The sequence below is a fragment of the Salvelinus alpinus genome, chromosome 28 (assembly GCF_045679555.1).
Source record: "Salvelinus alpinus chromosome 28, SLU_Salpinus.1, whole genome shotgun sequence".
Classification (NCBI taxonomy): Eukaryota; Metazoa; Chordata; class Actinopteri; order Salmoniformes; family Salmonidae; genus Salvelinus; species Salvelinus alpinus.
Window position 1 is genome coordinate 30,398,533 of NC_092113.1, and position 144,179 is coordinate 30,542,711.

The window sequence follows — 144,179 nt, forward strand, 5'->3', positions numbered from 1 at the left end:
AGCCTGAACCCATGGAGGCAGGGGTCACACAACTTCCCGCGGCGGAACGATGCAGACGGATGCAGCTGGGTCTCTGTCTGTACTGTGGCCAGGCAGGTCACAAGCGCCAGCGGTGTCCGTTACTTCAGAATCCAGGATCCACTAGAGCAGAGGGACGGTCACGTGATGGTACATCCCCTGGACCAGGAGTGAGTATTCCATCTACTGCTGTTCCTGTTAGACTATTTTTAGTACCCATCACTCTGGCTGAGTGTCCCTTATGCCCTGTGTCTACAGCTTTAGTGGATTCAGTCGCCATGGGGAACTTTATGGATCAGACCCTTGCCTCCTCTCTCAACATTACTACCTATCCGCTCTCCTCTCCTTTTCCGGTTCAAGGTCTAGACTGTCGGCCTCTAGGATCCGGAACCATCACACACATCACCCAACCACTCACCGTGGAGCCCATCACCAGCGCACCAGTTCACAAGATCATCCTCGGCCTACCTTGGCTTCAGCGCCATAACCCTACCATTTCTTGGTCGAGGATGATCTTGTGAACTGATCCTGTGGTTGCCCTCCAGCTCAACATCCCGGAGGAATATCAGGATCTAAGTGAGGTATTCTCCAAGACCCGCGCTACCTGTCTCCCTCCTCATCGCACTTGGGACTGTGTCATTAACCTGTTTTCCAGTGCTACACCTCCGCACAGACGCATCTACCCTCTGTCAGTGGCTGAGACCCAAGCTAATTAGGACTACATTCAAGGGGCGCTCCAAAAGGGTTTCATCCGCAGGTCCACTTCCCATGCGTCGGCTGGTTTCTTCTTTGTGGCCAAGAAGGAGGGAGGATTATGCCCTTGTATTGATTATCGTGGACTCAATGACATCACCACGAAGTATCGGCACCCTCTCCCGCTGGTGCCGTCAGCCATCGAGCAGCACTGTGAGCCCGGTTCTTCACCAAACTGGACCTGCATAGTGCCTACAATCTCATTCCCATCCTGGAGGGGGATGAGTCGAAGATGGCGTTAAGCACGATGTCTGGTCACTACAAGTACATGAATGCCCTTTGGCTTAGCTAATGCTCCGTCAGTGTTCCAGGCATTCGTCAACAAGGTGTTCAGGGACATGCTCGGACGTCAGATGATTGTGTAGATGATTGTGATCTTCTCGACCAACCTAGAGGATCACATCACTCATGTTTGAGCAGTCCTGGAACGCCTCTTGGCTAACCACCTGTTCATCAAGGCAGAGAAGTGCCAATTCCACCAGAGGGCTGTCTCCTTCTTGGGCTACCAAATCAGCCCGCAGGGAATGGATGGATGGAGGGGACATACAGCTGCTTCTGCTCCTCCCGTCCGGCGTACTATGTCGCCAGAGTACTAACCATCATTACGCACACCTGGCACTCCTCATTACGCACACCTGTGAATCATTATGACCTGGACTCCATTAAATTCATAATTTCCTCCCATTTATGTCAATTTCCCAGGTTTACTCACCAGTTGGTATTGTTCTTGTGTATCGGTGTTCTGCCTTATGCTAGTGCCGTTTTCTTGGTTTTGTTTTATTAAAACGTTTAACCTGCTTCCGACTCACCGCCCATCATTACACTGTGGCAGTCCTCATGAGAGCCAGTTTCCTCATAGCGCTTGATGGTTTTTGTGACTGCACTTGAAGAAACTTTCAAAGTTCTTGAAATGTTCCGGATTGACAGACCTTCATGTCTTAAAGTAATAATGGACTCGTTTCTCTTTGCTTATTTGAGTTGTTTTTGACATATTATGGACTTGGTATTTTACTAAATAGGGCTATCTTCTGCTCAAACGTATTAATTAAGAAGGAAAGAAATTCTACAAATGAACTTTTAACAAGGCACACCTGTTAATTGAAATGCATTCCAGGTGACTACCTTATGAAGCTGGATGAGAGAATGCCAAGAGTGTGCAAAGCTGTCATCAAGGCAAAGGGTGGCTACTTTGAAGAATCTCAAATATAAAATATATTTTGATATGTTTTAACACTTGTTTGGTTACTACATGATTCTGTGATGATGTGTTATTTCATAGGGTTGATGTCTTCACTTTTTTTTTTTTTGTAGAAAATAGTAAAAATAAAGAAACCCTTGAATGAGTAGGTGTGCCCAAACTTTTGAGTGGTACTGTATATGTAAATGAACAGCTCAGTGCTGTACATGTCAATGTTATTGACCCATCACTCATACACTCCCTGTCTAACCGGACATTAGTATCAACTAGCACTGGTAGTGCACACAGAAAAACACATGACTTATAGTTATTTTTCTGGGCCATTTTGTTTCCTCTGTTCCATGTTCCTTTCCTTATCTTCACTCTGCTACCAACTTTGCTACAGTTCACCTTCTCTTTCTGTGAACTTTAGCCACAGTTTGTGGTAAGTACAAATGCTGCTACACACACACACACACACACACACACACACACACACACACACACACACACACACACACACATTGCAAATTCCTATGTACCTCAATGACTTTGTAAGTTGCGTCTCTGTGTGTATGACTTCTGAATTGCCTCTATTTTATTGAATTTAATATTCTATCCATGAAATGCAATAATTTGACATTTACTGAATGAGAAAGTACGATGATTAGGCAAAATGTCTAATTGTAATAAATCACCATCTAAACTATTAAAAGTTTGTATCAAATTATTAAATAAGGCCTATTGATTTAACTAAGGAACCATTTCATTTCTCCCTCATTAATGGAAACTGTGAACACACGTTTAATTAAGTGATAAGTGAAAGTAATTTAAGTATGAGTCTCTCTACATTTACATTTGAGTGATTTGGCAGAGGCTCTTATCCAGAGCAATTTACAGGACAAATTCGGGTTAAATGCCTTGCTGAAGGACACATCGACAGATTTTTCACATAGGGATTCGAAGCAGTGACCTTTTGGTTATGGGCCAATGCAAGGCTACCTATAGACTATCATTCACTTTAGATACCAACAAATCTGAATTAGGATACATAGGCTACAATAGTGAATGTTTGAATGGACAGTAACTCAGACATTTTTGCAGTCAGGTAACAACTCATTTACATTTTACACGAAGGGTTTGAAGGCCCGTAATTGTTGTAATCACAGTCCCCTGTACTACATGTGTTTTCTTATACTGTGCTTTTATATCTGAAATTTCAGGAGAGAGTGTAACAAATAATATCTTGTCTCTTGACGTTTGATCTCTTATGGCTTCAGTGACAGTGTCCACTGCAATAACCCAATGGCTGTTTGACGAGATTACATTTACTCTGCTGGAGGAGGGCCCTTACACCTGTTTAAATCAATAGATAGCACCGCCTCATGAATCACAGAGCGATGGAAGGTCAAAGAACTTTGGAACTTTCTCAAACCATTTTAGAGTGCTCTGATGAATTCTGAATTCCAGATCAGTGAACCTTCTGAACCTTCAGCTTGTAATCACATTTAAGGGCTGAATCTGTTCTTTCAGTTTATCTAAATATGATGGTATGGTGTGGTAATGGCACACTGGAGTGAACACTGGTAAATTCCACTTGTCCATTTAATCATTGCAGTACCTGTATTTCATGTTTGACCTAAAGGTTTCTTGAACAGTCAGAGCACATCATACAAACCTACTGTACAGATCATTCATGCACAACGTACAGATATGTGATATTTTTCATTGAGAATTACAATGAATCACAATTTTTTCTTTGTCATTATATATTTTCCCAAATCCATTTGCGTTTTGGGCGTTTTTTTTAAGTGCATGGATAATCAATGCTTTGAAACTTTCCTTGAACTTGGAAACATACAAATATTAAAGTTTAATACCACTTTTCCAAGGCGACCTTGTCATTGAGCAAAACTGCAAGTGACCATAAATAATTCAGCAGACTGCCTTTAATAACTGCATTATACATTCCCTTCTACGCCAGTCATGCATCACTTCCCATTGGGCAAAAGCATCATCAGAAATACATTCCTTTCTTCAATTTTGTCCTTACAAGATGATGTGGTTCAAGTCAAATTACCTTAAATTTAGATATTGAACACTTTATATATCAACGGACTCCATATATGACGTCAATATTTTTCAGCCATGCTGATTGTTGTCACGAGGAAGAGGACCGAGAATATATTCATGATATTCAGCATTTTGCAAAGCTAATTGTGTATACCAGTATATACTGGACAGTAACTGTGGAGTTTCTGCAGTGCTTAGCAATCAACAGCAGTGCCACTGGTGCATACCTGGACATTCAATTTAATAGCACACTGGGGCTTAAAGAAAACCTGCATGTCAATTATTTCAGTTCATTTTCACTGTATGAACAGACTCACCGTTTTCTCACCACACACACACACACACACACACACACACACCACATACGCTACTGCTACTGTCTATAATCTATCCTGTTGCGTAGTCACTTTACCCCTACTGATATGCACATATCTACCTGAATTACATCGTACCCCTGCACATCGACTGGTGTACTGGTACTCCCTGTAAATTGTATTCCTTGTGCCACTATTTCAATTCATTTGTTTTTTCATCTTTAACTCTGCTTTGTTGGAAACACATAAAGTAAGTAAGCATTTCACTGTTAGTCTACACCTGTTGTTTACGGAAGCATGTGGCAAATTAAATGTTATTTGATATATCCTTCACCATGGGGAATATAAATCTGGGGATTAAATGACAGCTTGTGTTGTTCTGCCCGGATAATCTTGGTCTATGGGAGTTTCAGTATGTGGAAATGTGTGTGGATTCAGAGAAAATTGGTTCAGATATAGGATCGTCATTTGATCACCCTGTTGTTGGAGAACTGTCCTGCAATGCTGGAAATGTAAAACTTGTAGTAATTAGTCATTACCAAAATAGGAACATTTAGTTAGTAATGATATCTACTACGGGACAGACAAGATGCCAAAACACATCAGACATTTTCTAAAACATATGATTATTGAATATTGATCCGATTCAGAAGCCCAATGGCTGACTGTGTATAAAACTGACACTGGTTTACTGGTTCCCTGTCAACATTTGAACATCATGAAATCATGTTCCCCCATGATGACCACTGACACAATTAGTGAGGGAGACCAAGTTGCCAAACCAAGCAGCTAATTACAGTTTTTTTCAACTGCTTACACACAAAATCTTTTCATGTCACACGATTTTTGAAACCTCTCACTCAAAGTACAAAACTACACACCAAATATCCAAAACCATAAGCTATTTCTCAGCCTTTGACTCAGTTGTCAATTGCATAAAACACCTTTTTCAAAACAATACACACAATTCTCTACCTAAAACACAAAAATCTAACAGGAAGTGACTTGCTTTCCTTTTCCAAACACAACCAATCAAAATGCTACACTTACTCACCAGGTCACACACACACTCCTCACATGTGCAAACACTAATAGCTTAACTGATCACTAACCAATCACTGCTTCACTGTGTTCTTTACTGTATTCTAAATACAGTTTTTTTTGATTGCTTAAGCACGATTTTCAAAACAGGGCCCGTGTTTTCAAAACACTACACACAATTACCACAACCACACACCCAATTAGCAAAACACTACAGATCCTTTGCAAAATTAAACACTCTTGTAAAAACTATACACTTCTTTTTAAAAACCACACTTTGTTACCATATGAAACACACACGTTTCACATTACTATACTCTGTTTGCACGAGTTACACTCTGCTGTGATAAACCTAAAACACTTTTAGCACTTCTACTTCCCTATGATTAGAGTAGGCTACTATCAACAAAGTACAAATATAATGTCAATTCACCAAACACTACACAAGACCAATGTTGCAGACTGAAGAAACTCATTTATTTCTCAACACGCCCAAAATGTTGACATGGAGATTCATAATACTGTAACCAAACGTCACTTTACCTATTGTAAGTTCAAAAAAAAAATAAACAAAATAACTAGACATTGTCTCTTCGCCTAGCTGGATCTGGCCAGAGAATTTCATCAACATCGCAGGCAATGTTGTCATTAGCAAGATACCTTGGAAAGAAACGTCTTGAATGACGAATCCATCCTTGCATTGCTGCTACCTCCATCTGGTCACAGGCCTCCTCCATGGCTTGGATGAGGGGTACCTCAGCCTGGAGACGGAGATCATATACCTTCCACCGCCATGCCGAGAAAAACTCTTCTATAGGGTTGAGGAATGGAGAGTATGGTGGAAGATATAGGACGGTGAAATGTGGATGTTGCTGAAACCAGTTCTGAACCAGAGCAGAGCGGTGGAAAGACACATTGTCCCAGACAACAATGTATTGCATATGATCGATTTGATTTGCTGCTGTTATGTTGTGCAATTGGTCCAAGAATGTAAGTATGAGTGCTGTGTTGTAAGGGCCCATATGGGCATGGCGGTGGAGGACCCCATTCTGTGTAATGGCTGCACAGAGTGTTATATTACCCCCACGTTGCCTTGGGACATTGACTATAGCCCTGTGGCCAATGATGTTTCTTCCCCTCCTTCGTGTTCTCGTCAGGTTGAACCCAGCCTCGTCTACGTAAATGAACTCATGCTGGATCTCCTCTCCATCCATTCGTAAAACTCTCTGAAAAACAGTGTCAGGCAAAATTGTGTAGTTCAGTGTAGATCTAGTATACATATTACAGTACAGTAAAAGATTATGAGACAGTATGCAAGATCACACTGCTAAAGTGAATACATACCTCTGCATAATCATGCCGCAGTCGTTTCACCCTTTCGGAATTGCGCTCGAAAGGCACTCGATAAATTTGCTTCATTTGAATATGTTTTTTTTTTTTTAGAATGCGTGCCAGTGTTGATGTTGAGACCTGATGGATATCGTTGAAAATGGCGTGGTTATTGACAATGTTAGCTTGGAGCTGCTTGAGTGTTATAGCATTGTTGGCCAAAACCATGTTTACTATCTCCCTCTCTTGCTGTTCTGTGAACATAGGAGGCCTTCCCCCTTGTCGTCCCTGACCCTCAATCCTATGTAGAAAAAAAACTGTATACAATAGTACAGTAATTTCACAGGAAAAGGTAACAGAAGTGCTGATAGTGCATAGAATACAGTACTGTAAGCAGTTACTGAAACCGTGCAGATGTTTTTGATATGATGATATTTTTACAATACCTATTTTCCAGTCGAAATGTTCTCATCACACTTGCCACTGTATATCGGCTTAGATTTGTCTGTACTCGCAGTCCAGCCTCCCTCAGCGTCAGGCCGTGGTTGACAATGTGGTCAACCAGTGTTGCGCGGATCTCATTTGTCAGATTCGGTCCTCTTTGAGCACCTTCTTGTCTTCCTCCTCCTCGTCCTCGTTCTCCTCGTCCTCCTCGTTCTCCTCGTCCTCCTCCTCGTCCTCGTCCTCGTCGTCCTCGTCCTCGTCCTCCTCCTCCTCGTCTTACTCTTTCTCTGACTCTTTCCATTGTGCTTGAAGACCGATGAACTCACCTGCTGCTTTTTATAGTGCTTATACACCTGATTGGTGTGTCTACAATTAAGCAAACGAGTGTTTGCACACCTGATGACTGTGTTGAACCAATTGGTTGGACGGTGTGGTAATTTGACAGTCAGTGCTTTGGTATTGCAAGGACGTGACTTCATGATAGATTTTTGTGTGTAATGTATGTTAAGTGTGTTTAGTGTTTTGCAAATCACTGTGTGTAGAGTTTTGCAACAAGTGTGAGGTTGACAATGTGCTTATAGTTGTGCAAATATGGGCTGATGTTTTGCTTCTTGAGTGTAAGGTTTTGCTAATAGTGTACTACTTTTAATTTTAGTGTGTAAGCAATCCAAAAAAACTGTAATATACTTTTGGTTTACATATGTTTATGGTTTTGTTGTATGATACTGTATACAACAGTAATGTTTGGCCTAATAAATATTTTCTGTTTCTACATTGGATTGGTGTTTACAGTGTACTTGTTACCCCTCTCAGCAGATGACTTTCACTGTAGAACATTGTATTGAAATGTAGATATAAGCCTATGAAAGACCAAAGAGCTTTAGATTTAGAACAACAGTGTTTACATGGTATATCCAAAAATGTACTATTATGAAAGCTGTGTTTGCCATTTGATGCAAATGCTTCATTCTGACATGTGTTTATGGCATTTTGAATGCAGTGTTACATTTTGAAGGAGATGTGAGGCAATTTGTATTTTGTGTGTGCAGTTTTGGGAATTGTGTGTAGAGTTTTGAAAAAAGGAGACAGTTTTGAAAACGTGTGTAAGCAGTTGGAAAAAACTGTAATCGGGCCCTGATCTTCATGCAGAAGATGACATCATAAATTGTACCCTCTCAAGCATCGTCACGCAAATTGTCAGTAATCCCCTCCAGTATTCAGCTCAGAAAACCCAAACAGTTACAGTGAGCTTCAAAAGTATTGGGACAGTGACACATTCTAAAATGTGCTGTTATTTCTAAACGGTTCACCCGATATGTATGAAAATATCCTCAAATTAAATTTGACAGTCTTATCTTTAACCTCATAGTTATTGCGCTAATTTCCAAACCCAAAGTGCTGGAGTACAGTACAGAGCCAAAACAACAAAAAATGTGTCACTGTCCCAATACTTTTGGAGCTCACTATATGCTGAAGTGTAGACCGATCTGTTTCTACTGATCTGTCTGTACTGTGTACATAAAGTTGCATTGTAATGTAGTTTGATAATACAGTTATCTGTACGTACATGGAGTCTAAATTCACACAAATCCTTTTAAATAAAATTAGGTTGAACATGAAAAGGTTCAATGAAAGCCTGCTGCTGAGGAGGCCGGGAGTTTGTAGCACAACATAAATTAGCAATGTTTGTTCATATTGGGTTGAAAATAAAGCAACTAAAGGTTTTTGAGTTAAAATATATTGCAGCTCATGCAGGCTCATCCCTGAGCTCCCTGGGGGACAGCCAGAACAGAACATGAGGCGGCAGCAGCAGCCTGAAACTAAGACTCTATCTATCACACTTAAAAAGATACCGCCCACCTCCACCTAACCACAACCTAGCCGCCAATACGCTTGGAGTTCCTATATTAACAAGTGATGTTTCTCAGACAAAAGGAGTTCTCCATAGGATTTCAGCTCCTCTGACATACAGCAATACAAAAGCTCTCTGGAAGCTCAGAGAACAGCACATTATAATGCCTGTGTGGATATAGAATGCCTGAGGTGTATTATAATACCTACGATGAAAGTAAATGAACACATTGAAATACACATCACATTACTGCCCACTCAGAATGTGTTTAACCTAAATTCAATGGGGTGAATAGCAAACAATTAAGCTTCTCAGGCACGTGTCCAACAGAGTATAAACAGGTAGATTGGGTTAATTTATAAACTCATTCTAGCATTATCCCAAAGCTGTGCTATCCCAAATCACCAGTTCTTCTATGATCTTATCCCTGATCAGATTAAATTGTATATGTGATGAAAGAAGCATGTTTAATGCAGTGTGCATTCTTGCTTAGATTAGGTATACACAGTATGATTATGAATTCCCTGGATATACAGTATATTCAAGGATAATTTGTAAACCCTTGAGATTAATAGAACACTCAACAAGCCAATATAAAACACACAACAATTTAATCTGATCATTATTTTCCCTCTAAAGCTGAAAACAGGTGTTATGAATAGAGTGTGACTGAAATGCATAAAACAACAAACCCTAATGTGATGCTAAAATAAATGACGAGGCAAAGCAAACTGCGTAACTGAAATAGTGCAATTTTTATCTTGGGAATTATTTCTGGGGAAAGTCTGACTCCCACTGTAATAAACAAATACATGTTCCATTAAATGAAGAGTGGAAGCCCTCCCTTTGAGTGTTCAGTGTACTAGAGGGTATAGGCTACATTCCACACGAGGCAGAAGTATTACTACTTGCACATTTTAGTGAAAATAAAAGCAAAAGGAACACCTGGATATGCAAATGCAACCTTGACCCTGTCTTCAACCCTACTCTGAACACTAACCAAACCTAAAACTGTAGCTGAGTAGTTCTAACTCTTTTTCTCCTTCCATTTTCCCTCCATCGCTGATTCTAATGCAACCAAAACCGAGGGAACCATCCACCTCTCACTGCAAATCAGTCTAAAGAAGCAGTCTAATGCAGCTAGATTGCTAGAGAAGACTGGCTCTGTTATTGTAAGGTATTATTTTCCATTAATGCCAGTGTGCCTTTTTAAAATGAAGCTTGGATGGAGATTGAGAGTGGGTTTAAAAGGATCTGCTAAATTGTGTCCCAAAATTGGTTTCGGAAAGGGAAGATTTCAGTATTAAATGTTTCCTTACATTAAATGATTCCATCCGACAAGACATTTATTAAGATTGCAGACCCATAATGTAATATTTTGCAAGAATGTGGCAACATTTTATTCTTGGTAGCCTATATAGGTTGTTCGACAGTGCAAAATAAAGTTTAGTTTACTGCCGAACAACCTACAGTTGTATAGTGTAGCCTATGGTACTGTATAGTGGTAGTATTCTCCCTTGATTGTGGATCAACTTTCTTTTGTTTTTACTTCAGACCACAAGTTCTTTCTGACTATGTTCCCGAGGATGATTAGCAAGACATCAAATATGTGATTTTCAATGTAAAATAAAGTTTCCAGGTATGAGTCAGTAGAAGCGTGACTCAATTTAAGCCAATTAGGTCAGTGTCCCTCTGTTTATAGTACACTGAAATTATAATTAGAAAAGCAACTGTGGCAGCAGCTGTTGCATTATTTTGTCAGATGTTCTGGAATATTGAGGTATTTTAGTTTTGTCACATTGAGATATTGAAATATAGGAACATGCATATGTTAGCTTAAAGGTATAAGGGAAAAGCATATGAAATTGAAATAGGACCCCATTATTACCCCCTGATAAATGGCATGTACTACTGTAAGCCAAACATATTATTATTTTAATTTGATCATCTGAGGGATGTTTATCTTTCATATTCCTCAGTAAGAGACATGGCCAATTCCATATGTATGCTATGCTACTAAATATAACTTGCAGGACAAATATTGATTCCCCCAATGACTCATACTACCACTATCAAACATATCGTCTGCTCAAGTTGTTAGTGCTTTCACTCAGTCTCTGAATACGCCACTTGGTCAAGAAATGTATTTATCTCTTTGAGCATTTTTGCTATTTCCTACTTCCAGAGGAGTGTTTTTATGGCTTTCAGAATAATGGAATATATGGTGAGGTGTCCTTCACTGCTAGACACTGGCAGGTACTCTTCACTGGAAGACACATTCCACCTATGTTTATTCTTCTAGGAGTTGGAGTATGATTCATCTGAGAACATAATTTCTAACCCCCCGGTGCTTCAATCTACAGTAAGTAAAATTCCCCTCAAAATCTGTCAGAGATAGCTTTTTAATGGGCTGCGTCTCAATCCACTGCATCCGCCTATGGTGGCCTTCTGCATCTGCGGTGGAAGGTGGTCGAGCTACAGCGTTGTTTGTCAGACCATGACACATCCCGATTTGGCCTACTAATATGACCACTCTATGGAAAGGTGAGACTCTCACGAACACAACAGTGTTCTATGATTTGTTCTATGTCCCCCCCAAGCCACACGGGACTAATCTGAGTTTAACCAGTACTGGTTTCGAAAATGAATAGAAGTTTGGAGGTAGTTTTGTGTCCACCCAAAAAAGTGGCTAAATATGTGTAAAATACATATACTGTATATATATTTCCAGAGATTTCTTATATCTCCTAGATATAGGACAGACACTTCAAACCTTATTCTTTATGATTTCTTTTTTGACTGTCTTTTTTGCCATTTATTAATTACACAATGCGTTTCTATGGCTATAGTAGTAAAGGCCAAATTCTATACTTTATCCCCCAAAAAATCATATTTTTATTTTATACCTAAAGGGGTCCTAATATTCATTAGAAAAAAATGGCTAAATGATCCATGGTATGACCATCTTAAAAAATCCCATATGTCAGCTTAGAACCCCCCCCCCCCCAGAAGTAAATTGAGGGATTCAAACTATTGTACGTACAGAAGCCAATAGAAATACCTGCTACATTATAAGTGCAAATGTTAGGTCATGCCACTTCATATTTTTCTATTCTAGACTAGCAGAGTGAAATCTGTTTTTTTAGAATATTTTTTATACATTTTCCCAGGACACCTATGTAAACATCAAGATTTGCTTTGTGGATTGCTACATTCTTCATACTTGTCCACTATTTCCACTACAGATGGTATACCCAATGATACAATGTATATGCCAGAGATCTAGGCACACTAGATGAATTAATGTGGTTGAGAACTGGTAATATAAGCAAGCCAAACGCATCCATCCCTCCATCAACAAGGACTGAATCATCATTATAACATAACAATATGGCTGCTTTAGTAACCTATACATGCTTTGCTGTTGTAACCCTATCTTTTAATATGTTCTGCTATAGTTCTGAGGAACATCTGCAATTGAATCAAAAACAACACAACATAATGAATTAAATTCTCAAAGCCAAAACTTACAGCATGATTACTGTAATGTTTGAATAAACTGTTATCATCATTACGTTTCGGTCAAGTTACTCCTTCTCATAATAAGCTCAGAGGGTACTTTATAGTATGATAGTCACAATGAGGTGACCTAGTGGACTGATTAATAGAACAACATTTGACAGAAAACGTACTGGCAGAGTGACAATCTTGGTACACATCTACACTACATAACCAAAAATAGGTGGACACCTGCTCGTCGAACATCTCATTCCAAAATCATGGGCATTAATATGGAGTTGGTCCTCCTTTACTGCCATAACAGCCTCCACTCTTCTGGGAAGGCTTTCCTCCAGATGTTGGAACATTGCTGCGGGGACGTGCTTCCATTCAGCCACAAGAGTGTTAGAAACGTCGGGCACTGATGTTGGGAGATTAGGCCTGGCTCACAGTGTTCCAATTCATCCCAAAGGTGTTCGATGGGGTTGAAGTCAGGGCTCTGTGCAGGCCAGTCAAGTTCTTCCACACCGATCTCGGCAAACAATTTCTGTATGGACCTCGCTTTGTGCACAGGGCATTGTCATGCTGAAACAAGGAAGGGGCTTCCCCAAACTGTTGTCACAAAGATGGAACACAGAATCGTCTAGAATATCAATATATGCTGTAGCGTTGAGATTTCCATTCACTGGAAATATGGGGCCTAGCCCAAACCATGAAAAACAGCCCCAGACCATTATTCCTTCTCCACCAAACTTTACAGTTGACACTATGCATTGGGGCCAAACCCAGATTCATCCTCGAACTGCCAGATGGTGAAGCGTGATTCATCACTCCAGAGAGCGCGTTTCCACTGCTCCAGAGTCCAATGCCGGCGAGTTTAACACCACTCCAGCCAACGTTTGGCATTGCGCATGATGATCTTAGAATTCTATGCGGTTGCTCGGCCATGGTATTAATTTTATATTTATTAAAGACCAGTTTCTTTTTAATTAGCCATTCTGACACTGACAATAACTCCTTGCTAAGAGTCTTACTGAGCTCACAGGCTGTAGGTGCTGATGTGTAATGTGCAATCATCAGCATACATAGTAATTTAAGCATCTTGTAAGACAAGTGGCAAATCATTTGTAAAAATAGAGAAGAGTAACGGCCGAAGGCAAATGCCCTGAGGGATACTGGAGTTGTTGCTCACTCCAGCCTGAGTTTTATATTGCACCTGGCATTGCATAGATTATATTATAGACTGTTATTTATAAATTCCCTTCTCAACACTTCTGGATGTGTTGCCTGACACTCAACTGGTTTTAACACTCGAATGGAGTCGGGATTGGAAATATGATACACACATTATATACAAAAGTATGTGGATACCAAACTTTTGTCTTTAAGTCTTTACTGAAGACTTATCTCTTCAGTAGGTCATATGATTGAGTGTAGTCTGGCCCAGGAGTGTGAAGGTGAACGGAAAGGCTCTGGAGCAACGAACCGCCCTTGCTGTCTCTGCCAGGCCGGTTCCCCTCTCTCCACTGGGATTCTCTGCCTCTAACCCTGTTACAGGGGCTGAGTCACTGGCTTGCTGGTGCTCTTTCATGCCGTCCCTAGGAGGGGTGCGTCACTTGAGTGGGTTGAGTTACTGACGTGATCTTCCTGTCTGGGTTGGCGCCCCCCCTTGGTTTGTGCTGTGGTGGAGACCTTTGTGGGTTATACTCGGCCTTGTCTCAGGATTGTAATGTTGGTGGTTGAGGATTTCCCTCTAGTGGTGCGGGGGCTGTGCTTTGGCAAAGTGGGTGGGGTTATATCCTTCCTGTTTGGCCCTGTCCGGGGGTTTCTTCGGATGGGGCCACAGTGTCTCCTGACCGCTCCTGTCTCAGCCTCCAGTATTTATGCTGCAGTAGTTTATGTGTCGGGGGGCTAGGGTCAGTTGGTTACCTGGAGTACTTCTCCTGTCTTATCCAGTGTCCTGTGTGAATTTAAGTATGCTCTCTCTAATTCTCTCGTTCTCTCTTTCTCTCTGAGAACCTGAGCCCTAGGACCATATGTCAGGACTACCGGGCATGATGACACCTTGCTGTCCCCAGTCCGCCTGGCCTTGCTGCTATTCCAGTTTCAACTGTTCTGTCTGCGGTTACGGAACCCCTACCTGTCCCAGACCTGCTGTTTTCAACTCTTAATGATCGGCTATGAAAAGCCAACTGAGATTTATTCCTGATTATTATTTGACCATGCTTGTCATTTATGAACATTTTGAAAATCTTGGCGCTCTCTAATTTTCTCCTTCTCTCTTTCTTTCTCTCGGAGGACCTGAGCCCTAGGACCATACGTCGGAACTACCGGCCGTGGTGACTCCTTGCTGTCCCCAGTCCGCCTGGCCTTGCTGCTATTCCAGTTTCAACTGTTCTGCCTGCGGTTATGGAACCCCTACCTGTCCCAGACCTGCTGTTTTCAACTCTTAATGATCGGCTATGAAAAGCCAACTGAGATTTATTCCTGATTATTATTTGACCATGCTTGTCATTTATGAACATTTTGAAAATCTTGGCTCTCTCTAATTTTCTCCTTCTCTCTTTCTTTCTCTCGGAGGACCTGGGCCCTAGGACCATGCGTCGGGACTGCCGCCCGTGGTGACTCCTTGCTGTCCCCAGTCCGCCTGGCCTTGCTGCTATTCCAGTTTCAGCTGTTCTGCCTGCGGTTATGGAACCGCCACCTGTCCCAGACCTGTTGTTTTTCAACTCTTGATGATCGGCTATGAAAAGCCAACTGAAAATTATTCATGATTATTATTTGACCATGCTTGTCACTTATGAACATTTTTGAACATCTTGGCATAGTTCTGTTATAATCTCCACCCGGCACAGCCAGAAGAGGACTGGCCACCCCTCATAGCCTGGTTCCTCTCTAGGTTTCTTCCTAGGTTTTGGCCTTTCTAGGGAGTTTTTCCTAGCCACCGTGCTTCTACACCTGCATTACTAGCTGTTTGGGGTTTTAGGCTGGGTGTCTGTACAGCACTTCGAGATATTAGCTGATGTACGAAGGGCTATATAAAATAAAATTGATTGAAAATTGATTGACTTTTGACTGGTACTGTATACTATATAGGCTATGTAGGCTACTATATAGGCTGTATACTATATAGGCTATATGGTTCTGGGCAGCACTATTCCTTGAAGTAGTTTCAAATATTTTCATCACTAATGGAAGTCGCAGACCGACCACCTTCTCTGAGACCTCTATTTGGGTCCCATTATTGAGAAGATTTTCCATCACTTCTATAAAAAGCATTTAATGTTCTATCCAATTGTGTTCCAAAACATTGGATGTGTCAGTATAAACCAAGGTCTTTGCAGTGTAATTGTCATCTAGTGTTAGGTTATAATGTTATTCATGAGAACAATTGGACACATTGTTGTCTTTTATTATGGTAGGATATTTTGTGCATTGTGCCAGGGATATGGAATGGCATTTGTGATGGTGTGAAGCAATAGTCTGTGCATATTAAGGACTACTGGTCAATGGTGACAACTTTTTATGTTTGAATACCCATGATATTCCCATATTTCAAAATAGTAAGATCCTATTCTACATTGAACCTATTCTACATTAACCTCGTCCCCAGGGCTATTTGAGATAGAGCCAGCTGGTGGGTGAGACTAATTCTACATTGAACAAAAACAGAAACGCAACATGTAAAGTGTTGATCCCATGTTTCATTAGTTGAAATAAAAGATCCCAGAAATATTCCATATGCACAATAAGCTCATTTCTCTCAAAGTTTGTGCACAAATGCGTTTACATCCCTGTCTGTGAGCATTTCTCCATTTCCAAGATAAATCATCCACCTGACAGCTGTGGCATTTTCTTGTATTCTAGTTTGAAATATACGTATTCATGTTACCATACTATAACTTATTGATTACTTATTAACATGTATAAGGAATACATATTTTGGGTCAATGAAGGGTGGATAGGAACTTGTTGTAAGGGGAAGTGCAAAAAGTGAATATTTTGTTCAAACAGGTTATTGTTGAATATCAATGTTCCTAAAGAGGGAGGCAAAGCGCAACAGTCTAGTTTCAGTTTCTGCTAAGGCAGGCCAGCTGCGGAACTAGGGAGGAGTAGGAATTTGGCTCGAGGTCAAGTCAACAGATGAAGTGAGAAGAAACCTCTGGGAGTGGGGACAGAGGGGCCTACCCCAACGACCCTCCTACTATTTGCCATCTCACACACATACACTTCCACACCCAAGAAGGTTCTAGCATTAGGCAGGACCATGACTACACCAGTGAGAGGAACAAATTAACTTCTTACGGCTGCAGGGGCACTATTGAGTAGCTTGGATGAAAGGTGCACAGAGGTGCCCAGAGTAAACGGCCTGCTCCTCAGTCATAGTTGCTAATATATGCATATTATTATTCACATTGGATAGAAAACACTCTGAAGTTTCTAAAACTGTTTGAATTATGTATGTGAGTACAACAGAACTCATATGGCAGGCAAAACCCTGAGAAGAAATCCATACAGGAAGTGGAAATTCTGAGGCTGGTCGATTTTCAACCAAGATCCTATTGAAATCACAGCGAGATATGGATGAGTTTGAACTTCCTACGGCTTCCACTAGATGTCAACAGTCTGTAGAACCTTGTCGTATGCCTCTACTGTGACGGGGGGCCGAATGAGAGGGGAATTAGTCAGGTCTGCCATGACCTGACCATGCTTTGACCATTCGCGTTCACATGAGAGGGAGCTCTGTTCCATCGCTCATCTGAAGTCAATGTAATTCTCCGGTTGGAACGTTATTCAAGATTTATGTTAAAAACATTCTAAAGATTGATTCAATACATCGTTTGACATGTTTCTACTGACTGTTACGGAACTTTTGGACATTTCGTCAGCTTTTAGTGAACGCGCTTCCTGACGTTGGATTTGTTTACCAAACACGCTACCAAAAATAGCTATTTGGACATAAATGATGGACATTACTAAACAAAACGAACATTTCTTGTGGAAGTGGGAGTCCTGGGAGTGCATTCCGACGAAGATCAGCAAAGGTAAGTGAAGATTTATAATGCTTTTTATGAGTTTTGTTGACTGCACAATTTGGCGGGTAACTGTATAGCTTACTTTTGTGGCTGAACGCTGTTTTCAGATTATTGAATATTGTGTTTTGCCGTAAAGCTTTTTGAAATCTGACACAGCGGTTGCATTAAGAACAAGTGTATCTTTAATTCTATGTAAAACATGTATCTTTCATCAAAGTTTATGATGAGTATTTCTGTTATTTGACGTTCGCTCTGCAATTTCTCCGGATATTTTGGAGGCATTTCTGAACATGGCGCCAATGTAAACTGAGGATTTTGGATATAAATATGAACTTAATCGAACAAGACATATATGTATTGTGTAACATGAAGTCCTATGAGTGTCATCTGATGAAGATCATCAAAGGTTAATGATTAATTTTATCTCTATGTGTGCTTTTTGTGACTCCTCTCTTTGGCTGGAAAAATGTCTGAATATTTCTGTGAGTTGGTGGTAATCATTTGTGGTGCTTTCGCTGAAAAGCCTATTTGAAATCGGACACTTTGGTGGGATTAACAACAAGATTACCTTTAAAATGGTATAAGATACATGTATGTTTGAGGAATTTTAATTATGAGATTTCTGTTGTTTGAATTTGGCGCCATGCACTTTCACTGGCTGTTGTCATATCATCCCGTTAACGGGATTGCAGCCATAAGAAGTTTAAGTGCCTTCCTAGCAACAGAGATATATTGGCTGTCTAGATGTGTAAGGAGTTGACCCTGACTAGTAGGAGGTTATAAATATATGTGCTTGCGTAATCATAGGTTGTCTTTGCAGCTGTATGGCCCAGTGGGTGAATAAACTTGGTTTGAGCTTTTTCTAGTCGTCCGTTTGAGTTTTTACTCTGTTTGTTCAGAACCTAACGATATCAAGAAGCTGATTAAACAGCATGATCATTACACAGGTTCACCCTGTGCTAGGGACAATAAAAGGTCACTCTAAATGTGCAGTTGTGTCACACAACACAATGCCACAGATGTCCCAAGTTTTGTGGGAGCGTGCAATTGGCATGCTGACTGCAGGAACGTTCACCAGAGCTATTGCCAGAGAAATGAATGTTCATTTTTCTACCATAAGCCACATCCAACATTGTTTAGAGAATTTAGCAGTACCTCCTCACAACTACAGACCACGTGTATGGCGTCGTGTGGGTGAGCGGTTTGCTGATGTCAACGTTGTCATCAGAGTGCCCCATCATGGCGATGGGATAATGGTATGGGCAGGCATAAACTACGGACAAAAAACACAATTGACATTTTTGTCACGGTCTTGGAAATGAGCGGACCAAGGCGCACTGTGAGTATAGTTCCACATCTTTAATTACAAAGTGAAACTAGAAACAAAATAACAAAACTTACAAAGACCGTGACAACGTAATGCCCAAACACACTAACACAAACAATATCCCACAAATGCAGGTGGGGAAAAAGCCTACCTAAATATGATCCCCAATTAGAGGCGACGATTACCAGCTGCCTCTAATTGGGAACCACACAAACCACCAACCTAGAAATCTATGAACTAGATAACCCCCCCAGTCACGCTCTGACCTAAACACCATAGAGAACCGAGGGCTCTCTATGGTCAGGGCGTGACAGTACCCCCTCCGCCCAAAGGTGCGGACTCTGGCCGCAAAACCTGCAACCAAATGGGGAGGGTAGGGGAGTGACTAGTGTCGGTGGCGGCTCCGGGTCTTTGCCCCCGCCCAGACCACGGGTCCGGCCATGGAGCCGGGTAGAACGTCGTGCCCGGACTGGGCATCGGCGCAGAGGAGGACCCCGGCCATGGAGCTGGGTTGGCCGCTGTGCCTGGACTGGGCATCGGTGCAGAGGAAGGCTCCGGCCTTGGAGCTGGACTGGACGCCATGCCCGGACTGGGCCCCGACGCAGAGGAAGGCTCCGGCCTTGGAGCGGGACTGGACGCCGTGCCTGGACTGGGCACCGGCACAGAGGAAGGCTCCTGCCATGGAGTGGGACTGGACGCCGTGCCTTGACTGGGCACCGGCGCAGAGGAAGGCTCCGGCTTTGGAGCGGGACTGGACGCCGTGCCTGAACTGGGCACCGGCGCAGAGGAAGGCTCCGGCCTTGGAGCGGGACTGGACACCGTAACTGGACTGGGCACCGGCGCAGAGGAAGGCTCCTGCCATGGAGCGGGACTGGACGCCGTGCCCGGACTGGGCACCGGCGCAGAGGAAGGCTCCGGCCTTGGAGCGGGACTGGATGCCGTGCCTAGACTGGACATCGGCGCAGAGGAAGACTCCCGCCCTGGAACACGACTGGACACCTTGCCTGGAAGCTCCGGACCGTTGACCGTCGCTGGAGTTTCCGGACCGTGGACCGCCGCAGGAGGTTCCGGACCGTGGACCGTCGCTGGAGGTTCCGGACCGTGGACCGTCGCTGGAGTTTCCGGACCGTGGACCGTCGCAGGAGGTTCCGGACCGTGGACCGTCACAGGAGGTTCCGCACTGAGGACCGTCGCAGGAGGTTCCGGACTGGGGACCGTCGCTGGAAGCTCTGGACTGGGGACCGTCGCCGGAAGCTCTGGACTGGGGACCGTCGCCGGAAGCTCTGGACTGGATACTGTCGCCGGAAGCTCTGGGCTGTGAACCGTCTCCGGAAGCTCTGGACTGAGAACCGTCGCCGGAAGCTCTGGACTGGGGACCGTCGCCGGAACCTCTGGACTGGGGACCGTCGCCGGAAGCTCTGGACTGTGAATGCGCACTGGAGGCCGAGTGCGTGGAGCCGGTACAGGTGGCACTGGACTGGTGACACGCACTTCAGGGCGAGTGCGGGGAGCAGCCACAGAATGCACCGGACTGGGGAGGCGCACTGGAGGCTTGATGCGTGGGGCTGGTACAGGTTGCACCGGACTGGTGACACACACTTCAGGGAGAGTGCAGGGAGCGGGCACAGGACGTACCGGACTGGGGAGTCGCTGGAGGTTCCAAGGCTCCGGCCTTACAAGGCTCCGGCCTTGGACCGTCTGGACGCCGTGCCTTGACTGGGCACCGGCGCAGAGGAAGGCTCCGGCCTTGGAGCGGGAATGGACGCCGTGCCTGAACTGGGCACCGGCGCAGAGGAAGCCTCCGGCCTTGGAGCGGAACTGGACACCGTAACTGGACTGGGCACCGGCGCAGAGGAAGGCTCCTGCCATGGAGCAGGACTGGACGCCGTGCCTGGACTGGACATCGGCGCAGAGGAAGACTCCCGCCCTGGAACAGGACTGGACGCCTTGCCTGGAAGCTCCGGACCATTGACCGTCGCTGGAGATTCCGGACCGTGGACCGTCGCTGGAGGTTCCGGACGTTGACCGTCGCAGGAGGTTCCGGACCGTGGACCGTCGCTGGAGGTTCCGGACCGTGGACCGTCGCTGGAGGTTCCGGACCGTGGACCGTCGCACGAGGTTCCGGACCGTGGACCGTCGCACGAGGTTCCGGACCGTGGACCGTCACAGGAGGTTCCGCACTGAGGACCGTCGCAGGAGGTTCCGCACTGAGGACCGTCGCAGGAGGTTCCGGACTGGGGACCGTCGCTGGAAGCTCTGGACTGGGGACCTTCGCCAGAAGCTCTGGACTGGGGACCGTCGCCGGAAGTTCTGGACTGGATACCGTCGCCGGAAGCTCTGGGCTGTGAACCGACTCCGGAAGCTCTGGACTGGGGACCGTCGCCGGAAGCTCTGGACTGGGGACCGTCGCCGGAAGCTCTGGACTGTGAATGCGCACTGGAGGCCGAGTGCGTGGAGCCGGTACAGGTGGCACCGGACTGGTGACACGCACTTCAGGGCGAGTGCGGGGAGCAGGCACAGAATGCACCGGACTGGGGAGGCGCACTGGAGGCCTGATGCGTGGGGCTGGTACAGGTTGCACCAGACTGGTGACACACACTTCAGGGAGAGTGCAGGGAGCGGGCACAGGACGTACCGGACTGGGGAGTCGCTGGAGGTTCCAAGGCTCCGGCTTTACAAGGCTCCGGCCTTGGACCGTCACTGGAGGTTCCGGACCGTGGACCGTCGCTGGAGGTTCCGGACCGTGGACCATCGCTGGATGTTCCGTACTGTGGACCGTCGCAGGAGGTTCCGGACTGTGGACCGTCGCAGGAGGTTCCGAACTGTAACTCAGTAAAATCAATGAAATTGTTTTATGTTGCGTTTATATTTTTGTTCAGTATACATTGACCCTTATGTACAGTACATACAGTACATGCATGTATCCAGTCTTTCAACCAATTCTGCTAATACACTGTAAATCACCTGTCACGATCTAGGAAATGAGCGGACCAAGGCGGAGCGTGAGTATAGTTCCACATATTTATTTAAGTGAAACTAACAAAACCAAAATAACAAACTTACAAAGACCGTGAGGACATAGTGCCCAAACACACTTCAAACAATCAATATCCCACAAAACACAGGTGGGGAAATAAACCTAAATATGATCCCCAATCAGAGGCAACGATAAACAGCTGCCTCTAATTGGGAACCACATTAGCACCAACATAGAAATAGATATACTAGACCACCCCCTAGTCACGCTCTGACCTACTACACCATAGAGAACCAAAGGCTCTCTATGGTCAGGTCGTGACACCACCACAGTGATATGCTACTCTTATTGTCATTGGCTAATGAAATAAATGGCATAGAGAGTATATCGGTGGCAAGTCCATCAAGCTAATATCATCTTACAAAGAAAGCGGATGATAGTGAATATCACTTCACAAAGAAAGCTGGTGGCAAAGGAACAACCTTGAGTCCCCAACCGCAGGAAGTGATGGATATATAATTATCTGAAAAATTGAATTTATATCAAAGCTCTCAGGTAATAACATATTTTTAAACTAGTAGTCCATACGGACCTTGAGCGACATAACCAATATTTCGTTCACCTGAAATCAGTTCATATTGGTTATATCCCAAATGTCAACCTATTTCTTACAAAAATGGGATCTTAATTTGAACAGTTTTGTTGCAGGAATAAAAAAATCTTAAGCAGGAGGATTTGATTATTCAAAAAACAAAAGTGATCATTTCTAAGAGGAAAGGAATTTTGATAGGCTATAGTAGGGTACAGTTAAGGTGTGGGATCTAGTGCAGTGCAGGAAAATTATCTGTGTCAACAGAATGATCAAATTAAGATACTACACCTGTATGTAGTGCACTAGTTTTGACCAAAGCCCTATGGGGTTACATAGGCCAAGAATAGGGTGCCGTTTGGGACGCATTTATAGTATTCACACTGATATCCAACATCTATCCCCATGCTCACTGACTCTGCTGAACCTCTCTATGAATTTCATATTTCTCTGTTTTCTTTAGGTTTAGGCTTATACTACTTCCTTAATCCTCTTGCTGTCACTTACTTGCCATGCCCCATAATCTGTTATACTTGAGCCGTCAAAGCCAAGGATCCGTATAGTATATACTACTGTATACACTTTCATGTCAACTACTGCAGTGCAATACAGCATGTATTTTACTACATAAAAGCCATGAACTTTCAAATGAATGATTTTGTCATTTGTGACTAGTTTCAGGAAACTAGGCATATGTCGTGGGTCAATACTTCACAGGAGAGCCATTTGAACGTAAACATTTTATTTTGATCAAAATGCGTTTTTTTTGCAGAATGGCCTTCTGGTGGCTGGGGACTTGCCTTCTGGTAGCCTAGTGGCTGTGGACTTTAATGCAGGCAAATTTAAATCAGTTTTACAAAATGTTTATGTCACATGTGCAACCAGAGGGAGAAAAAAATCCTAGACCCCCTTTACTCCACACACAGAGATGCATACAAATATCTCCCCTGGCCCTCCATCTGACCATAATTATATCCTCCTGAATCCTGCTTACAAGCAAAAACTTAAGCAGGAAGTACCAGTGACTCACTGAAAACGAACATGGTCAGATGACGCGGATGCTACGCTACAGGGATTACAGGCAACATCCGCATCAACCTAAAGGCTAGAGCTGCCGCTTTCAAGGAGTGGGGACCGTCGCAGGAGGTTCTGGACCGTGGACCGTCGCAGGAGGTTCCGGACCGTGGACCGTCGCAGGAGGTTCCGGACCGTGGACCGTCGCAGGAGGTTCCGGACCGTGGACCGTCGCACAAGGTTCCGGACCGTGGACCGTCGCACGAGGTTCCGGACCGTGGACCGTCACAGGAGGTTCCGCACTGAGGACCGTCGCAGGAGGTTCCGCACTGAGGACCGTCGCAGGAGGTTCCGGACTGGGGACCGTCGCTGGAAGCTCTGGACTGGGGACCATCGCCGGAAGCTCTGGACTGGGGACCGTCGCCGGAAGTTCTGGACTGGATACCGTCGCCGGAAGCTCTGGGCTGTGAACCGTCTCCGGAAGCTCTGGACTGGGGACCGTCGCCGGAAGCTCTGGACTGGGGACCGTCGCCGGAAGCTCTGGACTGTGAATGCGCACTGGAGGCCGAATGCGTGGAGCCGGTACAGGTGGCACCGGACTGGTGACACGCACTTCAGGGCGAGTGCGGGGAGCAGGCACAGAATGCACCGGACTGGGGAGGCGCACTGGAGGCCTGATGCGTGGGGCTGGTACAGGTTGCACCAGACTGGTGACACACACTTCAGGGAGAGTGCAGGGAGCGGGCACAGGACGTACCGGACTGGGGAGTCGCTGGAGGTTCCAAGGCTCCGGCTTTACAAGGCTCCGGCCTTGGACCGTCACTGGAGGTTCCGGACCGTGGACCGTCGCTGGAGGTTCCGGACCGTGGACCATCGCTGGATGTTCCGTACTGTGGACCGTCGCAGGAGGTTCCGAACTGTAACTCAGTAAAATCAATGAAATTGTTTTATGTTGCGTTTATATTTTTGTTCAGTATACATTGACCCTTATGTACAGTACATACAGTACATGCATGTATCCAGTCTTTCAACCAATTCTGCTAATACACTGTAAATCACCTGTCAAGATCTAGGAAATGAGCGGACCAAGGCGGAGCGTGAGTATAGTTCCACATATTTATTTAAGTGAAACTAACAAAACCAAAATAACAAACTTACAAAGACCGTGAGGACATAGTGCCCAAACACACTTCAAACAATCAATATCCCACAAAACACAGGTGGGGAAATAAACCTAAATATGATCCCCAATCAGAGGCAACGATAAACAGCTGCCTCTAATTGGGAACCACATTAGCACCAACATAGAAATAGATATACTAGACCACCCCCTAGTCACGCTCTGACCTACTACACCATAGAGAACCAAAGGCTCTCTATGGTCAGGTCGTGACACCACCACAGTGATATGCTACTCTTATTGTCATTGGCTAATGAAATAAATGGCATAGAGAGTATATCGGTGGCAAGTCCATCAAGCTAATATCATCTTACAAAGAAAGCGGATGATAGTGAATATCACTTCACAAAGAAAGCTGGTGGCAAAGGAACAACCTTGAGTCCCCAACCGCAGGAAGTGATGGATATATAATTATCTGAAAAATTGAATTTATATCAAAGCTCTCAGGTAATAACATATTTTTAAACTAGTAGTCCATACGGACCTTGAGCGACATAACCAATATTTCGTTCACCTGAAATCAGTTCATATTGGTTATATCCCAAATGTCAACCTATTTCTTACAAAAATGGGATCTTAATTTGAACAGTTTTGTTGCAGGAATAAAAAAATCTTAAGCAGGAGGATTTGATTATTCAAAAAACAAAAGTGATCATTTCTAAGAGGAAAGGAATTTTGATAGGCTATAGTAGGGTACAGTTAAGGTGTGGGATCTAGTGCAGTGCAGGAAAATTATCTGTGTCAACAGAATGATCAAATTAAGATACTACACCTGTATGTAGTGCACTAGTTTTGACCAAAGCCCTATGGGGTTACATAGGCCAAGAATAGGGTGCCGTTTGGGACGCATTTATAGTATTCACACTGATATCCAACATCTATCCCCATGCTCACTGACTCTGCTGAACCTCTCTATGAATTTCATATTTCTCTGTTTTCTTTAGGTTTAGGCTTATACTACTTCCTTAATCCTCTTGCTGTCACTTACTTGCCATGCCCCATAATCTGTTATACTTGAGCCGTCAAAGCCAAGGATCCGTATAGTATATACTACTGTATACACTTTCATGTCAACTACTGCAGTGCAATACAGCATGTATTTTACTACATAAAAGCCATGAACTTTCAAATGAATGATTTTGTCATTTGTGACTAGTTTCAGGAAACTAGGCATATGTCGTGGGTCAATACTTCACAGGAGAGCCATTTGAACGTAAACATTTTATTTTGATCAAAATGCGTTTTTTTTGCAGAATGGCCTTCTGGTGGCTGGGGACTTGCCTTCTGGTAGCCTAGTGGCTGTGGACTTTAATGCAGGCAAATTTAAATCAGTTTTACAAAATGTTTATGTCACATGTGCAACCAGAGGGAGAAAAAAATCCTAGACCCCCTTTACTCCACACACAGAGATGCATACAAATATCTCCCCTGACCCTCCATCTGACCATAATTATATCCTCCTGAATCCTGCTTACAAGCAAAAACTTAAGCAGGAAGTACCAGTGACTCACTGAAAACGAACATGGTCAGATGACGCGGATGCTACGCTACAGGGATTACAGGCAACATCCGCATCAACCTAAAGGCTAGAGCTGCCGCTTTCATGGAGTGGGGACCGTCGCAGGAGGTTCTGGACCGTGGACCGTCGCAGGAGGTTCCGGACCGTGGACCGTCGCAGGAGGTTCCGGACCGTGGACCGTCGCAGGAGGTTCCGGACCGTGGACCGTCGCACGAGGTTCCGGACCGTGGACCGTCACAGGAGGTTCCGCACTGAGGACCGTCGCAGGAGGTTCCGCACTGAGGACCGTCGCAGGAGGTTCCGGACTGGGGACCGTCGCTGGAAGCTCTGGACTGGGGACCATCGCCGGAAGCTCTGGACTGGGGACCGTCGCCGGAAGTTCTGGACTGGATACCGTCGCCGGAAGCTCTGGGCTGTGAACCGTCTCCGGAAGCTCTGGACTGGGGACCGTCGCCGGAAGCTCTGGACTGGGGACCGTCGCCGGAAGCTCTGGACTGTGAATGCGCACTGGAGGCCGAATGCGTGGAGCCGGTACAGGTGGCACCGGACTGGTGACACGCACTTCAGGGCGAGTGCGGGGAGCAGGCACAGAATGCACCGGACTGGGGAGGCGCACTGGAGGCCTGATGCGTGGGGCTGGTACAGGTTGCACCAGACTGGTGACACACACTTCAGGGAGAGTGCAGGGAGCGGGCACAGGACGTACCGGACTGGGGAGTCGCTGGAGGTTCCAAGGCTCCGGCTTTACAAGGCTCCGGCCTTGGACCGTCACTGGAGGTTCCGGACCGTGGACCGTCGCTGGAGGTTCCGGACCGTGGACCATCGCTGGATGTTCCGTACTGTGGACCGTCGCAGGAGGTTCCGGACTGTGGACCGTCGCAGGAGGTTCCGAACTGTAACTCAGTAAAATCAATGAAATTGTTTTATGTTGCGTTTATATTTTTGTTCAGTATACATTGACCCTTATGTACAGTACATACAGTACATGCATGTATCCAGTCTTTCAACCAATTCTGCTAATACACTGTAAATCACCTGTCACGATCTAGGAAATGAGCGGACCAAGGCGGAGCGTGAGTATAGTTCCACATATTTATTTAAGTGAAACTAACAAAACCAAAATAACAAACTTACAAAGACCGTGAGGACATAGTGCCCAAACACACTTCAAACAATCAATATCCCACAAAACACAGGTGGGGAAATAAACCTAAATATGATCCCCAATCAGAGGCAACGATAAACAGCTGCCTCTAATTGGGAACCACATTAGCACCAACATAGAAATAGATATACTAGACCACCCCCTAGTCACGCTCTGACCTACTACACCATAGAGAACCAAAGGCTCTCTATGGTCAGGTCGTGACACCACCACAGTGATATGCTACTCTTATTGTCATTGGCTAATGAAATAAATGGCATAGAGAGTATATCGGTGGCAAGTCCATCAAGCTAATATCATCTTACAAAGAAAGCGGATGATAGTGAATATCACTTCACAAAGAAAGCTGGTGGCAAAGGAACAACCTTGAGTCCCCAACCGCAGGAAGTGATGGATATATAATTATCTGAAAAATTGAATTTATATCAAAGCTCTCAGGTAATAACATATTTTTAAACTAGTAGTCCATACGGACCTTGAGCGACATAACCAATATTTCGTTCACCTGAAATCAGTTCATATTGGTTATATCCCAAATGTCAACCTATTTCTTACAAAAATGGGATCTTAATTTGAACAGTTTTGTTGCAGGAATAAAAAAATCTTAAGCAGGAGGATTTGATTATTCAAAAAACAAAAGTGATCATTTCTAAGAGGAAAGGAATTTTGATAGGCTATAGTAGGGTACAGTTAAGGTGTGGGATCTAGTGCAGTGCAGGAAAATTATCTGTGTCAACAGAATGATCAAATTAAGATACTACACCTGTATGTAGTGCACTAGTTTTGACCAAAGCCCTATGGGGTTACATAGGCCAAGAATAGGGTGCCGTTTGGGACGCATTTATAGTATTCACACTGATATCCAACATCTATCCCCATGCTCACTGACTCTGCTGAACCTCTCTATGAATTTCATATTTCTCTGTTTTCTTTAGGTTTAGGCTTATACTACTTCCTTAATCCTCTTGCTGTCACTTACTTGCCATGCCCCATAATCTGTTATACTTGAGCCGTCAAAGCCAAGGATCCGTATAGTATATACTACTGTATACACTTTCATGTCAACTACTGCAGTGCAATACAGCATGTATTTTACTACATAAAAGCCATGAACTTTCAAATGAATGATTTTGTCATTTGTGACTAGTTTCAGGAAACTAGGCATATGTCGTGGGTCAATACTTCACAGGAGAGCCATTTGAACGTAAACATTTTATTTTGATCAAAATGCGTTTTTTTTGCAGAATGGCCTTCTGGTGGCTGGGGACTTGCCTTCTGGTAGCCTAGTGGCTGTGGACTTTAATGCAGGCAAATTTAAATCAGTTTTACAAAATGTTTATGTCACATGTGCAACCAGAGGGAGAAAAAAATCCTAGACCCCCTTTACTCCACACACAGAGATGCATACAAATATCTCCCCTGACCCTCCATCTGACCATAATTATATCCTCCTGAATCCTGCTTACAAGCAAAAACTTAAGCAGGAAGTACCAGTGACTCACTGAAAACGAACATGGTCAGATGACGCGGATGCTACGCTACAGGGATTACAGGCAACATCCGCATCAACCTAAAGGCTAGAGCTGCCGCTTTCAAGGAGTGGGGACCGTCGCAGGAGGTTCTGGACCGTGGACCGTCGCAGGAGGTTCCGGACCGTGGACCGTCGCAGGAGGTTCCGGACCGTGGACCGTCGCAGGAGGTTCCGGACCGTGGACCGTCGCACGAGGTTCCGGACCGTGGACCGTCGCACGAGGTTCCGGACCGTGGACCGTCACAGGAGGTTCCGCACTGAGGACCGTCGCAGGAGGTTCCGCACTGAGGACCGTCGCAGGAGGTTCCGGACTGGGGACCGTCGCTGGAAGCTCTGGACTGGGGACCATCGCCGGAAGCTCTGGACTGGGGACCGTCGCCGGAAGTTCTGGACTGGGGACCGTCGCCGGAAGCTCTGGGCTGTGAACCGTCTCCGGAAGCTCTGGACTGGGGACCGTCGCCGGAAGCTCTGGACTGGGGACCGTCGCCGGAAGCTCTGGACTGTGAATGCGCACTGGAGGCCGAATGCGTGGAGCCGGTACAGGTGGCACCGGACTGGTGACACGCACTTCAGGGCGAGTGCGGGGAGCAGGCACAGAATGCACCGGACTGGGGAGGCGCACTGGAGGCCTGATGCGTGGGGCTGGTACAGGTTGCACCAGACTGGTGACACACACTTCAGGGAGAGTGCAGGGAGCGGGCACAGGACGTACCGGACTGGGGAGTCGCTGGAGGTTCCAAGGCTCCGGCTTTACAAGGCTCCGGCCTTGGACCGTCACTGGAGGTTCCGGACCGTGGACCGTCGCTGGAGGTTCCGGACCGTGGACCATCGCTGGATGTTCCGTACTGTGGACCGTCGCAGGAGGTTCCGGACTGTGGACCGTCGCAGGAGGTTCCGAACTGTAACTCAGTAAAATCAATGAAATTGTTTTATGTTGCGTTTATATTTTTGTTCAGTATACATTGACCCTTATGTACAGTACATACAGTACATGCATGTATCCAGTCTTTCAACCAATTCTGCTAATACACTGTAAATCACCTGTCACGATCTAGGAAATGAGCGGACCAAGGCGGAGCGTGAGTATAGTTCCACATATTTATTTAAGTGAAACTAACAAAACCAAAATAACAAACTTACAAAGACCGTGAGGACATAGTGCCCAAACACACTTCAAACAATCAATATCCCACAAAACACAGGTGGGGAAATAAACCTAAATATGATCCCCAATCAGAGGCAACGATAAACAGCTGCCTCTAATTGGGAACCACATTAGCACCAACATAGAAATAGATATACTAGACCACCCCCTAGTCACGCTCTGACCTACTACACCATAGAGAACCAAAGGCTCTCTATGGTCAGGTCGTGACACCACCACAGTGATATGCTACTCTTATTGTCATTGGCTAATGAAATAAATGGCATAGAGAGTATATCGGTGGCAAGTCCATCAAGCTAATATCATCTTACAAAGAAAGCGGATGATAGTGAATATCACTTCACAAAGAAAGCTGGTGGCAAAGGAACAACCTTGAGTCCCCAACCGCAGGAAGTGATGGATATATAATTATCTGAAAAATTGAATTTATATCAAAGCTCTCAGGTAATAACATATTTTTAAACTAGTAGTCCATACGGACCTTGAGCGACATAACCAATATTTCGTTCACCTGAAATCAGTTCATATTGGTTATATCCCAAATGTCAACCTATTTCTTACAAAAATGGGATCTTAATTTGAACAGTTTTGTTGCAGGAATAAAAAAATCTTAAGCAGGAGGATTTGATTATTCAAAAAACAAAAGTGATCATTTCTAAGAGGAAAGGAATTTTGATAGGCTATAGTAGGGTACAGTTAAGGTGTGGGATCTAGTGCAGTGCAGGAAAATTATCTGTGTCAACAGAATGATCAAATTAAGATACTACACCTGTATGTAGTGCACTAGTTTTGACCAAAGCCCTATGGGGTTACATAGGCCAAGAATAGGGTGCCGTTTGGGACGCATTTATAGTATTCACACTGATATCCAACATCTATCCCCATGCTCACTGACTCTGCTGAACCTCTCTATGAATTTCATATTTCTCTGTTTTCTTTAGGTTTAGGCTTATACTACTTCCTTAATCCTCTTGCTGTCACTTACTTGCCATGCCCCATAATCTGTTATACTTGAGCCGTCAAAGCCAAGGATCCGTATAGTATATACTACTGTATACACTTTCATGTCAACTACTGCAGTGCAATACAGCATGTATTTTACTACATAAAAGCCATGAACTTTCAAATGAATGATTTTGTCATTTGTGACTAGTTTCAGGAAACTAGGCATATGTCGTGGGTCAATACTTCACAGGAGAGCCATTTGAACGTAAACATTTTATTTTGATCAAAATGCGTTTTTTTTGCAGAATGGCCTTCTGGTGGCTGGGGACTTGCCTTCTGGTAGCCTAGTGGCTGTGGACTTTAATGCAGGCAAATTTAAATCAGTTTTACAAAATGTTTATGTCACATGTGCAACCAGAGGGAGAAAAAAATCCTAGACCCCCTTTACTCCACACACAGAGATGCATACAAATATCTCCCCTGACCCTCCATCTGACCATAATTATATCCTCCTGAATCCTGCTTACAAGCAAAAACTTAAGCAGGAAGTACCAGTGACTCACTGAAAACGAACATGGTCAGATGACGCGGATGCTACGCTACAGGGATTACAGGCAACATCCGCATCAACCTAAAGGCTAGAGCTGCCGCTTTCAAGGAGTGGGGACCGTCGCAGGAGGTTCTGGACCGTGGACCGTCGCAGGAGGTTCCGGACCGTGGACCGTCGCAGGAGGTTCCGGACCGTGGACCGTCGCAGGAGGTTCCGGACCGTGGACCGTCGCACGAGGTTCCGGACCGTGGACCGTCGCACGAGGTTCCGGACCGTGGACCGTCACAGGAGGTTCCGCACTGAGGACCGTCGCAGGAGGTTCCGCACTGAGGACCGTCGCAGGAGGTTCCGGACTGGGGACCGTCGCTGGAAGCTCTGGACTGGGGACCATCGCCGGAAGCTCTGGACTGGGGACCGTCGCCGGAAGTTCTGGACTGGATACCGTCGCCGGAAGCTCTGGGCTGTGAACCGTCTCCGGAAGCTCTGGACTGGGGACCGTCGCCGGAAGCTCTGGACTGGGGACCGTCGCCGGAAGCTCTGGACTGTGAATGCGCACTGGAGGCCGAATGCGTGGAGCCGGTACAGGTGGCACCGGACTGGTGACACGCACTTCAGGGCGAGTGCGGGGAGCAGGCACAGAATGCACCGGACTGGGGAGGCGCACTGGAGGCCTGATGCGTGGGGCTGGTACAGGTTGCACCAGACTGGTGACACACACTTCAGGGAGAGTGCAGGGAGCGGGCACAGGACGTACCGGACTGGGGAGTCGCTGGAGGTTCCAAGGCTCCGGCTTTACAAGGCTCCGGCCTTGGACCGTCACTGGAGGTTCCGGACCGTGGACCGTCGCTGGAGGTTCCGGACCGTGGACCATCGCTGGATGTTCCGTACTGTGGACCGTCGCAGGAGGTTCCGAACTGTAACTCAGTAAAATCAATGAAATTGTTTTATGTTGCGTTTATATTTTTGTTCAGTATACATTGACCCTTATGTACAGTACATACAGTACATGCATGTATCCAGTCTTTCAACCAATTCTGCTAATACACTGTAAATCACCTGTCACGATCTAGGAAATGAGCGGACCAAGGCGGAGCGTGAGTATAGTTCCACATATTTATTTAAGTGAAACTAACAAAACCAAAATAACAAACTTACAAAGACCGTGAGGACATAGTGCCCAAACACACTTCAAACAATCAATATCCCACAAAACACAGGTGGGGAAATAAACCTAAATATGATCCCCAATCAGAGGCAACGATAAACAGCTGCCTCTAATTGGGAACCACATTAGCACCAACATAGAAATAGATATACTAGACCACCCCCTAGTCACGCTCTGACCTACTACACCATAGAGAACCAAAGGCTCTCTATGGTCAGGTCGTGACACCACCACAGTGATATGCTACTCTTATTGTCATTGGCTAATGAAATAAATGGCATAGAGAGTATATCGGTGGCAAGTCCATCAAGCTAATATCATCTTACAAAGAAAGCGGATGATAGTGAATATCACTTCACAAAGAAAGCTGGTGGCAAAGGAACAACCTTGAGTCCCCAACCGCAGGAAGTGATGGATATATAATTATCTGAAAAATTGAATTTATATCAAAGCTCTCAGGTAATAACATATTTTTAAACTAGTAGTCCATACGGACCTTGAGCGACATAACCAATATTTCGTTCACCTGAAATCAGTTCATATTGGTTATATCCCAAATGTCAACCTATTTCTTACAAAAATGGGATCTTAATTTGAACAGTTTTGTTGCAGGAATAAAAAAATCTTAAGCAGGAGGATTTGATTATTCAAAAAACAAAAGTGATCATTTCTAAGAGGAAAGGAATTTTGATAGGCTATAGTAGGGTACAGTTAAGGTGTGGGATCTAGTGCAGTGCAGGAAAATTATCTGTGTCAACAGAATGATCAAATTAAGATACTACACCTGTATGTAGTGCACTAGTTTTGACCAAAGCCCTATGGGGTTACATAGGCCAAGAATAGGGTGCCGTTTGGGACGCATTTATAGTATTCACACTGATATCCAACATCTATCCCCATGCTCACTGACTCTGCTGAACCTCTCTATGAATTTCATATTTCTCTGTTTTCTTTAGGTTTAGGCTTATACTACTTCCTTAATCCTCTTGCTGTCACTTACTTGCCATGCCCCATAATCTGTTATACCTGAGCCGTCAAAGCCAAGGATCCGTATAGTATATACTACTGTATACACTTTCATGTCAACTACTGCAGTGCAATACAGCATGTATTTTACTACATAAAAGCCATGAACTTTCAAATTAATGATTTTGTCATTTGTGACTAGTTTCAGGAAACTAGGCATATGTCGTGGGTCAATACTTCACAGGAGAGCCATTTGAACGTAAACATTTTATTTTGATCAAAATGCGTTTTTTTTGCAGAATGGCCTTCTGGTGGCTGGGGACTTGCCTTCTGGTAGCCTAGTGGCTGTGGACTTTAATGCAGGCAAATTTAAATCAGTTTTACAAAATGTTTATGTCACATGTGCAACCAGAGGGAGAAGAAAATCCTAGACCCCCTTTACTCCACACACAGAGATGCATACAAATATCTCCCCTGACCCTCCATCTGACCATAATTATATCCTCCTGAATCCTGCTTACAAGCAAAAACTTAAGCAGGAAGTACCAGTGACTCACTGAAAACGAACATGGTCAGATGACGCGGATGCTACGCTACAGGGATTACAGGCAACATCCGCATCAACCTAAAGGCTAGAGCTGCCGCTTTCAAGGAGTGGGGACCGTCGCAGGAGGTTCTGGACCGTGGACCGTCGCAGGAGGTTCCGGACCGTGGACCGTCGCAGGAGGTTCCGGACCGTGGACCGTCGCAGGAGGTTCCGGACCGTGGACCGTCGCACGAGGTTCCGGACCGTGGACCGTCACAGGAGGTTCCGCACTGAGGACCGTCGCAGGAGGTTCCGCACTGAGGACCGTCGCAGGAGGTTCCGGACTGGGGACCGTCGCTGGAAGCTCTGGACTGGGGACCATCGCCGGAAGCTCTGGACTGGGGACCGTCGCCGGAAGTTCTGGACTGGATACCGTCGCCGGAAGCTCTGGGCTGTGAACCGTCTCCGGAAGCTCTGGACTGGGGACCGTCGCCGGAAGCTCTGGACTGGGGACCGTCGCCGGAAGCTCTGGACTGTGAATGCGCACTGGAGGCCGAATGCGTGGAGCCGGTACAGGTGGCACCGGACTGGTGACACGCACTTCAGGGCGAGTGCGGGGAGCAGGCACAGAATGCACCGGACTGGGGAGGCGCACTGGAGGCCTGATGCGTGGGGCTGGTACAGGTTGCACCAGACTGGTGACACACACTTCAGGGAGAGTGCAGGGAGCGGGCACAGGACGTACCGGACTGGGGAGTCGCTGGAGGTTCCAAGGCTCCGGCTTTACAAGGCTCCGGCCTTGGACCGTCACTGGAGGTTCCGGACCGTGGACCGTCGCTGGAGGTTCCGGACCGTGGACCATCGCTGGATGTTCCGTACTGTGGACCGTCGCAGGAGGTTCCGGACTGTGGACCGTCGCAGGAGGTTCCGAACTGTAACTCAGTAAAATCAATGAAATTGTTTTATGTTGCGTTTATATTTTTGTTCAGTATACATTGACCCTTATGTACAGTACATACAGTACATGCATGTATCCAGTCTTTCAACCAATTCTGCTAATACACTGTAAATCACCTGTCACGATCTAGGAAATGAGCGGACCAAGGCGGAGCGTGAGTATAGTTCCACATATTTATTTAAGTGAAACTAACAAAACCAAAATAACAAACTTACAAAGACCGTGAGGACATAGTGCCCAAACACACTTCAAACAATCAATATCCCACAAAACACAGGTGGGGAAATAAACCTAAATATGATCCCCAATCAGAGGCAACGATAAACAGCTGCCTCTAATTGGGAACCACATTAGCACCAACATAGAAATAGATATACTAGACCACCCCCTAGTCACGCTCTGACCTACTACACCATAGAGAACCAAAGGCTCTCTATGGTCAGGTCGTGACACCACCACAGTGATATGCTACTCTTATTGTCATTGGCTAATGAAATAAATGGCATAGAGAGTATATCGGTGGCAAGTCCATCAAGCTAATATCATCTTACAAAGAAAGCGGATGATAGTGAATATCACTTCACAAAGAAAGCTGGTGGCAAAGGAACAACCTTGAGTCCCCAACCGCAGGAAGTGATGGATATATAATTATCTGAAAAATTGAATTTATATCAAAGCTCTCAGGTAATAACATATTTTTAAACTAGTAGTCCATACGCACCTTGAGCGACATAACCAATATTTCGTTCACCTGAAATCAGTTCATATTGGTTATATCCCAAATGTCAACCTATTTCTTACAAAAATGGGATCTTAATTTGAACAGTTTTGTTGCAGGAATAAAAAAATCTTAAGCAGGAGGATTTGATTATTCAAAAAACAAAAGTGATCATTTCTAAGAGGAAAGGAATTTTGATAGGCTATAGTAGGGTACAGTTAAGGTGTGGGATCTAGTGCAGTGCAGGAAAATTATCTGTGTCAACAGAATGATCAAATTAAGATACTACACCTGTATGTAGTGCACTAGTTTTGACCAAAGCCCTATGGGGTTACATAGGCCAAGAATAGGGTGCCGTTTGGGACGCATTTATAGTATTCACACTGATATCCAACATCTATCCCCATGCTCACTGACTCTGCTGAACCTCTCTATGAATTTCATATTTCTCTGTTTTCTTTAGGTTTAGGCTTATACTACTTCCTTAATCCTCTTGCTGTCACTTACTTGCCATGCCCCATAATCTGTTATACTTGAGCCGTCAAAGCCAAGGATCCGTATAGTATATACTACTGTATACACTTTCATGTCAACTACTGCAGTGCAATACAGCATGTATTTTACTACATAAAAGCCATGAACTTTCAAATTAATGATTTTGTCATTTGTGACTAGTTTCAGGAAACTAGGCATATGTCGTGGGTCAATACTTCACAGGAGAGCCATTTGAACGTAAACATTTTATTTTGATCAAAATGCGTTTTTTTTGCAGAATGGCCTTCTGGTGGCTGGGGACTTGCCTTCTGGTAGCCTAGTGGCTGTGGACTTTAATGCAGGCAAATTTAAATCAGTTTTACAAAATGTTTATGTCACATGTGCAACCAGAGGGAGAAAAAAATCCTAGACCCCCTTTACTCCACACACAGAGATGCATACAAATATCTCCCCTGACCCTCCATCTGACCATAATTATATCCTCCTGAATCCTGCTTACAAGCAAAAACTTAAGCAGGAAGTACCAGTGACTCACTGAAAACGAACATGGTCAGATGACGCGGATGCTACGCTACAGGGATTACAGGCAACATCCGCATCAACCTAAAGGCTAGAGCTGCCGCTTTCAAGGAGTGGGACACTAATCTGGACGCTTATAATAAATCCCGATATGCCCTCAGACGAACTATCAAATGAGCAAAGCAAAGCCTCCACAGCCCACTGAACTTCCGGCGCCGACAGAGATGGCCGCCTTGCTTCGCGTTCCTAGGAAACGATGCAGTATTTTGTTTTTTTATGTGTTATTTCTTACATTGTTAGCCCAGGTAATCTTAGGTTTTATTACATACAGTCGGGAGGAACTATTGGATATAAGAGCAACGTCAACTCACCAACATTATGGTTATGGTTAATTATGGTTAATTATTTAGCTAGCTAGCTTCATGTCTTAACAAAAGACTCCACTATGCAAGTATCCATTTCAGTAGGGTGATTAAAATGGTCAGTGAGCTGTTTTCTCATTTGTGTCTGGAAGTAGCTAGTTAAAACCTCTTTGGGAAAGGCATGTCGCTAGCGGGACACCTCGACATCATCCGGTGAAATTGCAGAGCGCAAAATTCAAACTACAGTATTATAAATATTTCACTTTCATAAAATCACAAGTGTAATACATAAAAATAATGCTTAACTTCTTGTTAATCCAGCCGCTGTGTCAGATTTCAAAAAGGCTTTACGGCGAAAGCAACCCATGCGATTATGTGAGGACAGCGCCCCGCATACAAAACCATTGAAAATATATTTCAACCAAGCAGGTGCTACACGAAAGTCAGAAATAGCGATATAATAAAAGCCATACCTTTGATGATCTTCTTCTGTTGATACTCCAAAAGGTCCCAGTTACATCACAAATGGTCCTTTTGTTTGATAATGTCCTTCTTTATATCCATAAAAAACTCAGTTTAGCTGGCGTGCTTCAGTCAATAATCCACCCAGTTTCCCTCCATCAAAATGCATACAAAATGAATTCCAAACGTTACTAATAAGTCAAACAACGTTTATAATCAAACCTTAGGTACCCTAATACGTAAATAAACTATAGAATTTAAGACGGAGAATCGTTATTGTCTTAACCGGAGAAAAATACCAAAAAACGCACTCTCTTCCTCGCGCTTGGAAACACTACAGCCAAAATGGGAGCCACCTAGAAAAACTACAATTTCTGCCTAATTTTTCCAAAAACCAGCCTGAAACTCTTTCTAGAGACTGTTGACATCTATTGGAAGCCCTAGGAACTGCAATCTGGGAGGACTTCGCCTTATAATAAAAGTGATAGCCATTGAAAATGGTGGTAAGCTGAAAATATTTTTTTGGGGGGGATGGTTTGTCCTCGGGGTTTCACCTGTCATATCAGTTCTGTTATACTCACAGACATTATTTGAACAGTTTTAGAAACTTTAGAGTGTTTTCTATCCAAATCTATTATATTTAAATGCATATCCTAGCTTCTGGGCCTGAGTAATAGGCAGTTTACTTTGGGCACGCTTTTCATCCGGACGTCAAAATATTGCCCCCTATCCCAATGTTTGCCGATGACTCAAGTTTGTTCTTAAGTCCACAATCTGGATCCCTGCACAGTCTCATTGAAGATTTTGATTACTTTTCTAGCCTCTCTGGACTAAAACCTAATTATGACATATTACGTAATTTACCAATAAAATGGGCGGAAGTAGACATACTTGGTATTCACATCTCAAAAAATATAAATGAACTTACCACAATCAATTTCAATAGAAGGTTAGCAAAAATAGATAAGATTCTGCAACCATGGAGAGGTAAATACTTGTCTATTTATGGAAAAATCTCATTGATTAACTCTTTGGTCCTATCACAGTTTACTTACTTACTAATGTAATGGCACTGCCTACTCCAGACGACTCGTTTTTTAAATCATATGAGGGTAAAATTATTAAATATTAAAGCTTTTAAACTGTCACTAAAAGCGTCACTCATTCATAAGTTATACTTAACCCAAAATGGTTCTCCAATAGATTATTAAGAAAGGCTCAGTCTTTGTTAAAAAATTGCCTTTTTGCCATCATACAGATTATGACTTCTCATTTCCGACAAATTGAAAATGAAATTTTGTTTAAAATATCGCCTTTTCTTAAACAAGATATACAAAGCTGGTTACAATTTCAGTTTTATCCTCCAGAAAAGATAGAACAAATATTACAACAAATGTTATGGTTAAACTCAAAAATACTGATTAATAAAAAAAACATTCTTTATGGAAAAAAATGTTATTTTTTAAAATTATATTTATTAATGATATTATGAATAGAAACGGAGGGGTTATGTCGCATATGCTGCTATAGAAAATATATGGGAATATCTGCACAATCCAAAATTACAACCAACGGATTGCAGCATTACCACAAAAATGGAGGCACGTGGAAAAGGGAGAAGGTAGGGAACTTGTTTGCCTGACATATATTAAAGATACAAATTGGCTGAAAGGAACTGGCATAAATAGAAAAATATACCAGTTACATTTGAGGACAAAAATGTTGACAGCTGCTGCCACCAACAGAATGCTATATATATACACTGCTCAAAAAAATAAAGGGAACACTTAAACAACACAATGTAACTCCAAGTCAATCACACTTCTGTGAAATCAAACTGTCCACTTAGGAAGCAACACTGATTGACAATAAATTTCACATGCTGTTGTGCAAATGGAATAGACAAAAGGTGGAAATTATAGGCAATTAGCCAGACACCCCCAATAAAGGAGTGGTTCTGCAGGTGGTGACCACAGACCACTTCTCAGTTCCTATGCTTCCTGGCTGATGTTTTGGTCACTTTTGAATGCTGGCGGTGCTTTCACTCTAGTGGTAGCATGAGACGGAGTCTACAACCCACACAAGTGTCTCAGGTAGTGCAGCTCATTCAGGATGGCACATCAATGCGAGATGTGGCAAGAAGGTTTGCTGTGTCTGTCAGCGTAGTGTCCAGAGCATGGAGGCGCTACCAGGAGACAGGCCAGTACATCAGGAGACGTGGAGGAGGTCGTAGGAGGGCAACAACCCCCACCTGTGGACGTAGGGCCCTCATACCACCCTCATGGAGTCTGTTTCTGACCGTTTGAGCAGACACATGCACATTTGTGGCCTGCTGGAGGTCATTTTGCAGGGCTCTGGCAGTGCTCCTCCTGCCCCTCCTTGCACAAAGTGGAGGTAGCGGTCCTGCTGCTGGGTTGTTGCCCTCCTACGGCCTCCTCCACGTCTCCTGATGTACTGGCCTGTCTCCTGGTAGCGCATCCATGCTCTGGACACTACGCTGACAGACACAGCAAACCTTCTTGCCACAGCTCGCATTGATGTGCCATCCTGGATGAGCTGCACTACCTGAGCCACTTGTGTGGGTTGTAGACTCCGTCTCATGCTACGACTAGAGTGAAAGCACCGCCAGCATTCAAAAGTGACCAAAACATCAGCCAGGAAGCATAGGAACTGAGAAGTGGTCTGTGGTCACCACCTGCAGAACCACTCCTTTATTGGGGGTGTCTTGCTAATTGCCTATAATTTCCACCTTTTGTCTATTCCATTTGCACAACAGCATGTGAAATTTATTGTCAATCAGTGTTGCTTCCTAAGTGGACAGTTTGATTTCACAGAAGTGTGATTGACTTGGAGTTACATTGTGTTGTTTAAGTGTTCCCTTTATTTTTTTGAGCAGTGTATATGGGGCATACAATCTCAGCTCTGTAGATTTAGCTGCGAAGAGACAGAATCAATAGATAATTTATTCTGGCATTGCCCCTATGTAGCTTGTTTCTGGTCACAGGTTCAGGAATGGTTAAAAAATCCCAACATGTACTTAAAATGAACCTTACAAATAGCAGTGTTGGACAATTTGGAAAGCCATAGTCGGTCAATAAATAATATAATAATACTCATAGGAAAAGTTTTCATCTTTAGCTCACAATCCATGGATACCATACGATTAGAACGCTAAAAAAATTATGTAAAATATCAAAGCACAATTGAAAAATACATGGCACATGGAAACCAAACGAGGGTGGTCTATGGTGATAGGTGGGATGGGTTGAGTGTGGCTGAGGGTTGGGATTAAAGAGCTTATGTTTGGTAATGTATTATTGTTATGTGACTGCTTTATATAAAATGACCATGTATGTAAAAGGTGTATGCAAAATGTGTATGTAAAATTTATATGTATGTACTACATATGTAGCAGAAAAACTATTAAAAAAAATATATACAGTATATATTTGTCCTCCGAAGAGAAGGGGATGTGGATGGGTTAATAAAAAATAAAAGAAGGATCCTAAATTCCAGAGAGGGGGTTTGGCGGGGCTAGTGAGAGCCCCATTTGCAGTACTGTTCGAGGCATAGGACAAGTGTCTATGTAGCCTGAGAGCTACGAGTAGTGAAAATAGAAAGGTGAGAGTTGAATACTGTACAGTGGTGGGTTGAACATGCATGTATGGGAGAATAAGTGTGAATGACCAACTGTTTTGAGAGGAGGAAGAGCCTCCCGTGTGAATGAGGAGAGTGTGGATTGTAAATTCTTAGACTGTAAAGGATAAGATTGATTATCAATAAAATGAGTATGAGGCAAATAGTGAATATCCAACGGAGATTGGTTATAGTATACACAGTAAATATTGAAGCTCACAAACGACTAAAGAGTGGAGGGAGGACAGTGGCCTCCTTGTGAACAGAAGGTGTCATGTTTTGTTATGTCTGTAATTTAAAATGTGTTGTTCACCTGGTAAAGTAACATTAGATGGAAAGACAGAGGTAGAGTGTAGTAGAGACTGTAGAGGGAAACAAGTGTTAGAGTGGAAGAGAAATGTACTGGGTGATGGTGATTGAGAGGGAAACAGATATGAAGGAAACAGATATGTAGGCTCGCAACAAAGAAAGTGGGAAAGAAAGGAAATGGGAAGTTAATTGGAAAGTTAATTGGAAAGTAAGAATTCTAATTTTGTATTTTTTGGGACTGAGTAAGATTTAGCAAAGTGAAAACGAATTAAATATGTATGTTTTATTTTAGGAAAGGATGGGGTGTCCCTATCTCTCCCTTTGAAGTGTTTCACGAGGCTGTTGCCTTGGGAGAACAGTTAGCAAAATTCTGAAGTTCTTTTAAGTATAAAGGTACCCAGATCCAGCCATAAAGGGAGCTCCCAATTAAGTAAGGCCTGGCCATTTGTTTGTTTTTGGCCTACGTTTTACCACACACACCAGCACACACAACCCACCTGATATGAATATTTGTTAGTGGTGTTAATACCGTGTTTGATTTATTGTGTAGGGTCTTTTTATTTAGGTCTTAGTGGGTTTTCACAGGTTAGAAATTATACACCTTAAAGGGCACACAAATACAATGTTCTGAAGTTTTAATCTATTGTCAGAGTTTTGGTTGCACACATGTAAATTGTCCTGATAAGACATGTACTGAAAAACACAATGTAAACCTGTCACAAAATGTTTAAAATGTTTGAAATGTCTTTAAATAATGTCTGAGGTACAGGGGAAGAGAAGGGAAAGAATGGGGCTGAATGACCTCTTACCTCTGTTCTGACTTTCTGGTGAGGCCTGATCACCCTCATTAGAAAGCCTAGAGACATTGGGTGAGATTTAAATGTAATATGTAAACACCAATGATTAGGAAGACATTTATAATTTATCAATAGTCTTATGTGTGATTCCGACCACGAGAAGGACAGAGAGAGAGTTGCCCCTGAATGAGGGACACCTGTCTCTAGTCTGTTTTACTATTCCTTGAATTACCTTATGGGATACAATTAAGTTAAGATAGAGTTGTAATTCTAATTGTGTTTGTTATTTTGATTTAACAGGCAGTGTTGTTGTTTGTTTGTTTTTGGATGCATGAATCACGATGTGAGTCATATGTCCAAAGGGGAATTACCAGTCCTCTGGGGCCTTTTTGTAAATATGCAAATATATGTTTTTCACATGCCTGCCTGTAAAAGGAAAATATTTATGTTGGTAATGGTTGACAGTTACTCCAAATTAATTGAAGTTTTCCCCAGCTCAAATGATATATTTGTATTGCTGTTGTTGTTTTGTTTTCTTTGTTTTTGTATTGCTTAAATAACAAATCTCATCAGATTGGGTCTGCTGGATGGTTGGGATGTCTCCCTAAGGATTAGCCCTCTAAGTCTCTAACCCTGTAACTCTGCGGTGAGGTCGCCAATATGATAAGGGAGTATAAGCAAATTTGCAAAAATGATTTTAATGATGTGTTGTTATTCTCTTTGACATTTGTATTAGAAATCTGTATTAAGAATATTGGTAGTCGTAATAATGTGTCATACAGTGAATCATTTGTCATTTGTCATATAGTGAATCATTTGTCTGGATTTCCTGAATCGGAAATGCCCTAAACTAAACTGTTGTTCTGGTCTGTCTTCTCTCGAGGTTATGGCGAAGGTGACCACAGATGGTACCTAGATACATGGAAGGGATAATTTGACCAAGAACAGTCTGAACCTCACCCCCTCTAACCAGCTGAAGAAATGACGAAAATGGCATTCACTATGGCCCTGTCTTTCATCACTTCTCCCTGAGACCTGAGTCCGAGCCAGCAACCTGTACACAGCATCCAGTCGAAGTTATCAACTGCCTTTTCTCTCATGCCTTTTCTCTCAGGAGTGCGACATGAGTCCATGTGGAGTGAGTGTGGAGAGAGATCCCATTCAAACTTCTCTCATGCTGCTGGTGTACTGGTAGGAAAATTGACATAATGGACCGTATAGGATGGTGGCGGCTCAGGTGAGAGATTCGTCTGTTGGGAAAATCAGATTATTCCCCAGATATTGGGACATTTTCAAGGGCCATCCACATTGAACATGTGTGCCATTGGAAATATGAACTTTAAAGTTATCTGAAGGAGAAAATGGAGACACACCAGAAGAATGAGTGCCGTGAATGATGGGGGTGGTTAACTGTGCCCGTAATTGATTTAGGCTTGTCCACAATTGTTTATTTGGGGTATCAGGTTGATTGTGGAGGCCTGCACACTGGAAAATGTATAGTAATTTAGACTAAGAATGCATTGAGATACCAATCTGTCATTACCACAAAAGGGACCGTGATGAGAAAAGTTAATGCTCGAAATATAAGATGAATGTAATGTATGTCAACGTTAGTAGTATATACTGTATACTATATATATATATATATATATAGCAAATCCTTATTTTATAATATCCACCACAATAGTCTTGCGTATCTATAGTCTCGGCAGTCTATGTAGCCATACATTTAGAATAACTCCTTGTGCTATTACTTAAGACTAGTGGTTCCCTCCTCTTCATTTTCTATGTTTAGTTTTATTGGTTTTATCATTCTTTTTTTCAAATTCATTTAAATTGCCTTACTGAAATTCAGTCGCCCTGTCCCTCAATTGTTCGTGGATGATGTGTCTCCTGGGCAGCTCACAGTAAGGGTCTAGTCTGGGCGGGTCCTCGTCGTCTTTTGGTCAAAAGGGAATTTCCCTCACGCTTCATAAAGCGCCAGCTGTTTCCCTCCCAGACCCTCACTGGAAAGCTCTGCAGGCAGAATCAATCATCCTTTTTGTGATGCAAAATTGTCGTGGAAATTACCCGGGCAGTTCCATTACTTCTCTTACAGTGGGGAGAACAAGTATTTGATACACTGCCGATTTTGAAGGTTTTCCTACTTACAAAGCATGTAGAGGTCTGTAATTTTTATCATAGGTACACTTCAACTGTGAGAGACGGAATCTAAAACAAAAATCCAGAAAATCACATTGTATGATTTTTAAGTAATTAATTTGCATTTTATTGCATGACATAAGTATTTGATACATCAGAAAAGCAGAACTTAATATTTGGTACAGAAACCTTTGTTTGCAATTACAAAGATCATACGTTTCCTGTAGTTATTGACCAGGTTTGCACACACTGCAGCAGGGATTTTGGCCCACTCCTCCATACATACCTTCTCCAGATCCTTCAGGTTTCGGGGCTGTCGGTGGGCAATACGGACGTTCAGCTCCCTCCAAAGATTTTCTATTGGGTTCAGGTCTGGAGACTGGCTAGGCCACTCCAGGACCTTGAGATGCTTCTTACGGAGCCACTCCTTAGTTGCCCTGGCTGTGTGTTTCGGGTCGTTGTCATGCTGGAAGATCCAGCCACGACCCATCTTCAATGCTCTTACTGAGGGAAGGAGGTTTTTGGCCAAGATCTCGCGATACATGGCCCCATCCATCCTCCCCTCAATACGGTGCAGTCGTCCTGTCCCCTTTGCAGAAAAGCATCCCCAAAGAATTATGTTTCCACCTCCATGCTTCACGGTTGGGAGGGTGTTCTTGGGGTTGTACTCAACCTTCTTCTTCCTCCAAACACGGCGAGTGGAGTTTAGACCAAAAAGCTCTATTTTTGTCTCATCAGACCACATGACCTTCTCCCATTCCTCCTCTGGATCATCCAGATGGTCATTGGCAAACTTCAGACGGGCCTGGACATGCGCTGGCTTGAGCAGGGGGACCTTGCGTGCGCTGCAGGATTTCAATCCATGACAGCGTAGTGTGTTACTAATGGTTTTCTTTGAGACTGTGGTCCCAGCTCTCTTCAGGTCATTGACCAGGTCCTGCCGTGTAGTTCTGGGCTGATCCCTCACCTTCCTTATGATCATTGATGCCCCACGAGGTGAGATCTTGCATGGAGCCCCAGACCGAGAGTGATTGACCGTCATCTTGAACATCTTCCATTTTCTAATAATTGCGCCAACAGTTGTTGCCTTCTCACCAAGCTGCTTGCCTATTGTCCTGTAGCCCATCCCAGCCTTGTGCAGGTCTACAATTTTATCCCTGATGTCCTTACACAGCTCTCTGGTCTTGGCCATTGTGGAGAGATTGGAGTCTGTTTGATTGAGTGTGTGTACAGGTGTCTTTTATACAGGTAACAAGTTCAAACAGGTGCAGTTAATACAGGTAATGAGTGGAGAACAGGAGGGCTTCTTAAAGAAAAACTACCAGGTCTGTGAGAGACAGAATTCTTACTGGTTGGTAGGTGATCAAATACTTATGTCACGCAATAAAATGCAATTTAATTACTTAAAAATCATACAATGTGATTTTCTGGATTTTTGTTTTAGATTCCGTCTCTCACAGTTGAAGTCTACCTATGATAAAAATTACAGACGTCTACATGCTTTGGAAGTAGGAAAACCTTCAAAATCGGCAGTGTATCAAATACTTGTTCTCCCCACTGTATATACTGCTTACACAGACAAGTTATATTTGCATGATTCAGCTTATTCATTATCCCTAATTAATTCATCATTAAGGTTTGGTTCATGCATGTGACCGACCAGTACCTCATGAGGCTTCTTCTCTCCAAGCTGAGACCTTGCAACTGATATATCCCTTTCGTTCTCAAAACAAGGTTCTGGGCGTACTGTCAAATTGCAGATATTGATAGTGAGGATTCCTCCCAGGCACGATCAATCAGTCACTTGCATGAAACCAGTCCAATTGGTTATTAGAAAAGCACAAACATAAACGTTCCCATCACAATGCAATATATTAATGAAGTATCATGCAACATGCAGTATAAATGTCTACAGTGGGAGTATCCATGGGAGCGTGTGCATAATCTAAAGACTGCATGGTATAGAATTATGAAAGCCGTAGAGGTTTATTCTCTGAAGACATTTAACATACAGAAACTGTAGGTGAGCAAATAGAATTTCAGAATACTGCAATGATCACTAAATTGATGAGGTTGTCACGGTTCTCTAAAGTAGAACCCAGAAGCAGACCAGGACAAGGAGAGTAAGACGAAGGCGAGTATTTCTTTACAAGTTTAAATGTAGTGATAGAAAAATCCAAGTAGCGGAGCGGGCAGCGGAGGTGAGTTGATGGAATTGAGTAAGCAGATCCAAGGAAGTAACTGAAGTCACCGACGACCAGGTAGGGATGGGATGAGTGTTCCGGGTGAATGACTGTAGACAGAAAAAACGGAGGTAAGTTCAAGGCAAGCAAGACGTACAAAACAACAAAACAAACTCTATCAAACTGGAGGCTGATACGCTGGCACAACATACTGTTCATGGCTAACGATCCGGCAGGGTATGGATGTCAGGTCAGCGCTTATGAAGTGGAGGGGTGATGATCAGGACCAGGTGTGCAGATAGCTGATGGGATACAGGTGCGGGTACTCAGAGATCCTCCAACTAGCTACGTCGCCCGGCAACCAGACAGGGTGCGTTCCAGGACACCGGAAAAAACACTCCAGGACAGAACACAGGCAAAAACAGACTCAGGAAGCGGGATTCGTGACAGAGGTGATCCAAACCAAAGAGATGGATACAGTTTGTACAGTATAGAGTAAACATACAGTACCAGTCAAAAGTTTGGACACACCTACTCATTCAAGGGTTTTTCTTTATTTTTACAATTTTCTACACTGCAGAATAATAGTGAAGACATCAAAACTATGAAATAACACATATGGAATCATGTAGTAACCAAAAAACTGTTCAACAAATCAAAATATATTTTATATTTTACTTTTTTTTTTATAGTAACCACCATCCTTTGCCTTGATGCCAGCTTTGCACACTCTTGATGTTGTCAGTGAACTTTACTATACAGCAATTACAGTATTTAATGTCATTTCAGATAATCATGGAGTTGGATGCAAGTCCCATCTTCCAGGAAGACATATTCATAGATCAGGCTGGATTCAATTGAGCAAAGACGAGGAGGAGAGGAAGGAACATCATTAGTCAACGGGCCATCATTGAGGTACCTGGCCAGCTTGGGGGAAATGTCACCAGATACACAGCTGTGAGCCACAATGGGGTCCTCCACCACCATGCCACCCTTGGACCATACAACACTGCCCATCTCCTTATTTCCTGAACAACTTGGATGACAATCTTTTTCAGTCAGAGCAGAGGGCCAGGTGATCCTGAGCAGCAAATGTATGTTCTAATTTGGGACACCATGAGTTTTATCGGGATATCAGGTCCGCAACTAGTTCCATGTAGGACTACCACACCGGCGGTCACGAGTCATGAAAACAGTCAAATTCCCTGTGACCGTTTAGTCACGGAAATTAGGCTTCTCCAAGCTATGATGCTGCTGATGCTCATTAGTAGCCTACCAAACTTGCTAACTGCCTGGTACTCAGCACTCTATTGTCCCTCTAATCACTCTGACGTCAATGCAAATATAATCGAACATCTAATTAAACACCTCATGAGAGCCCATGAGCTCATGTTGTGCAATATTTGTATTGGCTATGCAATTGCGTGAGAAAACAGAGTGATGGCTTCTATTAAAAAGAGGAGGCTCCCATCAGCTTTCTTTATGCTCGACCTACTATATTAATATCTCATCTTTCCTAATATTAAGCACATGGTTGTCTTTACAACAGGAGTGTAGCCTACCTGGCTGGCATGAAAATGAACCATGGGAAAACCATCCTCCATTTGCTATTTAAGTGCAATGATTACATCTATTTCTTTCCCCCTGCCCACGTTATGAGACATGCGCATGATAATGGTCCATTCTAAATCAAAACAAATTTCAAACTTTTTATTTAGTATATCTAAAGATTAAATCAATAATAGACTGATGGGTAACAATATTAGCCTATAACTTGTAAATTATATATTAAAAACTTCTTACGGCTGAAATCCCGCTAACGGGATCGATATGACAACAGCCAGTGGAAGTGCAGGGCGCTCATAATCTCATAATTAAAATTCCTCAAACATACAAGTATTTTACAGAATTTTAAAGATAAACTTGTTGTTAATCCCACCACAGTGTTTGATTTCAAAAAGGCTTTACGACGAAAGCACACCAAACGATTATGTTAGCAACTAGTCACAGAAAAACACAGCCATTTTTCCAGCCAAAGAGAGGAGTCACAAAAAGCAGAAATAGTGATAAAATGAATCACTAACCTTTGATGATCTTCATCAGATGACACTCATAGGACTTCATGTTACACAATACATGTATGTTTTGTTCGATAAAGTTAATATTTATATCCAAAATTATCAGTTTACATTGGCGCGTTATGGTCAGTAATGTTTTGCTTCCAAAACATCCGGTGATTTTGCAGAGAGCCACATCAATTTACAGAAATATTCATCATAAATGTTGATGAAAATACAAGTGTTATACATGGAATTATAGATCCACTTCTCCTTAATGCAACCTCTGTGTCAGATTTTTTAAAGAACTTTACGGAAAAAGCACACCATGCAATAATCTGAGTACGGACACAAAAACAAGCCATACAGGTACCCGCCATGTTGTGGAATCAACAGAAGTCAGAAATAGCATTATAAATATTCACTTACCTTTGATGATCTTCATCAGAATGCACTCCCAGGAATCCCAGTTCCACAATAAATGTTTGTTTTGTTCGATAAAGTCCATATTTTATGTCCAAATACTTCCTTTTTGTTCGCGCGTTTAGGTCACAAATCCAAATTCATGAGGCGCAGACGAAAAGTCAAAAAGTACCGTTACAGTTCGTAGAAACATGTCAAACAATGTATAGAATCAATCTTTAGGATGTTTTAACATAAATCTTCAATAATGTTTCAACCGGAGAATTCCTTTGTCTTTAGAAATGCAATGGAACGCAGCTAACTCTCACGGGCGCGCGCGAGACTGAGCTCATGGCACTCTGCCAGACCTCTGGTTGAAACAGCTCTCATTCTCTTCTCCTTCATAATAGAAACCTCAAACAAGGTTCTAAAGACTGTTGACATCTAGTGGAAGCCTTAGGAAGTGCAATCGGACCAAATGTACACTGTATCTTGGATAGGCAAAGAGTTGAAAAACTACAAACCTCAGATTTCCCACTTCCTGGTTGGATTTTTTCTCAGGTTTTTGCCTGCCATATGAGTTCTGTTATACTCACAGACATCATTCAAACAGTTTTAGAAACTTCAGAGTGTTTCCTATCCAGATCTACTAATAAGATGCATATCTTAGCTTCTGGGACTGAGTAGCAGGCAGTTTACTCTGGGCACCTTATTCATCCAAGCTACTCAATACTGCCCCCCAGCCGTAAGAAGTTAATTAACACTTGTGAATGATGCCCAGTGTATAGCAAAAAACAATGCACAGCTTTTTTTCCGACTTTTTCAATTCATAGTCCCACACCTCATGTTTCTTAGCCCGTAGGCCTACATGTTTTGATAAGGTTTGTATCATAACTAAAGTGGCCAAATAACATCTTAAAATTAAGCACATTAATCTGCTTTACAAGGAGTGTAGAGCGTAACTGGCATACAGTGTACACACGCAGCCCTTGAGTTTCAAGTTTGGGGAAGATAATTTTAACCATAAAACGCACCTTTATAATAAAATAATTACATGCATAACCGCATTTAAGTTCACTTTTGATAATGGTGTTATCCCGCTAATGGAACATTCACGCTTACAGCCTATTGCCCTGTGCGCATTGTTGCGCTTATTATGTGAAGAAATAGCCTAATACTTTACCAACATTTTAAGCTAAACTTTCTGATCTGTTCTGTCAGCCTCATTGTGTAAATATTATTTTTTCTATTCTAGTGGTTGTATTAATTTGTGATCTATCGCATCCCACAGCAGTCCCAGATTATGTTTTGAATATTTATTTCTCGCACAGAATAGAATAGGTCAACTTTTGTACTATGGGGGATAGTAGATTGACATAGGCTAGTGCTTTTGCTGTTTGTTAGGCCTACTCATCTTGTTGGCTGCCGAAATGTAAATGTGGACAGTTCTTCCAATATCTTAAATAGGCGCCTTGGAATTGGATAAGGACGCGCCAAGTTGCATCCCTGATGTATTTGTTGCCTGTGAGAAAGACCCAATCAGGTGATGGAGAGCCATGTGAGAGGAAGGTGCTTTGGAGCACGCAGCACATAGGGAGAAAGGAATTATATTCAGCCGAAGGGCACAACGGTCATTGGCCGCAAAAGGCATGGATTTCTTTAGGGGGCATTACGGCCACACAAAGGGGATGCCGCCGGGAAATTCGAGGCATTATCAAGTGCTTGTCAAATTGTGAATGAGAGACTGATGAAGTGAGTTCAGCCTGCACAAAAAAAACAAAGCAGAGCTCATGCCTTTCATGTAACTTTTTTCAAATTATCATTAGAGTCATATTACGCAGCCTTAAAATATAAAAAATATAAACAATATAGCCCAACGTTTGTATCACAACTAAAGTTACATAAATAACCCTCAATTAAGCATATAGGAGTACCTGTTTCTTTGTTAACTACTCAACACAGACTAGCCGCACGTGCACACTCTCTCAAATATTTTGATTAGCTTCGTAATTTATTTAGCTTCATTCAATAGTACAGAATTCTAAGCAAATATTGTCTGCTAAATGAGTGTAACCCACAGCCAAATGGCATAGCCAGATCAGGACCTAACATAAGGACAACTCAGTATGCTATTCTGTTCTTCTGAAATAGACTACATTTTCCAATCATGTTTTTAGACCTGTCTAAAATAAATTATGGATTTATTGTGGAAGTGTAGGCTGTATGACATGGATTTATTCGACTTTTTGAAATGTAGATGTTCCAAAGGTCTGCATCAAGTGGCTTGTAGGTGTGGAAGCCAGGAGATGCTAAATGTGTTTATGTTAATTAACGGTGAATTACCGTGAAACTGGCAGTTATTTGCTTGACAATCACCGGCTGACCACAGCCCTGTTGTGACCACAGCCCTAGTTCCATGACCATCCCAGGTTTACAATTCTCTATATTCCCCATTTCTCAACCCAATTGAGGAGTTGTTTTCAGCAAGGAGGTGGAAAGGTGTATGATCGCAAACTCCATGAACGTATAGCCCTTCTCCAGGCAATGGAGGAGGCCTGTGGTGACATTCCACACTTATTCCTGTCAGGGGTGGATGCATGATGGTAGAAGATATTTTCACTGCTGTCTGGCCAAGGAGAATACCGCCTGTTATGTTGATGAAAATCTGTAGTCGGCCCAAAACACAAGACATGACTGATTTTGTTTTCACAGTGGAGTATTTGTTTCTTGACTTATGATTTTACTGTATTTCAACAGTTTCTTTATCTGTTCTTTGCAATTGATCTAACGTACAGTAATACAAATAGGTCTATTTTTCTTCCTTTGCATATACAAAATATATTTACTGTATGTTTGCATTTTTACTGTATGTGTGCTTACAGTATGCTATTTGCCCTGTATTGAGTCATTTTGAAATATAACATTAAAATTGTTGTATTTCTGTTCCTTTCTTGTTTGAGTACACACAAACAATATACAGTACAACAACAAAATCGTAGTCTTTAGACTGAAATAGGTTCTGAAAGTAGTGTTTTTAATATGTCACAGCGTGATCTTGGTTGTCACTAAGTTAGATTCATTTGATGTGTGTTTGTCTCATTTGTATGCAGAATTTCATTTTGAGCAGGGAGTACATGATTTTGATTGCTGTGTTTCATTTTGCAAGATGTCTGTGGGGTTGGGGAAATTGGCTAACTGTTTTATGTTTTGTGTTCAAAGTTTTGAGAACTTGAGATGTAGTTTCAGAAAACGTGTAGTTTCAGCAAACGTGTGTTAACAATTGGGGAAAAACTGTAATGCCCATGATTTTGGAATGAGATGTTTGACGAGCAGGTGTCCACATACTTTAGGTCATGAAGTGTATATGTGTACACAGAACCAGCCAAAAGTTTTTCTTTATTTATACTATTTTCGACATTGTAGAATAGAAGTGAAGACATAAAACTATGAAATAACACATGGAATCATGTAATAAGCAAAAAAGTGTTAAACAAATTAAAATATATTTTATATTTGAGATTCTTCAAAGTAGCCATCCTTTGCCTTGATGACAGTTTGCACACTCTTGGCATTCTCTCAACCAGCTTCACCTGGAATGCTTTTCCAACAGTTTTGAAGGAGTTCCCACATATGCTGAGCACGTGTTGGCTGCTTTTCCTTCACTCTGCGATCCAATTCATCCCAAACCATCTCAATTGGATTGAGGTCGGGTGATTGTGGAGGCCAGGTCATCTGATACAGCACTCTATCACTCTCCTTGGTCAAATAGCCCTTACACAGCCTGGTGGTGTGTTGGGTCATTGTCCTGTTGAAAAACAAATGAGAGTACCACTAAGTGCAAACCAGATGTGATGGTGTATAGCTGCAGAATGCTGTGGTAGCCATGCTGGTTAAGTGTGCCTTGAATTCTAAATAAATCACAGACAGTGCCACCAGCAAAGCACCACAACACCATCACACCTCCTCTTCCATGCTTCACAGTGGGAACCACACATGCGGAGATCATCTGTTCACCTACTCCACGTCTCACAAAGACACAGCGGTTGGAATAAAAAATCGCAAATTTGGACTCATCAGACCAAAGGACAGATTTCCACCAGTCTAATGTCCATTGCCTGTGTTTCTCGGCCCGAGCAAGTCTCTTCTTATTGGTGTCATTTAGTAGTGGTTTCTTTACAGCAATTCGACCATGAAGGCCTGATTCACGCTATCTCCTCTGAACAGTTGATGTTGAGGTGTGTCTATTACTTGAACTCTGTGAAGCATTAATTTGGGCTGCAATCTGAAGTGCAGTTAATTGCCGATTTCTGAGGCTGGTAACTCTAATGAACTTATCCTCTGCAGCAGAGGTAAATCAAATCAAATCAAATCAAATGTATTTATATAGCCCTTCTTACATCAGCTGATATATCAAAGTGCTGTACAGAAACCCAACCTAAAACCCCAAACAGCAAGCAATGCAGGTGTAGAAGCACGGTGGCTAGGAAAAACTCCCTAGAAAGGCCAAAACCTAGGAAGAAACCTAGAGAGGAACCAGGCTATGAGGGGTGGCCAGTCCTCTTCTGGCTGTGCCGGGTGGAGATTATAACAGAACATGGCCAAGATGTTCAAATGTTCTTAAATGACCAGCATGGTCAAATAATAATAATCACAGTAGTTGTCGAGGGTGCAGCAAGTCAGCACCTCAGGAGTAAATGTCAGTTGGCTTTTCATAGCCAATCATTAAGAGTATTTCTACCGCTCCTGCGGTCTCTAGAGAGTTGAAAACAGCAGGTCTGGGACAGGTAGCACGTCCGGTGAACAGGTCAGGGTTCCATAGCCGCAGGCAGAACAGTTGAAACTGGAGCAGCAGCACGGCCAGGTGGACTGGGAACAGCAAGGAGTCATCATGCCAGGTAGTCCTGAGGCATGGCCATAGGGCTCAGGTTAAGAAAGAAAGAAAGAAAGAGAGAATTAGAGAGAGCATACTTAAATTCACACAGGACACCGGATAAGACAGGAGAAGTACTCCAGATATAAAAAACTGACCCTAGCCCCCCGACACAAAACTACTGCAGCATAAATACTGGAGGCTGAGACAGGAGGGGTCAGGAGACACTGTGGCCCCATCCGATGATACCCCCGGACAGGGCCAAACAGGAAGGATATAACCCCACCCACTTTGCCAAAGCACAGCCCCCACACCACTAGAGGGATATCTTCAACCACCAACTTACCATCCTGAGACAAGGCCGAGTATAGCCCACAAAGATCTCCGCCACGGCACAACCCAAGGGGGGGCGCCAACCCAGACAGGAAGATCACGTCAGTGACTCAACCCACTCAAGTGACGCACCCCTCCTAGGGACGGCATGGAAGAGCACCAGTAAGCCAGTGACTCAGCCCCTGTAATAGAGTTAGAGGCAGAGAATCCCAGTGGAGAGAGGGGAACCGGCCAGGCAGAGACAGCAAGGGCGGTTCGTTGCTCCAGAGCCTTTCGGTTCACCTTCACACTCCTGGGCCAGACTACACTCAATCATATGACCCACTGAAGAGATGAGTCTTCAGTAAAGACTTAAAGGTTGAGACCGAGTCTGCGTCTCTCACATGGGTAGGCAGACCATTCCATAAAAATGGAACTCTATAGGAGAAATCTGGGTCCTCTTTTTCTGTGGCGGTCCTCATGAAAGCCAGTTTCATCATAGCACTTGATGGTTTTTGCGACTGAACTTGAAATATTCGGGATGCTCCGGGATGCTGGCCTTCTAGGCAGAGTTCCTCTGTCCAGTGTCTGTGTTCTTTTGCCCATCTTAATCTTTTATTTTTATTGGTCAGACTGAGATATGGCTTTTTCTTTGCAACTCTGCCTAGAAGGCCAGCATCCTGGAGTTGCCTCTTCACTGTTGACGTTGAGACGGGTGTATTGCGGGTACTATTTAATGAAGCTTCCAGTTGAGGACTCGTGAGGCATCTGTTTCTCAAACTAGACACTCTAATGTACTTGTCCTCTTCCTCAGTTGTGCACCGGGGCCTCCCACTCCTCTTTCTATTCTGGTTAGAGAACGTTTGCGCTGTTCTGTGAAGGAAGTAGTACACAGCGATGTACGAGATCTTCAGTTTCTTGGCAATTTCTCGCATGGAATAGCCTTCATTTGTCAGAAAAAGAATAGACTGATGAGTTTCAGAATGATGAGTTTCTTTGTTTCTGGCCATTTTGAGCCAGTAATCGAACCCACAAATGCTGATGCTCCAGATACTCAACTAGTCTAAAGAAGGCCAGTTTTATTGCTTCTTTAATCAGTACAACAGTTTTCATCTGTGCTCACATAATTGCAAAAGGGTTTTCAAATGATCAAATAGCCTTTTAAAATGATCAACTTGGATTCGCTAACACAACTTGCCATTGGAACACAGGAGTAATGGTTGCTGATAACGGGCCACTGTACGGATATATATGATAGTCCATAGAAAATCTGCCGTTTCCAGCTACAATAGTCATTTACAACATTAACAATGTCTAAACTGTATTTCGGATCAATTTGACGTTATTTTAACGGACAAAAAAATTGCTTTTCTTTCAAAAACAAGGACATTTCAAAGTGACCCCAAACTTTTGAACGGTAGTGTATACAGTTGAAGTCGGATGATTACATACACCTTAGCCAACTACATTTAAACTCAGTTTTTCACAATTCCTGACATTTAATCCTAGTAAAAATTCCCTGTCTTAGGTCAGTTAGGATCACCGCTTTATTTTAATAATGTGAAATGTCAGAATAATAGTAGAGAGAATGATTTATTTAAGCATTTATTTCTTTAATCACATTCCCAGTGGGTCAGAAGTGTACATACACTGGAAGTATGCTTGGAAGTATGCTTGGAAGTATGCTTGGGGTCATTGTCCATTTGGAAGACCCATTTGCAACCAAGCTTTAACTTCCTGACTGATGTCTTGAGATGTTGCTTCAATATATCCACATAATTTTCCTACCTTATGATGCCATCTATTTTGTGATGTGCACCAGTCCCTCCGGCAGCAAAGCACCCCCCACAACATGATTGCTGCCACCCCCGTGCTTCACGGTTGGGATGGTGTTCTTCAGCTTGCAAGCCTCCCCCCTTTTCCTCCAAACATAATGATGGTCAGTATGGCCAAACAGTTGTATTTTTGTATCATCAGTCCAGAGGACATTTCTCCAAAAAGTATGATCTTTGTCCCCATGTGCAGTTGCAAACCGTAGTCTGTCTTTTTTATGGCGGTTTTGGAGCAGTGGCTTCTTCCTTGCTGAGTGGCCTTTCAGGTTATGTCAATATAGAACTCGTTTTACTGTGGATATAGATACTTTTGTACCGGTTTCCTCCAGCATCTTCACAAGGTCCTTTGCTGTTGTTCTGGGATTGATTTGCACTTTTCGCACCAAAGTACGTTCTTCTCTAGGAGACAGAATGTGTCTCCTTCCTGAGCGGTATGACGGCTACGTGGTCCCATGGTGTTTATACTTGCGTACTATTGTTTGTACAGATGAACGAGGTACTTTCAGGCATTTGGAAATTGCTTCCAAGGATGAACCCGACTTGTGGAGGTCCACAATTTTTTTCCTGAGGTGTTGGCTGATTTCTTTTGATTTTCCCATGATGTCAAGCAAAGAGGCACTGAGTTTGAAGGTAGGCCTTAAAATACATCCACAGGTACACCTCCAATTGACTCAAATGATGTCGATTAGCCTATCAGAAGCTTCTAAAGCCATGACATAATTATCTGGAATTTTCCAAGCTGTTTAAAGGCACAGTCAACTTAGTGTATGTAAACTTCTGACCCACTGGAATTGTGATACAGGGAATTATAAGTGAAATAATCTGTCTGTAAACAATTATTGGAAAAAATACTTGTGTCATGCACAAAGTAGATGTCCTAACCGACTTGCCAAAACTATAGTTTGTTAACTAGAAATGTGTGGAGTGGTTGAAAAATTTGTTTTAATGACTCCAACCTAAGTGTATTTAAACTTCCGACTTCAACCAGTACCATATACATAAGAAACAAAACAAAAAGCCTGCAGTGGTGCAGAACAGTCTAGTATCCATCTCATATACTGTGACAATTTGCTTGATGGGCTAAGTACAGTGAAAAGACACCAGGGGACTGAAAGCCAGTTGTGGTGTTTAATTGATATGCTACTGTTAGAAATCTGCAACACCACAATCCCCTGTGTCTGAGCCTGACAGAACACTTCAGGGAGCACTTCACTATTTCCCTTTAATTATTGAGCTTACTATCTTGGATGGATCTTTTCTAGAATTGAGATATTGCATTTTGAAGGAATCATAGCACAGTGATGTCTTCAATTTCACTTTTAACAAAAAGTTGCATGTAAGTGACAAAAAATGGATAAGGTGAATGCTATGTGGCGCTTGTAATAGAGACACAGAGACACCTTCTGGAGAGTTTCTGCAGTTACAATGTAAATCAATAAGACTCAGTCATTGCAGTGAACAACCCCAAATTACATGAATCATGACCAATAAAATGAATACAACAACAAATTGATTTTGTGGACAACTCTGACTAACTCTAGCATCAATTGTAGTCTTTCATAGTGAGGGGAATATGGTAATTAAGTACCAGTAGTTGTTATTCAACTATTGTTGAAATAACTAATAGCCTAAAAATTTGCCATGGGCTTCATGCCATGGGCTTCATGTAATTTAATTTCACCACATGGTTGAATGGAAGTCATATCATTGATGGAAAATTGGCTCACTGCCTGAACACAGCTCAGTGTTATGAAGATCTGCATGGGAATACGTCCCCACTTTACACAGCTAATTATTAAAAGTGCAGAGATGGGGGTGAAGAGAGAGAGAGCGAGAACGAGAGGAGAAAGAGTGAGAGACCGAGAAAGAGAGAGAATACACACACAAGGCCGTCTGGGAAATAAGTCCAGTCATATCCGATTTCCATGTAAGCCAGGGTTTAACAAGCTGTGCATAAAGCCAAGAATGTGTGTGTTTCTGTGTGTGTGCGTGCGTGTGTGTCTGTGTGTGTATGTTTCTGTTTCTGTGTGTGTGGGCGGTTGTCCTCATAATCTTACCGGTGAATGCCTGAGCAGGAAGCCCGGGGGGTTAGAGGAACTTGTTAATTGAGATCTCGATCCTCCAGAGGTGTCTGCCACAACTTCAAAACACAACTTCAAAACCTACATTTACTTGATTTAGTGATATTTTATTAGCTAAAGCAGGGCACACTTTAATGAGGTCTTTAATGAGGGCACACTTTAATGAAGTCTGTGCATTATGTTTTGGCATTATGTATTGGGCTGCAGTACATGGTTTGGATGCATTTCAGAGCTTAGTTTATTCATACACAACATCAAAATCTGTAGTTTCTGGAAGGATTCCACCTGACTTCACCACTCTGTCCAATTCTGTTTCTGTTAGGAGGATTTTTAAGAACTGTAATTTTACATTTTTCACCAAAGGTTTTTGCTTGTGAAGATTCCACCAGATCAGAGACTATATGAGTAGAACAAAACGTAATATTTAAGGCTGAATATTATAGGGAGCGAGGGAAACACAGACTGTGACACGAAGCGTTCTCCTGGTGCCTCCTTCAGTGGGGTTCATGTAACTACAGTACCAGCACTGTCACATCCTGTATCTGTCTGACATCTATTATTTACCCATTGTGATATGCATCAGATAATATATACACTGTTTTGATACTACTTGTGAACGTGCTGAGAGTAGAAGTAGTGCTTTTACCAGCACTACTGAAGTATGGTGGCTTTGATCTAATCACTGTTTGGTCCATTTTAACTGCCATAATATTCTGGAAACATGAAATGGGGTACATTATAAATTCTGCATTAATAATGATTAGGAAATATCAAGAGTATGAAAATTGTGGGAAAATGCAAATACGTGTGGGTAAATAAGAGCTGTATAGAGTGCCTTGCAAAAGTATTCACCACCTAATTTAAATGTAATTTAAATTGATTTTTATTTGGATTTCATGTAATGGATATACACAAAATATTCCAAATTGGTGAAGTGAAATTAAAAAGAACATGTTTCAAAAAATTATTTAAAACAAAAACAGAAAAGTTGTGCATGCATATATATTCACCCCCTTTGCTAAGAAGTCCCTAAATAAGATCTGGTGCAACCAATTACCTCCAGAAGTCACAGAATTTGTTTAAAAAAGTCCACCTGTGTGCAGTCTAGATGTCACATGATCTGTCACATGATCTCAGTATATATACACCTGTTCTGAAAGGCTCCAGAGTCTGCAACACCACTAAGCAAGGTACACCACCAAGCAAGCGGCACTATGAAGACCAAGGAGCTCTCCAAACAGGTCAGGGACAAAGTCGTGGAGAAGTATAGATCAAGGTTGGGTTATAAAAAAATATCAGAAACTTTGAACATCCCACGGAGCACCATAAAATCCATTATTAAAAAATGGAAAGAATATGGCACGACAACAAACCTGCCAAGAGAGGGCCGCCCACCAAAACTCACAGACCAGGCAAAGAGGGCATTAATCAGAGAGGCACCAAAGAGACCAAAGATGGAAGGAGCTGCAAAGCTCCACAGCGGAGATAGGAGTTTCTGTCCATAGGATCATTTTAAGCTGTACACTCCACAGAGCTGGGCTTTATGGAAAGAAATAGCAAATGTGTTTGGTGTTCGCCAGAAGGCATGTGGGAGACTCCCCAAACATATGGAAGAAGGTACTCTGGTCAGATGAGACAAAAATTGAACTTTTTGTCTTTCAAGGAAAACGATATGTCTGGCGCAAACACAACACCTCTCATCACCCCGAGAACACCATATATTTTTCATCGGCAGGGACTGGGAAACTGGTCAGAATTGAGAGAATGATGGATGGTGCTAAATACAGGGAAATTCTTGAGAGAAACCTGTTTCAGTCTTCCAGAGATTTGAGACTGGGACAGAGGTTCACCTTCCAGCAAGACAATGACCCTAAGCATACTGCTAAAGCAATACTCGAGTGGTTTAATGGGAAACATTTAAATGTCTTGGAATGGCCTAGTCAAAATCCCAGACCTCAATCCAATTGAGAATCTGTGGTATGACTTAAATATTGCGGTACATTAGCGGAACCCATCCAACTTGGAGCTGGAGCAGTTTTGCCTTGAAGAAGGGGCAAAAATCCCAGTGGCTAGAAGTGCCAAGCTTATAGAGACATACCCCAAGAGACTTGCAGCTGTAATTGCTGCAAAAGGTGACTCTACAAAGTATTGAGTTTGGGGGGGTGAATAGTTATGCACGCTCAAGTTTCCTGTTTTTTTGTTTTATTTCTTGTTTGTTTCACAATAAAAAATATATTGCATCTTCATAGTGGTAGGCATGTTGTGTAAATCAAATGATACAACCCCCCCCAAAATCTATTTTAATTCCAGGTTGTAAGGCAACAAAATAGGAAAAATTCCAAGGGGGGTGAATACTTTCGCAAGCCACTGTAAGTGTCGTAACATAGAATAGTGTTATTGTGGCCACAAGTTTTCATATTTTATTTCCTTACTTGTATTCTGCCATGAGTAATCTAAAATGCTAATGTATCCCCAAGTCGTTAGAAATTGCAGACAGTGTTCCTCATATTTTTGTAGATCAAAAACACTGCATTATAGATCATAATAGTATTTGCTCATCTTTATATTATTCATGGATGTGATGTGCTTTGGTTCCATCCTGCAGGATTATATAACCCATTGTTGATTCTGAGATACTGTTATTATTAACCAGAAAAAATAAGTTAATGTGTAGGTGCATGATTTTAGCTGGTAGCTCCTTTGTTATGTTTAAATATTAACATTAAACTATCAAAATAAAGTCACACACTCCATGTATAAACACCCAGCAATTTAATGGGTATTTACCAACATTTCAGCATCACTGTGCCTTCCTCAGGGTGACCCTGATGCTGAAATGTTGGCAAATACCCATTCAATTGCTGGGAGTTTAAACATGGAGTGTGCAACTTTGTTTATTTTGATAGTTTATTCACTGTTAGTCAACACCTCCACACCTGTTTTTTAAAATATTAACATTGTCAGACATATTGATCTGTTCGTCACACATGCTTAATTATTAGAGCTATGTGATACATTCGAGTTTGCCACTTTTGGTATGAGTAAATTTTGTAAAATAACTAAATAATTGCTAATTGATTTCATCAATCCAAAAGCATGTATATTCTCTTACAAATCAGCAGGATGCCTTTCTATTTGAATCAATTTTGAATCTAACAATCAATCAACAACAAAAAATACTAAAATTCCCACACCTTGTGCAGCAGAATTGTAAGAACTTTCTTTATAGGTTGTCCACACTGGCAAAATACATAAACAATCAAAAAACAAAAACAAACACACAAATAAATTTGGTTCTATTTAAGATGATCAGTGCACCAAAATAAGAAACTAACTTTTTTCAGTCCTGCTAGGTATTTTTGACCAGAAATTAAACTACAGATTGCACCTTTAAGATACACTTTGGGATATACACACACAGTAGTCTACATGTTTTGGTCTTAAATCAGTTGAATACAATAGTATTAATTTCTGTTCCATAACCAAATCATAAACATTTTTTAAAAATCCACAAGGAATACGTTAAACCAGTCTTTATAAGGTAAAGAGGGTAAGTGGCTTTAATTGTTTAGTACTTGCACTGGGATTCAGTAATATAGGCCCGTGGACTGATTTTTCTCATTATGGTAAAAGGACATGTAGCGGTTCCTGTCAGCGGCGTACTTGCTCCCCTGAACTGTGACACTCCCTGCACTAGTGACATTGGCTGCCTCTGCTCACTTATTTTCTTCAACCACATTAAACTCCACAGTTTCTCCATCTCCAAGGACTGCAAAGGTAAATCCTTGGGTTGTTTTCTTTATGGTAATCTGGTGTATAAAGACATTCTGTGTCAGTCCATAGGGCCATATATTACTGAGATCCAGTGCAAGTACACACAAACAAAAAATAACAAAAATCAAGTGGTACATTCACCGACATTCATACAAAATAAAACTGTACAAAATAAGACCATAAATAAGACCATTGATTTTTTTTTTTGATGCTGAGAAGACAAACATGTTGGTTTGGCAAGCATCCTGTCAGCACTGTGTGGATCGGATAATATGCGAGCTGCTTGAAAACTCCATATGTAAAGAGATAGTTGCCCACTTAGCCTGATCCCAGATATGTTTGTAGCATCTTATCAACAACTATAATCATTGATTAATTGTCATACTAAACAGCACAAACAGATCTAGGACCAGGCTAAGCACTCAGCTTTCATCTGCTTCCAGGTTGATGTTGTTCCCAAACTTGGCATAGAGCTGGACCTTCAGATCACCCAACAAATGTTGTATCTTTGACACCTTCCCTTCCAGGTCTTTAATCTCCTGCTGCAGTAGTTCCTGTAGCCACAAACATTGCACGTTAATAGAAATATTTATACTAAGGTTTGACATAGTAATAAATCAGAATTGTTCAAATGATTTAAGTTGCATTCTTAGTAATAGGGTCAACCATAATACCTTGACATCTCGGCCTTCGGCTTCATTATGAAACATTAATTAAAATGAGTTAAATTGCCCATCCATGTTTGCCTTAGGAACAGGCATCCCGGTTTCTGAGGTTGGCTCATACCCCTAATGTAACGGATGTGAAATGGCTAGCTAGTTAGCGGGTACGCGCTACTAGCATTTCAATCAGTTACGTCACTTGCTCTGAGACTTAAGTAGGGTTTCCCCTTGCTCTGCAAGGGCCGTGGCCTTTGTGGAGCGATGGGTAACGATGCTTCGTGGGCGTCAGTTGTTGATGTGTGCAGAAGGTCCGTCACTTGCTCTGAGACTTAAGTAGGGTTTCCCCTTGCTCTGCAAGGGCCGCGGCCTTTGTGGAGCGATGGGTAACGACGCTTCGTGGGTGACTGTTGTTGATGTGTGCAGAGGGTCCCTGGTTCGAGCCCGGGTATGGGCGAGGGGACGTACTAAAGTTATACTGTTACACTAACATGAGTCATATCATAGTAACCAATACCTTTGCAGCTTCCAACATCTCTTGGGTCTCTTCCTGAATGTGACTGATGAAGACGTCGCCAATCTGATACGGGACGAGCAGAGTGTCATCCTCAGCCATCATCAGGTCATCACTGGCATCCTGCAGATTCTGTAGAGATTTCTGAGAAGAGAAGAAAGCAGATTGCTGGTAGGGCTGGGCGATTTGGCCTAAAACTCAAATCTCGATTTGCTCAAACTTGTGGCCGAGTCACAATATATATGGTGATTTAAATTATTTTATCAAAATAGTTGTACCTGCCTTTTGTTGTTGTTGCAATAATCACTGATCTGGCTTTCAGGTCTGTCTATAAAAATGCCCTTATTGATACAAATTTAACCAGAACCATGCATAATGCACATTCACTAATAATGTAGCAGGCATTATAGAAAATGAACACCGGTCTCATAAACAATCTCTCAAGCACAAGCCAACATGCTAGTGAGTAGCAAGCTAATATTTATATTTGAAGTTTAGCCAACTTGGATCTAGGTATAATTTCACAAGCTCTGAATTCAACTAACAAGTCAAAACAGTTGAGTTGTTATGAACACAACCTTCTGTCTGTCTCAACTGTTTGAACAGCATGCTAGCCTGTCCACTTTGTTCACATGTTGAAAACAAGTGGCCTACCTTATTTCTCAGAATGAGAACGAGTTGACAATTCCTTATATAATAGATTTATGCTTATTGCTCATTTATACAACAGACTAAACAGCTAGTATAGGAAACTTTATTTGACTAAAACGCTGCTAGCGATACGTGGTACAGTAATGCACGCGCGAAAAACTGAGCATAACATTTCCAGAATGAATGTTCATTGGTAACGTTACATTGGTTTTAGTAGTGTCTGCTCTGCTCGAGATTTGAGGAGTTATAACATGAACTGGGTATGGTTCGAAATGTTAACTTCTCTATTGCAGTTAAATAATGTCTCCATATGACCGATTCTGTTGGACCAAAATAGCGAGTTGAAACGGTTTGTCAGAGAGGAAGTGATCTCTCATCTTTGTTGTCGTGAGTGGCAAAAGGGGAGGGGCTTTCAGAAAGAGGCGAAGCGAGAGGTTTCACTCTCGACAAAATCTGTCCAAAATAATCCCAATGCGTTTATAAACGCTTATTTTGAACGTAAACTTGTCGCCTGCTTTCCTACCTTTGGGACAACGACTCCCATTGTTAGGGAGGAGACATGAGCATCTCGTCATTATATACAGATCTCTGGTGTAAATGGGAAGGTGGACAGAAGGTGCGAACGAGACCAAAGATACATGACAAGCGGACATAAACGCTCATGAAAACGAAAAATACAACAAATTTTTTTCTGCGTTACAGGCATTTGGAATATCACGCGCAAAAACAAATTAAAATAAATAAGATATATTGTTCAGACCTAATTTATGCTTATAGTTAGACTACTGTATATAATATACCGGTAGTGACATGATGTACTAGAATAAGAAACAAGTCTAAAGAAAATCGAATTAATCTGATTTTCATGATCATTACACTAGATTGACCACTTACCTTTTTTGCTTCTATTTCATCTTTAAATTCTGTCATTCGATTTGTGTTTCTGGCAAATGTATTAATCTTCTTCTGGTCTTCAAATGTGACATTGACATCTTCAACTGCCTGTGAATGAGAAGAAAATACAGCTTGTAGACAATTAGCCTAGCTATATTGATATCTATAGGTAAAGAACAGAACACAGTTAAACTTGTTAGATGTCAAATAGGGATAAGAAAAGTGAACAACTAGCAGGATACCTTATGGGAGGATTGGTAGCTAGCAAGCTAGGCAACATATAGCTGCATAGGATAACAAACTAGCTGAACGTTTTTATCCAAATGGTACCATCATTAAACTAAAAACCATAGCTAAATAAATCAGTAAGTACCTAAGAAATTGTGGATAGATTGGTCGTTTGTAGATAACCATCTTAGCTAGCTAGTAAAGTAACCTAACGTAAACTGGCAACCGGATCGTTAACGTTACTACTGCTGCTAGCAGCTTGCTCACTAGCTGTGATCCAAACGCACGAGAGCACGAATATCAATATAGTTTGACAATTAATTATATATATATATATATTACCTTAATTTAACTAGGCAAATCAGTTAAGAACACATTTGTATTTACTATAACTGCCTTGTTCAGGGGCAGATCTAGCAACCTTTCAGTGACTGGCCCGACGCTCTAAACACTAGGCTACCTGAATTAATTTGTTTACAATCTAAATTGTTTTAGATAATTACTAAACAAATGATATGGGTGATTAATTCAAACAAGTTTCAGCTTACAACTGTCTTCTTCACGGTAGCCGCCATCTTGCTTTTGCTTCAGGAAAAAGTCTACTTCTTTACATACGATACGGTTAGTGACGATTAGTACCAAAGACCCATGGTATATTGGTGATTGCACAATTTAATGTGCATTCCGCCACCTACTGTGCGGGATGGAAACATGATTCCCAAAAAGGAACAAGATACCAAAACAACTACCAAACTACCAAAAAATAAATTAAATAAACTAAATCAAACAACTTTTATGTAAAAAAATATATAAAACAGATCTCATTCCTACACAGGCTCAAGGGGAACCTGAGAGGGCGGGTCTTCCGGCGCCATTACCCCTTTCAAGTCTTCAGATGTAAAATCCTTAAGTCCCAAAAACCTTTCTGCCGCAGCCACAATAATGACCAGTTTCTTAAATGTCTTTGAGACTTGTGCCATACAGTTTATAACTGTGGCAATGAATGCCACAAAATCCACCTTTTTAACACACAGGGTATCTTTTGCCTTGCAGCAAACATTTACTACAGGCTGTGGTGCGTCCACTACCATATCTTCATTAGCATCACTAGTTTTCTCAATTATTTTAATCACCTCCTCATAGGAGATTCGATTGACTGCTCTAACTTTTGCCACCTCAATCTCCTTCACCCTTACAGGGCACTCCAGGAACTCAGGATAATGATCCCGACAACAATTGCAATACCGTCGTCCTTCTACACACCGTTCTTCAATAAATCAAATCAAATTGTATTGGTCACATACACATGGTTAGCAGATGTTAATGCGAGTGTAGCGAAATGCTTGTGCTTCTAGTTCCGACCATGCAGTAATATCTAGCAAGTAATCTAACAATTTCACAACAACTACCTTATACACACAAGTGTAAAGGAATGAATAAGAATATGTACATATAGATGCAAGATGCAGTAGATGGTATAGAGTACAGTATATACATATGAGATGAGAAATGTAGGGTATGAAAACATTATATAAAGTGGCATTGTTTAAAGTGGCTAGTGATACATTACATCAAGATGGCAGGATGCAGTAGATGGTATAGAGTACAGTATATACATATGAGATGAGTAATGTAGGGTATGTAAACATTATATAAAGTGGCATAGTTTAAAGTGACTAGTGATACATTTATTACATCCAATTTTTAATTATTAAGTGGCTAGAGATTTGAGTCAGTATGTTGGCAGCAGCCACTCATTGTTAGTGGTGGCCTTGAGATAGAAGCTGTTTTTCATTCTCTCGGTCCCAGATTTGATGCACCTGTACTGACCTTGCCTTCTGGATGATAGCGGGGTGAACAGGCAGTGGCTCGGGTGGTTGTTGTCCTTGATGATCTTTTTGGCCTTCCTGTGACATCGGGTGGTGTAGGTTTCCTGGAAGGTAGGTATACTCTGTTCTCAATATACTCTGTCTGTCTGCACACACTTGAAACATGGCCAAATCCTTTACAATTCTTACACTGCAATGGTTTGGGTACGAAATCTCTTACAGTGTATCTTACATAACCAAGATTCACATGCGTAGGTATTTGCTCTTTATCAAAAAACAACAGGACTGGCAAACTTTCTTCTTTTTCTCCATTCACCCAGCGGGTCAGACGCGGGGCACCAATCACACCAGGAATTCTCTTCAGGGATTCAACCTGAACATCCGTTGTCACCCCTGAAATGACTCCTTTGACTGGTGCTCTACTTCGAAGTTAAAAACACAAAACTTCTGTTGTCCGGATTATTTTGAAGCTCACTGCAATCTTCCTCTGTTCTTCAGAAATACAATGCATCAAAATAAGACCACTCCTGGTCCCTCTGACAGACTCCACTTTTCCCAGCGCATACTTCAGCATTTTTGACACCTCAAAGGGGTCTCCCACATATGCATCCTTACTCACCAAACACATCCCAACAAGAAGTGATTCATTATCATTCCTACAAGTATCCTCCAGTCCAATTTTAGACAATTTCCTTTTTGTTCCATTTTTCGATACGACTTTTGTCCATTCAGAACAATCATCTTCACCAACTTTGCTCGACGCGCTAATTGATCGAACTTTTCATCCACTTCCACCATCTTTCCTCAATTGACACAGTCCTACCATTCTCATGTGCCCATCCACCTAGAGGATCTTGCATGAAATTAGTAATTAAATCTTTTTTGCAGGCCAAATTGATAATCTAATTTTATGGCCTCATTTTAAAACCACAAAATGTATTGATAACTGTATTGTCCTGCAAATGATTTCTGAAAGCCAATTGAACTATATCTTCCAAGGGAATTACAAAGACTTATGGCACTAAAACTCGAATATGGAATGTTTTGCTTATAGCAAAGAGTTGCAAAAAGTGTGCTTAAGCATTTCTACATTTCCACTCATATGCCTACCAGAGTCACTGCATTCCAAAAGTACAATAACTCTACACGTGATTGGAGTAACCGGAACTTCTGCTCTGTAAATAATCAGAACAAACAGAACTGCTCCCAAGTTCAAATATTGGCAGAATGCATGAGTTGTCGAAAGGCAGCTACGGGCAGCTTACTCAGATTTATTATAACAAAGATGAACATGGCAAATACAATTTAGAAAGTTAATTTAAAATACATATATGTTAGGGTTTGTTTAGATAACAAATAGCACAAGATCAATGTTCTATACTATAAACAGCCCATTGATGATAAATGCATAGTTCAAGTGATGCTCCAGAGCTTTAGTATAATTTCAGCCAGGAGTTTTGAAAGTAGTGCTCACAAGCTAAAACCGGTTCCCAATTCATAAATATGTTACACATTTTTAAGTGCTTGGGATCCCTGACTGCATCTTTAAATATTCCTTCTTTCATTTGAAATATCTTGGTGTCACGGCTGTCTTCTTCCTCCTCCTATGAGGAGGAAAAGTTTGAAGGATCGGAGAACCAATATGCAGCGTGGTATGTGTTCATCTTGTTTTTAATAGAAAGAGAACACTTTGCGAAACCAATACAAAAACAATAAACGACGACCGTGAAGCTAAATAACAAATAGTGCTGACACTAAACACTACACATAGACAATCACCCACAACCCACAATACAAAACAGGCTACCTAAATATGGTTCCCAATCAGAGACAACGCAAAACACCTGTCTCTGATTGCGAACCATATCAGGCCAAACACATAGAAATAGACAAACCAGACATACAACATAGAATGCCCACTCAGATCACACCCTGACCAAACAAAACATAAAACATACAAAGCAAACTATGGTCAGGGCGTGACACTTGATTAGCTCTTAAAAAAAGTTTTTTAATAGGGGTTGCATGAGGTCTCCTGTGTGCTGTTCAAAGCATGCCTTGCGGGATGTCAAAAATCATGTTCACAGTGCGACCACAGAGGAATCCAGTATGCAAAGTGCACAAAATAAGAAAGCATCAAGGACTAATACAGCATACTCTACATGGGGTAATGCAATTTTTTCAGACCATAATTACTGTGTTAATTAACAAAGTTCATTCTTGCATGCTTTGGCTACAGTAGTGGGAGTGATTTGGCATGTCTCCAAGGAATTTAATGGAGGACAATTGCCTTATTGTGGCAGGTCCATGGATGATGATCCACATTGATTAGCTTATAGAACCCTTTGTCTTGATTAACTCTTAGATGTTAAGTCCCTTTATGGGGGACTTTGAGCGGTTCCCGGACCGGTTCTGACTGACATTTTGATCTACAAAGCGCTCTGTGAACGTCATAGGGTCCTGTGCCTTATAGTGCCAGAAAGCCCCATTGGTCTGCTCTCTGCTACCACTCTCTCATAGAGATGACTTGAAGTGTCAGGTTTCAGACCCCACATTTGCATAGGGAGTGACGTGTCAAATTATCTGGCCTATCCAGACAAATCTTTTATTTGCTCTTCCTCTGAGTGACATAGCCCAGTCTGGGAGACGGCTTATAAAAGGGGACAGTCTATCAAATCCAATAGTTGTGGTTTCATCTCGCTGTGATATTCAGCTGGATTTAGATCTCTCAACATGAAAATATACTAAATTGTGTCATAGAATTGAAAGAAGACCACCTTCTCCTGGTCACTGATGGACGAAATCACTTTCTGCTTAAAGCTGATGTTATAACAAGTCTGCACAATTTTGAATAGCGTCTCTGCATTGCTCAGTGGACATTTAGGAGAAAATTCTCAGTCTTCAGTTATATGACATAGTGCCAATATTGTACGGTTACTTAGTAGGATCGTATTAATTTTACAGTTATAAGAAAGGTTTAATCTTATAATAAGTTTCTTATAATTCGATTTTTACTATATTTAGAAAGCATTTAAGTCATTTCAGGCCTTATTACTCAACTTTTCTTGTAATAGAAAAAACATCATAAATGATTTTTCATATTTTCATAAAATTTGTACTATGTATTTGACCTTGTGTCCTCAAAGGTGAGTACACCTAAGAAATTAATAACTTTTTTTTGACCAGAAATGTGAGTTCCTGACCTTTCTTAAACTATGTATCATTACCAGTTATTGTTTATGGCCATCTCATAAATTCTTTTTTAAAAATCGGTATGTCTATTTAGGCGGAAATCTAAATCTTGCCGTCATTCAAAAGGTTAACAGTGATCCACTGTTAGGATCATTATACATAATATTATGTGATGTCATTGATCTAAATGAATCCAGCTTTCAGGCCAAATAAAAAACTCTACTGGATCATAGATTTATTTGGTGATATGCTGTCAATTACATTTTAGTTAATTTTAAACGTTTGTTAATGATCATATTGGCCATTAAGTATTTTTTCTTCTGTCATATTAAGTAATTTAATCCAGTAGTATAAATAAAATTCTTTAAAATAAAGCTGTTTATGCTGTATAACAACTTAATATCAAAGTATGTAGTCAGCATCATGTGTCAGGTATTTGGATTACTAGAAAACCACTAAGCAAATAAGCAATGCTTCCAATGGTTCCACATATCCTACATTCACATCCTGTTTCAATCCCAACCACACCTTAGGCATCATGAGTTTACCTCTCACTGCAGTTTCTCATGGCCTCTTTGAGATGTACAGTATTGTCATCAAAATCTGTCTGACAAAGCAAAGCTTGTCATCATGTTCTTATTTGAACATTTTCAGAGAGAATTCAAGAGATTAGCATGAGTACATCAGAGATGCTCTGACTGTTGACAGAGTGTTTTTGCTGTGGTTGTGTGTTTGGTATTCGAATAGATCCCTTTTTGACGAGTAAGAGATAGTCCCACCCCTTTAAGAACAGGGCTAAACTCCTATGTGCATATTCTTAGTTGAGCAGGTTGCAAAGCAGCAAGTTGATCTCCAATTTGCTCCCACTAATAGCTGGAATACTACAGACAGATTGTAAACACACTACTTTCACAGCAGGGGTGTGCTATTGCTGCTATTACTTGCCATAGGATTTGGCACAAGGTAAGACATAGCCTCAAATACTTTTAGCTTTGAAATGCCATTGGTTTAGTATAGTCCATTCCTTCTCTATAGCTGTTTTTAAAAAAGTTGTATCAATTAGCTTTGCTTCAAATTATATTAATTTATATAAGATGAGTATCCTAGTTTATTGATATTTATAATCATCGCATTTGAATTCATCTAACTTTGTTGTTGTATTTGGAGACTATAGTATTGTGATACAAGAATGAAGTATCTCATTACAGCATTGATGTTACGAACATATGTTGCACACACACACACACAAACACACACACACACACACACACACACACACACACACACACACACACACACACACACACACACACACACACACACACACACACACACACACACACACACACACACACACACACACACACACACACACACACAGATAAACAGTTTCTTCTGCAGGTTTCAACTGCGATCAAGATGGGCAATGAGCATTCCAAAAACAAGGTATGTTTGATAATAGCCTTCTTTGACAACATGTACTTTGAATGTTGGAATACAGGGGAAAGAAGGCTGGTTGTGGCATTTTACACCCAATGGAAGTGTTTGCTGTCTAATAATAGTAGTTTCACGTTTCAAGTTACAGGCAGTAATATATTAGAGATATTACGTGTGCATATGCATCTAATACTAATTGATGGTCCGTACAAAATGGAGTAACGATGAAAGTGATATGATGAAAACAATGATGACAAGAGTAGCTCATGTCAACCATCTTTCTTCTCATAGGCTGAGCAGGCTCCAGAAAAGCCCCTGCATGGAGGATTGAATGGCCATGCTGTAAGCATCTCATCCAATGGCCTGGAGAATGGTGTGTCTATGAGTGATTTGATAGCCATTTATCCTGTTGTCACCTGATTGTTACCCCATGATCAATAAGGCCCAAACTGTGGGCCCAACTGATTGCAACACCTCTGTCTATGATGTCTATCATGGTAACCAAGTTATTTATGTACTACTCCAATGGGATGACATGACACAAACACTATCCCTTGTAATCAATCTTGAATTGCTGGATTAGTCTGGATCAATTTCCAAGTCTCTCATAATTCTCTCTAAATACAGCCGTCTGTCAGTGCTATTGGGCGGTGTCCAATGTTAACTATAGGCGTAGCCTTCAACATAGAGGATGAACAGATGTTTGATCAGTCCTTGTGTATATTGTCTCACTGGATCAACAGTTTTGTACAAGGATTTGCATGCCAAGTACATATGTATTTTCTTTAAGGGCGATAATATTGATATTGGTCATCTATTCACTAGCAAGTGAGCAGCTAAAGCCACTGTTTCCAGACTGTGTTTGTTTCACACGACTAGCCTGTGTGTCCCCAGTAGCACATTAGTTTTACATACAGCACAAGGAAAGGTTTTGCTTGCATTTAGCTTAGGCTAATGAGCCTAGCACTGCATTGATTAGTCATAGAGGTAGTATCATTAGGAAACTCCTTTGGTAAAGTTGCATACCATTTCCTACACCCTCCCATGTTCTACTGAATTACATGTTGGGAACTAAGATTAATCATATGTATCCTCTTAGATGTAAATTCCCCTGTTTTGGGGACCTTCTTATTTTTTTTATTTTTTTTATTTAACCTTAATTTAACTATGCAAGTCAGTTAAGAATTTTTTTTATTTACAATGATGGCCTAACCCGTCCGAAACCTAACCCGGACGACGCTGGGCCAATTGTGCGCCACCCTATGGGACTCCCAATCAGCACCAGTGTGGTTCTGGTACCGGTTCCGATCACATTTTTCGCTTATAAATCGATCCGTGGACACAGTAGATCGAAATGGCTTTCATTCAGCGATTTCCCCGGTTCCCACCGACACAGTAGTATTTTTTTCCGTGCATATGTGACGTAGGATATGTCATTTGAAACCCCTTGAAGCTGGGATATGCCTCCTACCATTTCATTCGCACTTCCGACTGTCCATCAACTCCTGGCTGAACCCTACATCAAAGCACATAAATGCCTGCAATCGTTACGTCGTAGCGCAGCAGGAGAGAGTGATTTATTCACAGTAGCACATTCAGAGATCGATTTATAGCCATTCATCGAAAATAATTTATAGATTTTACAAAAAAACACTTGTCATAGACAGACAAGATTAATGAAAGGCAAGTTCATGAGTGTTCAGGAAGCCAATCTAGAGCTCTGTGAGACATTCACAGTAATGGAGGGAGACGTTTTGATCAAGAGAGACCTATAGAAAATATGCACATTTTCTCTAACATTAAACATACAAATTTGTATTTTTCCAGTTAGTTATAAGGAATGTGAAATTTTATAGTTAGTCATTTTATAATTTGATTATGCTATATTTAGAAAGCATATAAGTAATTTCAAGCGTTATTCATACAGTTTTGTTGATATAAATATTTAATATTTTTCATATTTTTATCATATTTGTACTGTGTACTTGAGCAATTTATAAAAATAAATACCAGAAAGCTGAGATGTTAACCTTTCTTTCAGTATGCAGCATTACTAGTTATTGTTTATGGCCCTCATGATAAATAATTACTTTTGGGGATTACATAGATTACATTTTCAATTATGTTTAGGTACATTTAACTGGCTAATTTCTATTACCGGACATTAAAAAGATAATAGTCAGGTATTACATGATGCCTGTGTACAAAGGATGAATCATATCAAATAACTTTCTTTGTCACACCAACTAATTGACTTATATCTTGCAGTTACCAGTGAAGCAGCTGTGGAGCAGAACAGTATGCCTCCCTCACTGCCTCCCTCTGAAGAGTCAGGTATAGTGGAGGCAGATGGCAGTGGTCTTGGGCCTGTGGTGGTGGAACAGAAGTCTGCCATCAAGAAGGTTCCAGAAGTGGAACCAGAGATACAGAATGCTAAGACTCAAAACACACCGGAACCGGAACTGGAACCAGCCACCCAAGAGAAGGAGGAGCCCAAGAACAGTACGAAAGAAAAAGTGAACATCTTTGAAAATCTGTTCAAGAAGAAAGCTAAGCCTCAACCCACCCCCAACCCGGATCCAGCCCTGGAAAAGGAGGAGCCCATAAAGGAGAAGATTGTGGAGGAGATCGAAAGTTCTGCGGAAGATCAGAAAGTCCCTGTGGCTGTGACCGATGGGATCCAAGCTGTAAGTATCTAATCAGTGATCCCTTCAAATTGGGTTGGCATTAGTTCCATTTCAGTTTCACTCAGTGTACTGATAATTAATTAATGATCATCAGCTCCTAACTTGAGATTTTTACATATTGAAATCGAAATGATTTTGGTTATTCCAATGTAGTTAACTACGGATATAGCCACTGTCATGTGAGGTGTACTGTGAATTGGTAACATTGATTTATAGTAATATTGCATCTGTTGCGAGAAAAATTCACAGGTCATTCTTCACTTTCCAGTGTATAACAAAGCCTATTACAGATCTAACAAACATCCCCGTTGATTCTTATTATAAAGGAGACAAACAAAGGCATAATTTCCTTGCAATCATCCATTGAACTGGATTGGAAAATATTGATGGCCTCACATTTGTTTCCAATGCAACTTCCATTACTGTCTGATTTTCTTGTGGCAGATGCCATTAAAATTGCCACTGAAACCACTGAAGAGCAGCCAGAAACCACTGAAGCTCACCCAGAAACCACTGAAGAGCAACCTAAGGACAAGAGTGTCAGCCCACCTGAAGAAGAGCCTATGGAGGATAGTGTCAGCCCACCTGAGAAGGAGACAACAGAACTGGCCATTGGTGAAGAAGTCACAGAGGATAAAACTTTAGAGGAGAGCACTGCACCTGAAGACGAGCTGGAAGACATTGCAAGTGTTAATGAAGATACAGCTGCTGTAGAGTCAGCAATGTCTGAAAAACTTGAATCTAGCCCCATAAGTACTGTAGAGCCAAAGGTGAAGAGTGTCAGCCAACCTGAACAAGAGCCTGAGAGTGTAAGCCCACCTGAAATGGCTGAAGAACTAGAAGAAATGAAAGAACTTCTTGAAGATGTAGCTTCTATAGAGTCAGAGGAACCTTAATCCAGCCCACCCAAAGAAGAAAGCTGCCACTATCCTTACTTGGTGTCACGCCCTGACCGTAGATTGCTTTGTATGTTTCTATTTTTATTTTGGTCAGGGTGTGATGTGGGTGGGCATTCTATGTTGTAGGTCTAGGTTTTCTGTTTCTATGTGTTTGGCCTGGTATGGTTCTCAATCAGAGGCAGCTGTCTAGCGTTGTCTCTGATTGAGAGCCATACTTAGGTAGCCTGTTTTCCCGCTTGTGTTTGTGGGTGGTTGTTTTCTGTTTAGTGTTTGTCGTCACCTTTCAGAACTGTTCGTTTGTCGTGTTGTTGTTTTGTTAGTGTTCATATTTATTAAAGAAACGTATTTATGAATACTTACCACGCTGCACCTTGGTCCTCTTCTCCTTCTCCCGACGACAATCGTTACACTTGGTGTTGCAGAATGATATTACTCTAAGTCATATTACTGTAAGGAATATTCAAATTAAATTAAATTTCATCAGATAAGAATGGGGGATTTCCTTACAATATCAACATAACACAAAACAAAACAAGATATTTGAGTTTGCTGACATTTCTCAGAGCAAAAGAGACAGAAGTCTCCAACATTGCTGAATATCAATGAGTGTGGGTGGAACCAAGCATTAATAAAAGGATGATTGTTGATGGTGCCTCGAGTAGGCAGAGGCATGGTTGGAATTGTGCTTCAATCTCAATGCTGCGTCTAACAGACTCATTGCTAGCGTATCAGCTTCATTGCTAAAACACTCACATTTCTGAGGGTTCATTCTTCGCGGTTGTCTATAGGAGCCACTTGCTGAGGTAAAGGAGGATACAGAGACTTCAAAGGAGCGTCCCAACCCTAGTCCAGAGGCAGAGGAGGTCAAAAGCCCCAAAATTGCTGAGGAAAGCAGTCACATTCAGGAAAACCAAGAGGGAGAGAGTCAAACAGAAGATAATCCAGTTATGAACTTCTTCAAAACACTAGTAAGTAGAATTTTTCTTTGGATATTATTTGTATTGTTTAAAGAGTTGTTTTAACAGTAAGGTCCATAAGTGAATAGATATGCACAAAATATTTGATATATTTGCCTCATGTTTGTTTTAAAATATGTCTAAAAGTGACACTACTTCATACATCTGTAAATTTATTTTGAGAAAAAATTATTTCAAGCCTTTGTAAAAGTCCAACTGTGAAACCACTACAAACACTATTGAAGAACCATCATTTATTTGGTATGGAAAAGAAAGGTTGCCATGCTGTCATAATTCCAAATATGCCTCTGAATAGCAAAACATTTAGCCTAATGCTTGATTATGGATTGGTAATCCTAATCTTCTGTTGTGAAGTAGGGACCACAGATAATTAAATGAGAAAACAGTTGTCCATCAGTGATGTCATTGTATTTTACGACTGTATAGTGCTGTCAGTGATCATTGTGTGTGAAAATATGTGTAGAGGCAGCATGAGGGCGTCTCTGAGAAAGAGTGACCACGTCTTGAAGGAATGATTACACAGGCAGCTATTGTCATTTCTCTTCATCATGCCTTCTTTTGGAATCATGCCTCCATAAAGAGTTAACATTGGCCCAGCCCCATGTTAATCAAATCCTTTGAACATGCGGGAATGTGGTGGTCTTTTGTTCAGCCTATAGTGTGAGCTCACAAGGGAGGCCTGTGCCATTGGAAGTTGAGATGCATGAAAATATAGCGAGGGAAGGCCTATGCCATCCCCAGAGCACAATGGCCATCCCAGTGAGAGAGCATGTACTGTATGTGCTTTGCCAGGGACTTCTTTGTGTGCCATCAGTTAGACAACCGTAGATGTCAATGGCTACAGTGCCTTCTGAAAGTATTCATACCCCTTGTCTGATTCCACATTTTGTTGTTACAGCCTGAATTCAAAATGGATTAAATAGATTTTTGTGTTTCTTCTCACCCATCTACACACAATAGCTTATATTGACAGAGTGAAAACATGCTTTTAGAAATGTTTGCAAATGTATTGCAAATGAAATACAGAAATATCTTATTTACATAAGTATTCGCACCCCTGGGTCAATACATGTTAGAATCACCTTTGGTAGTGATTAAAACTGTTAGTCTTTCTGGGTAAGTCTCTAAGAGCTTTGCACACCTGGATTGTACAATATTTGCCCATTATTCTTTGCAAAATTCTTCAAGCTCTGTCAAATTGGTTGTTAATCATTGCTAGACAACCATTTTCAAGTCTTGACATAGAGTTTCAAGCAGATTTAAGTCAAAACTGTCCACTCAGGAACATTCAGTTTCTTCTTGCTAAGCAACTCCAGTGTAGATTTGGCCTTGTGTTTTAGGTTATTGTTCTGCTGAAAGGAGAATTCATCTCCCTGTCTGGTGGAAAGCTGACTGAACCAGGTTTTCGTCTTGGATTTTGCCTGTGCTTAGCTCCATTCCATTTTTTATCTTGAAAAACTCCCCAGTCCTTAACAATTACACGCACACCCATAAGATGATGCATCCACCACTATGCTTGGAAATATGGAGTGTGGTACTCAGTAATGTGTTGTATTGGATTTGCCCTAAACATAACACTTTGTATTCAGGAGAAAAAGTTAATTTCTTTGCCATATTTTTGCAGTATTACTTTAGTACCTTGTAGAAAACAGGATGCGTGTTTTGGAATATTTTTCTTCTGTACAGGCTTCCTTCTTTTCACTCTGTCAATTAGGTTAGTATTGTGGAGTAACTACAATGTTGTTGATCCATCCTCAGTTTTTTCCTGTCACAGCCATTAAACTCTGTAACTGGTTTAAAGTCACCATTGGCCTCATGGTGAAATCCCTGAGCGGTTTCCTTCTTCTCTGGTAAACGAGTTAGGAAGGACGCTTGTATCTTTGTGGTGACTGGGTGTATTGATACACCATCCGAAATGTAATTAATAACTTCACCATGCTCAAAGGGATATTCAATGTCTGTTTTTTTACCCATCTACCAATAGGTGCCCTTCTTTGCGAGGCATTGGAAAACCTCCCATGTCTTTGTGGTTGAATCTGTGTTTGAAATTCACTGCTCAACTGAGGGACCTTACAGATAATTGTATCTGTGGGGTACAGAGATGAGGTAGTCATTCAAAAATCACATTAAACACTAGTATTGCACAAAGAGTGAGTCCATGCAACTTATGTGACTTGTGAAGTACATTTTTACTCCTTAAATTATTTAGGCTTGCCATAACAAAGGGATTGAATACTTATTGACTCAAGACATTTCAGCTTTTCATTTTTTATTAATCAAAATGTGTACAAACATAATTCCACATAGACATTATGGGGTATTGTGTGTAAGCCAGTGACAAAGACATCTCAATGTAATCCATTTTAAATTCAGGCTCTAACACAACAAAATGTGGAAAAAGACCAGGGGTGTGAATACCGTCTGAAGGCACTGTATATGACTAACTGAAAGACATCTGTCCTATGAAAATAGTAATTTCACTGTTCCCTGTGACTGTAACTCTCTTAAAATACTTTGATATTGCTGCTATCTACTGTAGGTATTACATTTAATTTGAAATATTTTTATGAAACATCACGATACACTTAAATGCTAGATTTGTTTTATAGGAAACAAAAAGTAGCTAACAATTTTGCCTGCCATCCAAGATTGTACACAGACACTCAATAAACACTGAGTATACAAAACATGAAGAACTTCTCTTTCCATGACACAGACTGACCAGGTGAATCCAGGTGAAAGCTATGATCCCTTATTGATGTCACTTGTTAAATCCACTTCAATTTGTGTAGATGAAGGGAAGGAGACAGGTTAAATAAGGATTTCTAAGCCTTTAGACAATTGAGACATGGATTGTGTATGTGTGCTATACAGAGGGTGAATGGGCAAGACAAAATATTTAAGTGCCTTTGAACTCGATATGGTAGGAGGTACCAGGAGCACTGGTTTGTGTCAAGAACTGCAACGCTGCTGGGTTTTTCATGCTCAACAGTTTCCTATGTGTATCAAGAATGGTCCACCACCCAAAGGACATCCAGCCAACTTGACGCAACTGTGGGAGAGGAGGTATTTGGTATTTGGTATTTTATTAGGATCCCCATTAGATGTTGAAAAAGCAGCAGCTACTCTAAGGAAGGGAGGGGGGTAGGGGTTCAACTCAATATTAGGAAGCTGTTCCTAATGTTTGGTATACTCAGTATATGTCTGCGTGTTACCTAGGTGACTCCCACGAAAAAAAACAAGCTAGAAACAGCCACCCCTGATGTTGCAAAAGACCAGGTAAGCATGTATTTTTATTTGAAACATAATACATTATACAAAAACACTAAATCCAATTCAATACAGATACAGTTATGCACAGAGTGTACTTAGTATACTGTATAGTCTACATGTAATGCTATGCAATTATGTGCCTTTGGTAAAGTCATCTAAAATAATAATGAAAACTTTTCATGACGCAGCCTTACTTTACCTTACTGCTTACACCAACAAAGATGAAAAAGTAACAAGTGAAAGACATCTCACTCTTACCACTTATCATCTTCATCCCATTGGTAACATAAGGCCTCATTCAACATTGCCGCTGTTAGCATTTACACTTGAATTCTATTCTGTTCCAGTAGCAACATATTAACCTACATTGAGAGGCTTTTGGATGATTGTGATTGTGACTGTTATTGAATTCCTCAGGAAAAAAAATTATGAATTCAATCATTCAAAATAATTACATTTAATCCCAATTAAGTTAAACAAGTCAATGATTCTTGAACCTAAAACAAGTAGTTAGTAGTGTCAGTAGTCGTAATTGGCATACATCTTCTGCTGAAGACCAAACGCAGCTGAGAAGACCTGTGCAGGTCAAGGGGCACCTTCCTCAGCTGTGAAGCCTGTTGCAAAAGATGCCACTGCAGGTCCTCTAAGCAAGCTATTTAGACAGAAGATATATGATCTCTTCACGGAACCAGAATGGTGATTGTTCTCCTTTTTACCAGCACTAACTATTGTTTGTTGTTACCAAACATTAACAGAAAGAGGCCCAACCAACAACAACAACTACTGTGAGTACTAACTAAATAAATAAACATAAATAAATCATGTTTTGTGAGCTATTAACTAGATGTCGGTGATCAACTATTCCTATTTTCCATTGTGTGTCTCTCTTGAATAGGCTGCACAACTAGTGGATGCTCCAGCAACAGCCAAAGGAGGAATGTCAATCCCACCATCCCCACCCGCAGCCCCAGCCCCAGCCCCAGCCCCAGCCCCAGCCTCACCCGCAGCCCCAGCCCCAGCCCCAGCCCCAGCCTCACCCCCAGCCCCACCTAAGATGGAGGTTAAAGCAGAACTAGCTGCCAAACCTGTGACCAACACACCAAAAGAAGAACCAAAGGGTGCTGCCAAAGAACCAGAGGCCGCCAAGCCAAAATCTGACCGCCCGTTCAGCAGACTTTTCAGCAGAAAGGTAAGGCAACTCCTGTAGTACAAGGCACTTAGAAGCATTCTTTGGCAGCAGATAATATTTTGTAAAAGAGAACATAAAACATAAATGTGTGTCAGATTGTAACAGTTTGATGTGAATTTGAGGCACTGATAGGCCTCAAGTCTAAAATCAAGGTTAAGTCAACAAGTGGAGCCAGAGCCCCTGCCAAGCCTGCTGCAGCGGTATGACAATACAACATTCAGCCATTTTGAAGCTAACAGAGTTAAGCTCACTGTGACATCCTTCATTTAATTTAACTGTATTCAAATCATTGCATCTTGTGGGTACAAGATCTACATCATACAGACTGCTGCCCTTTCTCTTGAGCATAGCATCAATACAGATATCAAACAAAACAGTCTCTCAGAGCATTCCTGTAAATGTAAATCTATCCTGATACTTCCAGTGACATATTGTGACATTTCATGGAGTTTTATTGCTTATGTTTTTCTCAATGTGGAATCAACACACTTTAGATAGTGCTGCATTTAGCTGGACTGATGGCATGACTTGTGGAGAATGGGCTGAGGTCTGCATCTATCCATTCATCATCTGTGAACATAAATAACATAACAGCATCCCAAACAACATGAGAAATCTAACAAAATCTAATTCAGTCATTTTAACCCAAAGAAACAGCAGACCAAGTATTCATTTCATACAGAAAGTGAATTACATTTTCATTCTGATTGTATGTGTTCATACAGAAAGTGAATTCGATTTTCATTCTGACTGTATGTGTTCATACAGAAACTGAATTAGATTTTCATTCTGACTGTATGTGTTCATACAGAAACTGAATTAGATTTTCATTCTGACTGTATGTGTTCATACAGAAACTGAATTAGATTTTCATTCTGACTCTATGTGTTCATACAGAAACTGAATTAGATTTTCATTCTGACTGTATGCGTGCATGTGCGACTTTGTGTCTTTATTTGTGTGGTGAACTGTGCTTCTACACACCTATCCGTGCCTTGCCATGCAGGCCATACAGTAGAAGGTCTAGTTATATGGCACATGTTCAGATTAACATCGTTCTGCCCTCCTGTAGACGGTGGAACCAGTGGAGCCACAGCCGGTTGTGGAAGTACAGGTAAAAGGAGAGAACTCTTGGCATACTCCATCCTCACGTGCCATCTTTGTCTCTTTCTGTCTGATTGCATGGTGAAAATGGGTGTTCACGCTATCAGTTACAGAGGAGGCTGGTGGGAGGAGCTATAAGAGGACGGGCTCATTGTAATGCCTGGAATGGAATCAATGGAATGAGTCAAACACGTTGTCTCCATGTGTTTGTGTTTGGTACCATTCCAGTGACTCCATTCCATCCATTACAATGAGCACATCCTCATATGGCTCCTCTCACCAGCTCGAATTTGAGGCACTGGTAGGCCTCAAGTCTAAAATCAAGGTTAAGTCAACAAGTGGAGCCAGAGCCCCTGCCAAGCCTGCTGCAGCGGTATGACAATACAACATTCAGCCATTTTGAAGCTAACAGAGTTAAGCTCACTGTGACATCCTTCATTTAATTTATCTGTATTCAAATCATTGCATCTTGTGGGTACAAGATCTACATCATACAGACTGCTGCTCTTTCTCTTGAGCATAGCATCAATACAGATACCAAACAAAACAGTCTCTCAGAGCATTCCTGTAAATGTAAATCTATCCTGATACTTCCAGTGACATATTGTGACATTTCATGGAGTTTTATTGCTTATATATTTCTCAATGTGGAATCAACACACTTTAGATAGTGCTGCATTTAGCTGGACTGATGGCATGACTTGTGGAGAATGGGCTGAGGTCTGCATCTATCCATTCATCATCTGTGAACATAAATAACATAACAGCATCCCAAACAACATGAGAAATCTAACAAAATCTAATTCAGTCATTTTAACCCAAAGAAACAGCAGACCAAGTATTCATTTCATACAGAAAGTGAATTACATTTTCATTCTGATTGTATGTGTTCATACAGAAAGTGAATTCGATTTTCATTCTGACTGTATGTGTTCATACAGAAACTGAATTAGATTTTCATTCTGACTGTATGTGTTCATACAGAAACTGAATTAGATTTTCATTCTGACTGTATGTGTTCATACAGAAACTGAATTAGATTTTCATTCTGACTATGTGTTCATACAGAAACTGAATTAGATTTTCATTCTGACTGTATGCGTGCATGTGCGACTTTGTGTCTTTATTTGTGTGGTGAACTGTGCTTCTACACACCTATCCGTGCCTTGCCATGCAGGCCATACAGTAGAAGGTCTAGTTATATGGCACATGTTCAGATTAACATCGTTCTGCTCTCCTGTAGACGGTGGAACCAGTGGAGCCACAGCCGGTTGTGGAAGTACAGGTAAAAGGAGAGAACTCTTGGCATACTCCATCCTCACGTGCCATCTTTGTCTCTTTCTGTCTGATTGCATGGTGAAAATGGGTGTTCACGCTATCAGTTACAGAGGAGGCTGGTGGGAGGAGCTATAAGAGGACGGGCTCATTGTACTGTAATGCCTGGAATGGAATCAATGGAATGAGTCAAACACGTTGTCTCCATGTGTTTGTGTTTGGTACCATTCCAGTGACTCCATTCCATCCATTACAATGAGCACATCCTCATATGGCTCCTCTCACCAGCTCGAATTTGAGGCACTGGTAGGCCTCAAGTCTAAAATCAAGGTTAAGTCAACAAGTGGAGCCAGAGCCCCTGCCAAGCCTGCTGCAGCGGTATGACAATACAACATTCAGCCATTTTGAAGCTAACAGAGTTAAGCTCACTGTGACATCCTTCATTTAATTTAACTGTATTCAAATCATTGCATCTTGTGGGTACAAGATCTACATCATACAGACTGCTGCTCTTTCTCTTGAGCATAGCATCAATACAGATACCAAACAAAACAGTCTCTCAGAGCATTCCTGTAAATGTAAATCTATCCTGATACTTCCAGTGACATATTGTGACATTTCATGGAGTTTTATTGCTTATATATTTCTCAATGTGGAATCAACACACTTTAGATAGTGTTGCATTTAGCTGGACTGATGGCATGACTTGTGGAGAATGGGCTGAGGTTTGCATCTATCCATTCATCATCTGTGAACATAAATAACATAACAGCATCCCAAACAACATGAGAAATCTAACAAAATCTAATTCAGTCATTTTAACCCATTATCATTCTGACTGTATGTGTTCATACAGAAAGTGAATTAGATTTTCATTCTGACTGTATGTGTTCATACAGAAAGTGAATTAGATTATCATTCTGACTGTATGTGTTCATACAGAAACTGAATTAGATTTTCATTCTGACTGTATGTGTTCATACAGAAACTGAATTAGATTTTCATTCTGACTGTATGCGTGCATGTGCGAATTTGTGTCTTTATTTGTGTGGTGAACTGTGCTTCTACACACCTATCCGTGCCTTGCCATGCAGGCCATACAGTAGAAGGTCTAGTTATATGGCACATGTTCAGATTAACATTGTTCTGCTCTCCTGTAGACGGTGGAACCAGTGGAGCCACAGCCGGTTGTGGAAGTACAGGTAAAAGGAGAGAACTCTTGGCATACTCCATCCTCACGTGCCATCTTTGTCTCTTTCTGTCTGATTGCATGGTGAAAATGGGTGTTCACACTATCAGTTACAGAGGAGGCTGGTGGGAGGAGCTATAAGAGGACAGGTTCATTGTAATGCCTGGAATGGAATCAATGGAATGAGTCAAACACATTGTTTCCATGTGTTTGTGTTTGGTACCATTCCAGTGACTCCATTCCATCCATTACAATGAGCACATCCTCCTATAGCTCCTCTCACCAGCTTCCTCTGATCAGTTACAAGTTGTTTCATTCATCTCAGCAATAAAGTGGCCCTAAAGGGCAAACTACATAATATCTATTTTACAGTACCAGTTTTGGTACCTGAGTTGAGATTTTTATCACCCTCTTATCTCTTTCTTATCTGTTTTAGTGGGTTATTTTCTGGTTCTTCCAGGTGGCGGACTCTTGTTTCTCATGGGCTCTTACACCTTCCTTAATCCTGACAATGGTTTATAATTTCGTTTTCTCTTTTGCTGTTTCGGTAAAGAATGTAGACTTCTCAAAGATGGCCACTCTGGAGGCCTCTGCCACACTAGAACCACCACCACCTGCACCGGAGGAAGAGAAGACACCTGCTGCCCCCAAAGCCTCTCCTTTCACTTCCTTTTCTCTTTTCAAGACCAAGGTAAGGCAGTTATTTTACTCAGATCTCATTTTGGTTCTCAACGGGAACTACTCATGAAATGTAATTTTGGAAATACAAGAAAATGTGTAAATGTGATAAACAATAACAGAATGGTGTGATAATTTGAGGACCTGCTAAACCAAATGGCATCAAAAGCCCAGACAGCTTCAACAAGTGGAGTCCGACTCCTCAAGAAACCTTTCAAAGGGCTAAATGACAATACTTGCCAGCCAGTGTGAAATTAACAAGAGTGATCTCACTGAGTTCAGCTTATGCTATGCTGGTACTACCATGTTGAAGTATCCTGCACAAATAATTAAATATCCTCCATAAATAATGAACATTATTTGGTACAGCAATTGATATGTTGCATACACATGATAGCGAAAACAGCTGGTAGTGATACTTTCTAATTTCTCATCATTTTATGATATTTACCAGCCAGAGCAATGCTCCCATTTATGTAGTCATTCCATTATACAGCCACTCTTTAATTGCATCAGTTGTGCTCTTGTATTGTGCTAGTCAGTGTGTTAATGTGCGTGCTCAGCTTTTTTAACTGGTGAGAGCAAGGAGGCAACATCATATTGGAAGCCCAATGGCTTTAAGAGGAACATTAAATGACGCAAATTATACTTTGAAATTGATCCCTTGATTATTTGTCATAATTCAATCAGCCAGCTGTGCCGAAAAAGGAAGTCCCTGCCCCAGCTGCAGAAGCGGTAGCTGGCCCAAGTGTAGCCAAGGATGAACCAAAGGTCCCAGAGGACCCTGCTGTGGACAGCAAGCCCGTGTCAGGGCCCTCCGAGGTTATGGAGAATTCCCCCGTCCTCCCTAAGAGACTGGAGAAGAGGAACTCCATCCACTTGTTCTTCAAAAACCTGGTAGGCTGAATTGTGATCCCTCTCAGTCAAATTTGCAACCACTAGATGGCCTCGGCAACTCCCTATGACTATCAACTATACTTCACTATGAAATGTCATTGAAAGATATTGCTTTGGGCAAAGTAATGTGAGAGAAGCAAATGTAGGTTCTTACATGCAGTTGGAGCTATATTGATAAGCGAAATGACCCTTCCCTTTCCTTGCAGGGCAAACGCCAGTCAGATGCAGGAGTACAAACAGAACCAGAGAAGACCAAATAAAACGGAAACACCCTTTCAAACTTCACATGCCATATCTGGAAATGAACTTTTGATTTGTTAGATACATTATGTTTCTGATCACACTATTGAAGGGATGATGGTAAGAGCAAGTGGTTTGAGGGAGAGAGGTGGACTGGTCTGTTCTAGTCTAATCTGTGTGGATGATTTCAGAGAATTGTTCTTTGTGGAGGAGGTAAAATATATTTTCTGGTTTAAAGGCTTGATAGGTAGAGAAAAGTTTTTTTTTTTACCTATACTGAGAGCAAAATCCCTTTTCTATACAGTATTTACCCTTCTTTTAACATACATGTCAAACTCATTCCACAGAGGGCTGAGTGTCTGCGGGTTTTTGCTCCTCCCTTGATTGATTAATTAAGGTCACTAATTAGTAAAGAACTCCCCTCACCTGGTTGTCTAAGGTCTTAAAAACGAAACACCCGCAAACACTAAGCCCTTCATGGAATGAGTTTGACACCCCTGCTTTGACATATTAATATGTGTAAGGATCGAATGCAAATATTGTGTTTAGCATATTATTTTCCCTCTTCATATACACATTTTACTAGTCTGAAAATAACTTGTGGAGTGCAAACAATGGTTTCAGATACATTCATAGGACGTCTTGGAGAAGAGATGCATAAAGCTTAGCTTGGGATAGAGAGCTAGTAATGAATATACTCAAAATTTAATGGAGGAGTTGGTGAAATGGTGGATATTCCTGCCAAGATGTTTTTATTTAGGCTAGACACATGCAATTTACAATGTACGCTTTAAACTTTGCAGGAACTGTACACGGATGCAAATATATGCCAAACACTAAATTACAATTTATGATTATAATCATACACATGGGGACCTCACAATCATTACTTTTTTGGGTAACTACACAGATCATCTGGTAGTCTATATAGCTAACTGCACAGTCATGAATCATATTTGATTAACGTTTCACTGAAGTATAAAGGTTTGTTCTAATTTGAGTGCACTGCTTTACATGTGTGTGCCTGTTTGAATGCAGATGTTATAATCTTGGGGATCTTGTCTGTTAATTTCTGCATCTATAATTTGATAAACTGGATCTGGAAGTAGAATATTTATTGTGACAGCCATTTCCGAATCATGAAAACCTGCAATGGGGGGGGGGGTTCTACTGAGCTAACATATGGCATTTTTTAAAGATCATACCATGGATCCTTAAGCTATTTAATTTTTAATTTAGGTAAAATATTGAATTTGGCCTTTAATGCTACAGCCTATAGAAATGCATTGAATAACACATTCATAAATGGCAAAACAGAGAGTACAAAAATAAATAATAAGGAATACGTTTTTGAAGTGTCTGTCCTATATCTAGAAGATGTAATAAAGTTTAGAATTTATACATATTTAACCCATTTTTGGGGGTTTCACAAAACTACTTCTATATTTTTTATTATTATGTTAATTAGATTGACGCACGGGTACGTTGATTGACTTTAGGGGGTATTTAAAGCTATTTTTTCTGTAACTGTTTAAGAGAATAAATGTATACAATTATTTGTTTTCTTGTTTTCTATCTCACAATTTAGGCCAAAAGTTATCAGTATAGGGAAATATGAAAACATATTTAAAGTGAAATTAAATGTCCCTGTAATATATTGATTTAACGTTATCAAACAGGACTATCAAGTGCGGCAATAACTGAAAAAGACATGACCCAACAAGTTTATCAACACATCTTGTATTCCCGAAGTAGGGAGTCAAGCTGTTTTTAACTATGTTAGAAGTAGGGAGCCAAGCTGTCTCAGCTATGTTAGAAGACCACACCTCGTTAAAAACAAACACTAAACAGCACCCCTGCTAATTACCCAAACAACTTGGCTTTGATTGTTATGCCAATGGTCAGGCATTCATGTTAGATGAGAAGAAAGGAGAGCCTTTAAATAGTATGAAAAATCCACACAGGCAAATTATTTTACCAGCTGATCTGAGGGATTGTAAGCCTGCCTGTGATAAAGGAGTGACTCTAATCTTTTTATAGTATCCTTATATTAATTTGTGTGTTGATTCATAGCAGAGTTTGCATCATGGAGTCCTCTGTCTGTGGAGGAATGTGTTTTAGATGGCTGTGTCTGAGATCATACACCTTTAAGTGATGAGCCGATGTGCCTGAAGGCGTAACTCATACTGCTCCTTTGTTAACTGAAGCACTGTTATACTTGCATTGCCCCCTGTAATCACTGTGATCAGTTCAAATTGTGCATCAAAGTCATTTCCCAAGAAGTGGCCGGGAAAAAGACAGGAAGGGAGCGATGCTACGGGTATGGTAGTAACAGAGGGTTATTTGGTCCATTGTCTGTCCTTTTCCCCTTGCGGATCATTTCAATTTAATATGCAATATCACATTTTGCTCTGACAGTAACCATATAATACTAATGTGTCTGAGAGAAGTGAGTTAAATTGTATTATCTTCGGAAGAGCTGAAGTAAATGGTAGCACATGATGGACCAGGATTAAAACGGCAGCTGGGTTGTTCCACTACTTCTGTCTATTTTGAGAAGTGTAACTTGGTAAAAAATAAATAAAAACATTTGATTTCAGCTAATGTTTATATTTTCATAAAGAGCACATGTTCAATGCAATAAAAACACATTCTCCCATCTCAAGAGGTTTAATAAAACAATTAATATAGTAATTGCCAAATAAAGTGACAGGGTTGACCGTAACAGGGTTGACCATAACAGGGTTGATGATTAGGTGAGAATGCTCAGTTTTCCACCACAAAACACCAGAAAATGTTCAAAAAGAGTACACCAGCTCACCTGATTACACTATGATTTGACTTTTAGATGTTCAATGTTTCTTTTGAAAAACAACTTCTGAAACCAGAGTTCAGTTCACGTAACAAGGTTGACCGTAAAATGAGGGACAGACATAAATTAATCTCTAATTACATTAAATAAATCAGCATTTGTTAAAGCAACAAAATAACTAGGTCTTTACAATGATGTTCAAAACTTGGAGAAATGTAGGGGTTAAGTAGATTAAAATCTTCCTAGAAGTCACAGAGGGTGCATGGAGGGACATGTCAAAATGTGGATATTTTGGCACTTTTGCAAGCCTTTATTCATATAAAAAATCTGAATGATTGAATTATCCATGTGGTCTATATTAAAGGGTACTTCATTTAATATAACATGCTTTTAAACTTCTATATTGGCCCACAATTTCTACTTAAAATATCCAAGGGACGCAAAAGACCCTCATTTTGTGGAGGGCCTTTTTCAAAAAATGTGCTTTGACTAATGAGTTCAAATCAGACAGACAGTTATGAAGAGTCATAGACTTTATGATAATGCATTCACTGACTGATACATCTGAACTTACTTTGACTTCACTTTTGTGACAGTATAAACACTCTGGAATATGTCTAATGCCAGATGTTTCATAGTCATATTCATAGTGAATCATTATGCCACTACAGCAGGTAGAATGTTCCTACACTCCATAATTGTTGAGGTGCTTCTGCAGAAGACAAGAAGGGTGCAGCATAGCAACATGGCTAGAAACCTCAGTTTGAACGTTGTGCAATAGGAAGATTTAACCATAATATCTCCTAGTTAAGAAACTGTCATCCTCCTCCAGAAGCGATGATCTATGACAATGCTGGTTCAGTTGATCACAGGACAGTAAGTGTGAGTGTGTGAATGAATGCAGACCACACAGCGCGGAGTACCAAGAGGGGGTAGGATTCTTTTGAGTTGAGTTGCTGATCTTGTTGGTTTGAGGGGCTGGGTAGACATGGCTAACAACCTTTTTTAGATTGTTGTTGACCTTGAAGCTCATGAAGTGTAATAACTTTCCCAGTATTTAGTAGTGTAAATCTATGGGTCGCATCCTCTTATAATATCAAGTCCTTTCTGGCTTTGCAGATTAAAGTGATCAATCGAAGGTCCATATTCCCATGAATATAACATACAATACATGACTTTCATAAGGAAATGTGTTTTGGGTGTATACTGCAATACAGGAAAGAATAACTGTATTTCCGAGCAGCGAATGCGTTAGAAGACGACAGTCAACACAAAATAAAAATGTCTCTATGAAGCAGATGTAGAATATAACAAATCTTGATCTTGACCAGTTTAGAATATTACAACTATAAGAAAGATTGTACCTTAGGTTGTAAGAATGTTTATCCTTCTTAAATGCCTACAATTGATGATGAAAACGTCTTTCAGATGGAGCAGCAGTATGGTTATTGTTACGGCTCTCGTCGAAAGGAGTGGACACAAGCGCAGCGTGGAAAGTGTTCATGATTTTTATTATCAAAAAACACTCAAACAAAATAACTAAAGTGAAAACGAAAGTGCACAGTTCTGTCAGGTACAGACACGAAACAGAAAACAAGATCCCACAACTGAAGGTGGGAAAAAGGGCTGCCTAAGTATGATCCCCAATCAGAGACAACGATAGACAGCTGCCTCTGATTGGGAACCATACCCGGCCAACAAAGAAATATACAAACTAGAATGCCCACCCCAAATCACACTCTGACCTAACCAAATAGAGAAATAAAAAGACTCTAAGGTCAGGGCGTAACAGTACCCCCCCCCCAAAGGTGCGGAATCCGGCCGAAAAACCTGACTCAATAGGGGAGGGTCCGGGTGGGCATCTATCCTCGGTGGCGGCTCCGGTTCGGGACGTAGCCCCCGCTCCGTACGCTGATCCCTCCGCTTCCGTGGAACCGGCCCGTGGATCGTCGCCGGAGACTCCGGACCGTGGATCGTTGCCGGAGGAACCGGACCGTGGATCGTCGCTGGAGGCTCTGGACTGGGAACCCCCGCTGGAGGCTCCGGACTGCGGACCGTCGCTGGAGACTCCGGACTGGGGACCATCGCTGGAAGCTCCGGACTGGGGACCGTCGCTGGAGGCTCCGGACTGGGGACCGTCGCTGGAGGCTCCGTGCCATGGATCGTCGCTACAGGCTCCGGGCCATGGATCATCACTGGAGGCTTCGTGCCATGGATTATCACTACAGGCTTCGTGCCATGGATCATCACTGGAGGCTCCGGGCCATGGATTATCACTGGAGGCTCCGGGCCATGGATTATCACTGGAGGCTTCGTGCCATGGATCATCACTGGAGGCTTCGGACCATGGATCATCACTGGAGGCTTCGTACGTGGAGCCGGAACAGGTCTCACCGGACTGAGGAGACGTACTGGAAGCCTGGTACGTGGAGCTGCCACAACGCGTCCTGGCTGGATACCCACTTTAGCTCGGTGAATGTGGAGAGCTGGCACAGGACGCACTGGGCTAAGAAGGCGCACTGGAGGCATAGTGCCTATAGCCGGCGCAGGATATACTGGGCCGTGGAGGTGCACTGGAGGTCTGGAGTGTAGAGCTGGCACAACGCGTCCTGGCTGAATACTCCCTGTAGCACGGCAAGTGCGGGGAGCTGGAACAGGCCGCACTGGATTGTGCTGGCGAACTGGGGATACCGTGCGTAAAGCTGGCGCAGGATATCCTGGGCCGAAGAGACACACCGGAGACCAGGAGCGCTGAGCCGGCACAATCCGTCCTGGCTGAATGCCCACTCTAGCACGGCAACTGCGGGGAGCTGGAACAGAGCGCACCGGGCTGTGAATGCGCACTGGAGACACCATGCACATCCCCGCATAACACGGTGCCTGACCGGTCACACGCTCCCCACGGTAAGCACGGGGAGTTGGCTCAGGTCTAAACCCTGACTCCCCCAATCCACCCCCCAATTTTTTGGGGGAGCTGCCTCTCGGGCTTCCGTCATTGCCGTGACTCCTGGTCTCATCGCCATTCCTCCTTCGCTGCTTCCACCTGTTCCCATGGGAGGCGATCCCTTCCGGACAGGATCTCCTCCCACGTCCAGGATCCTTTGCCGTCCAGGATGTCCTCCCATGTCCACTCCTCCTGGCCACGCTGCTTGGTCCATTTTTGGTGGGATATTCTGTTACGGCTCTCGTCGAAAGGAGTGGACCAAAGCGCAGCGTGGAAAGTAATCATGATTTTTATTATCAAAAAACACTCAAACAAAATTACCAAAGTGAAAATGAAAGCGCACATTTCTGTCAGGTACAGACACGAAACAGAAAACAAGATCCCATAACTGAAGGTGGGAAAAAGGGCTGCCTAAGTATGATCCCCAATCAGAGACAACGATAGACAGCTGCCTCTGATTGGGAACCATACCCGGCCAACAAAAAAATATACAAACTAGAATGCCCACCCCAAATCACACCCTGACCTAACCAAATAGAGAAATAAAAAGACTCTAAGGTCAGGGCGTGACAGTACCCCCCCCCCCCCAAGGTGTGGACTCCGGTCGCAAAACCTGACTCAATAGGGGAGGTTCCGGGTGGGCATCTATCCTCGGTGGCGGCTCCGGTTCGGGACGTAGCCCCTGCTCCGTACGCTGATCCCTCCGCTTCCGTGGAAGCGGACCGTGGATGGTCGCCGGAGACTCCGGACCGTGGATTGTTGCCGGAGGAACCAGACCGCGGATCGTCGCTGGAGGCTCTGGACTGCAGATCGTCACCGGAGGCTCTGGACTGGGAACCCCCGCTGGAGGCTCCGGACTGCGGACCGTCGCTGGAGACTCCGGACTGGGGACCGTCGCTGGAGGCTTCGGACTGGGGACCGTCGCTGGAGGCTCCGGACAGGGGACCGTCGCTGGAGGCTCCGTGCCATGGATCGTCGCTACAGGCTCCGGGCTATGGATCATCACTGGAGGCTTCGTGCCATGGATTATCACTACAGGCTTCGTGCCATGGATTATCACTACAGGCTCCGGGCCATGGATCATCACTGGAGGCTTCGTGCCATGGATCATCACTGGAGGCTCCGGGCCATGGATCATCACTGGAGGCTCCGGGCCATGGAATATCACTGGAGGCTTCGTGCCATGGATCATCACTGGAGGCTTCGGACCATGGATCATCACTGGAGGCTTCGTACGTGGAGCCGGAACAGTTCTCACCGGACTGAGGAGACGTACTGGAAGCCTGGTACATGGAGCTGCCACAACGCGTCCTGGCTGGATACCCACTTTAGCTCGGTGAGTGTGGAGAGCTGGCACAGGACGCACTGGGCTAAGAAGGCGCACTGGAGGCATAGTGCCTATAGCCGGCGCAGGATATACTGGGCCGTGGAGGTGCACTGGAGGTCTGGAGTGTAGAGCTGGCACAATGCGTCCTGGCTGAATACTCCCTGTAGCACGGCAAGTGCGGGGAGCTGGAACAGGCCGCACTGGATTGTGCTGGCGAACTGGGGATACCGTGCGTAAAGTTGGCGCAGGATATCCTGGGCCGAAGAGACGCACCGGAGACCAGGAGCGCTGAGCCGGCACAATCCGTCCTGGCTGAATGCCCACTCTAGCACGGCAACTGCGGGGAGCTGGAACAGAGCGCACCGGGCTGTGAATACGCACTGGAGACACCGTGCACATCCCCGCATAACACGGTGCCTGACCGGTCACGCGCTCCCCACGTTAAGCACGGGGAGTTGGCTCAGGTCTAAACCCTGACTCTCCCAATCCCCCCCCCAATTTTTTGGGGGAGCTGCCTCTCGGGCTTCCGTCATTGCCGTGACTCCTGGTCTCGTCGCCATTCCTCCCTCGCTGCTTCCACCTGTTCCCATGGGAGGCGATCCCTTCCGGCCAGGATCTCCTCCCACGTACAGGATCCTTTGCCGTCCAGGATGTCCTCCCATGTCCACTCCTCCTGGCCACGCTGCTTGGTCCGGTTTTGGTGGGATCTTCTGTTACGGCTCTCGTCGAAAGGAGTGGACCAAAGCGCAGCGTGGAAAGTAATCATGATTTTTATTATCAAAAAACACTCAAACAAAATAACCAAAGTGAAAACGAAAGCGCACAGTTCTGTCAGGTACAGACACGAAACAGAAAACAAGATCCCACAACTGAAGGTGGGAAAAAGGGCTGCCTAAGTATGATCCCCAATCAGAGACAACGATAGACAGCTGCCTCTGATTGGGAACCATACTCGACCAACAAAGAAATATACAAACTAGAATGCCCACCCCAAATCACACCCTGACCTAACCAAATAGAGAAATAAAAAGGCTCTCTAAGGTCAGGGCGTGACAGTTATAAAGGAAGCTGATCCATGAATCTGGAAGGGAACAATGCAGTCAGCTGTTGCTGACACATCCAGACAAGATCAAGTCTACTTGCATAATAGTCTGTGAGGAGGACCTGACTCATGCATCTATCCCTCCATCACATACCAGAGCTGCGGGTTGAATACCAAATAATTATTTGTTTTGCTAATATGCTAAAAGATTATTTGCACACTTTTCTCAGCAACTCTATAATACAAATTGTTTTGTTTTCTTATTTTGTAGAATAGAGGCTGATATTAGCTTTAATAATATACCAATGACCTGAAATATAACAATTAATTGAAGTTAACTTTTGGGAAAAATGTTAGTTATTCTTTTTTATTTGATTCTATTCTAAATGTCTGTTAATACAAACAATAGTGTATTATACTTATTTTGTGTTGACAATACGATATATTCTTGGCAAATGTTATTTTGTGTCTTCTTGCAACTCAAATCAGAGGCAGATGTGTGCTTATACCTCTTGAAGGAATACCTAGGATAGGATAAAGTAATCCTCCTAACCCCCCCCTCCCCCTTAAAAGAGTTAAATGCACTATTGTAAAGTGGTTGTTCCACTGGATATCATAAGGTGAATGCACCAATTTGTAAGTCGCTCTGGATAAGAGCGTCTGCTAAATGACTTAAATGTAAATGTAAATGTATTGCTCCATGAATTATTGACTGAACAGAGCAACTTCTTTGCTCTGTTACGATCATCGGATAATACAAGCTGTAAGCAACAAGTTATGCACCAGGACTAGCTATGGAATTTCATGTTTAGATCGTTTCATCAGTATCAGACATCATACTGCCATTCCAGATTGCTAGCTTTTCACAAAGCCTTTGTGGCCAGGGAACAATGGGAAATGAGCGGGAGGCCACCGTGTGTGTCACATGTGGTGCCTTTGATTAACATTCTAGACTTGTTTGTATGACAGGAACTCAGGATAAAGCAAGGACATAAAAAAGGCTACAAATAACCAAATGTTGTTTTATACACTTAAAGTAAAATAGGTACAGTATTGCTTCTTCATTCAACAATAAGCAATATGTTGATGAAGAATAGAATCCCCTGCTTGGCCATATGTTCAGTTCAAGACATTTACATAGGTCAAATAAATAAAGCAATGATCACATGAAACTATGAACAAAACTTAATTTGAATATAAACATGACACTGGAAATCTATTTTGCTGTCAACACAATATTAATGTATCTATGGTGCCAGAAAGATATGACTGCTCTGTGAGTTTGTTTTTTCCCATAACAGGTTTTTTTCTGACATTGATGTATTATGTAGCCTAAATTCATGTTTCTGACACAAGCCTGGTGGGTTATTGAGACATCAAAATCATGTCACTCAGAGACCAGAATACCTCCTGGGGACATTTTCTTGGTGTTTGCTATAACCTGCTCTGTAGACAACAGAGGGAGTTGGACATGTCCCAAATGGCTGTGGTGGTGCTCCACACGATTGCCTGTGTGTTCTGGGTTCTTTCTGGGTTCAACATGCAGGCTGGGTGGAGCTACATGGCAACGTTTCAGCCAGTTGCTGGAGATGTTTTGGCAAATGCCTGCTGACAGCAGTCGATGTGGATTTGTTCACTGTTCTTCACCCTTGACAGCTGGGGATGGGTTTCATTGAGAACAATTTTTTTTTTAAGAATGGTTCAGTCTGGTGTGATGAATGCCTTCTTCATTGAACATATTCATCTCAATGTCTATTTTGTTGACTATCATGCCAATGAAAAACAAGGAGATCTTATAATTCTTATGTGTTCTATTCTATATAATTCTGTGATGTAATATTTGTTTTAAGTCTAACCAGCAATGCAAGTAAAACTATCTAGATCTCTTTGTTCATTAATAATCAAGTCTCTAAATTAACTAAAACTAACAAAGCTGTAACATAGAACCTTTATCACTCAAGAGTTGTTTACCTAAGCTAGTAGAAAAAGGAGGGTTAGGGTGGGGTTAACATCCAACATCCACTGACAGTGTGATTGTGTTTAGGTTTCCTGACTATCTTGAGCCATCACAAAATCAAGAAGGGTGAGTATTCATGAGGTAAAGTAGTACTAATACATACTTTCTGTGAAAAAGCACATTGTGAATAGAGTAGTCAATGGCATAATAATTGAAAGTGGAACCACAATGAGATCCATGCTATTGCCAGCTGTCAGAGGAGCTGAGGTGGGGGAGGGGTGAAGCAGTTGCTTTGACATGCATGTACTCTGATGAAAAGAGGAGGAAAGGTGATCAATTGTACTAAGAAAGAATAAAGTATTGGTCTTAACTTTACATTGATTATTAGTAAATACATGTAGCAATCAAGTTTTTTCTAGCTCACCTTGAATAGAATGTATGTTAGTTCACTTCATAGATTTTTCATTTTCCATTCAGTAGATCCCTGTATTTCATGGTTGCATTGTAGGCTATGGTATGTTATGGATTGAATTATCATGGTTATTTCTGAACATTCTGGTATCTTACAATAGGACAAGTATTCAAAATCATAATTTTAATACTTTTTGAGTTTCAATAGTCTACATCTGACCAAAACTAAAATATAACCTGATTTCCAAAAAACATTCAAATAAGAAAAAAGGGAAAGGTTGAATAGCCAAATTACTTTTGCAGTGATAATTTGATATAAATACAAAGCTATAAGGCTATCATTCAATGCTGGAAACACACAGTGACCTGTTGCTGCATAGCACATCATCCCACATGTATCTGTGAGTTGTAGGTCCCCATCCCCCCTCTCCACATGGTGCTCTGTTCTGTTGCAATGGGAAGTGGAGTGAGAGACATGTAAAAGTCAACTCTTTTTCTGAACAAGATGGCGTTGAGACTTTTGCTTAGAACAAAGTTCATAAAACATTGATATTTTATTTTGGCCTATTTGCTAACTAACTGTGACTGTCTCAAATGGGAAATTATGTAGGATACAACCACATTTGTACCATACCATATACAGAATAGAATCACACTGTTATCTTTCAACAAATAGCCAATAATCTTATCTAGGCCTATCCTCTAACTTTCAGACCAACTCAATAGCTGACTAACCATCCACATGACACAACCGCCATTACAATGATTACATTTGGGCAGTCCACCTTGTTCTTGTGTTTTGTAATAGATCTACAGACGTTCTGTTACCTTGCGTGCCTTGTGTGCCCCACTATTGTTTATTATGTAATTAGGTTACATTGTATTATACATTTTATTTTATATAATTATTTACTTCGTCAAAAGTTGCGACCACGTGACTGTTGTCCCTGTTTCGCTTTTGGGGCTGTAGTGCACGCGCTACTTCTGTCCCCGATTCGTTGAGTGCGCGCCTCACAATTCAACAGCTGCACATAGCGACGTGCAAATATTCAGTAAGAACAATATGACCGACAATTGTTGGAAGGTGAACAAATGTGGGTAGCTGCTATTAATCATGAATTAGCTAGTTTAGCGACAGGATGTAACACGCAGTTTATTTCACTTAGATATATAATTTCGATGAATTGAAAGTTTACCTGGAAAGCCTGAATTGGTAGGTATTGGTGAGTTATCTGCAGCTTATATAAAACGAGCGTATTGATTGATTACTAGCTAACTAAATTAGCTAATGTTATTAAACTATTTCGCAAGATGAACTCAAATGATGGTTAATTAGGATATCTGTTTTATTTCCTACCTTTCACCCATTAACTATGTCTGAGTCCAGAAATTGTTGGCGATGTCTTTGTGCCTGTTAAATTAGGAATTTCCGTGCTTGGCTAGCTAGAAAGCTAATTTGCTGAATTTCGCAATGTTTGATAGGAAGTTGCTGTCCCCGTGTCTATCAGTGGTTAACTAGCTAACGTTAGTAGGATGTAGCAGAATGAGTTACAGAAGTGACTATTGAATTCTACCTATATTGAAAATAATCCAATAGAAAAGCACGATTTATTTTTATGTGGGACATTAATAACTAGCTAACTTTAAGACTTCACATATTAACCATCTAATTTGGCATGCATTACAGATTCATAACCTTTGGATCAACTCGACGAGTGGCTCATTTGTCTTTTATCACGTTGCATGTGTTGGATAACAAATTGGAGACCTGTTTGCATAGCTGATTAAACATCAGTCAAATAACGTGCTACTTTACTATCTAGTTTTATGACTATCAGAAATATCTTGTATAAAAATAGGTGGCTGACTGGGATGGGTCACAGAGAAGCCTAATATTTTAAGACTATTATTTTCTCATGGTTGATGACACTTCCTTAGTCGACAACTTCCACTGATTGCCAACACAGGTCATCTTGTCTTGGCTTGTTGAACAAAGAATGAACACATTCTGCTAGGTCAGTTTGGAAGTGGAAACCAAAATAGTTAAACAAATATTTAATGATTTAATTTAAATTACAAGCTGTTTGTAGACTATCGAGCTGTTTATGCAATGCAATAATTTTAATTAGGATGTATTCATGTATCAACTAGTTTGTCCATTTATTCCACATTTTATCAAACTGCTAAAAATATAACCACAAGCCAAGGCTTTGCATTAATGGCAAACTGTTAAGTGATGTGTTAAATATGTAGCCATGTGCAATAAAATGATGCATTCTTCACAGTACTTCATGCTAAGAGGAAATTAATCTCATATTCAGTTTCAATTTGAGAACTCAATTTCCTTGTTATTTGAGGTAGCTTGGTGCCTTTTAGCATTCATATGCCTCACCTTGCCATAATAATACGTCTGTGCTCTGGGATCCTTGGGATGGCCCTACCCCGTTGAAATGTAAAATGGGTAGGGGTTAAGGTTAGGATTTAGGGTAGGGATGTCCCAAGGATCCCCGGATAGCACTGTTCCATGATGATACTACATTAGCCTAACCTTTTCCTTATTTTGTGTTTTACAGGAATCTACTTACTAAGATCTAACTCCCCTGGATGAATCACTGACGATCTTCCACATTGATATTCAGAAATGTCATCCAGTAACTCCTTACTTATAGAATACTTAAGTATATAGATCAATTGCACAACTTTTGAGGAAATGCCAACTCACCTGTTGTTGCCATATGTGGAAAGTCCAGATGGACTTGGACAAGACGTTCTAAATATTAGTAGTGGTGCTAGCATGCCAGGGTCTGGCTCCAGCATGACTCCTCACAGTGCCACCATCACTAACAAAGCTGAGGCTCAGCCCGAGGGAAGCCTGCTGGAAGCCCTGGACTGTATGTTTTGTGACCAGACCTTCACACACCAAGATGACCTGGGCCCACACGTCCTGACCCAGCACCCCACAACACTGTTAGAAACGGCAGTTCTGCGTGTGGAGGCAGAGTTCTTGATCCCAGGTGAGAGGGCCCGGTCCAAACCCAGATTGCCATCCGTGAAGGAGGTGGTATTTAGCTGCTTTGTGTGTGATCAGGCCACAGAGGGTGCCAGCGAGCTGGAGAGCCACATGAGGACACACAAGGACTGTTTCACTTTTCACTGTAACCTTTGTGGCCGGCGGTTCAAGGAACCCTGGTTTCTGAGGAACCATATGAGGTTCCATAAGGCTAAGGCCCAGCAGAACCTGGATGGTCCAGTTATTATCAATGAAGTCATCCAAGACCAAGTCCCAGAGCCCGTAATCACCCCTTACAAAATGTGCTTTACCTGTGGCTTCTTTTTCACCGATAAACACCATTTGGTGGAACACAGCAAAGTACATAGTAAAGAATTAGAGGCTGATAAAAAAAGAGAGAAGGATAGACAGGAAGATCCCCTCAGTCAACAAGGTTTTTTACAGGTACTCAACCTTCGCCCCCTCTCTGAGGAAAGTAGTATACCAGAGAGATCTTCTAGGTGGATTGCCCAACTAGACCCTTTCAACACCTACCAGGCCTGGCAACTTGCCACCAAGGGAAAGATAGCAGTTTGTCCAAGTGTGGCTAAAGATGTAGGCCTAATCCAAGACCACAGCTCTAACAACGAGGACTCTGGCTCAGATAAAGAACTGACAAACATCTGGTCAGAAGGCCAAGAAGGTGACAACAAGTGTGTTAAAGACAACTTGGGTAGAGAACTGAGATCCAGACAGACTGCTGGAGAGACCCCATCACCAGAACCTGATCAGAAGTCAAGTCGAAATGACAAGCCGACGCACTGTGAGGACTGTGGGAGGACATTCAGGACGTACCACCAGCTTGTTCTCCACTCCAGGGTGCACAAGAGGGAGAGGGGTGAGGTGGAGAGCCCCACCGCCTTCATTGATGGCAAGCTCTCCAGAGCAGGGTCCCCCAAAGAAGAGGGGTCTGAAGACGGGTCAGATGATGGAGCACCGGGAGATGCCTTCTATTCAGGTAAATACAGCAACCTAATGTTTAAGAAACAAACATTTGTTTTCTATTAAGGAAAGGTGGATTTACAGTTTTTCCCAACTGTTAACACACGTTTGCTGAAACTACATCTCCGGTACTCAAAACTCTGAACACAAAACAGTTAGCCAATTTCCCCAAACCCCACAGACATCTTCCAAAATGAAACACAGAAATCAACATCATGTACTCCCTGCTCAAAATGAAACTCTGCATACAAATGAGACACACACATCAAATGAATCTAACTTAGTGACAACCAAGATCACACTAATGTGACATATTCAAAACACTATCTAGGGATGCACGATATATCGGTGAACATTTCTGAATCAGCCAATATTAGCTTTAAATGCCATCATCGGTATCGGTTCGATGTCTGGTTTAACGGAACTTGCATGTGCCTGGTGGAAGAGTGGGGTAACATCTCAAAGCAACAACTGGCAAATCTGGTGCAGTCCATGAGGAGGAGATGCACTGCAGTACTTAATGCAGCTGGTGGCCACACCAGATACTGACTGTTACTTTTGATTTTGACCCCCCTTTGTTCAGGGACACATTATTCCATTTCTGTTAGTCACATGTCTGTGGAACTTGTTCAGTTTGTCTCAGTTGTTGAATCTTGTTATGTTCATACAAATATTTACACATGTTAACTTTGCTGAAAATAAACGCAGTTGACAGTAAGAGGACGTTTCTTTTTTTGCTGAGTTTATGTACTGGAGACATTGGACCTTTTATCATTTTGTAACGTCCAGATAATGTATGCTACGGTGAAGCAGCTCAGATTGGAGAGACTGGGCAGAGTGCAGGCCAAAGGTCAAACCACAGTTGCCTGAATTTCATCAGAGATTACTCTCCTTGTTCCTAATTTTCTTACACATCTACACCCACCTCTACCTGTGAAGCGTGATAGTGATCAATTGGTAATTGAGCTTAGCTTGTTGAACAGTGTTGCTTTTTAGGAAGGTCGTGCCAAAGGTAGATAATTGTGTGTTGTTTTGCCAAATGTTTAAAATTGCAATCTCAGTGTAAAGCAAAACATGTGCCAGTAGTATTCCAATTTGGTGTTGCTTCTGGTAAATGAGTTACAGGTTTGGGTCATTGTGCCTCATGGGCCAGTTTTAGTGTGTAAATAATTGGGAAAAACCTGTAAATGGACATTTTATTTTCAACAGTTCCCTCTACTGGTCATTTACAGGTTATGCAAATCCACTTGCTTCACACAAGTTTTTGTAAGTAGACTATTTGGTCATGTGAAGAAATCAATCCTGTTTTTGTTTTCTCTACAGATAAAAGTGAAGATGGATTTGATCAAACGAAGGTGAAAGATCTTGTGTCCTCCAGGGAGTGTAGTTACTGTGGCAAGACATTCCGTTCCAGCTATTACCTCAACATTCACCTCAGGACCCATACAGGTAAACATTATGTAATTCTGGGAAGCCTGATTTATGTTATTTTTAGTGCTACATGGATATTGATTACTGCATTGTTGGGTTTAGAGCTTGCAAGAAAGGCATTTCACTGTACTTGTGCATGTGACATTGGAACTTGAAATAGGCTGCACAATTGGGAAATGTATAGCTGATATTTGGCTCTAAGGTTTAACATGAACTTGGATGCGCTTACTCTGAGTGCTAGAGGTGTAACTGTACTGAACCGTTCGGTAATGGGACCTCGATTTGGTCCGCACTGAACCCGAAATAAATATATAGAAAATTAAATAAACACTAGGCTTATAGGCTATTCCGATGCTGCGTTGTATGCCTCTTGAGTAAATCACGTTGTACTAAAAATTACAATCTTAATTGCTGTATTTCTGTCTGTCCTTTTGAGGTGCAACCAGGAACTACTTCTGTTCTTTTGTAAGAAAACGGCATAAGCCTATACAATTTCTGAGCCATGTTTACATATTGATTTCATACACATGTTGCACTTTATTTTCATGTTGTTGATGAGTAATCATTTAAGAAAATACAAAGTGAAATGTTGGTGTTCCTGATTGTGCTCTCGTCAGGCATTACATGATCAAAGATGGAATCAGGAATTAACAGAAATGAACTACAGTAACTGTTGGCGTTTCATTTTCCCGTTAACCGAACCGTGACCTCAAAACCACAAAATGTACCGAACTGTGATCCCAAAACCGCAATACATACCAAACCGTTACACCCCTGTGTTCTGTATGTAGTACGTTCAGCATTTAATTCATCTGAAGACTATTTGCTGTTAGGATCCAATTATGCTTATGCAATTCTATTTTTGTCTTTCAGGTGAAAAACCATACAAATGTATATACTGTGACTATGCTGCAGCCCAGAAAACCTCACTGAGATATCACTTAGATAGACATCACAAGGACAAACCTTACACTGACATCCCCAATAAGCCTGTGATATCTGTGCCATCTCCCAGTGAGAAAGAATTCACCAGAAACAGAGAAGACAGACGGGTCCCCAAACGATCCAAACTGTGGCCAACTCCCAATGTCAGGCCTGCAACCAAACCTTGTGCCATTATGAAACCAGAGGATAGATTTAATAGCATTGGTGTCAAGATTGCCAGCCCACTTGCTCAAGTGAATGCTGGGTATGGGAAATTGATTTCTACGGCTGCTTACTCTTCTTCTGCACACATAAAATGTCCCGTACCTGTTAACCTGAAGATGGAAGGACAGGAGACAAAACACCCCATACCTGTTAACCTGAAGATGGAAGGACAGGAGACAAATCACACTTTACCTGTTAACCTGAAGATGGAAGGACAGGAGACAAATCACACTTTACCTGTTAACCTGAAGATGGAAGGACAGGAGACAAAACACCCCATACCTGTTAACCTGAAGATGGAAGGACAGGAGACAAATCACACTTTACCTGTTAACCTGAAGATGGAAGGACAGGAGACAAATCACACTTTACCTGTTAACCTGAAGATGGAAGGAAAGGAAAGGAATGACGAGGGCTTCAGCGCCCCATTAAATTTGTCCTTAAAAGTGTCACTTTCCATCTCCGCCACCCTAAGGAATGTGTTGATTTCCAACGCCTGTTCGTCCTGTGCCTTCAGCACTCTGTACCCAGAGGTCCTGCTCATGCACAAGAAGCTGCTTCACAAGGAGAAGTCTGACATGACTAAGAAGAACAGAAGTCTAAAACTGAAGCGTTATACTGGCTGCCCCCCTGCCCTTGAGGGCAAAGATGTCACCCTGCTGCCTCCTGTAGATCGGAGACACCCTCGCCGGACCAAATCCCCAACCCCTCAGCCTCCTGGAAAACCTACAGGAAAGACTCACCCCTCCAACCCTCCTCATGGGCCTAAACAGTCTCTCACCAATGAACCCCGGAAGGAGATTGTCCAGGCCCGGGGCTCCAATCAGTGGTACAGGATGATGATGATGCCGCCTACCACCAGCCAGGGCCAATCCAGGTTTACAGAGCGAGCAGAACAATCCAACACCAACGATATAAAATATAGCAGACCTGTAATGGAGAGACCGAGGCAGAGCCCATCGGACAGCAGAGTGGCAAGTGACTTAAGAAGCGGTCCTGTGATGAGCGGTAGTGTTATAATCTGGCCCTCAGATGCTGCCAGGCTATGCCTCTCCAGCCGGTTCGGTAGTCTGCCCCCAATGGACTTTGGTGGTGGACCTTCCAGTAAGAGGCAGAGATTCTCTGGGCTCCCCGGAAGGGAAACGGACACTGTTGATACTGGCTTTAGGATGGAGGACAGGTACAACAGACTGCTTCCCTCAGGAAGAAATGGAGCCTCTCCCTCTCACAGGCCGCAGGCCTATGCCCCAGTCAAAGCGTCCAACCCTCCAGCCTCTGCAAGCAGCAGCAGTATGGAGATTGACTGGAATATGATCAACATCCTCCGTTCCTACACCCCCAGTGACCTGGCCTCCCTCTACCATCCCACTGTGGCTAACCCCAGTCATGGAGCGCAGACAAACCCAAGAGGTATGAACTAAAAGCTTTATCTTATATATTTTCTACACGTTTGCAATTAATTCATCCCATTTTCATGTTAGTGTAGTTGTAAATGTCGGGGGGTTCCATATTAGAGTTGGACAGCTATATCATATTGCCATTATTACGGTTTGTATCAAACTTACTTTGGGGTTACTCCTAAGATTGTCCTCCTCCTCTTCCTAGGGAGTAGGCCATTACTCTACCCAGCTAATATGCTACAGAGGAGAGCCTATTCCAGACCCATCAGTAATGAATGCAGTGGACCCACTGACGAAAGGGCTTAACTGTTCTAATGGTAGGCTATTGTTCTGGTTGACTTCACCGGCCATGTTGTAAGTAACTTTGGCTGTCTTACGTTTTGTGTTGAGATAAATAGAATACATTTGATAGCCTTCCGTAGGTTTGAAATACACTGAGAAGTTCATGCTACAACCATCTTTTGAGAGTTTACCTGGAGGAAAGGCCTGACCCATAGATAACCTACCCCCACTGATCTATACACATCTATCTAATACAACAGAGTTGAGGTTGTATGCATTGACACATGACTGTTTGAATATCATATTGTTATGGTTGTACTAGATAAAACATGTATAAATGAGAAAAGTGTTAAGAGGAAGTTACCTTTTGTTTATTAATACGCTGTTCTGTCTAATATGACATACAGTCAGCAATCAAAGGACCATGTTTTTGTAATAGCACTGATGTTGGGTAGGGTTTTATCTGACCTACAGCTTGAGTTCTTAGTTTACAAAACAAAAGCTGTATGTTGACGTATCTTGCCTCAAACTCAATTTATAGACTGTTGACGCTCATAGTAGGCAGTTATTTTTGTGATGATATGAAGCTGCTGTAGCTAGCATGTCTACTATTGAGCCAGTGCATTTTGGACAGTTGGGAGCAGCATGTCTGTGCCTATAAGTAGTAGTTATTCACTGGATAAACATGATCAGAACCTGAAGCCAGGGATTCCTGCTACTGGGTATTATGTGAAATGTACATAGAAATGGCTGCTGGTTCTGTTCTGCCTTTGGATTCCTCACAACCGACTAGGCTGTAAGAGTGGTAAAACATGGACCAAATATCAAGAGAATATCTGAGGGATTCTAGTTTTTGTGTGCACAAATACTGTTCAGATTATTTTTTTAGATCGACTGTTTTTCCAAACTGTATTCAGGACTCTGTTCATGTTATGCAGGATCCTAAGATAGTATTTTGCCTCAGGTTGGATTGTGTTAACTTGTCTGCCTGCTTTGTCACTGGTTTTTCTGAAGCTGTGGTCTACTACTTGTTGATTCTGTATGTAAGTCAGGGAGAGCAGAGTGAAAGCCTTACTGCAGGAATAGCTCAACATTGTACACTGAAAAAACAATTGTTTCAGAACTCAATTTCAGCTCTGATATGATTCTACTTCATTTATGCATTAACTGTTACAAATTAATGCACATGGTGTAGGAAGCCTTCTGATATTTTCAAGCAATTTGTGCACACCAGACTTCTGTTATTTCATATTTTTGCTGTTATAATTTTTAAGGTTATTTATTTCTGTAAAAAAAAAAAAAAAAAAATCCTACGTGTGTGCAATGAAAAAGTGAAATATCGCTCAAGAGTTGTATGACTATCACCATGAGTCAATGACATTTGGGGCATAGACCAGTAGTGTTATAGTATTTGTTTGTGCTGTTTGAAAATGTCTACAGGTATCTTTCCAAGTCTTACTATAGGCCTACCACCTTCCTGTTTATGTAACCTTGAAACAACTTTTGAGACTTTTTTTTTTTTTCCCGGCACTGGAAATTGACAATTTCAGATTTCTCTTTTCCTGCTTTCATAAGCATGTGGTTATTAAGTTAACATTTAAATCTAAGTTTGGTTTATATATTAGCCTAGGTAATTATTGTGACGGATACTGGACTTAACCTGGTTAGTTGAATTTACTTCGATTTGAGATGCGATGCTATGTCTGACTATGCTGCTCTACAGTACTTTATACAGTGATTTCACCCAGTGTGGTTTACGTTCGCCTAATAAATGATAGCCATGTCAGTACATGCATTCATTTTTTTCTTCAGTTTTCACTTTTCTATGTTGTGATCTCATTGTTTGGTCTTTTGACTTAGATCAAGTGTAATTGTTGTCTTGAGTAGAGGGACCCAATAAACATTCACACTCAGACCTTCAGTCTGCAGAAATTAAATGTCACTGCAATTGATGTACAAATCATTTGACATTTTTGAAATTGTGTATATTTTTGTAATTGTTTACATGAGCATAGTGTTTTAGTTTGTCATTAATTTTACACATTGTGTACAGTGTTGAGAAATTGCCATATCTTCTGTTACATCTTAGTCCATGTACAGGTAACTGCCAAAACAATGGAAACACTTGAGTAAATGAGGGATACAAAGTATATTGAAAGTTAGTGCTTCCACATAGGTGTTGCTTCTGAGTTAAGTACGCAATTAACATACTATGATTAGTGTAATTATTTTTGCTACCATGCCTATGCCCTCATAGGATGAAAATGCCCCCATCCACATGGGAAGAGTGGTCACTAAATGGTTTGATGAGCATAACAACTATGTAAACCATATACCATGGCTGTCTCAGTCACCAGATCTCATCCCAAATGAACACTTAGGGGAGAGTAGCGACGCCTGAGACTGCGTTTTCCACCACATCAACAAAACACCAAATTATGGAATGGTGTTATATCCTGACAGAGTTGTAGACACTTGTAGAATCTATTCCAAGGTGCTTTGAAGCTGTTCTGGCTCGTGGTGACCCAATGCCCTATTAAGGCATGCGCAGACCAGTTGGCTGGTGTGTTTGCGGCCCTATTCAAAACCTCCCTATCCCAGACTGCTGTCCCCACATGCTTCAAGATGGCCACCATTGTTCCTATACCCAAGAAGGCAAAGATAACTGAACTAAATGACTACCGCCCCGTAGCACTCACTTCTGTCATCATGAAGTGCACCCTAGACCCACTTCAGTTTGCATTCCGCCCCAACAGGTCCACAGACGATGGAATTGCCATCACACTGCACTCTGCCCTATTCCATCTGGACAAGAGGAATACCTATGTAAGAATGCTGTTCAATGACTACAGCTCAGCATTCAACACCATAGTACCCTCCAAGCTCATCATCAAGCTGGAGGCCCTGGGTCTCAACCCCACCCTGTGCAATTGGGTCCTGGACTTTCTGACGGGCCGCCCCCAGGTAGTGAAGGTGGGAAACAACATATTCGCTGACCCTCAACACTGGGGCCCCACAAGGGTGCGTGCTCAGCCCCCTCCTGTACTCCCTGTTCACCCACGACTGCGTGGCCATGCACGCCTCCAACTCAATCATCAAGTTTGCAGACGACACTAGTAGTGGGCTTGATCACCAACAACGACGAGACAGCCTACAGGGAGGTGGTGTCAGGAAAACAACCTCACTCAATGTCAACAAAACAAAGGAGATAATTGTGGACTTCAGGAAACAGCAGAGGGAGCACCCCCCATCCACATCGAAGGGACAGCAGTGGAGAAGGTGGAAAGTTTAAGTTCCTCGGCGTACACATCACAGACAAACTGAAATGGTCCACTCACACAGACAGTGTGGTGAAGAAGGCGCAACAGCGCCTCTTCAACCTCAGTAGGCAGAAGAAATTTGGTTTGTCACCCAAAACCCTGACAAACTTTTACAGATGCACAGTTGAGAGCTTCCTGTCGGGCTGTATCACAACCTGGTACGGCAATTGCACCACCCTCAGCCGCAAGGCTCTCCAGAGTCTGCACAACGCATCATCAGGGGCAAACTACCTGCCCTCCATGACACCTACATCACCCGATGTCACAGGAAGGCCATCAGACTGCTAAACAGTAATCACTAACTCATTCTGCTGCCTACACAGAAATCCAACACTCGCCACTTTAATAAATGGGTCACTTTAAACAATGCCACTTTAATAATGTCTACATATCTTGCATTACTAATATATGTATGTACTGTATTTTATACCATCTATTGCACCTTGCCTATGCTGCTTGGCCATCACTCATCCATATATTTATATGTACATATTCTCATTCACCCCTTTAGATTTGTGTGTATTGTTGGGGAATTGTTAGATATTACTGCACTGTCGGGACTAGAAGCACAAGCATTTTACTACACTCACATTAACATCTGCTACCCATGTGTATATGACCAATAAAATTTGATTTGATTGTATATTGGTGTTTCCTTTTTTGGCAGTTACCTGTACTTTGGTTCGTTCATTGTCTGCATAATGTCTTAACTGCAAGAAAACGCCAGAGGGCAGTGTATACAAACTCAAGAGTGCAGCAACACAGAGGTAGGTGGTGTTTCTGTGCTGTGTGGATGCTGTACATTCTCATCTTTATACAATCAATGATTCTGATAGACTGGTGCAGGAATGCTTAGCTGCGCATCTTTGATTTGTGTCTGTTATCAGGCATGTGTTGATGCAGGGTAGCATGTTTTGGGTAATAAAAGGGTCATGAAGTAAATGGCCATCAGTAAATGTAAACAGTGTATACAATTGTGTAGATTGGTGGTGTATTCCTATGTTAAGATGGTTGTACATTGTATACCGTCAATGGGTTGTGTCCTTTAGATTGAGAAACCATACAATAGCACACCATTTGTTGACTGTCCCTGGCCTAGCATCAGAATAATGGGAGAAAAGAAAGAGAGACTGACAAATTGTATCAAAATTGTGCATTCTGTCAACACTAAATTACAAGGGACAGTCCACCACATTGAACACTTTAAACAGATTTTTTTTTCTTATTTTTGAGTACACATCTGTTTGCTGTTTGTTCCCCAGAGCCAGTGCTCTGTAATCTATTGCATTAGTTCACATTAGTGCATAATATCGCCCATGGGCCTTGGTAATCATAAATGCAAAATGAGCATTTCACTAAGCATCACCCTCAGATCCCTCACACTACACTGTGGAGAACCAAGTGCAGAGAGAGGAAGAGGATGGAAAAAGACTTCATCTGATGACACGCTTCCTGTTCAGAATCCTCCAACTCCACACTGATACTCTTGTAAATATGTTTCACTTTTCAAAACTCGCTTAAGGGTTTCATGTTAAAAAGTCACAGTAACAAGCAAATAATAAGACCACTTTGTATTTTTCTGTCTGTTTGCGGCCATTATATTGTTTCCGCATAGTTCAAGGGAGTTCAAGAAGCATGTTAATTTTGTTGATTTAAAATATATATATATTTTTTTTTTACATAGACGGTTACACAGTTAACATTCAACAAAACTACCACATCACCTTGTTTGAGCTTGTTTATGTAGCCAGAAAGCAGGTGACCCTCCTGACCTTTTGACATATTATCAGATCATTGTCATTCAATTTATGACATTGCTACATCATTTTGATCTCTAAAAGCCATTGCCTGTTCTATGATGGATTTTAGATATACCCCTTTTCCTAACAAGGTCTGATAACTGTGAGACTGGTGACTACTGTGTGCCAGTGCTGGTTCCCCTGAGATTGTTAGACCAATATCCACTGAGGCTGTCATATTCACAAGAGCCATTTCTTTTGCTGATACAGGGATCTAGTGCAGAGCTTCCTATGTAACCTACCACATAATGGATGGTATACCAAGTACTATAGTGAAAGCGGTAACACTGGCCATCTGTATGTTCAACAACATTTGGTTTACAAGCTATTGTTAGAAAGCTGCATGATTTCATTGACAATACAAAACTGCATTGCTCTAAAATAGCTACATTTATTGTACAATTGAGTGTTGTTTAACCACCTCAATATAATTTCCATTTTATGATTATATTCATCCATATAGAAAGCATTTTGGATTCAATATCCATGAGTTGGCTACTGCATCTAGTAAGCCCATTTTGAAAGTTTAGATGCCTCTTTTGTGTCAACTTCTATTTGTTTTTCATGATGATTTCATCACGTTTGCTTTTCTTACATGGAGTTTCAGTCAGCAGCCAGTTTAGTGCACAATTCAATACCCAATGTTCTTTCTCGCCGACGTTAACTGTCATTCATCTTTACATTGAGTTTTGGAAGAAAAATATTATTGGTGGAATTTCTCTGTTTCATACTCAGGCCAAATTCTTCTCAATCAAAGAAGAACAGCAGACAGGCAGACAGACAGATACAGTAACGCAAATGGTGCTTAGTACAGTAGCCTATTCATTACAGTTATAGTGGTATCATCAGCTTCTTTGTGCTGCAATGGATTTCTTCTACTCACTCAAAATGTAAACCTCACATTAGTCTCTCTCTGTGTAAGTGCTCTTTCCTCTTTATTTTTACTATCGTCGTCACTCATAATTGTCCTCTCCAGATTGTCAACTTGCATGAATTAGCAATTGGGCCAGCCGAGCAGACGCACACTGTCAATTGTTGCCTATCCTGTCAGAGTTTGAGGCCGAGATTCTGAAGTTGTGTCTGTGATTGCTTATCATCGTCATCCCATCCCTCTGAGGAAGAGGAACAATGTAATGGTTCCCACACCAAAAGCCCCTGGCCTCGTGAAAAGTATTTGGGTGTCTGAAGAGAACGGGGGCCATATCGAGTAAACGGGAGCAATATGGAGAGAATGGGGGCCTTATGGAGAGAACGGGGGCTATATGGAGAGAGCGGGGGCCATATGGAGAGAACGGGGGCCATATGAAGCGAACAGGAGCAATATGGAGAGAATGGGGGCCTTATGGAGAGAACGGGGGCCAAATGGAGAGAACGGGGGCCATATGGAGAGAACTGGGGCCATATGGAGAGAACAGGGACCATATGGAGAGAACGGGGGCCAAATGGAGAGAACGGGGGCCATATGGAGAGAACTGGGGCCATATGGAGAGAACGGGGACCATATGGAGAGAACGGGGGCCATATGGAGAGAACGGGGGCCATATGGAGAGAACTGGGGCTATATGGAGAGAACGGGGACCATATGGAGAGAACGGGGACCATATGGAGAGAACTGGGGCCATATGGAGAGAACGGGGACCATATGGAGAGAACGGGGGCCATATGGAGAGAACTGGGGCCATATGGAGCGGGTGTAGATAGCCAAATAATGGATGACGTGTCATGTTTCAAGTTTATTTGATGTTGGTTTGATTTAGTCATTGTGGATAAAAAAATTAGGATGAGTTTAAATGACTTAGTAGCAACACACAGATAATGTTTATCTTGCACTCATAGTAAAGTTGTATGCAGTGCCTTCTATTTTAATTCACTGTGTATATTTAAGCAATAAGGCCAGAGGAGGTGTGGTATATGGCCAATATACCACGGCTAAGGACTGTTCTAAAGGGACACAGCCCTTAGCCGTGGTAATGTATATTGGCCCTATATCACAAACCCCGAGGTGCCTTTATTGCTAAACTGGTTAGCAACATAATTAGAGCAGTAAAAATAAATGCGTTGTCATACCCGTGGTATACGATCTGATATACCACGGCTGTCAGCCAATCAGTACTCGACCCACCCAGTTTATAAAGACAATTTAACCCCAGGTACAGTAAGGTTGTATATACAGTGCAGCAGGGTGTGCAAACCTGGTCAAGAACTCTGTAATTGCAAACAAAGGTTTCTGTACCAAATATCAAGTTCTGCTTTTCTGATGTATCAAATACTTATGTTATGCAATAAAATGCAAATTAATTACTTAAAAATCATACAATGTGATTTTCTGGATTCCGTCTCTCACAGTTGAAGTGTACCTATGATAAAAATTACAGACCTCTACATGCTTTGTAAGTAGGAAAACCTGCAAAATCGGCAGTGTATCAAATACTTGTTCTCCCCACTGTATATACACTGCTCAAAAAAATAAAGGGAACACTTAAACAACACAATGTAACTCCAAGTCAATCACACTTCTGTGAAATCAAACTGTCCACTTAGGAAGCAACACTGATTGACAATAAATTTCACATGCTGTTGTGCAAATGGAATAGACAAAAGGTGGAAATTATAGGCAATTAGCAAGACACCCCCAATAAAGGAGTGGTTCTGCAGGTGGTGACCACAGACCACTTCTCAGTTCCTATGCTTCCTGGCTGATGTTTTGGTCACTTTTGAATGCTGGCGGTGCTTTCACTCTAGTGGTAGCATGAGACGGAGTCTACAACCCACACAAGTGGCTCAGGTAGTGCAGCTCATCCAGGATGGCACATCAATGCGAGCTGTGGCAAGAAGGTTTGCTGTGTCTGTCAGCGTAGTGTCCAGAGCATGGAGGCGCTACCAGGAGACAGGCCAGTACATCAGGAGACGTGGAGGAGGCCGTAGGAGGGCAACAACCCAGCAGCAGGACCGCTACCTCCGCCTTTGTGCAAGGAGGGGCAGGAGGAGCACTGCCAGAGCCCTGCAAAATGACCTCCAGCAGGCCACAAATGTGCATGTGTCTGCTCAAACGGTCAGAAACAGACTCCATGAGGGTGGTATGAGGGCCCGACGTCCACAGGTGGGGGTTGTGCTTATAGCCCAACACCGTGCAGGACGTTTGGCATTTGCCAGAGAACACCAAGATTGGCAAATTCGCCACTGGCGCTCTGTGCTCTTCACAGATGAAAGCAGGTTCACACGCACATGTGACAGACGTGACAGAGTCTGGAGACACCGTGGAGAACGTTCTGCTGCCTGCAACATCCTCCAGCATGACCGGTTTGGCGGTGGGTCAGTCATGGTGTGGGGTGGCATTTCTTTGGGGGGCCGCACAGCCCTCCATGTGCTCGCCAGAGGTAGCCTGACTGCCATTAGGTACAGAGATGAGATCCTCAGACCCCTTGTGAGACCATATGCTGGTGCGGTTGGCCCTGGGTTCCTCCTAATGCAAGACAATGCTAGACCTCATGTGGCTGGAGTGTGTCAGCAGTTCCTGCAAGAGGAAGGCATTGATGCTATGGACTGGCCCGCCCGTTCCCCAGACCTGAATCCAATTGAGCACATCTGGGACATCATGTCTCGCTCCATCCACCAACGCCACGTTGCACCACAGACTGTCCAGGAGTTGGCGGATGCTTTAGTCCAGGTCTGGGAGGAGATCCCTCAGGAGACCATCCGCCACCTCATCAGGAGCATGCCCAGGCGTTGTAGTGAGGTCATACAGGCACGTGGAGGCCACACATACTACTGAGCCTCATTTTGACTTGTTTTAAGGACATTACATCAAAGTTGGATCAGCCTGTAGTGTGGTTTTCCACTTTAATTTTGAGTGTGACTCCAAATCCAGACCTCCATGGGTTGATAAATTTGATTTCCATTGATAATTTTTGTGTGATTTTGTTGTCAGCACATTCAACTATGTAAAGAAAAGTATTTAATAAGAATATTTCATTCATTCAGATCTAGGATGTGTTATTTTAGTGTTCCCTTTATTTTTTTGAGCAGTGTATATAACAAAACAGGACAGGAAAAGACGGGTGGACTGGGACAAGAATTCGGCCCTGGCATTTTATCCACACCAGCCCACATCAATGCGTGCACTGCCAATCCCCCAGATACTGGCGAGACATGGTTCTCCTCTTTTTTAACCAGCTCCTGTTCAAAACAAATACAATATGTAGAAACACCACTGGAGATACGACTCACCACTATAATTGTGTCTCTGTCTGGAGATACAACTCACCACTATAACTGTTCCTCTGTCTGGAGATACAATTCATCACTATAATTGTGTCTCTGTCTGGAGATACAACTCACCACTATAACTGTTCCTTTGCTCTAGCCATTTTGTTTGCCATCCCTGTTGAGCTGTATATCTGTCTCCGCATCTTCTCTGCTGTCAGTCTGTGCTTCTATGCCCTTGTCTGCCTGTCTGCTTAAGCCTTATCGTTGTCAAAGCCAAACTAACGACTAAGGCTATATTGCAAATTAGTGCCTGTCATATGTGTTCCCCTTAATCAACACCTACCCTAAGTGTTAATTACTATTCCAGACTAACATTTTTCCCTGGTGTCACTTGTGCCACGAACTTCTACAGTTGGTGGCACCAGCCCATGATTTGGTCGGACCCAAATCATGAGTAATCGTCTTATAAATGAATTCATAGTGCTTTATTAAAAAGTCTAATAAATAGACTACTGAGGTACTCAAGAAATGTGTTGTTTCTTCTAACGTCCAAGCAGGAATGCATCATTCAAGATATTTTGATGTGCAACCTAATCCAGTGATTGTCATGAATTATGAGATGACAATTAGACGACAGTTGCTATTTTAGTGTCAAAATAGGAATTTCAAGATTATTTTTTTGTTCAATGGATTTTAATTACATACATCTTAATGTGCAATAATTAATATCATAGACTAATTAATTTGTGGTTCACACCTGAGGAAGTGGAAACTCAAAATACAAGTAGATCGCTAACTCTAAATATAATACCCACTGTTAGTAGCTATGTATTCAGTAAATGTAATATACATTTTTTTTATTTTTATGGATACTATCCATTAAACCTATAGGCCTATGCTCTCGAAATGGCCGGTGCGCATTTTGCCTGTGCGCAGCTCCATATCTCAGAGCTATGTCAAATACCTTAGTTTAGTGCTGGGCGATATGGCCAAAATATCATATCACAATATTTTTCTAATTGTGAAGGTACTTGACGCTATTTTATGTTTTCTTAATGATAAAAGTTCTAAATATGCTTCATGAGTAGTTCATGACCGTAGGTTGGCAACACATACATTATAACTGCTTTCAATGGGGCTTTCTCCATTCTGATTGTTTTATACTGTTCAAAATCATTTTCAGCATTTTCATAAATTTCTGCATTTCCTCCACCTTTTTTGTTATCATTTCCTCACTTTCCCATGCAGGGCTGCATGATATTGGAAAACATCTAGGCCTAGTTAATTGGTGAACTGTTGGAATCATGGGAAAAATAATGATTATTCTAATTCTACAGTTGGAATATAGTGGGCAGCACCTTGACTACATTGTTGTTTGAAATGACATCGAATGAATAAGCCAGGGAGGAATTATTGACAGGACAGGAACCAAAGTGTCGGTCAGTGTTTCCAGGTGGTCCTAATGAGACGTTTCATTACATGTTTTCTTACCTCATGTACAATATATATACAGAAGTATGTGGACACCCCTTCAAATTAGTGGATTTGGCTATTTTAGCCACACCCGTTGCTGACAGGTGTATAAAATTGAGCACAGAAAACATTTGCAGTAGAATGGCCTTACTGAAGAGCTCAGCGACCTTCAATGTGGCACCGTCATAGGATGCCAACTTTCCAACAAGTCAGTTTGTCAAATTTCTGCCCTGCTAGAGCTACCCCGGTCAACTGTAAGTGCTGTTATTGTGAAGTGGAAATGTCTAGGAGCAACAACGGCTAAGCCGCGAAGTGGTAGGTTATACAAGCTCACAGAACGGGACTGCCGAGTGCTGAAGAGCATAGTGCGTAAAAATCGTCTGTCCTCGGTTGCAACACTCACTACCGAGTTCCAAACTGCCTCTGGAAGCAGCGTCAACACAAGAGCTGTTTGTCGAGAGCTTCATGAAATGGGTTTCCATGGCCGAGCAGCCACACACACAAGCCTAAGATCACCATGCACAATACCAAGCGTCAGCTGGAGTGGTGTAAAGCTCTCCGCCATTGGACTCTGGAGAAGTGGAAATGCGTTCTCTGGAGTGATGAATCACGCTTCACCATCTGGCAGTCCGACGGACGAATCTGGGTTTGGTGGATGCCAGGAGAACACTACCTGCCCCAATGCATAGTGCCAACAGTAAAGTTTGGAGGAGCGAGGTCCATACATAAATGGTTTGTTGAGATCGGTATGAAAGAACTTGACTGGCATGCACAGAGCCTTGACCTCAACCCCATCGAACACATTTGGGATGAATTAGAACGCTGACTGCGAGCCAGGCCTAATCGCACAACATCAGTGCCCGACCTCACAAATGCTCTGGTGGCTGAATGGAAGCAAGTCCCCACAACATGTTCATGCCTTGCCTATTCCTCTCTGATTTAGAACATACCGTTGCACAAACAACATGCGTATCTCGGCCTACACCAGCACTGGGACCAGGCTAAATTACACCTAAAAGGGTTCTTCGGCTGACTCAATAGGATAACCCTTTGAAGAACCCTTTTTGGTTCCAGGTAGAACGTTTCTGGGTTCCATGTAGAACCCTTTCCACAGAAGGTTCTATATGGAACCCAAAATGGTTCTCCCTGGAACCAAAAAGGGTTCTCCTATGGGGACAACCGAAGAACCCTTTTGGCACAATTTTTTTCTAAGGTTGTAGATAGCTACGTTTGCTCTGACTCTTAGTACATTTAGCAAGCTAGCTAGCCAGCTAACTAGCTATTAACATTAGCGACTAACAATATTCATTTTAACCACAACTTGCCAAGAAAAGACAAACTAGCAGACAGTATTTTGCAGACAGTAAGAGTTGTGTGTAACAGTAACCCCTCTAGAGTCTAAGCCCTGTCTAAGCCAGGGAATAAAAAAAATAAGGTATCAAAAAATATATTACAAAATTATTGGATGAAACATTGAATTTGGCGTTACTGCTATTAGCCAATAGAAATGCATTGATTAACAGATTCACTACATGGAACAACAGATAGTCCCACCCAAAAATCGAAAGGAAGTTTGTTCTGAAGTGTCTGTCCTATATCTGAGAGATCAAACATTTGTTTTTGTTTTTAACATCCCCTTATTTTAGGCACTAAACTATCTCCATATACTTCCATCATTTTTTAATACTGGTACCGGGACCTTCAGACGAGTCTTGTGAGGCTTGTGGGTGTCCTAAAGCAAAACACCATCGTGCTAGCGAGAGTCTCATCTTTCATTAGAGTGTAGGCCAAACCGTTTCTGACGCTACATACGATTTTGTGAGAAGACCAATGTCACAGCAGATGCAGAAGGGCGATATCGGCGGATGTGGTGGATTGAGACACAGCCCATATCTCTAGCTTAAGCAGACGGATTTTGATGGGGATTGTTTTATTATGTTAATTCGATTTCCGTGGGGGCGCAATCCATGTAGGCTAAGGGTTAACAAACCAAACATTGAAAAACCTAAACCGGTCCGTGCATCAATACCGGTATATAGTAAAATAGTGTATACTGTCCAGCTTTATTTTGGTTGTAAAATAGATGCTATTGAGCAGAAAGCTAAGACCCTCCTCTATTTTACTGGGACAAGGAAACGAAGCTTCCAAATTTGTAATGTTATACTATTTGAATGCATTTTTACTCTTGAGCGAATGGGGGGAGAGGAGAATGGCTTGCTCATCACAGCAGCAGGCCCCAGTGAGGACACTTCATTACAGGAATCATGAGGATAATGCACAAATCATGGTTTTAGCCACTCCCCAAAAATAGGACTTTTTGAGTGAGGTGACAATGTACAATGTGCTCTTTCTACATTACATTTACATTACATTTAAGTCATTTAGCAGACGCTCTTATCCAGAGCGACTTACAAATTGGTGCATTCACCTTATGACATCCAGTGGAACAGCCACTTTACAATAGTGCATCTAAATCTTTTAAGGGGGGGGGGGGGTGAGAAGGATTACTTTATCCTATCCTAGGTATTCCTTAAAGAGGTGGGGTTTCAGGTGTCTCCGTATTTATAGGCACCCTTTCCATTTTTTATAATCCATGATCTTGGCTGTCTAACTGATGACAGAGTCGGAGCAGGTCTCTTTGCTGATTCCGCGTTCGACTTTGAATGTGAGTTTGCATGACCTCAGCTCAGAAAACCATGCCGGCCCATCTTGGTAGGACCAGGGCTGGCCGTTGCCCACTGATCAGCCAATGGCTCACTATAGATTATTAGCTGCCGGCCATGTCACCTTTTTAATTGTTTTATTTCTCTCTCTCTCTATATATATATATATATATATATATGTATATATAAAAATATTTAAAATATGTGTCAATTTCGACCTGCCCACCCAGCAAAAAAAATGGTCCAGCCCAATTGCCAGATGGCCAACCTGCCACTGGCAAAGAGTACAATATTTCTCTACGTTCCAAAGCTTTCTTTTTGCCAGGGGAGCACTGACTGTCTATTTACTCCCCCCACCCACCACTCTTTTCCTTATGTACTCTACCTGCATGTGAAATAAGCCTGGCACCTCACCTCTGTTATTCTCTCTCCCTGCCTGTGTCAGAACTACACTTAAGTGCTGTTTCTGATACCCATGAGTAAACCCCATAAAAGCCGCCCCATCGCCGCAGCATTATTGTTTCTTGATTGATGGATGAGGGCTGACACTTCAATGAAGCCATTTCCACCGGCATCTGTATCGGATGATGTGCAGCGTATATTTTCCATCCACGCCTCATTTCTCGCCTGTGTCATTCCTGGAACTTCATTTACACCCAGTTCCCTGAAGGACCTTTTTTAGTCCATCTCCCTTTTCTCTCTCTCTATTTTTCTCTCTCTCTCATTCTGTTTTCCCCCCTCAGTGCTATAAAATAATGCTATTTCTTGTCGGCTCCGAAGGGGCCTGGGGTAATTTGCAGAGCCATGATGAAACAAAAGACATGGAGGGGTTATTTACAGGAAGTGTACTGCTGACAGGGTCCCACTGTTGTGTTTTTTTTCCACTTGTCATCAGATGCCAGATCCATGGCTGTCCAGGCCTAGGACTGAGCTATGATATCCAAACACTACCACATAGGCACAATGTCTGGCCAATATGTCGATCATTATCTCTCATGTTTTGAGTCAAAAAAGGTCTTTCTATACTGCAGAATCCAATGCATTGACCTATTTATGCTGAATACATCTTATATCCGTGCAATGACAGTGTGATTGAGGTGGCTTTTCTGAGAAATGTTTGCTCATATGGAGAACAGATGGCTAGGAAGCATCATTGTGGCTTTCTGGGATGACAGCCATGAGATTCCCCCTCAGGTGTCGTTGGAGCCCCTTTAGAAGGGAGGGTGATTGGTGGGACATGGCACTTCCTAAATAACTACTATCTGTTATCTGCCTGAGTTTGCCACCTTGAAGCACTCACTAACAGGACACACACGCGCTGCTATACAATGTGTGGCCTAAATAACATACAGTTGCTCAGATCTAGCTCTAACAGTGTTGTATATAGCTTGTCATTGGGGTTTCCTGATGTGGCTGTATCATTCTATAAACAGGTATTTATGTATATATTTTTTAAGTTATGCATTTCCCACCCAACAAGAGATACAATATATAATTTTACATACAAGATATGTAATAGTAATAGATCCTGCCTAGTGTCTCAACACCTTTGGATTCATAGGGATTGATACACGGTCTTTGGTCACAAGGGGAAAAGTGTAATGGAACCACATTCTCATTTCCATTATGTATTCATCATCGTAGCACTGCATTTGGCCTTAATGAACTTGACCTTGCCGGTCATCTGACATTTCAAGGCAGCAGCAAATGATGATTGTTTCCTTTCAATGACATTAGGGAGCTGTGTGTTTACTATTACTATGACGACAGAGGCATTTTCTCTTCACAAACAGACATGGCCTCCTGCATTCCTCTTCTATTTCCTTCACAGGACTCCAGTCCACAAATCAAATCAAATCAAATTTATTTAGAAAGCCCTTCTTACATCAGCTACATCAGCTGATGTAACAAAGTGCTGTTCAGAAACCCAGCCTAAAACCCCAAACAGCAAGCAATGCAGGTGTAGAAGCACGGTGGCTTGGAAAAACTCCCTAGAAAGGCCAGAACCTAGGAAGAAACCTAAAGAGGAACCAGGCTATGAGGGGTGGCCAAACCTCTTCTGGCTATGCCGGGTGGAGATTATAACAGAACATGGCCAAGATGTTCAAATGTTCATAGATGACCAGCAGGGTCAAATAATAGCCAATCATTCTACCGCTCCTGCTGTCTCTGGAGAGTTGAAAACAGCAGGTCTGGGACAGGTAGCACGTCCGGTGAACAGGTCAGGGTTCCATAGCCGCAGGCAGAACAGTTGAAACTGGAGCAGCGCACGACCAGGTGGACTGGGGACAGCAAGGAGTCATCAGGCCAGGTAGTCCTGAGGCATGGTCCTAGGGCTCAGGTCCTCCGAGAGAAAGAAAATAAGAAAGAAAAAGATAAAGAGAGAGAATTAGAGAGCATACTTAAATTCACACAGGACACCGGATAAGACAGGAGAAATACTTCAGATATAACAGACTGACCCTAGCCCCCCGACACTTAAACTATTGCAGCATAAATACTGGAGGCTGAGACAGGAGGGGTTGGGAGGGAATAGAGGTCCCCTCCTTTATGTGTACATTAGACTGGTTTCCACCCTGAGAAGGTAGCAGAAAAGGAGAAGTGATTGGCCCCCTGAGTGTATTTCCCCTGTGTCCGCATTGCCGTGCCATTCTTTATCAATAACCACCCTGAAGGGGAGTGCTGCTCTTGTTTGTTTGGGATTGACCTCTCCGGTGATGGGGCTACACGGACGGGGGTCATCTGTAACAAAAGGTCCTTCATATAGGCCTACAAAGGTCCTGCTGCATAATGTGGCGGAGAAAGGCAGAGAGAGAGAGAGAGAGAGACAGAGAGAGAGAGGGAGAGGGTGCAACCAGGAAGGAAGGAGTGGAGGGAGAAATGGCACCTCAACTGTCCATCCTGAGAAGAGGAGAGGAGAGTGTAACCACATAAGAGCCCTTCCAGCCCTGTCACCACTCCAGCGGCCTCATCTCAAATCTGTCACTTCCAGTGCATGATGGGCATGCTGGGAAAGGCAGAAAACAGTGTTTTTATCCCGATGCTAGAAGTGGGATGTGTTGTGCTCATGATTATAGTGGATAGAGCTGAAAGAGAGCCAGTTGCAAGTATTTCACAAAGCAGTACCCTCTCTCCTCTAATGCGATGTGACACTGAATACTACACACAGAGAAACAAGTAACCTCAAATTGGGTTATGTTTCCTACCTGCCAGTAATCCAGTTGATAAACACTATACATGGAGATTTCTTGGGAGCAGGAGAAATCAGATTACTGTGGGCTGATCTGGGAGTTTCAGGGTCTAAATTGGCTTCTACGCTGAACAAAAATATAAATGCAACATGTATAGTGTTGGTCCCATGTTTCATGAGCTGAAATAAAAGATCCCAGAAGTGTTCCATATGCAGAAAAAGCTTATTTCTCTAAAAGTGTGTGCACAAGTTTGTTTACATCCCTGTTAGTGAGCATTTCTGCTTTGCCAAAATAATTCATCCATCTGACAGGTGTGGCATATCAAGAAGCTGATTAAACAGCATTACACAGGTGCACCTTGTGCTGGGGACAATAAAAGGCCACTAAAATGTGCAGTTTTTTCACACAACACAATGTCACAGATGCCTCAAGTTTTGAGGGAGTGTGCAATTTGTATGCTGACTGCAGGAATGTCCACCAGAGCTGTTGCCAGAGAATTTAATGCTAATTACTCTACCATAAGCCGCCTCCAACGTCATTTTAGAGAATTTGGCAGTACGTCCAACTGGCTTCAGAACCACAGACCACATGTATGGCGTTGTGTGGGCGAGCTTTTTGCTGATGTCAACGTTGTGCCCCATGGTGAACAGAGTGCCCCATGGTGGTGTTTGGATTATGGTATGAGCAGGTATAAGCTACCTACATTGAACACACTTGCATTTTATTGATGGCAATTTGAATGCACAGAGATACCCTGACGAGATCCTGAGGCCCATTATCGTGCCATTCATTCGCCGCCATCATCTCATGTATCAGCATGATAATACACGGCCCCTTGTCGCAAGGATCTGTACACAATTCCTGGAAGATGAAAATGTCCCAGTTCTTCCTTGGCCTGCATATTCATCAGAAATGTCACCTATTGAGCATTTTTGGGATGCTCTGGATCGATGTGTACGGCAGCGTGTTCCAGTTCCCGCCAAAATCCAGCAACTTCGCACAGCCTTTGAAGAGGAGTGGGACAACATTCCAAATCAAATCAAATTGTCTTTGTCACATACACATGGTTAGCAGATGTTCATTCGAGTGTAGCGAAATGCTTGTGCTTCTAGTTCCGACAGTGCAGTAATATCTAACAAGTAATCTAACAATTCCCCAACAACTAGCTAATACACACAAATCTAAAGGGGTGAATGAGAATATGTACATATACATATATGGATGAGCGATGGCCACGCGGCATAGGCAAGGTGCAATAGATGGTATAAAATACAGTATATACAGATATGTAAACATTATTAAAGTGGCATTATTTAGAGTGCATTGCATAAAGTGTCTAGTGATTCATTTATTAAAGTGGCCAGTGACTGGGTCTCAGTGTAGGCAGCAGCCTCTCTGTGTTAGTGATTAACAGTGCTAAATAGTTAGCAGTCTGATGGCCTTGAGGTATAATCTGTTTTTCAGGCTCTCGGTCCCAGCTTTGATGCACGTGTACTGACCTAGCCTTCTGGATGATAGCGGTGTGAACAGGCAGTGGCTCGGGTGGTTGATGTCCTTGATGATCTTTTTGGCCTTCCTGTGACATCGGTTGCTGTTGGTGTCATGGAGGGCAGGTAGTTTGCCCCCGGTGATCCGTTGTGCAGACCGCACCACCCTCTGGAGAGACTTGCAGTTGAGGGCGGCGCAGTTGCCGTACCAGGCTGTGATACAGCCCGACAGGATGCTCTCGATTGTGCATCTGTAAAAGTTTGTCAGGGTTTTGGGTGACATGTCAAATTTCTACAGCCTCCTGAGGTTGAAGAGGCACTGCTGCGCCTTCTTCACCACACTGTCTGTGTGAGTGGACCATTTCAGTTTGTCTGTGATGTGTACGCCGAGGAACTTAAAACTTTCCACCTTCTCCACTGCTGTCCCTTCGATGTGGATAGGGGGGTGCTCCCTCTGCTGTTTCCTGAAGTCCACAATCATCTCCTTTGTTTTTTGATGTTGAGTGAGAGGTTGTTTTCCTGACACCACACTCCCGAGTGCACTCACCTCCTCCCTGTAGGTTGTCTCGTCGTTGTTGGTAATCAAGCCCACTACTAGTGTCGTCTGCAAACTTGATGATTGAGTTGGAGGCGTGCATGGCCACGCAGTCGTGGGTGAACAGGGAGTACAGGAGGGGGCTGAGCATGCACCCGTCAGAAAGTCCAGGACCCAATTGCACAGGGCGGGGTTGAGACCCAGGGCCTCCACAGGCCACAATCAACAGCCTGATTAAGGTGTGTCGTACCGCATGAGGCAAATGGTGGTCACACCAGATACTGACTCGTTTTCTGATCCATACCCTTACCTTTTTTTAAGGTATCTGTGACCAGTACATTACATTTACATTTAAGTCATTTAGCAGACGCTCTTATCCAGAGCGACTTACAAATTGGTGCATTCACCTTATGATATCCAGTGGAACAACCACTTTACAATAGTGCATCTAACTCTTTTAAGGGGGGGGGGGGGTTAGAAGGATTACTTTATCCTATCCTAGGTATTCCTTAAAGAGGTGGGGTTTCAGGTGTCTCCGGAAGGTGGTGATTGACTCCGCTGACCTGGCGTCGTGAGGGAGTTTGTTCCACCATTGGGGTGCCAGAGCAGCGAACAGTTTTGACTGGGCTGAGCGGGAACTGTACTTCCTCAGAGGTAGGGAGGCGAGCAGGCCAGAGGTGGATGAACGCAGTGCCCTTGTTTGGGTGTAGGGCCTGATCAGAGCCTGAAGGTACGGAGGTGCCGTTCCCCTCACAGCTCCGTAGGCAAGCACCATGGTCTTGTAGCGGATGCGAGCTTCAACTGGAAGCCAGTGGAGAGAGCGGAGGAGCGGGGTGACGTGAGAGAACTTGGGAAAGTTGAACACCAGACGGGCTGCGGCGTTCTGGATGAGTTGTAGGGGTTTAATGGCACAGGCAGGGAGCCCAGCCAACAGCGAGTTGCAGTAATCCAGACGGGAGATGACAAGTGCCTGGATTAGGACCTGCGCCGCTTCCTGCGTGAGGCAGGGTCGTACTCTGCGAATGTTGTAGAGCATGAACCTACAGGAACGGGTCACCGCCTTGATGTTAGTTGAGAACGACAGGGTGTTGTCCAGGATCACGCCAAGGTTCTTAGCACTCTGGGAGGAGGACACAATGGAGTTGTCAACCGTGATGGCGAGATCATGGAACGGGCAGTCCTTCCCCGGGAGGAAGAGCAGCTCCGTCTTGCCGAGGTTCAGCTTGAGGTGGTGATCCGTCATCCACACTGATATGTCTGCCAGACATGCAGAGATGCGATTCACCACCTGGTTATCAGAGGGGGGAAAGGAGAAGATTAATTGTGTGTCGTCTGCATAGCAATGATAGGAGAGACCATGTGAGGATATGACAGAGCCAAGTGACTTGGTGTATAGCGAGAATAGGAGAGGGCCTAGAACAGAGCCCTGGGGGACACCAGTGGTGAGAGCACGTGGTGCGGAGACAGATTCTCGCCACGCCACCTGGTAGGAGCGACCTGTCAGGTAGGACGCAATCCAAGCGTGGGCCGCGCCGGAGATGCCCAGCTCGGAGAGGGTGGAGAGGAGGATCTGATGGTTCACAGTATCAAAGGCAGCCGATAGGTCTAGAAGGATGAGAGCAGAGGAGAGAGAGTTAGCTTTAGCAGTGCGGAGCGCCTCCGTGACACAGAGAAGAGCAGTCTCAGTTGAATGACTAGTCTTGAAACCTGACTGATTTGGATCAAGAAGGTCATTCTGAGAGAGATAGCAGGAGAGCTGGCCAAGGACGGCACGTTCAAGAGTTTTGGAGAGAAAGAAGGGATACTGGTCTGTAGTTGTTGACATCGGAGGGATCGAGTGTAGGTTTTTTCAGAAGGGGTGCAACTCTCGCTCTCTTGAAGACGGAAGGGACGTAGCCAGCGGTCAAGGATGAGTTGATGAGCGAGGTGAGGTAAGGGAGAAGGTCTCCGGAAATGGTCTGGAGAAGAGAGGAGGGGATAGGGTCAAGCGGGCAGGTTGTTGGGCGGCCGGCCGTCACAAGACGCGAGATTTCATCTGGAGAGAGAGGGGAGAAAGAGGTCAAAGCACAGGGTAGGGCAGTGTGAGCAGAACCAGCGGTGTCGTTTGACTTAGCAAACGAGGATCGGATGTCGTCGACCTTCTTTTCAAAATGGTTGACGAAGTCATCAGCAGAGAGGGAGGAGGGGGGAGGAGGGGGAGGAGGATTCAGGAGGGAGGAGAAGGTGGCAAAGAGCTTCCTAGGGTTAGAGGCAGATGCTTGGAATTTAGAGTGGTAGAAATTGGCTTTAGCAGCAGAGACAGAAGAGGAGAATGTAGAGAGGAGGGAGTGAAAGGATGCCAGGTCCGCAGGGAGGCGAGTTTTCCTCCATTTCCGCTCGGCTGCCCGGAGCCCTGTTCTGTGAGCTCGCAATGAGTCGTCGAGCCACGGAGCAGGAGGGGAGGACCGAGCCGGCCTGGAGGATAGGGGACATAGAGAGTCAAAGGATGCAGAAAGGGAGGAGAGGAGGGTTGAGGAGGCAGAATCAGGAGATAGGTTGGAGAAGGTTTGAGCAGAGGGAAGAGATGATAGGATGGAAGAGGAGAGAGTAGCGGGGGAGAGAGAGCGAAGGTTGGGACGGCGCGATACCATCCGAGTAGGGGCAGTGTGGGAAGTGTTGGATGAGAGCGAGAGGGAAAAGGATACAAGGTAGTGGTCGGAGACTTGGAGGGGAGTTGCAATGAGATTAGTGGAAGAACAGCATCTAGTAAAGATGAGGTCAAGCGTATTGCCTGCCTTGTGAGTAGGGGGGTAAGGTGAGAGGGTGAGGTCAAAAGAGGAGATGCATATCTGTATTCCCAGTCATGTGAAATCCATAGATTAGGGCCTAATGAATTTATCTTAATTGACTGATTTCCTTACATGTACTGTAATTATTTTAATCTTTGAAATTGTTGCATGTTGCGTTTATATTTTTGTTCAGTATGTATTCCTGCAGGTCTCCTGGTCTGATGAATAAGACAGGGAAATAAACAAATAGACAGTGATAATAGTGATACTAGTGATACCGGTGATAACTGATACTAGTCACAACACAATAGCACACATTATTAAAGCGGCAATCAGCAGTAGAAACAATAACAAAGCGTCCTCCCCACCCCTGTTTTGTTTAAAAGCTGAGGGATAAGGGCTGGAGAAATGTAACCACTCTCAAATTCATAGACAGAGCTATGGATGAGCTATGGAGCTATGGATGCAAGGACTGACCATCCATGATATCAACTTTATAGTTTTAACTATATTTTGAGGCTATATAGTGTTTGTTTACATTTACTTTGTTTACAAGTAAAACAAGCTTATATTTTAGGTTCTGATGGGGTACAACAGTTGAACTCATGAGCTCATGAGGAATGCATACATTATATTTGAGGTTCTGATGGGGTACAACAGTTGAACTCATGAGCTCATGAGGAATACATACATTATATTTGAGGTTCTGATGGGGTACAACAGTTGAACTCATGAGCTCATGAGGAATACATACATTATATTTTAGGTTCTGATGGGGTACAACAGTTGAACTCATGAGCTCATGAGGAATACATACATTATATTTTAGGTTCTGATGGGGTACAACAGTTGAGCTCATGAGCTCATGAGGAATACATACATTATATTTGAGGTTCTGATGGGGTACAACAGTTGAACTCATGAGCTCATGAGGAATACATACATTATATTTGAGGTTCTGATGGGGTACAACAGTTGAACTCATGAGCTCATGAGGAATACATACATTATATTTTAGGTTCTGATGGGGTACAACAGTTGAACTCATGAGCTCATGAGGAATGCATACATTATATTTTTCAAGAATCACTGGGTGCATATCGTTAATTTGAAAGTCCAAAAAAGGATGTAGCAAGTGCTGATTGCCCCTTTTTAGTTAAAAGATGCAATAAACAGTGATGTTGACAATATAAGGAGAATATAGCTAATGATATTGGATGGTGCAAGTGAAAATGTTGCCTTGGGTCTGAGGGAGATATGACCAATCTGTAGCTAGCACAGAGAGGCCATTTACATTTTTTTTTAAATTATGTAAATAATGATATCTTTATCCAGACTAAAGTCAGTCGTTTGCATTGTGAAATCCTGATTTGCGGAGTATCGTACAGTTAGAGAGATAAAGAGCGAAGACTGAAGAAACTTATGTTGTCAATCAGGTGTGTAGAATGTAAACAAACACTATTATGGCAACAGATAATGGGCTGGTTTAACAGGGGACATCTTCGATAAATGTATTTTGGAACAATAATGATGGTCTGGTATAATAGCATCCTATAGCTTTGATATGAGAGCATGAAAACACTGGAATCCCTAGTCCACATAGCCCTCACAGAAAAGCACTTTTTTGTTTTGCAAAAGGCCAACGTCTCGGCCTCTTTGTTTTTCTATTTCTTGACATGACATATGAATCCCCGGTGGCCCCGGAAATCAGACAACCCAGGTGCAACACTAATATCCTCGCATTATCCAAACATTTCCTTTAAAAGTAACTGGTACACGGGGGCCCATAAATTACTAGCTGAACGCTAGCTCAAGATGTCTGCTGGGTTCCAATAAGGACCGTCCATAACCTGAGCAATACACTTAGTCACACTTGATTTGGCTAGTCAGGATAGTCCATCTGTAGAGATGCGCTTAAAGATGGTCAAACTCTGTTGGTAAGTTTGCTACGGTTAGGGTTAGGTTTAGAATAAGGGTTAGGGTTAGGTTTAGAATAAGGGTTAGGGTACGGTTTAAGTTTAGGGTTAGGATAAGGGTTACGGTTAGGGTTAGTAGATAGTTCGTTGAAATGCTACTGATAGTCTGTAGAGAATCTACAGATCCAATTTTGTAACTACATTTTGTTATTGAACCTTTATTTTGACAGGGAAGTCATACTGAGACTAGGGTCTCTTTTACAGATGAGCCCTGCAGAAATACATCAGACACATATCCAAATAAAGTGTTACCATAAACTTTGACATTGCCGCTTGAAAAGTGCCTGCCCTTTTTCATTGTCAAGAGTTACAAATTGATTAAATGAGTTCAGCGATGTTCCCTTGTCATTATCTCCCCAGCGGCACTTTGTTTTACAGACAGTGGGGGGAAAGGGACAGTGCAGATTAGGGTGTCAGGCACAGTTTATCAAACAAAATCTAATATCCATAAGAGAAGTGGGAGAATCTGGAAATCAATACTTCATTACTAAATTGTTAGTGGGGGATGAAGAGTAATGTGCGAGTTCAGAGATGTGTCTTGGCGGCCAAGCCATGGGTAGTTCATTGTCACCCAGGAAGTGATACGTAAGGAAACGGATGGCCTGATTGGATCATCAGTAGTACATATGGAATTATATGAAGAGTAGACTGCTATACCAAGGCCTCTGAATTTACCCTGGTCTTCTCTTCTCATTTTGTGTCTATTGAGAGTCTGATGTGAGGTTCTAGTTCGTTTCAATCAGTAAAACGATTACGATCAATAAAACTGACTAAATAATTGAATACCTGCAATGATATTTGTAAATGATACCTTCTGAAATGTGAAAATCAGAAGAAGTTTGTCCTTACAAAACAGCACCACAGAGTCAGAGGGTCATTATTGCTTGTCGTTGCTACTCTTCTAATAGAAAGCTGTTGTGGATATGTTAACAGACACAGAGAGACTAGCAGAGGAGCATGCTAACCTCAATGCTACAGTATCTTACCAAATACCCCAATACACATGTACAAGGCCTATCAGTCATGTTCATCACCAAATACATCAATTTACATAATCAATGACATGCACACTTCCCATCTGAACTATTACTATATTTGTAAACATTGCGATTCAATAACATTCCTACAGATGGATTGGCTTGCTAATTAAAATTATACCACCTTGCTAGCACATCAAATACCCGCAGTGAGAGTGTTACAGATGAAGGATCTTAATTTGACCTATATTGTCACAGCAAAATAATCCTGCAGCAACAGGATTTGAACATTTAGTCCATAATGTTGCTTGATCGGTGGTTAGGCTATTAGCTGGCCAAAAGTAGGCTCCATGAAAAGTGAAAAATTGTTAATATAACCGTGTGTTAGTGTGGGTTTTCAGTGAATTTATGTAAATCAGAAGTTCATCTCAAATAAAATATAAATGAAATTGTATTGTTAATCACTAGCTGACAAAAGTGTAATACAATTAAGATCCTACATCTGTAAGACAAGCTGCCGGTGTTTCAGCTATCCACATTATAACACAGGACATATCATATGTCCCATGCGGCTCAGTTGGTAGAGCAGGCGCCTGCAATGCCCCGGTTGTAGGTTTGATTCCCACGGGGGACAAGTATGAAAGAGTACAAAAAATATGCACTCACTACTGTAACTCTGGATAACACTGTCTGCTTAAGTGTAACACGTTTGAACGTCAACCAAGTGTACTGTTACATTAAAAAATAAACATTTATTTTTTGTGGTGCTTTTGATGTTAGTGGAGTGAGGCTGACAGTCCAGTTACAGGAGCCCTTTGCTAATGATTTTTTGTGCAGCCCCCAACAGAGTCCTAAATGTCTGCAATATCCATAAACAACTCTATACTGTCCAATTACACAGACAGAGATCTACTGGGCTGTCAGGCAGATCTGCATGACTAAGCACCTGAGATCCAATGGATGATGATGGGGGGGGGTCCATCGGCCATCAGAGAGAGAGAGAGAGAGAGAGAATGCACATTATGGGCTTTACACGCTCCCAATTACTGCCAGCTTTAATTGATTATCTCACCTTTCCCTCTCACTCAACACCCATCATAGCGGTCTATGTATGTATGTATGTATGTATGTATGTATGTATGTATGTATGTATGTATGTATGTATGTATGTATGTATGTATGTATGTATGTATGTATGTATGTATGTATGTATGTATGTCTGTCTGTCTGTCTGTCTGTCTGTCTGTCTGTCTGTCTGTCTGTCTGTCTGTCTGTCTGTCTGTCTGTCTGTCTGTCTGTCTGTCTGTCTGTCTGTCTGTCTGTCTGTCTGTCTGTCTGTCATGGTGTTACTGGTTTCCTACTATAACACTATATTGTCTTAATTTCTTGTGTCCAACCGACCCACTCTCTCTCAGGTTTACACATCCGTCCAAAGCTTTTCATGTACAGAAAAAACAATCCCTGTGGGGATTTCCAAGGTGTTTTGTTAGAGAATAAAGCTTAATTGGCTTGGCTGCCATTGAGAGGACAGAAGACAGCCATTTGCACCATTGTAGGTACATACACTGGGAAAATCTTGATTTTATGCGTGCTAGCTCATCTCCCCACCCCTCCCTTCCCTTCCCTCCCCTTGCTGTAGCCAGACAGCCCTGTCCGAGGTCAGAGGTTCACCACTTCTGCTCCTGTATCAAGGCAGCCATGTCAGAGGTTCACCCCTTGCTCTCCTGTATCCATGTAACCCAGTCAGAGGTTAATCCCTTCCGCTGCCGTATCCAAGCAGCCCAGTCAGAGGTCAGAGGTTAATCCCTTCTCGTCCTGTAGCCTGGCAGCCCTGACAGAGGTTAGAGGTTTACCCCTTCTCGTCCTGTAGCCTGGCAGCCCTGACAGAGATTTACCGGAGCATGACTCGCTCCTGAGTGCGTTTGATCTGAATGAATGTATGTCTTTTAGATTCATTATGCCACTTTATTTGTCACTTTATCTGCCCTCCTCCTCCCTTGTTGGTCCATCCAGGAGAACTAGGTGCAAATCAGATGTGTGACTGTGCGTTAAAGGAGAGACAAGGTACATGTGTTATTGTATACATCTTGTCATGGTCATGCCCACATAGGTAGCATGTTGGCATATATTGGGATGACTCGTACTGGAGGCAGCTCTTCAGGGTAGTCACTTGCTGGCACAGCCACAGAGTCATACAATCTGATTTTAAACTGAATCCTTGTGGCGGATGAATCAGAATTAGTTGGGTAACATAGACAATTAAGATGTTTTATTTGCATAATATGCTTATGTGAGATACTTGTCATTAGAATGTATCCTTTTGGACTATAGTGTTGTTCACAAATAGTGAATTGTTGAAAGACAAATGCTATTGCTTATTATTATTAAAGATGGAGTTTAAGTATAACTCTGACTGGTGTGTAGTTTGTAACTCTCCTCATTTGGTAAAGCAGAAATATGCCACCACATGCTAACCTTAACCCTAACCTTAACCTCAATGCTAACTTTATTCCTATCCTAAACCTTAAATTAAGACCAAAAAGCACATTTTACAATATACTGTATGGCTAATTTTTTACTTTGCAGCTGGCCCATCTAGGTGGAAATCGCTCAGCTCTGACTCCAGGACAAGATCAAACGTCAACCTGAGCATGCACGTAGGTAGGAGAATATAAGGCCCTTACCTGTGTAGTATTCTATCTAGGTTGTGCACTGTGATATGATGTGAATACTGCACAAATGCCACTGTTAGAGATTTCACTGACCATCTAAAAACTCCCATAAACCTTCACAAAACCTTATTTTAGTGTCTGTTATTATTGCATGGTGTATTGTGCTACTGTGTTCTAGTGAGGGTGGGACTATGGCTTCATGCAGCAGCTGTCAAAAAAGAAAAATCTAAAAAATCTAAATGCTCAAGACTTTAAATCTAATGAAATAGACACTTCACGAAAATCAGATTACAAAATAATATGACAAAAAAACTAATTGAACTCACGCTTATTTAAGATAAGTTAATATACAAACGAGTCCTCACTTAATTATCGCTAATCACATGAACATCTACACACTCAAATGGCACCCTATGCTTTTGGGCGTTGGTAACAAATAGTGCACTATATAAGGAATCGGGTGCTATTTGGGACGCAGACCCTCTGGTTGAGGCGGTACCCTTCCTGCATCTGAGTTGTGAACAGCAGGTCTAAATGAAGAGATATCTTGTTTCCTTCTCTGGATGACTGCTTGATAATATGTGTCTATATCAGGGCTCTCCAACCCTGTTCCTAGAGAGCTACCATCCTGTAGGTTTTCACTCCAACCCTAATCTACCACACCTGATTCTAATAATTATCTGGTTGATAAGCTGAGCCAGGTTAGTTACAACTGGGGTTCGAGGGAAAACCTTCAGGAGGGTAGCTCTATAGGAACAGAGTTGGAGAGCCCTGCTTTATATAGTGAGATGAACACACGTTATGTTACAGTAGATACTCTGGCTTCAGTCGGGGATCGGTTTGTAGGTAGTAAAATAGTCTGGTTGACTAGATTGGATTGGAGTAACAGTACCTTATAGGAACACTGAATATGAAACATTTAGAGACGTTAAGTTCTCACAATTTATATGGTACAGTGGTACTTTAACGAAATGACATTGTTTTCATCAGATCATGAACTAATAAAATGTTTTTAACCGAATGGTCTTTCTGGCTAGTATGTTAAAAATACAGTGCAATAGTAAGACATGACATACAGTATTTCAATATCCCCCATGAACATTCATTTCTGCATTTTAATTGTTATTTTCAAGGCCACTGTCCTTGTGGAGGCAGCCCAATCTAACAGAAAGGTTAGTAGTCTCTGATGCAACCAAGCCGCTGAATTTCAGATCATGTCTCAGTCTTTTTCTGTTAGCATTTTCAGCATGGTTAATAATGTAGTCACCTATCCCCAGCCATTTATGCTGCTAGCCTGCTACCACCATGGTACATTGATATTCAGGGAAATGTGATCTAGGCCCAGGCCTATACTCTCCAAAAACAATTACAAAAACAATTCAAACAGTTGTTTTCTGCTTCCGACTCTGAGATTCATCAGTAATCAAGGGTTAATTTCACACTCAGTGGATCCCCTGCTTTAATCTCTATTCACAGTCATTCAATCTGTGAAATAAAGAGAGCACTTCTTTCCTCTTTGTTCTCTTGCTCATCTCCTTATTTGACACCCTTCACATCTCATCTCCTTGTTTTACACCCTTCACATCACATCTCCTTATTTGACACCCTTCACATCTCTTCTCCTTGTTTTACACCCTGCACATCTCATCTCCTTATTTTACTCCCTTCACATCTCCTTCTCCTTGTTTTTCACCCTTCACATCTCATCTCCTTATTTTACACCTTTCACATCTCATCTACTGAACTACACGCAATCATGCCACCTTGCTTGACAGGCAGAATCTATCCTTAAAATTAAAACATTCCTGACCTATCAGATGACAAGATGGCAGGAGAGAGAGACAAGGGAGTGAGAGAGGGGAGAGAGAGAAGGGAGGTAGAGAGAGTGGAGAGATAGACAAAGAGACATGTAGAGAGATAGAGAAGGGAGGGACAGAGGGAAATAGGAGAGAATCGTTACGAAGTTTGGTGGATGGGTGCTTAAGAACACGCATCTCTATATTACATAGAACTTTGTGGGAAGGAAGCTGACACATCCAGGGATCTAGGGTTTTATTTCCCTTTTGTATTTTTTATAAAATGGAATATGAAGACTTGACCCTGTCAATCAGGCCTAGTGACAAGATTAATCACAGTGTGCCCTACACCAAATCATGGTTAAATAGGAATATAAATAATGGAGCGCCGGGGCCTTTTATAAATGCTAATCAAGAGCACTAATACACTGACATGTCCACAGATCTCCTTCGTTGAAGGAGTCACTCAAACTTCCTTTCTCTCTTTTCTTTCTATTTAGCTTTCTCATTCCAAACTCTTCTACTCTCCAGCGAGTTCACACTCTTTTTTATGACCAGAGTGGTATAAGGGGGAAATCTAAACGCATAATTGGGCCTACTCTTCTCTTAACCCAGCTCCCGTCTCTCCATCACACTGTAAGGTTATTTAATTGAAGTCTCTCTCCGGTTTGATCCATTTACACGGATGTAACGTGTCAATTATGACTACCTTTGATGTTCAAGAGTATTTATTTTTCAACTTCTGAGTGGAAGAAGAAAGGTTATTCTTCAGTCTTGTAAAGATAATCAATCTGATAAAGTATCCCCTTTATTTTTCAAGGTGGACCAGTGAGCTGCCTATTTCTCAACCATGTTAATGAAGTCTTGCCAATCCACTCCTCTGTGCTCCGTCTCAAAAGTAGAGAGCTCCGTAGACTTTGAAATTTTGATTTAGTTTTGAGTTTTAGTATGGCCAGTTCTTGCTGCACTGCACCTTAAAATCAATTGATCTGAAGTTGTATGTGTGCTTCAAAGTTGTGAAGGCTGCCTTTCTCCACAATTGTTAAGCTCCCTATTAAGGATACTTCAGCAAGCATTGATGTTGGCAATTGACAATACATGTATGCTGTTATTTTGCTTATAAATATAAATTACGATCACATATTTGTAAATCAGACAGGAAATAGTAGCCTATTGTTGACATGGTGATATGAGGTCTCAATCTTGAATTCAACTTTGTATATGTTCAGGTTCAGCAAAAACTTGAAACACTATGACCAAGTTACACAGTTGGTGATACAATTCATGACTGACCTGGTTTAAATATGCTGTTTTATTTTCTTCTATCTTCCCAGAATGCGCAGGCAGCCCAGAGCTAGTACCAAAAGTTCCATGCAGGAAAATGTTTGATGTCTCACAAATATGAGGTGTGGAAAAATGTTGCCCTACTACGGCTGCGTCAAGCGTCAGTAAGGACAATATTTTTGAAGTCCACAACATCACAAGATTTGGGACAAAATCTGTAATTTTGTGCTAGTGTTTTAGATTCTGTATGTTTTTGTAGACTGTCCAATCAAATCAGGCAATGACACAAATGAGGAAGTAAAACAATGTTGTTTTGTTGAACAGTCTATACTATATTTTAATATTTAACAAAATATATATATATCCAGGCTGTATCACAACCGACCGTGATTGGGAGTCCCATAGGGCGACGCACAATTGGCCCAGCGTTGTCAGGGTTTGGCCGGAGTAAGTCGTCATTGTAAATAAGAATTTGTTCTTAACTGACTTGCCTAGTTAAATAAAGGTTAAATAAAATTAAAATAAACTATAATTTTACAATCAAAACATTCAGTAGGAGTAAAGAGTATGCTACGCTCATAGTATAAAGTATACATACATAAAGTATACATACAGTAAATAGTATAAATAAATGAATTCATAGATAGGTATAAAGAGAGCTATAATTACATTGATAGTATAAATAAATAAATAAATAGTTTAAATAAATAAATAGTATACATAAATTAATACATAGATAGGTATGAGGACAAGCCAAGATAATGAATAAGATACATCAAATACACCACTGCACATAACTCTGAACAAAGTAAACACAACCCCTACAAATCCTGACATCCCGTCCTCTTTTTAGCTCCAACCCTAACCTGACATATTAATGACTGAAAACTGGTCCGCAGGTGCATTGATTTACGTTGATGTCTTTCGATTTGTGAGCCTTTATGAAGAAAATGTTCAAAGGAGAGGGTCAGAAGAGTGGTAAGTGGCCTAAGATACCCCAGAAGAAGCCCGAGATATGTTGATGTCACATATCACATATTTACGTACAGTGAGCTCCAAAAGTGTTGGGACAGTGACACATTTTTTTGCTGTTTTGGCCCTCTAGCACTTTGGGTTTGAAATTATACAATGACTATGAGGTTAAAGTGCAGACTGTCAGCTTTAATTTGAGGGTATTTTTATAAATAAGATTAGACAAAGTTTATAAACACTTCTACATTAATGTGGATGCTACCATGATTACAGATCATCCTGAATGAATCGTGAATAATGATTATACCCCCCAAAAAATGCAAACCTCCCATGTTATTGTAATGGTGAGAGGTTAGCATGTCTTGGGGGTATGATATAAAATGCAAACCTCCCATGTTATTGTAATGGTGAGAGGTTAGCATGTCTTGGGGGTATGATATTGTGCACCTGTAACTTTCTCACTCATCATTATTCAGGATTCATTCAGGATGATCCGTAATCATGGTAGCATCCACAGTAATGTAGAAGTGTTTAGAAATATATTATATTCTTATTTACAATAAAAGACAATCCAAAATGATGCAATACATTATTTACCATGAATTTCTTTTGGGCATAAAATGATCTGAAACAATTATCTGCATCGAACAAATGTGTGCTATGAATATGGGACCAATTACTTAACTTTTTACTACTTTAATACACATTTAAGTGAATTTATCCCAATACTTTTGTTCCCCTAAAATGTACAGATCACCTTGTGATCTGATTGTAACAGACTGGAAATGACAATGGGGCTCCCTGCTTCTGTGTGACCCTTAGAGGGGGATCAACCAGCAGACCAACTGACTGACCAGACCAGACATAAAGTAACCTGGGGCAACAACACCTTGAAGCCAGACATATACTATCTACTCCCCTCGTGAGATACCACCCCTCCACTTTGACATTTCAGACTTGATTTTCCCTTAAGAAAAATGTCCTTTAATTTTAATCCAAATAATAATTCACATTTCCTGTTGCTGTAGGATTATTTTCCTGCTGTGGCAAACTGGCTCAAATGAAGCACCTACATCTGTAGTACTAATGATGCCCTGAGTTTGTCAATTCACATACAGCTCTGCTTGACCAGGTAGCAAATAAATGCCTCACCATTGAACCCCTCTCCTACCACTCTTCAGCACTTAGTGATCCCAGACATGAAGAGGTACCAGGGAAACTGTGAGCCTTGACTGATCTGTCCGTTTCAGCCTGTCTGTCTGTTAGCCTCTAATAGTGCTCTCTTGGTGAAGTCTGAAAGTCAAAAACTGAAAAAGGCAGACATTTTATGAATGTCCATGTAGATGCAGTACATGAAACCTTACCAGAAACCTTACCAGAAAAGACCAGAAACGAACTCTCTTGACAGAACATCTTTGTGGGCCATGGTACAGTGTGAAACCACATAGTGTAAGGTTTACATATACTGTATGTACACATTTTCTTCTCCAATTTACGTTATGCAATTTGCCTACCAACTGTACCGTTCATGCTTCCCATAACCTTCCTTAAACAAATGGGGGAGCAACTCAGAAAGCGTTTATGTATTCTCCAGACTATCCAGTCTTCAGTCCTGCAGTGGAATGGTATGAAGACAATATGAGGACTTGAGAAGGATGTAATTATAGCATCCAGATGCTGTTAGGGGGAAATTGACAGCCAGGCTAATGATCTTTCACAAAGTGGCATGGATGCAGACGAGTGGCCCTCTTCAAATGTGAGGGCGATCCCTGCTGACACAGGGGATAATAGCCCAACCACAGCGATCATTGTCTGAGCCACCCACACCAAGGCATTTGGAATTGAGAAGCTCCTATCCCCCTTGAGAAATAATCCACACATCATGTCACACCTTCCAGTTCATTCCATTGAAGGGTGTAAGTTGACGCAGTTTCTCTTAACCCTGGTATTTATGTATAATTAGATTGATGAATCTCTATGTACCTCCCTCCCCCATCTCTCTCTCTATCTCTCCCCCCATGTATCTCCCTATTTATCTCTCTCATTCTCTCTCCCCTTATGTATGTCCCTATTTATCTCTCTCTCTATATTTATCTCTCTCTCCTCTCCTCCCCTTTAATTTCCTTTCCATTCCCTTCTCTTCCTTCACCTTCCTACCCTTTCCCTTCCCTTCCCTTCCCTTACCCTTCCCTTAATTTCTATTTCCCTTCCAATCCCTTCCTTCCCCTCACCATTTTCTTTCCACCTCTTCCCTTCCTTTTTCTTTATTTTCCATTTCCTTTCCCTTCCTTTCTCTTTCTTTTCCCTTCCCTTCCTTTACGTTCTTTTCGGTCCCTTCTCTTCTCTTCCTTTCCTTTAATTTATTTTCCCTATCCTTCCTTTCCTTTCCTTTCCCTTTCCGTTCCCTTCCTTTCCCTTCCTTCCTTTTCCCTTCCCTTGCCATTCCTTTCCCTTCCACCCTTCCCTTCCTTTCCTCTACCTTCCCTTCCCTCTTCATGACTGTCTTGATGTGTTTCCCTTCCACTTACCTTTCCCTTCCCTTAATTTTCCTCCCCTTCCTTTCCTTCCTTCCTTCCTTCCTTCCCTTCCTTTAATTTCCTTTCCCTTCCTTTCCCTTCCCTTCCCTTCCCTTCCCTTCCCTTCCCTTCCTTCACCTTCCCTTTCCCTTCCCTTCCTTTATATTCCCTTTCCTTTCCCTTTCCCTTCCCTTCCTTTATATTCCCTTTCGTTTCCCTTCCCTTAATTTCCGTTTCCCTTCCAATCCCTTCCTTCCTCTCACCCTTTCCTTTCCACCCCACCCCTTCCCTTCCTTTTTCTCTTCCCCTTTCCTTTCCCTTCCTTTCTTTCCTTGCCCTTCCTTTTCCTTCCTTTGTGTTCTTTTCGGTCCCTTCTCTTCCTTTCCTTTAATTTCCTTTCCCTTCCTTTCCATTCTCTTCCTTTCCCTTCCCTTCTTTCCCTTCCCTTTCCCTCCCTTTCCATCCCTTTCCTTCCTTTCCATTTCCCTTTCCCTTCTCCTCTTCCTTTCCCTTCCTTTCTCTTCCCTTCCCTTCCTTTCCGTTCCATTCCCTTCCTTTCCCTTCCTTTCCGTTCCTTTCTGTTACTTTCCCTTCCTTTCCCTTCCCTTCATATTCCCCTCCTTCCCTTTCCCTTGCCATTCCTTTCCCTTCTCTTCCTTCCCCCCACTTTCCTCTACCTTCCATTCGCTCTTCATGACTGTCTTGATGGGTTTCCCTTTCCTTTACCTTTCCCTTCCCTTTCCTTTCATTCCTTCCTTCCCCCTCCCCTTCCTCCCCTCCCCTTCCTTTCCTTTCCTTTAATTTCCTTTCCCTTCCCTTAATTTCTGTTTCCCTTCCAATCCCTTCCTTCCCCTTCCCCTCACCCTTTCCTTTCCACCCGTTCCCTTCCTTTTTCTTTCTTTCTTTTCCTTTCCCTTCCATTCCTTTCCTTTCCGTTCCCTTCCTTCCCCTTCCTTTCCCTTCCCTTTCCGTTCTCTTCCTTTCCCTTCCCTTCCTTCCCTTTCCTTCTCCTTACCCTTTCCCTTTCATTCCCTTTCCGTCCTTTCCCTTTTCCTTTCTCTTCCTTTCTCTTCCCTTCCCTTCCTTTCTGTTCCATTCCTTTCTTTTCCATTCCTTTCTGTCCCTTCCCTTCCCCTTTCCTTGCTATTCCTTTCCTTTCCCTTCCTTTCTCTTTCCTTTCCATTTTCCTCCATTCACTTCCCTTCCCTTTTCTTCCCTTCCTTCCCTTCCATTCTCTTCCCTTCCCTTTTCCAACCTTTCTCTTTCCTTTCATTTCCGTTCCTTTCCGTTCCTTTCCTTTATCTTCCCTTCCTTTCCCTTCTCTTCCTTTCCTTTTCTTTCCCTTGTCTTCCTTTCCTTTCACTTCCCTTCCCTTCCTGTAATTTCCCTTCCCTTCACTTCCTTTCCATTCCCTTCCCTTCCCTTCATCTTCCCTTCATTTCATCTTCCCTTCATTTCATTTTCCCTTCCTATCCCTTCTTTTCCTTTCTCTTTCCTTCCTTTAGTTTCCCTTCATTTCACATATTTTCCCCTTCCTTTCTCCACCCTTCCCTTCCTTTCATTTCCCTTCCCTTCCTTCCCTTCCTTTCCTTTCCATTCCCTTCATCTTCCCACCCTACCCTTCCTTTATCTTCCCTACCTTTCCTTTATCTTCCCTTCCTTTCCTTTCTGTTCCCTTCCTTTCACCTTTCCCTCTTCCCTTTCCTTCCTTTCCCTTTGTTGCCCTTCCCCTCCTTCCATTTGCTTCCCTCCATTTCCCTTCCACAAATCCTACAGGCAACAGGACACTCTTGTATATTAAATAAGAACTGTCACCCTGGGCAACTTGCAGCAATGAAGTATTTATTCTGCCTCACATTTCCTGGCAATTAGAATGATTTCCTTCATGCCTGATAACCAAATTACGATATGGCAGGTTTCCCCGGAGTCACGGGATTGTTAGTGCCAGCTCACAACATACTTTCAACTGATGTGGCATTTCATGTACAGCTGCCAATCAAAGATGCGGCAGAAGGGAGAGATGTAAATGAGGGCGGGCCCGGCGGTGTTCAATTACCGCTCTGAGCCCTGCATAATCCCCCCATCCCTGCTACTGACTGACTGATTGACTGACTGACGGACGGACGGACAGCTGCACGTTTCCTAGGATTCCCAGTTTCTGCACCCAATTTCAATACCAATATTTTCACTTAGAGAAAGACCAGGATTAGAAACAGCCATTGGAAGGACCTTGGAACACTGTGTCAATTTGGCATTTACTGTTGTAAAAATCTCACATTTATCCAAAGATTCATATTGCATTGTAATGTCCACACAACATAATATGGTTCAGAAAAAGACTAGTCCATTTACTTGAATCATTCAAAATGACACAAGAGAAAACATGTTCTAATACTTCCAGAGGCTTTCACATTTTGGGTGAATATTTTGTGTATTCTGCACAATAGAAAAGGAGAGGTGCTCCAAAGATTGCAAGACATTGACATATTTGAAACCCCTATTTCAGTCTCAAGTAGGGGATGTCTTCTGAGCTTTAGTAAATATTCAGAAGATTTAGAAGATTTAGAAGATTCATAAATAGAGTTGGTCTCCCTTTTTCTTGTAAAAGGAAGCTTTACAGTTTTCCCACTAATCCTTCTCTTAAAGGTAAGCCAGCTGAATGGCTTAAGCAATGTTCAGCAAGTGTGATTATATGACTGCGAAAATCTGTCCCATTAGATCAGCTAGAATTAAATATTCAAGAGACAACATACAGTACCAGTCAAAAGTTTGGACACACCTACTCATTCAAGGGTTTTTCTATTTTTTTTTTTACTATTTTCTACATTGTAGAATAATAGTGAAGACATCAAAACGATGAAATAACACACATGGAATAATGTACTAACCAAAAAAGTGTTAAACAAATCAACATATATTTTATATTTGAGATTCTTCAAAGTAGCCACAGTTTGCCATGATGACAGCTTTGCATACTCTTGGCATTCTCTCAACCAGCTTCATGAGGAACGCTTTTCCAACAATCCTGAAGGAGTTCCCACATATATGCTGAGCACTGTTGGCTGCGTTTCCTTCACTCCTCGGTCCAACTCATCCCAAACCATCTCAATTGGGTTGAGGTCGGGTGATTGTTGAGGCCAGGTCATCTGATGTAGCACTCCATCACTCTCCTTCTTGGTCAAATAGCCACTACACAGTCTGGAGGTGTGTTGGGTCATTGTCCTGTTGAAAAACAAATGATAGTCCCACTATCTAAAATATATTTTAATTTGTTTAACACTTTATTGATTACTAGATATTTCCATGTGTGTTATTTCATAGTTTTGATGTCTTCACTATTATTCTACAATGTAGAAAATAGTAAAAATAAGGAAAAATCCTTGAGTGAGTAGTGTGTCCAAACTTTGGACTGGTACTGTATGTCACAGAGGAAGGCTTTTATAACATAATATATCACTGATGGACACAGTTTCAGGTTGCCTGACTTTATTCCATTTTAATTAATGTGTTTTCTTTCCATCTCTCCTGTCACCTAATTTAATGTCTGGTGTCTCCATTGTCTTACTTTTCTCCAACCGTCTCTTTTTTTCTGTCTGAAATTGCTGCTTTTGTTGCAATCCAAGAGGTTGATAAATCAATCCATCAAAAAATTCTGTGCGGTGAAACTCAATCAAGAAAAGGTCATGTCGGCGGGAAAAGAACAGATTAAATTAGCATTGAATTAGACATGGAAAGTGAGCTCTGTCAAAACCATCACTGTGCTCAGCACAATTAGAATATGTTAATTATGCATTTCATTAAGGGCCTATGCGCTCTTTGAATGTGAGATGAAATGTCACTGGTGTAGGCAGCCGAAAAATGGAAGAATGCCAGGCACAACTTTCTTTGTGCAATGTGTGACACCTTCATTAACATCAGGGATTGCTCGTCTGATTAGACTTTTTGTATTATTTTAAGCCTTTAGGCTTTCTGCGTTTTGATGTGGCAGTCTGTAAAAAGCTGTCTCAGTTTCCTTGCAGATATTGTCTATTGGTTTGATTCTTTGCTGAAAAATTTTCAAACATAATGCCTTGGCACTGAATGGGTGTGCGATTAGCCGATGTGAGTAAGACCTTTAAACGGGTTAACATTCACAAGGCCGCAGGGCCAGACGGATTACAAGAACGCGTACTCAGAGCATGAGCTGACCAGCTGGCAAGTGTCTTCACTGACATTTTCAACCTCTCCCTGACCCAGTCTGTAATACCTACATGTTTCAAGCAGACCACCATAGTCCCTGTGCTCTAGAATGCCAAGGTAACATGTCTAAATGACTATTGCCCCATAGCACACATCTGTAGCCATGAAAAATGCTTTGAAAGGCTGGGTATGGCTCACATCAACATCATCATCCCAGACACCCTGGACCCACTCCAATTCGCATACCACCCCAACAGATCCACAGATGACGCAATCTGTATTGAACTCCACACTGCCCTTTCTCACTGGGACAAAAGGAACACCTACGTGAGAATGCTGTTCATTGACTACAGCTCAGTGTTCAACACAATAATTGAACACTGAATCTCATCACTAAGCTAAGGTCACTGGGACTGAACACCTACCTCTGCAACAGGCTCCTGGACATCCAGACATGCAGCCCCCATGTGGTGAGGGTAGGCAACACCACATCCGCCATGCTGACTCTCAACAAGGGGGCCCCTCTAGAGGTGCGTGCTTAGTCCCCTACTGTACTCCCTGTTCACCCACGACTGCGTGGCCGCGTACGACTCCAACACCATCATTAAGTTTGCCGACGACACAATGTGGTAGGCCTGACCACCGATGACGATGAGACAGCCTATAGGGAGGAGGTCTAAGACGTGGCAGTGTGGTTCCAGGACAACAACCTCTCAGTAAGACAAATGTCAGTAAGACAAAGGAGCTGATTGTGTACTACAGGAAAGGCCGAGCACACCCCATTCACATCGACAGGGCCGTAGTGGAGGGGGTTGAGAGCTTCAAGTTCCTCAGTGTCCACAACACTAAGGATCTGTCATGGTCCAAACACACCAACACCGTCGTAAATAGAGGGCAGGATAACGCCTCTTCCTCCTCAGGAGGCTGAAAAGACTTGGCATGGGCCCTCAGATCATCAAAAAGTTCTACAGCTTCACCATCAAGAACATTTTGATTGGCTACATCACAGCTTGGTATGGCAACTGCTTGGTGTCCGACCGCAATGCATTACAGAGAGTAGTACGTATGTTACAGTACATCACTGTGCCGAGCTCCCTGCCATGCAGTACCCAGTATACCAGGCGGTGTCAGAGGAAGGCCCAAAAAAGTTCAAAGACGTACCAATGCACCACGTCTGGAACCAACAGGACCCTGAACAACTTCTACCCCCAAGCCATAAGACTTCTAAACAAGACCGCAAACAGCTAATCAAATGGCTTCCCGGACTCCCTGCATTGATCCTTTTTTGCACTAACTCTATGCACACACACTGGACTCTAACCACACACTCAAACATACTGTACTTACTGTACATACTATACTGTACACTGACACTACAACACACACACCCACATAACAGTCACACACATGCATACTCACGTACGCCCACATAACACACACACACACACACACACACACACACACACACACACACACACACACACACACACACACACACACACACACACACACACACACACACACACACACACACACACACACACAAAATATGCTGCTGCTAGTCACTTTACCCCTACCTATACTGATCAAAAATATAAACGCAGCATGTAAAGTGTTGGTCCGATGTTTCATGAGCTGAAATAAAATGTCTCTCAAATTTGTTGCATAAATTTGTTTCCACCCGTTAGCGAGCATTTCTCCTTTGCAAAGATAATCCATACACCTGACAAGAAGCTGATTAAAC

General features: G+C 42.3%; 3 protein-coding genes across 9 annotated transcripts; 2 read left to right on the top strand and 1 right to left on the bottom strand.

Moving 5' to 3' along the window:
• Positions 1–61,497: 61,497 nt before the first annotated feature.
• LOC139557662 (prefoldin subunit 4-like) lies at positions 61,498–65,858 on the bottom strand. Its single transcript, XM_071372746.1, has 4 exons — positions 65,558–65,858; positions 64,782–64,889; positions 63,240–63,380; positions 61,498–62,617 (listed from the first exon to the last, which is right to left on the bottom strand). Exons 1-4 carry the CDS (start codon positions 65,582–65,584, stop codon positions 62,486–62,488), a joined length of 408 nt encoding a protein of 135 aa, XP_071228847.1. The 5' UTR covers positions 65,585–65,858; the 3' UTR covers positions 61,498–62,485.
• Positions 65,859–70,669: 4,811 nt separating this feature from the next.
• LOC139557627 (neurofilament heavy polypeptide-like) lies at positions 70,670–87,431 on the top strand. Of its 4 annotated transcripts, XM_071372676.1 has the most exons (15): positions 70,671–70,993; positions 71,412–71,476; positions 71,759–71,840; positions 73,736–74,154; positions 75,842–76,021; positions 79,250–79,309; positions 80,059–80,088; positions 80,199–80,492; positions 80,615–80,692; positions 81,565–81,606; positions 82,840–82,881; positions 84,032–84,073; positions 84,614–84,751; positions 85,429–85,635; positions 85,842–87,431. In XM_071372676.1, the coding sequence occupies exons 2-15, from the start codon at positions 71,450–71,452 to the stop codon at positions 85,893–85,895; spliced, it is 1,695 nt and encodes a 564-aa protein (XP_071228777.1). In that variant the 5' UTR covers positions 70,671–70,993; positions 71,412–71,449; the 3' UTR covers positions 85,896–87,431. The 4 variants fall into 4 exon arrangements, with proteins under 4 accessions (XP_071228779.1, XP_071228777.1, XP_071228781.1 ...); XM_071372678.1 differs by lacking the exon at positions 80,615–80,692 and having other exon boundaries at positions 70,670–70,993; XM_071372677.1 differs by lacking the exon at positions 82,840–82,881 and having other exon boundaries at positions 70,674–70,993.
• Positions 87,432–97,097: 9,666 nt separating this feature from the next.
• Positions 97,098–106,407, top strand: LOC139557628 (zinc finger protein 217-like). 4 transcript variants are annotated; one of them, XM_071372682.1, is made up of 5 exons: positions 97,098–97,591; positions 98,942–100,375; positions 101,683–101,808; positions 102,664–104,349; positions 104,545–106,407. In XM_071372682.1, exons 2-5 carry the CDS (start codon positions 99,079–99,081, stop codon positions 104,643–104,645), a joined length of 3,210 nt encoding a protein of 1,069 aa, XP_071228783.1. In that variant the 5' UTR covers positions 97,098–97,591; positions 98,942–99,078; the 3' UTR covers positions 104,646–106,407. The 4 variants fall into 4 exon arrangements, with proteins under 4 accessions (XP_071228783.1, XP_071228782.1, XP_071228784.1 ...); XM_071372681.1 differs by having other exon boundaries at positions 97,098–97,581; XM_071372683.1 differs by having other exon boundaries at positions 97,098–97,462.
• Positions 106,408–144,179: the final 37,772 nt, after the last annotated feature.

Coding starts and splice junctions, on each gene's coding strand:
- LOC139557662 (XM_071372746.1), bottom strand. CDS start 65,584: ATGGCGGCTACCGTGAAGAAGACAGTT. Junction 64,890..65,557: donor CTACCGTGAAGAAGACAGTT/GTAAGCTGAAAC, acceptor TCTCATTCACAG/GCAGTTGAAGATGTCAATGT. Junction 63,381..64,781: donor ATGAAATAGAAGCAAAAAAG/GTAAGTGGTCAA, acceptor TTCTCTTCTCAG/AAATCTCTACAGAATCTGCA.
- LOC139557627 (XM_071372676.1), top strand. CDS start 71,450: ATGGGCAATGAGCATTCCAAAAACAAG. Junction 81,607..82,839: donor AGCCGGTTGTGGAAGTACAG/GTAAAAGGAGAG, acceptor GCTCTCCTGTAG/ACGGTGGAACCAGTGGAGCC. Junction 85,636..85,841: donor ACTTGTTCTTCAAAAACCTG/GTAGGCTGAATT, acceptor CTTTCCTTGCAG/GGCAAACGCCAGTCAGATGC.
- LOC139557628 (XM_071372682.1), top strand. CDS start 99,079: ATGCCAACTCACCTGTTGTTGCCATATGTGGAAAGTCCAGATGGACTT. Junction 101,809..102,663: donor TCACCTCAGGACCCATACAG/GTAAACATTATG, acceptor TTTGTCTTTCAG/GTGAAAAACCATACAAATGT. Junction 104,350..104,544: donor AGCGCAGACAAACCCAAGAG/GTATGAACTAAA, acceptor TCCTCTTCCTAG/GGAGTAGGCCATTACTCTAC.